The sequence below is a fragment of the Pleurodeles waltl genome, chromosome 12, assembly GCF_031143425.1.
Source record: "Pleurodeles waltl isolate 20211129_DDA chromosome 12, aPleWal1.hap1.20221129, whole genome shotgun sequence".
NCBI classification, from domain to species: Eukaryota; Metazoa; Chordata; class Amphibia; order Caudata; family Salamandridae; genus Pleurodeles; species Pleurodeles waltl.
This window is the reverse complement of record NC_090451.1, coordinates 86,057,084-86,201,262: the sequence shown is the minus strand read 5'-3', so window position 1 is coordinate 86,201,262 and position 144,179 is coordinate 86,057,084. Positions and strand designations below refer to the sequence as shown.

Sequence of the window (144,179 nt, the reverse complement as noted above, 5' to 3'; positions counted from 1 at the left end):
ACATGTAATGTGATGTGGATGAATTCAGTTATTCTGTGATTAAGAAGTTCTTTTAAGGCACTAGGCAGCATGGATTAGATGTGGAAAGCCATAGAAACATGTTTCGGAGAATGTTCTTTAAATTTGAAAGCCTTCATATCTTTGTTGGGATGGAAAGTGTCCTGCACCATGACAGAGATACACTCCTGCCCTCAGCTGCATAGATATCTGGATCTCTGATACTCATTTTTGATCATGGATGAACACAGATCATGCATGTGCACCGTGAACTATGCCAGTTTCACCGTATTGCAGTCTGCTTAGAACCGAAAGGTCGCACCAAGTCCTACCTTATCGAAGGTAAAGGGCTAACCACATCACCTGGAGTTAAGTGACATTGGCACAGTGGTGGCAGCATACCAGTTTCTGAATTCAGTAGAATCTGCAGTGTGAACAGACTTTTTTTTACATGGATCACTGGAGTGAGGCCTACAGGCCCATTTGTTTAAAGTTAAGGGGCTAAGCACAAAACTCACTCATGACCTGCATGGATTGTGTGTCGTGCCGGACAGCACGTGATATTGAGCTATGTTGCAAGTAACGTGATGGCAATGATTTTAGCTGTTAGTGGTTATTAGAACACCAGGCATCATGGGTCAGATGTGGAAAGCCTTCTGCTATTGCAGGTTTAAGAGCACAAAATGGCTTTTTGGTATGTAGTAAATCTATTTTGTTCTTCCGGACTTGCAAAATGTGTTTAGCCACCCATACCGAATTGCAATTAGGAAGGGGTGTAAAAGGGTCATCCTCTCCTAACTGTGATTAGGCATGGCATGTATGACTAGTTTACGAAAGCCATTGTGACTGCAAACTAGTGATCATTTACCAACACCTCAAAGGAGTTCATGACCCTTTTTTCAAAAGGGAGTATTTACGTTTGGACACCTTCCCCTTTGGAACAGTGTGAGCATCCTCGGGTGGAGCGGGCAGTCGCGTAGAGGACCACTGCATGCTGCCCCCGATGTTTTCATAAACCAGATTTTTTTATATGAATTAGCAGCAGCAGCTTCTTTAGGGAAAACAATGTGCCTTAATGAAACTAGTTTCTCTTTTGGGAATCCAACCACTAGATTGGTGGTTTGCTGTTCCCTGCAGCCCAACATCCCCATGTCTGCAGTCAGTCCCAAGTCATCAGAACTAATGACCTGCCTAGTTAATATTCATTAAACATTGGTGGGCAATTTACGACAACCATTTGTGACTTTAGTGCATATGGCTCCTTATTTCTTATTATGTTTGTTTCCCTTTGCGCAGATAAGAAATATTTCTGTTATTGTCAATGTCCGAGGGTAAACATTGTTGAATTCAATAGGGTGCACTATGGCCCTCATTCTGACCCTGGCGGTCTTTGACCGCCAGGGCGGAGGACCGCGGGAGCACCGCCGACAGGCCGGCGGTGCTCCAATGGGGATTCCGACCGCGGCGGTAAAGCCGCGGTCGGACCGGCACCACTGGCGGGCTCCCGCCAGTGTACCGCCGCCCCATTGAATCCTCCACGGCGGCGCAGCTTGCTGCACCGCCGCGGGGATTCCGACCCCCCCTACCGCCATCCAGATCCCGGCGGTCCGACCGCTGGGATCCGGATGGCGGTAGGGGAGGTCGCGGGGCCCCTGGGGGCCCCTGCAGTGCCCATGCCACTGGCATGGGCATTGCAGGGGCCCCCGTAAGAGGGCCCCTACATGTATTTCACTGTCTGCTGTGCAGACAGTGAAATACGCGACGGGTGCAACTGCACCCGTCGCACAGCTTCCACTCCGCCGGCTCGATTCCGAGCCGGCTTCATCGTGGAAGCCTCTTTCCCGCTGGGCTGGCGGGCGGTCTGAAGGCGACCGCCCGCCAGCCCAGCGGGAAAGTCAGAATTACCGCCGCGGTCTTTCGACCGCGGAACGGTAATCTGACGGCGGGACTTTGGCGGGCGGCCTCCGCCGCCCGCCAAGGTCAGAATGAGGGCCTATGTGTCTAATGGGATTATGCATAATCTTGAAGATCCAGAACATTTCTCACTTCAGCCAACTCAGATGTTGGTATATTGGGTGCACTAATAAGCTTCCCTCCGGGAACATCTTTAGAACCAATAAAGCTTTTCGGACAAAGCTTTATGATCTGGACACTTTGATCAATTTCAAAAATATTTTTGGTATCAAATTCGTCTATGTCCCCTAGGAATATATAGGCACCTTGTCTAATCTCACTAAGAGTCACGGGCATCGCTAACTTCAGCAGTATTGGGTTTTACCAAGGGCCAGCGCACAAATTTGTTTCTGGTCCCACAGATCAGCAGAAAGTTTATCTAAATTTGCATAACTAAGTCCACCTCTTTAACTGATTATTACTTCCCCCTTCTACCCAAAAAGGACACTTATGTCAGTAGATGTGAGTTAAGAATAATAAATCTATACTTAGCTATATATCCATTCTTTGACAATACAGTGGTAGTCAATATCATGGAGGTTACCTGTTTTCATGTGGATATTTCGACTGAGGTTTTACGCACACAACCCAGGAGGCGATATCAAAAGCCAATGTGCAATGGAACACCTGTCAAATGAAGATGATTAACAATTTAAATTTGCCTTTCATTTACATTATATCTTTGAGACACTTTATAAGCACACGAGGCTCTCGCTTTTGAAAGCTGATGTTTCCTAACACTGAAGGACAGTATCTATCTCACCTAGGGAATGAATTATGCCTCTGGTCTAACTAAAACTCAATCTGAGTATAATAGGGAATCTGCCAATACCTTTAGCAGTAGTTTTTCAATGTCTTGCGTAGGCTTGTGAAGGACATTAAGCAACCACATTACAGAGAGCTACGGGTCACCTGCATTTTATTTGACTAGACTAGCTTGCAATCTCCAGTGCTTGTTGGATTATAAACAAGTGGTTGTTATCATCTATTAACACCCCCTTCCCACTATTCGTTTTACATTAGACAACACTTTATTTCCTATAGATCTAAGGATTGAAAAAGTTACATACTTGTAACTATAGTTTCCTATAATAATAATAATAACAATAATAGCTATAGTAGAAATATTTATTTTATAAATAATAATTAGTAGCAGTAGGAGTATTATAAGAAGACTAATGGTGCTACTGCTGATAATGATATTAGTAATATTAATATTATTATTATTCATTTTATTATTGTCATCATCAATAATACTAATGATAAGAATAATTGTGCTATTACTGATAACAATATAATGATGATGATTATTATTATTATTACTGTTATTATTAATATTAATAATAATGTGTTTATTAATATTATTATTGTTGTTATTATTATCGTCAATATGAATAACAATAATAACACCACCAACAACAACAATAGGTAAATATGTTCTTGGTAAACTCACTTTCAGAGAAAATTACACATAAAATAAAGTCTGTATCATCCCACCCTTCACACTGGGCCTGTTAAAGCTTGGGGGTTGATTGCGCTAGCTTAGGTTCCCTCACTTGCCATTCATGAATGTTATGTATTGCAAAAGATGCTGATATTGTTGTACTGGAGTCACTATTCATCAGCTCTGAGTACCAGGCTCTCCCATGGAGATTTATGCCCTGTAGACCCGACTATCCCAACGGACCTGCAGTGGCGACCTGCACAGTGCTTAATTTGAGCTGGTGGTTTCCAGTGCATGGTACTGGCACTTATTTTTGAGGGCCGGCACTTATTTTTCTGCCTCAAGCATTTTCGGCCAGCAAAAGACACATATGGGAAAGACGGAGGAAGAGCAAAACGACAAAGCGTCACAAAGAGGAAAAGCAGAAAGCTGCAAGGGTGAGGTGAAGGAGTGAGGAGTGGCTGTAAATGGATTGAAAAGGCCTGAGATGGCTTCAGGATTACGCTGCATCGATATCGGGACAGAGTCATTGACACAGTGTTTTACGTAGTGTAAAAGGCCATTTATTTAGGACAGGATTGCATCTTATACATAAACATTGTATATACTCAACTTCAAACTCTAACTTTAAAACCCCACCCTTTGAAACTTCTCCCCAGTCCTCCTTTTCACTCATTCCCTCACTTTGCCTCCGTTCACCTACTTCCACTTTAGTTCACCCACACATCCCCCTTTTCCTTTCATCCCCTGCTTGCTTCGGGCATCCCCCACTCTATCATCCTTCATCTGCTTCTTTCTCTCCCCTGAAAGGGTGGCCAGGCCTACATCTGACTCTCCACCCTCCCCCACCTACAGCCACTCCGCACAAACCTGTTAGACTTTTTGCTGCCCCACCAGCGAGCCCACTGCAACATTGCAACCTTTCACCTTTTCCTTGAGCCACATCTTTTCCCCCCACAAATCACCAACAATTAATCGCAGCTCCGTAAGGTAATATGCAGTGCCCCGCTCTGATAGATGCACACCATCAGACCTAAACAGCCCTGCCTCCTCCGTAATGTCCTTGTGCTTCAACACTTTAATACCATGTGCCCAGCAAAAAAACCCTCATTGCCCTGTTGAGCTTCCTCTGAGCCCTCTCCAGAGCCCCATGCTTCATTGCCCCTCTCCACTTTCTTCTGGGTACAAACTCAGTCCAAACTAAGCGCTTACCGTGCATCTTCTGACAAAGCAACTCCAAATCCCGTTGCATATGTTGCAGTAGGGTGAGCCACAAAAGTTTCACCAGGTAATTTCTCCCCGGGTGCAATAGCAGAAGATCTGGGCAACCCCAATTTGGCATAATTGATGTTAGAAAAGGAAGCAGGTTACCCCACCTCATACCGCTCTTCCCCACCACAAAACTTCATGACGGCTACTAGGCAGTCCCAATGAGTGTCCATAGATCTGCGGCTCAGCGTATTTCACCACCCAATGTATGAACGAATGACCGACCATCCAAGTGACCATCTTCCCACTCCAAGGGGCCCGTTACACAACCTGCAAAAAGAACAGACTTTAATAAAACGCCTATAAGAACCCCCTGCCCACTTATATACCAGCCCTCGCCCCTTCCTATGCAGAACCTTCCCCCACCAGTCAAGGCCTCACATATCGCTCACAGCATCTAGACCTCCACCTACCAATCGATCTAATCTGGGCCCAGTCCAAACCGAGCTGCGCTGCTGCGGTAGCTGCCCCTATTCTGAATGAATGAGTCCCATAGCACTGGGCCCTTCTCCCGATTCGTCGCAGGGCCATCCGCAAAACGGCCCTCAACTGAAAGGCTGTGTCCTTCTTACCACTCGAATGGCTAAAAACACCAGCCCCACCTGCACCCCCGTGTGACTGAAAACTGATCCACCAGACCACCGGACAAGCAGCTGTATCTTCCCCTTTCTCCGAAAGACCCACTTCATCTGTCCCAACTGATCCGTCTTTGACTTTCTAAGCCATATGCCCAAGCCCCCCCCCCCTCTCAGGCATACATCACCGGATAATACACCTACAGACCTCCCCAAACCCAAAAGTTCAGACACCTGAAATGCCCTGAAAAACGTCCACACCATGCACAATCAAAACAACGCCAACTCACAAGCATCTGTACAACAAACCGGCAGCACATGCAACAATTCCAACAATAAGTCAAATGCAATGGGTTACCGCACCTCCTTGCCCAGCCCTACTCTAAGTCTACCCCAACCTTTCAACATTCTGCCCAGAATATCATCCCTAGCTGGGTCGCAACCAAAAAACTATTTACCATAAAAAGACACACCAGCCAACTTGCCCCCAATTGTAGCAGGCGATAAACCTTTTCTGATTAAAAACAACATGAAACGCAGAGTACGAGACTGTATCATGTCCTCACTCTGCACCCAAAAATCCCCTTCAAAACATTAAAAACTCTGAAATTCCAACCATCCCAGACGATAACTCCTCTGAGTGGATTCCTCTAGTGACATCTCCACCAGCCCAATGATCATCACACCCCCCACTCCCAAATGTTTGCCGGGACCGCTGTCTTGTGCCGCTCTGCTCCTGGAACCAAGCTGCAAAAACAGGGCCACTATGAATGAGACAGGGAATCTGCAATAGCATTCTTTACCCCCAGAATGTGTACTGCTTTAAATATGACATTCAACAATAAACATCAGAGCATGAAACACCTCAATAAACCCAAGATCTTCAGATCTTTACCCCTCTGTCTATTCACCAGTTCTACAAACGTCATGCTGTCCACGTGAAAAACTACTGTCTTGTTGGCAAGTTCGTTCCCCCTAAACAGTCAAGGCCACCAGCAAAGGAAAGAATTCCAAAAAAGCAATACTACTGCCCTGTGTCAACCAACGTGCTCGCCACTGTTCTGCACACCACCGCCCAGCCCAAAAGAGACCAAAACCAGGAGCCCCGGCTGCATCAGAAAAGATATGCACCTGCCAGATCGTGTCCTCCTCCCGAAAGATCATGGAAACCCCATTAAACTGAGTTAAGAAATTCTCCCACACTCAGACGGCTTCTCGCAGCCCCACCGACACTCGAATCCTATGATGCGGGAGGGAGACACCTGACATAGCCAGTACCAAGCGCCTGCAAATAGTTATGCCTTCTCTGACCACCCAGCATGCAAAGTTGAGGAAACCGAGAAGCTGTTGTGCCAGGTGCAAATCAATCCTATGCAAGGACGGACCTGCCTCAAAAACTCCACAATCTTGCTCACTTTCCCAATTGGCAGTCGAGCCACCAATTCTTCCATGTCCAGTTCAATCTCCAAAAAGGTCAGCACACAACTGGGGCCCTCAGTTTTCTCGGGAGCCAAAGGAACCCCATCTCCCGGGCCAGTCTCTCAAAACCTGCCAAGGCCTTCTTACAACAATCGGAGCCAACCTTTACCCACAAAATGGAAATCGTCCAAGTAATGTGTCACCTCACGATGTCCTCACAATTTCACAAAAACCCACTGGAGGAAGATACTAAAGGCCTCGAAAGGGTGCGCATGAAATGGCACAGCCCATCAGGAGTACTCTGTCCACATAAATCGCACCATCTAGCTGCATGCCCAATAATGCAAAGTCCACAGGATTGATAGGCAGGAGCTGGAAAGCCACCTTAATGTTGCATTTTGCTAGCTCGGACCCCCTGCCACACCCACGAACAAGCCGAATGGCGTCGTCCACTGAAGCATAAACCACCTTTGTGTCCTCAGGTGCGATGAAGTCGTTCACCGACGCACCTTCTGGCCATGACAAGTGATGGATGAGACAAAACTCTACCTTGGTCTTTTTGGGAACCACACCCAGAGCTGAAATCATCAGGTTTTCCATGGGCCAATCGAAAAATGGACCCACAATTCTACCCTCCACAACTTACTTTGCCTGTTTAACCACTACCACCTTAGGTATGTCTTTGTCAGACCGCAAATTGTCTGCCCATCTGTTCTGTTTCCGCCCTTGATGACCTATCTGAAATCCTTCCCAGAAACCCGACTCCAACTTGCTTGCTAAGTCAACATCTGGGTACATGTGCAACCAGGGCAGCAATACCTCCAGCTTAATTGGCGTAGACGCCCTTTGGAGCAGGAGCACCTTGCATCCCTCTACCTCTAGCTGCTCTCCACTGCTCTGCTGGACTATTGAACGAAAAGCACTGCATGACCGGGTGTCTTGGAGCACTCATGCTTGAACTTACAAGGATGTCTCAAGCAGAAACCCTTAGTGAAGTTCCAACATGCTCCTGATTTAGGTATCTGAGGTTGCTGTACAATACCCGCCCCTGCTTGGGCCGGACGGGACTGAAAAGGCTTGTACACCACTGGTAGGCCACTAGCAGTATGTGTCGATGCTGCGGAATGTGATGACGCCTTCCACTGCATCCATAGCTCTGAATCTACATCTCCCCAGGGCTTATCAGGATTCACACTTACACAAGCCCAAAACTCCTCATCATAACTGAGCCATGCGAAACCCCCAAAATGCATTTGGGCCTTCCGTATAATATCCATGTACTTGAAAAGTGCAATGGCTCCTGCAGGAAATTTCTTGCACTGGATACTGGCATATATCAAGAAAGGTGATGTCCAAATATCCATAGTGATCGGTACCCTGGGCCGCCTAGCTAACTCCCACTCCTCCTCTTTAGAGCCCTCCTTCGCCTGTATATCTCTATGGAGCAGTTTGAAAACATCTACATACTCATTTCACCAAATCCGCGCCTTTGTCTTGTCAGCCACATTCGAACCCAAAGGCATCGCAAGGCCCATATACAGAAGCCGCTTCCTGTGCCCTTCACTGACCTTGTCATCCCCCAACTTGCCGCCTACCATCACAGCTCCCCCAGCGTCACCAGCAACAGTCATATCCTGCACAGTCGTTGGCTTACCGTCCCCAACCTGTGCCACATTAGCACCAGGTGCGTCATGTATTGAGTGATCACCCACTCCTATAGAATTGTGCGTTTTTGTCACAGCCGCACCTTGACCCCCCTCCCCAAACAGACCACCATTCACCCTTACCTTGAACACGGGGCACCGCCCCCTTTGATGCCATCGTAACTTGGCGACCACACTCCTCCTTGTGTGCCGCTTCCTGAGACATCCCACAATTAGCCATCTCCTGCAAGACAGAAGGTGAAGAGGGGTTGTGCTGCTCTTGTGCCCTTTCCCCCTCCCTTTCTCCCCGCGCACCTCACATTCGCGAGTCTACCCCTCTTCCCATTCGTCCGACTCATCCTCATAATCAAGTTCCACCACTACCTCCTCGTCCAACTCACGCTCTTCGTCCTCACCGCTCGCATCCATCACATCAGTCCACTCGTCCTGTGCCCTTCCCCCATGGCGTCCGCCATAATTGCGACCAGCACATTCCTGTGCTGTAGAGACAGCCGCCAAAGACCCCTCTAGTGCGTCAGACCAACATCTCAGGGCTGTGTTGCGCCCCGTTGGTGTCACCTTCTTGCTGCCAGTCTCCTTTACTGGCTTGTACTCTCCGTGCCTCACATGGCCGTGTGCACCACTCGTGCCCGTCACGCGGCTGGACCCTGTGGCCGCACAAGTCTCCTGGCTACACTTCCGTTCGTTTCGAACCCATACCCAACTTCTCCAGGGATTGGAATGCCTCCGGGCCCCTGTGTGCCCACCATCCTCTTTGGCTGTCGCTCTCTCTTTAAGGCCTCCTCCCTGTCTCTGCATAGCTGTGCCCACCTCTCCTCTGTCTCCACCACTGCCCTCCTCTGTTCTTTAATCCTGGCCTCTATGTCCACGGAGGACCAGTCCTGTGCCTTGCCCTGCCCTGCCGTAACACCTGGAGGTGCTTCACTCGTGTGCCCGGAGGAGGCCCTCAAGGGGCCCGGACTGTCCTGTGCCGCCCACCCTGGCCTCCCCCTCCAATGCCTTGCCCTGGCCCACCCCCAAACCCTGGCTGCCCAGCCCTTTTGCTTTCTTTTTCCCAGGAGCCTCGCCTGCACCCCCAAGCATGGGGTCACCTGGTTGCAGTGTGGGGTCCAAAACGAGGCTGCCCAGATCAAAGGGCCCAGCTTCCCTGCCCTGGGCCCCCAGCGCGTACTCATCCTGCCCCAATACAATGGGCACCAACGGGGTCAAAACGATCTCTCGTTTTGAGTTGGGGACAGAGAACGGCCGGATTGTGGTGTGAACTTGGCCTGGAAGGTGCAGAAAGGCCTACGGAGACTGCCTGAGGCCCCTGCTGATCCCTGTCACGGAGAGGACTGCCTCGCAGCATGACAGACATCTCTCATTGCCATGTGGCTGGAGATTAGTGCGGCGTATGAGGAAAGGGAGCCGCACTCGGATACAGCTCAGCGCCATAGGTGCCTGTGCTTGGCGCACTGCTCCAGGCCCCATTGGAACTTAGTGTTAAACGTGGAGATTCATTGCAGACCCTGAAGAGCTGCTGAGTGAAATTAAAGATGACGCTGGCACTTGTGAGGATGGCTGGTGCCTTCATGCCTTATTGGTCTCACTTCAGCTGACACATGAGGCACTGGTAAGCGCTGCCAGGGGGACACACTTGCGCATCATCCTTGAGCCCTGGATATTAGGTGGGTAGTGTGCACACACTGCCTATGAGCAGGGGGTGCCTGTCTGGAAAACGCAGAGAGGACGACAGGACCCCGGAGTTGTTGTGATCACACCCAGGAGTTGATTATGACACATACTGGCAGAGTTTTGGAAGTGTAGTGTTGCTCCTGAAGCCTACGTCTTTGGGGACCGCTGTGCACTGACTCGCTGCTGTGTTTTGTGGAGAGCAGTGCAGACAAAGAAGCTGCTTGGTAATAAGTGCAACTATGCTAACTTAGTCTGACTGTTCTGGAGAAGGTAGGGCATTGCGAGGCTTAGACTTATGAGACCCTTTTCAGTGGTTACCCTGAAAACCTACCAGCTGTCTGCCATATGCACATGGGAGGTACCACAGGCTACACTAGCTGTCTGTGTCAACATGGGAAAAGCAGTAAAACTCAAACTAAACCGCAGTTTGACACTCGTAGGAGCGGCAGGTCGAGGATGAAGCGGTGTCTCTGAGACAGAAGCCGTCAGATATTGGGGCTAGCAGCGATTTGCACCAAATACTAACAGCAATGCAACATAGCAGCACAAAAATAGACAGTAATATAGATGCCCTCATCATCTTTATAGACCAAATGTCAGAATGCCTGGACAAACACATGGAGCGCCTTGGTATGTTAGGGCAGAGAGTGTCGGAGGCAGAGTATGAGCAAGTCACCTCGGCAACAGAGCAGAAGAGGCTGGACAAACTGATGCAAACCCCGCAATCTAAGGCTGAAGACTCAGAGGCCAGATCGCAGCGCAATAATCTTTGCACTGTGGGGCTGGCGGAGACCACAACATAGCCAATACGGAAAACTTTGTGGAGACACTGCTTGTCAGTCTGTTGGGGCATGACACGTTCCCTGATATGTTTGTGGTGGAACCTGCTCACCGCTCCCTGGGCCCAAGGCCAATGACATGCGCGAGACCACGCCCTATAATAGCGCACCTACTCAATTACAGGAAAAGAGAAGCAGCATTGTGCAGGGTGCATGAACTCAAAGACCTGTGATATGAGAGTGCAGTCCTGGCACTCTTTCCAGATCTCTCCACTGAGACTACTTCATGTTCATATACGAGGCCCGCTCAAAAGTACAATGTTATAGACACTCTGGTGGTCATTCCAAGTTTGGCAGTCACTGGACGGCGGCGAACCCAACGGTATACAGACAACTTACCGCCACCACCAACGAGCAGCATCCAGCGGTGGTAGCCAACTTCAGGCTGGAGGGAACCAATGTCCCACCCACTATATTACGAGTCACCACACCACCAGGATATCCGAGGCAGGCTGACTGCAATGAAACTAGTGGAAACAGAAAGTACAAAAGGAGACACTCACCTCCAGGTACACAGATGCATCCGCGGCAGCCATGGCAAACAAACTGCAAGTCCTCCAGCGTTTTATCTTGCTTCAGGGCCAGCAACAACGAAGACGACAACCGAAAGTACGCCTAGCACACAGTGGAGGAACTGGCAGTGATACACACCAACAAATAACGCACACTCCCGGCACGGACAGCGAAGGCCACACACACACGCATACAAATGTACCGTAACAGCACACACATAGACACACACACGCACACACAAAATACATAAAAGCCAAATACCCAATACACACACAAAGCCAAGCAGATACGTGCCAAACACACAGCACAATGCACACAAACACCAACACAGTCATACAGATCCATACACAACACCCCCTAATCACACAACGACAACTAGGCCACAAACACCTCAATGCAGCCATAGACAGCACGTTGTGAAACACCACACATCCACACACACCAAAAACTGTATGTAGCAGTGACACACAGTCAATAGCAGTGAACACACATCCAAACAATGACACAGGTGACACATCACGTACAACCAACATACAAGAAAATCTACAGATGCAGCATCATACACACGGACACACACAACACCTCATACAATCCCACAAGCAAGCAGTCAGACACATAACAACATGCACATGGCACAACCCATCTACCCAGCGCATGCAACAACACAGACACAACCCATACACAGACTTCACACACAGTTGCACACCGATGTCACACCACCATGTAGAAGGAAACCAGGACAAGCATCTCATCTTGCCAACCACAGCAATGTGGGCAGATGTTTTTGGAACCATGAAATAAATAATAAAACATATACAAGATATACCAAATGGCAAGTCCAATTTGCAGAACTGCAGGACACATTGTCCATATATCATTGCCCCAACTTGACTCCTGACAGCAAATAAGCCTCCACATTATAGGGGTATCAATTGAACATGCAGGCACCTCAGGGGTTTATGGGTGGTGGGGGTGGGGTGGCTTGGATTTGGAAGGGGGATGTCTGTGTTTGGGCTTGGGAGGGGGGACTTTGGCTCTGGGTAGTCGAGCAAGGGAAGCACCAGAGGGGGCACTAGAGGAATGGAAGGTGGAAGGGCTTGGGAGGAGCAGGGTGACATGACGTTTCGGGGCAACACGTGGTGGGAGAGGAGTAGGGAAGAGGTCAAAGGCGGCAAGGAAGACTTTTTTAGGTACACTGGGGCAGTCACAAGAATGAGGGATGGGAGTGGAGGTAGAGGGAGTGCTCGTGCGACGTGTTGGTGTGTTGTACATGGATGATATTGTGTGCAATGTGTGCAAGTCTGTGGTGGGTGTATGTTGGGTGGGTGAGTGGAGCGTGTGCATATCTTTGGAGGAGGGGGTAGAGATGCATGAAGAGAGAATGGAAGAGGTGTGAGTGAATGTTGGGGTGGTATGTGCAAGTGAGGTGGATGTGCTGCAGGTGGGAGAGAAGGTGGTCGTGGTGAGGGTGGATGTGGTGTGTGGGGTGGGGTGAGTGTCTGTGAGTCTGATGTTGTGGAGATTGAGGGTATGACGGGAATGCTAGCAGGACCAGTGTGTGATGATGCACTGCTGGCAGGTGTGAGTGGTGATGTGACTGTAAGGGAGGCAGTGTGGGAAGTGTCTGTTGTTGTGTATGCAGATGTGTGTTATGTGTGTGCATGCCTGTGGGTTTGTTTGTGGTGCTTATGTTTGTCTTTGCGCACCTTGTCTGTTTTAGTGGGTGTATGCTGGTCTTTAGGTGTGCCCTGGACGGGTGAAAGGAGAGGGGTTGTGGATTGGGAACAGGTAGCTGGAGGGGGGACGGAAGATGAAGGGACACTGGTTGCCGTTAACAAAGAGGCCAGAGCCTGAAACGATCTCTGTAGGCCAGACAAGGCACAGTGAAGGCCTTCCAGGTAGGCATTAGACTGCTGCATCTTAGATGCCAGTCCCTGGATGGCATTCACGATGGTTGTCTGCCCCACAGATATGGACCTTACGAGGTCAGTAGCCTCCTCAATGAGGGCAGCAGGGCTGACTGGGGCAGGGGCAGATGTGCCTGCGGCGAAGGAGACGCCCGCCCTCCTGGGTGAGGGGGCATGGGCAACTGGGTGGGGAGCTACCGTGAGGGCGGTGCTGGTAAGAGGGGTGGCAGACAAGGATGGTGCTGATGTGGTCCCATATGGGTCTGCCACCGCCTGGGAGCCGCCATTGGAGGAGGAATCTGAATCAGATGTGGTGGTAGCTCCAGTCTCCCCCTTGGTGTTCCCCTCACCCTCCGTCACCCTGGTCCCCTAGGCTTCACTGGCACCAGCCTCCTGTGTCCCGTGGGCTGCTGCATCTCCACTCGCCGGTGCCCTTCTTCCTTCACCTGATGATGATAATGCACACATAGACAGAGGTGGAGAGAGAAGGAGGGTGGGAGAAAAAGAAAGGGAGGAAATGATAATAACCCACACATCCACTTCACATACGAACAATACATACATTTGCCCCTGTCGGGAAAACAAGAGCCCATTTTGCAGTCATGAACAATAGAGTCCTTCTAGCCATATCCAAACTTATCACCGATTACCTCATTCCTGCAGCCTAGACACCTGATTGAAAAGTCCTACATGCCTGTCAACTGGCTAACTGACTAATCCAACAATTTAACCCATTAACATACCCACTCACATGTCAGTCATGACAGGATGAAACAAATCTGACTCAGAGGAACTGTGCACACAAACTAAATGACAGGTTTGTGTGGATTACATTTGGTACAGATGTCCATTGATATTGCAATTAAATCAATTGCAACGTTAACTAAACATACCTGTCAATTCCCAAATACAGTGCCAATAAGATCACTTTTGCCACTACAGTATACGCAGAGTATGAAGCCAGTAAAATGCCTGAACATTTGAGTAACCCATATGTACAGTAGCATGTGTGTTACAGTACCACCACTTCTGTTCCTGCATGGCTCTACACAACTAACGTGTCACACTATAACATGATTGGTGTGGCAACCAGGACTGTACACTCCCCAAATTTCAGCTGACCACGTAAATCCCAAGTCCAGTGAGAATCACAGTAGACAACCATGCAGAAGTCACCTAACAGTCTCCACTTACCCCCTTGTGGCTGCTGTGCTGCCCTCAAGCGCCCATCCAACTCTGGGTAGGCCACTGCCAATATGCGGGCCTTTAGGGGGATCAGGGTCCGACGGGCACCCCTTCCACATTAGGAGGCCGTCCCCAGCTGGGCCTCTGAGGTCCTCCCACCGCTTCCTGCAGTGAGTGCTCCGCAGGCTATGGACCCTCAGGGTCCGCAATTCCTTGGCGATGGATCTCCACAACCTTTTTTTCTGGTGGACCCTAACCTGCATGGGAAACATTCCAAAAATGGAGGACATGATGTAAATGATACCAATACAGCTGCAACCTTTGGCGACACACAACATACACGCCCCATGCACATTGCTAATATACCACTCACCACACACATAATGTGCATGCAAAACCCCAAATCAGTCATTACATGTTAATGTGCACACACATTCACCATCAAACACCACCCGAAATGTGGGACAAAGGATGTTTTACTGACCTGTTGCCCTGGAGCCCCATATAACAGTCCATACAGAGGTATGACCCCTTCCACCAGTTTATCCAGCTCCTCTGCTGTGAAGGCTGGGCCCCTATCCCCTACAAAGTGTGGCATCGTTGCTCCAAGATTCAGGACACAGCAGCACATGAAGTAGAGGTTTTCCTTGCCCGAATGCCAGGAGTCAAGTGAGCTTGCCTATACAAAATGGCAGTCACAACCACAACCGTCAGTGCCGGTGATGATCGTCATTGGTCCCAGTTTCCCATAGACATCAATGTTAACCAATGAGGAGTTCCACGGCGGTTCTGCCCGCCTTCCGCCATGACGATTGCTGCCGACGGAATGAGGTCACTTCCATCTGTCCAATGCATGTAGGACAGGCGGATGCCATTTTAGTATGTTACATGACTGTTCTGGGTTCACACTGCGTCATTACCTGCATATCATCACAAAATGATTCATGTAGGTTACATTTTGTAGGTAATCACATATGTAGTGGGTGTCAGGTGACATCACCACATTTGTCACTACATATGCCTGAATTGACAATCCGTATGGTGGAACACATGGAAAGTCTATGTTTACATGTCCTGTACACGTCCCTTGTCACAGGGATCATGTGACATTGTCTGGCTAGGAAAGGAGGGTGGAGTAATGTGTCTTTCCACAACATGACAGCCAACTTACATGACCAACACTTCATGATTGTTGTATGTCATACTTGGTGCACAACATTGTGAGAGGTGCCCAGATTGTTATTTGTATCCCTCCCTAGACACCGCCAAAGTGGAGTGATGAGGAATTGTAGGAAGCTGACCTGGTGTGTGGTGGGTACCTAAGGTACTTACACCTTATACCAGGTCCAGGTATCCCCTCTTAGTGAAGTGTGGGCAGTGTCTAGAAGCGAGGCTCTCTAGAGATAGCTGTGGATGAGCAGCCAAAGGCTCATCTAGGAGGCATGCAAGCTCATGCAATACAACTGAGTCACACCACACAGCACTTACACACATGAAAGAAAACACTCAGTTGTACAAAAATAAAGGTACTTTATTTTTGGCTCAAATTATCACAAATCACTAGACAGATGACCCACCGTTAGGAGGTTAGTAATACACTAAATACATACACTAGCAATCAGAAATAGGCATAGAAAAGGTTAGAAAACAGTGCAAACAGTAATAACCAATAGTGATCCTAGAGGGAGCACAAACCATATACTAAAAAAATGGAATGCGAACAAGGTACCCCCACCTAGGTAAGTAAATTCTGTAGAGGGGATCTCGGGTATTAGAAAACCACAAAAGTAAGTACCACAGTATCCCCCAGCGACCAGGAATGCAGGAGTAAATCACTGGATTTTCCCCAAACCACCCAAAAGGAAGAAAAGAAGAAAAAGAAGACACCCAGAGAAGACTGCAACAAAACCAGTGGTGGATTCCTGAAGAAAGAAGGCCTGAGGAGAAAGGGGACAAAGTCCTATAGTCACAGTGGAGTCCAGGAGGAGTAGGAGGACCCAGCTGTGGATGCAGGAGTTGGTCAATGTTTCTGAAGAACAGGTCAGCACTGCTGCTCAGGAGCCGGTGAAGAGTTCCAGATGGATGCAATGGATGTCCCACGTCGGAAGGAAGATTGCAGATGCGCGTCTGTGCAGGATTTTCATCAACAAGCCTTAGCAAAGGCAAACTCACGGTTAGTGGAATAGAAGTGCTGCTGGGGACCACCAAGGCCCAGGAGGACTCAACCCAGGAAGGGGAGTCACAGGGGACGCTCAGCGTCGCAGAGAGTCCACAGGAGCAGAGGCAGCACCCACAGGAGTCCCATAGTTCTGGGACACAGAAGCCACAGAAGAAGCCCATGCAGCACTACAAAAGTGTATCCCACGCCGTAGGAGAACCACGCAGGAGGCTGTGATTTGCAGGAAGGAGTGCTGGGGACTGGAGCTGCAGGTCACCTGAAGATCCAATGGAGGAGATGCAAACAAGCCTTGGCAGCTGCAAGAGACGCGGTGCACGGTGGTACTGTCCTGCGTGGGAAGGCTTACCTACACCAAAGTTGGACAGCTGGCAGAGAGAACTACTCTGGACCACACCTGTGATGCAGGATCCACACGGCTCAGCAGGAGAGGGGATCCACGCACGCAACCAGTCATCACTTGTTGTAGGTGCCTGCGGTTGCAGGGAAGTGACTCCTTCACTCCAAGAGAGATTCCTTCTTCTTCTTCTGCAGGAGGAAGAGTTGCAGTCTTCTGAGGATGCACAGTCAGGAAACTGTAGCAAAGCTGGCAGGAACTCTGGATACAATGTTGCAGAAGAGTCTTCCTCATGGATCTGCAGCTTGTAGGTTCCTAGAGGGTCCAGTCGTGGTTCCTGAGACCAGAAGTCGAAGTAAGGTTGCAGAGGAATTCTGCTGGAATCTTCCAAGCCGAATCTGAGGACCCACCCAAGAGAGAGACCCTAAATAGCCCTGAAAGGGGTATTGGTCACCTAACCAGGTTAGCACCTATCAGGAGGGGGCTCTGTGGTCACCTGCCTGGCCACTCAGATGCTCCCAGAGTTCCCTGCCAAGCTTAGAATCAAGATGGCAGAACCCAGGGACCCTCTGGAGGAGCTCAGGGCACAACCCCTGGGGTGGTGATGGACAGGGAAGTGGTCAATCCCCTTTCCATTATCCAGTTTCGTGCCACACCAGCGACTAGGGGTCCCTGAACCGGTGTGGACTGGTTTATACACCGACTGGTTTATACACAGAGGGTACCACATGTGCCCTTCAAAGCAAACCAGTGGCTTGGGGAGGCTACCCCTCCCAAGACAGTCACGCCTATTTCCAAAGGAAGAGGGTGTTATCTCCCTCTCCCAAAGGAAATCCTTTGTTCTGCTTTCCTGGGCTTGATCAGATGCAGCAGCAGGAGGACAGAAACCTGTCTGAGGGGTGGTAGCAGCTGGGCTGCCTGAGAAACTCTGTAAGACTGGTAGTAGCAATGTTGGGAGTCCTCTAAGGAGCCCCAGAGTGCATGGAATCATACTTCTAATACTTGCAATAGTATTGGGGTATGATTACGAAATGTTTGATTCAGAGTTACCATTATGTAGCTGGACATAGGTAGTGACCTATGTCCAGTACATATATAAAATGGTGTCCCCACACTCACAAAGTGCTGAAAAATGGTGCTGGAGTTCACGGGGCACCTCTGCTAGCGCAGGGGTGCCCTCACACACAGGTACCTGCACTCTGCCCTCTGGGCTGAGAGGGCGTACCATAGGGGTGACTTACAGTGACCTGGTGCAGTGACCTGTAGTGAAACCGGGTGCGTGCACCCGGTTCATGCAGACTGCATTGGCAGGCCTGCTGAACCCTTTTTTATGGGCTCCCTATGGGTGGCAGAACAACTGCTGCAGTTCATAGGGATCCCCTGGAGCCCCAATGCCCTGGGTACCTAGGTACCATATACTAGGGACTTACATGGGGGGACCAGTATGCCAGTTGTGGAAATAAAAAGGAACAATTTACAGGAGAGAGCAAAACTACGTGGTCCTGGTTAGCAGGCACCCAGTAGACACAGCCAAACATACTGACAACAGGCAGAAAATGGGGGTAACCATGCCAAGAAAGAGGGCACTTTCCTACAAGAATGCACCAGTTTACCAGCCCCTAGTAGATCTTGAAACCACATCATCCTGACCTATTGACTGAACCGTGAGTCCATCAGGGAACTGGTCGCCCAGTTGGAGCAAGACCTCCTGCCGGGTTTGAGAAATCCCCATGTCATCCCTCTAACAGTCCAGGTGTTGGCAGTCCTGTAATTTTCTGGCCAGGTGCTCATTTCAGGTGACTGTGGGACCGGCTGCAGGGTTATCACAGCCCAAGATCAGTATGGTGTTACAGGATGTGCTGGAGGCCCTACTCAAGCATGTGAACAGGTAGATATGGTTCCCACAGCGTGCTGAATTGCCCACTATTAAAGCAGCCTTCTACAATCTATCACATGTCCCACATATAATAGGGGCCATTGATGGGATTCACATTGCCTTGGTATCTCCGAGGGCCAATGAACAGGTCTACAAAAACCAGAAGAGTACATATTCGCTCAATGTACAAGTGGTGTGTCTTGCAGACGAGTACATAACACATGTAAACGTGAAATTCCCTGGATCGGTACATGATTCCTACTTCCTGAGGAACAGCAGTGACCCTGCATTGATGTTACAGCTACAGGGAAAAAGGGCCTGAATAATAGCTATGTGTACTGCTCTCTATATGTCAGATGTTTGATTCCCCTCCCTACACAGTCTGCACTCTGCCTACCATTGTTACCTATCATCATATCTCCTTTTCCACATAGGTGACTCTAGATACCCCAACCTGCCCTGGCTCCTGACACCTTTTAGACATCCAACTACAGGAGGAGAGAACAGGTACAATGAGGCACATGGCCGGGCGAGGCGGGTGATTGAGAGGACTTTCGGTCTCTTGAAAGCTTGATTTCGTTGCCTCCATGTGTCCGGTGGTGCCTTACAATACCAACCAGGGAAAGTCGGTGTTGCATGCTGCATGCTCCATAATATGGCCCTCAGAAGGCACATCCCACTGTTGGAGGAGGGGGACGTTGATGTTGGAGCAGTAGTTGGGACTGGTGACTGTGATACTGAGGAGGAGGCATATGAGGATGAGGCACATGACAACAGGACTGACCTGATTCGTCACTACTTTCAATGATAAACAGGTATATGTGATTTGTATGTCATGTGCACTTGGACTTTGTATGGGTAAAGCTAGTCTGTACTCAGATTTTGCATGCATCAAGGTGTGTGTGGGGACTACTGCCTTCCATCTTGGTTTCCAACCCTGAAAGGTAGCTGACTTACCTTGAGGGGTAGTGGAAATGCATTGCTGCCAATGAAGTGTGAAATGCTGGTACCATTACGGAACATCCTTATGGTTGTACCAAAGGTTATGGATCCTCAGTCTTACTGTTTGGGTAAATGTAAGGGGGACTTATCAGTCTTGCCCTGCTGTGCAGGCCTATCATGCTGCATTGTCAACTGCTGTGTGGCCACTACCTGTTCATGACTAGTCAGGGCGGTGATGGGTAGAGGATGTTACCTATGTGAAATCTTTACTTTCCTACACATGTGTGTGAGTGACAATGCACATCCTTACATATGTGGTATCATAGCTGCTGGTGTAGTCATCCTGTGTTTGTGTTCAACTGCTGTTGATGTATGAATATGGAGTACATGCCTTACAACATTGAGCCTAATTCCATATACGTTTTCCTCCTCAGGTCACATGTGTCTTTGCAAGCTGATTACTGATATGCCTGTTGGCATCGTTAACACTAGATGTTACTACAATATGGATGTAGTTACACACCTGCTGGACATTCCTACTACATCTCTCACTTTGACATGCTTGTAGTGCCGATATGTGTTTTTGATTGTTGCTGGTAAACAGAAATGCCACTTTAAACAATGAAGACATATGCACCATGACTTGTGCAAATTGGTGTTTATGGAGTGTATAACATCACAGTCCAGAGGAATGGGGACTTGGTTTATGTGAAGATCAGAGTGGGTGGTCCAGCTGTATGTTTCACAGGTCCATAAGACTTGGGATGATGGGAACTTGACATTGGACAGACAACAGGGTGTAACAGTGGCACACAAGGGTGATAGCTCAGGAGAGAGATCACTTCCTGGTGGGGCGATTGCTCTTTGCCTCAGGTCCTGCAGGATGTCTGGATGGCCGACCTAATTTACAGGGTGAGGGGGGGTCCCTCAGCTGCAGGGGCAGAGGTGCTGATGGCCTGTGGGTCCTCCTGTTTTGCCTCCATTCCAGTAGCAGGTGCTGATGTAGAGGGCAGTGGTGTTGTGTGACTACTGGGTGGAGCCTGCTGTTGGGTGGAGTTTGTACGCAGGATGTTGTTGAGTTCCTTGAACTCCCTTAACATGGAGACCATGTTGGCATTGAGTACCTGCCACTGCTGCATGGCCGCCTGGTGGTATTCCCCCTGCAGCCTTTGGGTCTCCCTCAAGGTGGTCAGAATCTGGCCCATCTTGTCCAGGGATTGCTGGTAGGCTCCCAGGACTCTGGAGACGGCCTCCTGGCCAGTCGTGTACTGTTGCTGCCTTGTCCTTTGGTCCACGATTGCCCTCCCATTGGCCCTTACCCCCTGTGCCCCTGGTACAGTGTGCCCCCTCCCACTGACACCAGGACTGTCATTGTCTTGGGATTGCAATGTTGACTCATGCCCCTGTCCTGTGGTGCACACTGATGTTTGCTGTGACCTTGGGACACAGGTTTGGGAAGGTGTGCTCTTGCCTCGCTCTGTCTAACTTTCTGGGTGCAAAGGGTTCTGGGTATGTGTGGGGGTGTGTTTTGTAGTGCTCTGGTCAGGTGTGTTTGTGGTGTGTGTATGTGTATCAGGTGTGGGGTATTGGTATTGTCCAATGTGGTGCAGTGTTCTGGTGAATGGTGTTTTTTTCCCACGGAAGTTCGGACTGCCAATAGATTGGCGCCATGCTAAGACCGCAGTGCTGATTTGTGACTTGGCTGGTGGGATGTTCTCAGTGTGGTGGTGCTGATGGTGCACACGCCTCTTTCACGCCATCGTTCAGGCCGACTGTGTCGTTTTTTTGGTATTTTTTTGGCGGTGTTGTGTGGTGACTCGTGATACAGCAGTCTTTAGACTGACATCATTGGCGGTCTTTCGGCACCCGCTTACACGGCGGTCTTCGGTAAAGACCGCCGAAGTCAGAATGACCACCTCTGTCTAAGACAGCATATGCATGGCACAGGGAATTGGAGGTGAAGGCTATTTTTTTGCTGTATTCATCCAATATAGCACTAGAACATTGCCAGTGGTTCCCTCTTGGACAGAAGAAGGGGGCGGTGTTGGCACTAGGGGACCTGGGACTTCATAGCATGGGAGACTTTTTCAGGAGGGACTGATGTTCATGTGGAGAGATTTAGACCAAGATAGAGCTGAACACTCTGTATTGGTGCACTTTCAGTACCACAGAACCCGACACATGATGCATGCCTTGCTGGGTACTGATTTGCAGGGACAACCTGCCTTACGGGCATTGATGTGCATACTAAGACAACGTCACAGCACCTTGTATCACCTTGTATCACAGTTGTTTGCTTTTTACTCAAGAAGCGCATAGACCTGCAGTCACCAAGGCTAGACAAGAGTGGCAGGGGGACCTTGCGATCACCATCAGTGATAAGATGTGGACCTACTCTTGTGCAGCAGTGCGATCTGTCTCACTGAACAGCAGACACAGGCTAATCCATTTTAAATACATAAACAGGGTATGCTATACATCTGCCCATCTGCATCACTATGGTTTGAGGAAAGATGCCAGATGCGATCACTGTTGGGAGTCTGATGCTGATTTTGCACATGTTTTTGGCAGTCGGTGAAAGTAGAACCTGAGGAAATCGTGAGTGACAGGTTGGAGTTTGGGCCTCAGCTTGCGCTGCATGGATATGTGAGAGAGGTGCCATCTGCTGTGAGGCGTTTAGTTTCTTTGGGGCTGCTGCAAGATTGGAAAGAGATGGACATGCAGCGCACTCTCTACATTTCAAGACTGGCTATCAGATATGGCTTACTTCAATACACAGTCTGATGTGTATCAGGAACTGATGCTGATGTGTAGTAGACCAAGGGACCCATGGGACCCCTATTGAGTGTATTTGGCATGCACTGGGTAAGACGTGAGATCAGAATAAGATGACTAAGAGCAGTGGTCCAACCCCTGGCAGGGCACATAAAGCTCAATAACTCGATGGTTGGCGCTGCGTAGCAACGTGTAATGACAGTGAACACAATTGGGAGGATAGTGGGGCGACTGAACTAGCTCCTTGAAAGAGATGTAGTGATGACCTCTGGGAGGCACTAGGAGGGGTAAAGGCTGAGGAGGTCATGGTGTTCCAAAATGCAAAGTACTCAGCATTGATGTTGGACCATATGTTTTTCTAGCCCTGTGTCTGAGCTCTCTAGGTACGGTGCACTTTTCAAGTGGGAACCATTGATTGCAACTGCTAAGCCTATTGGTAGCACCTACTCTATTTATGCCGCCACTGTATGTATGATTGTAAAATTCTAAAATAAGGTATAAAAACAAATCTCATCCTAACTTCTACACATACCCTAAATCTAACTATAAACATATTCTTAATGCCAGACCCAATGCATCCATTTGTTTACATCCTTTTTGTAGTTTAATTGTTTTAGCTCTTTTCTTAGTCTACCCTTTATTGCATTTGTTTTCATGTAAACCCTTTTTAGCAGCTCCACACACTTGCAGCAAGCACAGGCGTAAACAGATGTGGTTAAAACCTTGCTCAAGTAGCACTAGGTGGTACTCTCTCACAACCACAGCAAGCAGTGCACAAGTGAAAACACAACATACCCCTTTCCTCCTGAAGTAAAAAGAAGCTTGTTGGGTTAAAAAAAAAACTATGACAAATTAATACTAATCTCTCCAAACATGAAACACCTCTGTGTAAATCACCATCGAGTCACACTTGGTTAGTGGTTACACAACAGCCAAGTGTGTCAGACATCAGCTGGTGAAGGATAATAGGAAATAACATGAAACTTTTCTCTTTCACAACAGCTTGTAGCATTGGCTGCATGTTAAGTCCAAAAATGGGTTGGCCACATTTCTTCCTCGCTCTGAAATCACATTTCTCTGTGGGGAAGTGCCCCCACCTTTGCATAACTGAAATCCACCCCTGGAGTGATCAGGACTTTACTTCCCCTTTCTAAAGCTGTTGACCGAGGTTCCTGCTGCTAGTGTGCGGCCCCCGCAGTGATGGAGCCCGGGGTCACGTATGCAGAGCTGAGGTTCCCTCAGACACCAGCGCCCCCCGCAAGGAAGGGACAGGCGGCTGTGGTCAGGACAACAGGTAGAGGGCACCGGGGCTGGGGCACCGCGAACAAGCGTTCACAGGGTCTCTGCAGGAGGACTTCTGGAGAGGGCTTGCCATACAACAGCTGTCAGGTCGCAGCTTTAGGATTTCTAGAGGGTCACTGTAGCAGAGTCCGCGTGGTGTCACTTACGCATGAATTCTATAGGGTCACTGTGCCCTTGCTTATGTAGGATGACTATAACATGGCCGCTGTCTATGAGGTTACCATCAGTCAAATGCCTCGAGTTGCTTTTGCAGATGTTTGAATGATTAAAGCAAGAGGACATTAGTAAGGTCACTGCTGAAGCTCCTCGGAGGGATAATCCAGGTAGATCTTTCAAGGCGCTGCAACAGATCTTTTGTTTTGCCACTGCAACAGCCTCTTTCCTAGTTCTCATATTTGATGAAGGTTTGGAAGGGAAAGCCTTCTGGCCTCAATATTCTCCTGGGATATGGCTGAACATTTCAAGCTTAGCATTTTCATGTCACGGCACTGACAGTGAGGCGCAGATGTGGTTCGCAGTGACTACAGCGGTCAGAGTTGTGACATGGGGAACCGGGCTCGATTCCTGGCCTCGGTTCAACATTCAGTAATTTTGGCCAGATCACCTAATCTCCCTGTGCCTGGAATGAAAAAATGTGTAATGTCTTGTTATCTGCTAAACTTCTCTAATAACCTCGGAGTTAGGTTTGAGCTACAAAAAAGATATCAATCTCTTAAGATTTTTGTTCAATTATGTGTTTATTAAATCACACTGTAAAAAAGACAACCTTAGCAATATTGCTATATGTCAGAATCTATCTCCTCTGTACAGTGGCTCACCATGTAGGCTAAAACTATTAATGCATAGACATTAGTGTGCTGCTGCTCTATCAGATTGTGAGGATCTCACGCATATCCTTTAACCATCCTGTATCCAGGCACTAATTGTTTTAATAATAATGGAAACCCCAAATGTACATTTTCTTTGGAAGTAGTCACAACAACTGGCAATCCATTTCTCTTTATATTTTCTGCTGAGATTGGATTTAACGTTCAGGTCCTTGTCTGTTGGGTCATTGTGAGAGCAAAGTCTACATGTGTCATGTTTATGAAGGAGGAGGGACTGCTGACACATATTGTAGGATGCTGGCCCTTTATGGGGTTTGTAAATACAGTGTAAAGGGCTGAGGGGTTCCCCAGTGAGTGGACAGGGCTTGCTGTGCAAATCCAAAATGCTCTATTCAGGGGTAGTGTGGTCGTGCAGCCTTAAGCTTAACATAGAGGATTGCAAGACATCTAAAAACTACACACAATAGTCAATAAATGAGACACATGACTCAAGAAGGAGATCCACCCCAATTTATAAAAATAGCAAGTATTTTTATATATGTTTAGCCATCAGAGAAAAATCATTCAGGTAAGTACGTTTTTAAATAGGAATTCTTTTCACTTTAAAAAGTGGACACTGCATTTTCTGAGTTCTGCAATGCTATCCTATAGGAGGATACACAAGTTCTGAAAACAGGCAGAGTACAGTGATTCAAAAGATCAATCTCAAGGAGGTAAGGTGAGCAGTGGGCAAGGTCAAAGGCAGCACCAGCAGTCACCCTCATTGGCATGGGGCAGCCGGGCAGAGTGCCAATCAGAGTTGAGTGCCCAGTGAGTTCCAATAGAGATTCTCACTGCGAAAAGAGGCTGCAGTCTCTGGCCAGTAGACCAGTGGGGCTGAACGAACAGCAGGGCTCAGGCATCATGATGCTCGGGCACAGGTAGGCACCTTGGGACCTCATCTTCATGGCTCAGGGGTGACGGGTGCAGAGGTGTCTTCAGGTGCCGGTGTTTTCCTTAACAGAGGGGGCGGGGACAATGGACTTGGACTCTGGAGGCTGGGTAATCTTGTTGGCACCGGTGATCCACTTCAACTCTGGTCAGAGACAGCAGGTGCAGTGGTGACTTCAGGTGTCAAGTTTGGCGGTTCCAGAGGCTTTAGAGTTCCTTCTTTTGGAGGTTGCTGGAGAACAGGTCTGCGGTTCACCAGAGATCTTGAGTCTTTTTTGAAGGCAGGTAGTCCCCTGAGGTTTCTGGAGTCACAGCTGCAGGACGAGTCAACTTTGGTGCAGACTTTTGATGAAGGATGCAGACAGGCCAGCGGGACTGGAACAACATCAGCTGCTTCTTTTCTCCCCTTCTGCTTCCGATGCTCTTCAGTGTCTTTGCTCTTCTTAGGTCATCAGGATTTGCTTCTCTGGTGCCAGGGTCTCCCCTAAATACTGAATTTAGGGGTTTAGGGTTGTATAGGGTAGTAGCCAATAAACTACTGACCCTTGGGGTCACCATGATCCCTATATGACCACTTCCTGTGGGACGTGGGCATAACCCTGTTCCAGAATCCCTTAGTATGCCATCACAAAGATGGCAACCTCTGAAATTTTGTGTCCACCTCGCAGTAGCCCACCTTAGGGGTGGTACTAGCCTGGAGTGGCACGCCTACCTGACTAGCTATTTTTTCCCACCTGTCCTGGCACCAAGTGGACTCTGGACAGAGGGGGTGGCTTTCTCTCCTATGAGGGGAGCCAGATTTGCATTTCAAAGGCGGCAGCCCTTTGAGGCTTGCTGCCTTAGGAAGGCTAATCAGCAGGTCATCCTGTGAGAGGAGGTGTTACACCCTCTTCCTAGACAGGATTTTGTTCTGCGCTTCCCAAGAGCAGAAGGCTCTCACCCTAGTGGGCCAGAACCGTGTCTTGGATGGCAGGCTGGCAGAAACCAGTCAGCGAACACACCAGAGGCTGGAAGGGTTTCAGGGGACATCTCTAAGGTGCCCTCTGGGTGCATGCATTGGTAAATCCAACACTGGCATCATTATGGGTTTACTAATATGAGATGTTTGGCACCAAACATCCTTATTTTCACTGAAGCCATCATGTAGCTAGGGAACTCGTATTGACCAGTGTCCAGCACATACATTTAAAATGGTTTCCATGGTCACTTACTATGTCTGAGAATTGACAAAGACATAGCAGGAGCATATCTGCTAATGCAGATATGCCCTCACATGTAATATAATGCACCCTGCCTTAGGGCTGTAAGGCCTGCCTGAGGGGTGACTTACATATACTGCATGCAGTGTTAGGGGACATTGCACACAGGCTGTTCACCATGTTATGTTTTCACTTTTGTCTGCACCAAGACACGCAGCCTGTCATCTGCTTGGTTAGGGGTACCTTAGGGTGGCACAATTCATGCTGCAACCTTTAGGGACCCTCTTTAGCACCTCAGGTCCTAGGTACCAGGGGAACCATTTACTATGGACTTACAGAGGGTGCTAAAGGATTTACCAATTGGACAATTTTGGGGGGAAAGAACACTGGCACTGGGGACCTGGGTGGCAGGGACTGAGTGCGGTTAAGTCAAAGTTGCATCAAATACCAGGCAAAAAATGGTGTGTACTGCAACAAAACCCAGTTCCCTACACATATCACTTGCATGCCTACATGAGTACTTTTAGAGGTATTTTGTTCCTGAGCATGTTTCAAATGAGTAGTTGTCAGTGCTTGTTCTCATGTTCTTTTCTTTGAATAAATGTTTGTGTTATCACATCCCTGTGTCCTGTATGTGTTCCACTGGTTGTCAAAGGTATACAAGGGATGTCTGTAGGTGCACTGAACATGGTTTTCTCTTGATTTAAATTTTAAACTCTCTTTATTTGGAAAATCAGTCTATAGATTCTTCTACTGATCTACCTGGGGGGCCCAGATAGCCACTGATGTGCAGATGGACTATGATAAACTGGATCAAACCAAAACGGCGATTTAACTGAACAGAAATAATGTTTATTAGTTGGTTTAGGTCTATCTTCTTATCGATCTTCGAGCTATTACCAACCATCTTCTCTGTAATCATCAGCTGTAAACCCTAATCCTTCATCCTTCCTCAGTTGCATGGGCCCCTGGCTTTCCAGTTGACCTATGTTATCGCTCTGTTCTGCATCTTCCCTTGTGGTGGATGATGTTGAATCTGCACCTAACCCTTCCGAGTGGGTGCAGTCACCCATCTGCAGAGGGTACTAGCGGGTAAGAGGGACTATTTGGCCTTGTGAACGCAATCCAAACCTCTGCAGGTGTAATGTGAGTTTCCTGTGTGTAGTGTTTGTTCATTTCCGATTCGGTGCCTCCTGTTGTCCATATTTAATGGTGGATATGTCTGCCTGGTCACTGTTTTCCCAGTCCCCATAAGTCTCCCTATTCCTGTGTGTTCCTGCCTCTGTGGCTTGAATGCTGAAGGTTTTGCAGTCGCTCTGATTCCATGTCTACGTAGAATTTGCCCCTATCCATCTTTACAACTACTGCTGTCCATCTCCTATCACCCTGCTTCATCTGACCCAAGCCTCACCATCATTGAGTTTCCCAGTCTCTGTAGCCCTATCCTGATCTTTCTCTTGCCACATCACACGATTCCATCTCACCATTGGCTGTTGCCTCGACATGTACTCCGCAGTAGTCATCCCTGCATGGGACAGCACATGGGATGGAGGAAATCTGGGAAGGCAAAGAGGTATACGTGGGGGAAGGGTCCCTACCAATGAAAATGGTTCACATTTAGAAATATGAAATAAGACCAAAAAGATATCAAAATATTTAAATTTTAGGAGACCTTTCATAATATCAAATCAATAAGAGATTAAAAGACGGTAGAATAATATTTCCTGGGTGACTAATTTAGTTACTACACCCTAGAAGTCCTGTCAGGGTTCTAAATGGTAGTATCTCTATTTTAAGCCACGGTAGGACCAGCTCAGACCAAGCATTGGGGGCAAACGTAGGCTTTATAAAAACATAATTCAAATGAAATAGTTGTATTATTGTATGCTATTTTAAATAATATAAACTCAGCCCAAGAGCACTGGAGCACTTTACAAGATTGCATTATACAAGTTCAGATGTGTTTAATTTTTTATTATGCTTTTTTAAGGCACGGGGAGTTTAAGACATATGTCCCGAATTACAAGACCTGGACCCAAGCCGGGACTCGACCCTGGTTCCCCAGTTCCACTTTCGGTAGGTCAGGAGGCAGAGCAAGATGACACGCAGGCCCGTCATGACCCCTCGCGCTGCGCCCCAGTCCGCCCCGTGGGATAGCCCAGATGTTTTTATGTAGGTGCCTGGGCCAATCATGGCGCAGGAAGCGGACGTCAGACAAATGTTCTTTTTTCTCAGGAGCGGGTGAGGGTTGCAAGCATGGGTGTAGGAAGTGTGGGCGATGTGGGGAATGTACCCCCCTCCAACCCCCCCTCAGAATTTTGAGTGTCGGGACACGGGGGACGAGGGTGGGGGGACAAGAGGACAAAAGAATTTCCCCTCTCACTTAGCGCTACTTAAAATGGCCCTGTTTGTTGATGGCTGTCCTGCCATCCTCACCCCTTCCCCCACCTACCGCCTTGAAGACAATCACTGCAGGATAATGAGGAAAACTCCTCCAGGCTAGAAAGGAGTCTACCCTCCCAAGAAGTCGGGCCCCAGTAAAATATGGGGGATTCCACCCGATGTATTTTGACATTTTCAGAAGCGACTGCACACACTTTCAGAAGCGCTTTCATTCCTTCTGAGCAGAATGAAGGAGGGCTTTCTGATTTTAAATTTCTGCTGGCCCACGGCAAAGGTTGAAATTAAGGAGCTATCAGGTCTCCTTTTCTTTGATTATTCTAGCTGGAAGCTGCCGTGAGCCTCACACCTAACTGCTATTTAGGAAACAAAAGCACATAGCTTGCTATTACTTCACAAGTACCTAAGAGAGACACGGTTTTCACTTTGTTCAGTCTCTGCATATAAGAGATAGGTATGCACTGTAAGAATGTCAGATGTGTTGGTCTGACCCAGTATTTACACAAATAACAATTTAAATACCACTATTTTGTTTTATTTCTTTTATAGCGCTACTCAACCCAATGCAGGGTGTCCAAGCGCTTAACATCATACAAATTATTAATATTCCCTGAGATATACTGGGCACACAAAGATCTCCTCAGCAGATGCCTTAACCCCCACAGGATATCTTAAAATGCAGACTCTGCACCATTTAAGCAGAACTGATTTGTTGCCACATTTCTCCTTTATGGCAATTTCTTTGTGGCACAGCCTCTAAAGTTATAAATTGAGGCCCAGATTTTGTGTCAAGGTTGCCTCACTTTTTTGGCACAACCCTAAAGCAAAATCTAATTTGTTAAATATAGTAATGCGCTCAAATGTACTCATGATAGACCTGCTAAACACATGTTTTGAGGTGTTAAGATCTGATGCCACTTTCTGTGAGGTCCTGGGTTGTGATGCCAAGTGCAATGCCATGCGCCATGATGTCATGCGTTGTGATGTCAATTGCATACTTATTTTTAGTACTTGTGCCCTGAGTATTTGTAGTTGCCTAGGATCACACCATTTAGTGAAGCAGGGAAGGCAGGATTTTACCTTTTAACACTATACAATTTAGCTACCAAAAGGGTATGTCTTTCTAACATTTTCACTGAACGGAGATCCACCCCGAGTGCAGACGTAAAGATACTACTTGCAAATGCCCTTTGTGAATTCCCACAAATCGTAAACTTAGACATTTGGTCTAAACTTATACCAAATGTTTAAGTTGACTTTTGTGAATCGGGCCCAATGTTTTTTATCTAAGTAATGAAGGGTTGGATTACAGCGTGGCTAACAGGGAGAAGCCATGTTTCATTTTGGGTAGTTTGCCTAGCGTCATTAGTTATGTTGTTGTTATTGTTATATACTTAAGCATATTGAAGTATATTATCTTTTCTGTATTTAACATTCTCATTTGACCAGTATAATAATTTTTTTAATTTAATTTTCAATTTTTATGAGTAGAAACAGAAGAAAATGGGAAATAAAGAATAACAGTTACATGAGGACACATTGGTGATAGTGAGGGCCACTAGTATTATGCAGCATGGGAGGGCCAAATTATGTGGCAGGGTTGACTAAGTCTAAATCTGCAGATTATGCAGCAGATGAGGGATTTTGTGGCAAATGCAGCAAATCCATAATTATGTGAAAAACCCTGCAGCGCACAATCGCATAATTCCAGTGGCTCTGGTGATAACCAACCCAGGCATCAGCAATACAGTGTTCGTATCAATGCATTTGCATAAATCTGCACACCTTTCATAATGTTACAGGACACTACTGTGAGTACAGTCGTGGCCCATTAGAGCGTGTGAAAAAGGCCCTAAATAACAAGATACAGTTCGACTGTCGCAGTGGTTAGATGATATATTGTATTCTAGTCTGTCAGGTCTCCGAGTAGTGGTAGCATTTATTTCATGGGCATAGAATCCTGACTTTGCTGTGTGGGTTAGGCCAGAGGAGGTCGATGGTGCAACATCCTCATCTTCATCAATTTGGAATAAAAGGTAAATATCAGACCTCAGATGTCTCTTGGTTTCAATGATGGAAGTGGTAATTCCGCATATATTTTAATCTGTGTTACAGAGGGCAAGATCTCTTAGTCAATCTTCTGATGTCTGTCATGATTGGCTCATCATGAATGTTCCATTTCACACAGTGCCCCTCCAAGTGATATAGGGGGTGGCGGACGGTACGCAGGGCTGGGAGAAGGGGGTATGGAGGTTCAGTGTGCAGGTTCACCAAGCTTTGCATGAGGTTATAACTTTCAGTACACAGTTCTTAATATAAGGCATAAAGTACTCCCGCCATACTGTATAAGGATATTGAAAGTCACAGAGGAGTTCCATAAAAATATATAAGAACGAGGCTGAAGGCTGAGTTCATTCGGTTGAAGTTGTCTGCTTTGCTAAAGACATTTAGGGTACATTTAGAAAGCTTCCCTATGAATGTATTCCACCAACTGCTTACCTTTGGCTTTGTGCATTGTAACTCACATTTGCTCGGTTTCTATTTGCTAACTGTATTTGATTTAGGCAGTCCAGCTTGAGTTCGTCCCTTTTGTAGAGCATTTCTTGTTTACTGTATCCTTCCACCAGTGTTCGGTGTCTGTGAACAGGCCTTTAAAATGTGTTCTTATCTCGTCTCGCTTGCTGTGCATTCATAGACCAATGTCAAATGACAGGCTCTGTCTTCCCGTGGAGCTTGGTGTTTATCTTTCTTTCTCTGGCTTCAAAGGGAGAGGACTTATATGACAATCATGCTGGCTACTGGGGGTGTGGTGGAGGAAGGTTTAGGATGCTATTTTTTTCAACCACGCAACATACTTTAAATGTCTGTAAATGAAATGTGCAGGTACATAAGAATATAAGTGTGGGAAAAAAACACATATTTCAGGCCGATCGAAACAAATCAATACACTAGGTAATGACATTTTCACACATTAACATTTTTGTTCTGTATATTTTTATCAGTAAAACTGTATGTCTGTGCATATATAATGGTCATTTCAATTGAAGATTGTTGGCTGTAATGGCAGTGTCCTACCACACCATGCATACTCCACTTTATGTCACTCCACTCCATTCTACTCTGCACCACTCCATGCCATTGCAATCTACTCAGCACCACTGCATTCTGCACCTCTCTACTCTGTACCACTCTACTCTATGCCAATGCAGTCCCCCCACTCCACTCTACTCTGCACCACTGCAGTCTACGTCAATGCACTCTACACCACTCTACTATACACCACTGTACTTTATTGCAGCACTCGACCTTACACTACTGCACTGTATGCCACTGTATGCCACTCTATTCTATTCTGCGGTGCTGCACTATACACCACTGCTCTCTCCATCACTCTACACCACTGCACTCTATGATCTTCTACTCTGCAACACTTCACACTACGCCACTCTATTCTACTCTGCACCGCTGTACTCTATGCCACTCTATGTGACTGCACTCTACGCCACTGCCCTTTATGCCACTCTACTCTGCAACACTGCACACTTTACCACTGAACTCTGCACCACTGCACTCTACTCGCCATCGTGTAACTCTGTGCCAATCTACTGCACTCTGACCAATGCACTCTATGCCACTACATTCTACACCACTCTACACTGCATCACTACTCTCTACGCCACTCTACCATGCACATCACCCTATGACACAGCACTCTGCACCACTACAATCTGTGCCACTGCAATCTATGCTGGGCCACTCCACTCTGTGCCCGTTTACTCTTCACCACTAAAGTAGTGCACCCTACTCTAAAGCAGTGCACTCTACACCAATGCACTCTACACCACTTTATTAAAAACCAATGCACTCTATGCCAATCTACTCTGCACCACTGTACTCTGCACCACTTCACTTTAGACCACTCTACGATACTTCACTCTACCACATTACACTCCATAATACTCTGCTCCAACACTCTACTCCAGTAAGCTCTACTCCACTCTGTGCCACTATACAAACACTTTACTCCACTCTGTGACTTTCTACACAACTGCCTGTACACCACTCTGTGCCACTTTACTCCACTCTATTCTATGACACACTGCTCCACTCTATGCCACTCCATGACATTCTATTCCACTTCAATCTACGATACTCTACTCCACTCTACTCCACTCCATTCCACTGCACTATACGTCAGTGTATTATGCTCAATGACACCCTGTTCAACTCTCTCTAGGGCACTCCACATTACTTTATTCCACTCTATGCCACACCTCTCTTCTTTATGCCTCTCCACTCTACTCCACTCTGACACTACTCCACTCTACGACACTCTACTCACTCCTTGGCACTCTATGCCACACCAATCGACAACACTCTATGACATATCATTCTCCTTTATGCCATTAACTTATAGCCATGCTGAACAGCAGCCATGCTAGTTTACAACATGGTTAAAACACACTGGCAAAGCCAATAGCTCTGCATAGATGAGACCTATTGGCTTTGTCGATGCTCGTTTATAAAGTATGGAACTCCAAGACGACTTGCAGTATCCTTATCATCTACACCAAGGGGTACAATAGCCCATATAATACATGGCCACACCATCAACTTACCCACAAGTCAGTTAAAACCTTAGTGCAGCAGTTCCCAACCTGCGGTCTGAGGCCCACCAGGGGTCCGTGACACATTCCCAGGGAATCTGCAGGCCTGGGCCGGCAGAAAGGCACTTTTGCAGCTGGGGCCTCTAGAAACACGTGCGTTTTTATATTTATTACCTCCTTTGTGCAACAGTTTTAAAAGCACTGCAAAGTTCCTTGTGCATCCAGCGGCGGCTCCGCCGCTTAGGTGGAGGAGCATCACCCCACTGCTCTGAGCAGTGCATAAAAGGAAAAATAAAATGATAATAACACAATGTTATTATCATTTTATTTTTCAGTGCAGAGCCAGGTTAGGGCGGGTTGGACTGGGCTGTGTCACAGGGAGGTGGAGTGGTATGTGCACCATAAGTGCGTATGACGGTTTAGCATTTCCCCACGTGGCTGTATTGCACATCCGGGTGGAGAACATGGACAGGCTCCCACTCCCTGTCTGATTGCTGAACCAGGCTGCTCAGACCCATCACAACGCTGCTATCATGCTGGTGATAGCAGGATTGTGATTGGTTTAGGGAAGTCTGGGAGTCTGTGTTCTTCCATGCTGCCAGGAGTCAGTAAGAGAAGAGGATGGAGGAGAGATGTCTGCCATACACAGATGAAGTGTTTTCATCCCCCGCCACCCCTGTTCAGTAGCAACCACCATTGGCTTTCCGGCAAAAATAAAAGTATCAAAATAACTCTGGTGATTATTGTACCTGCTGGAGGGAGGTGTAGGTTTTTTTTTTAGTGGCAGTTTTGACTCATCTAAGGTAGCCCAGATGGTTAAAATGCCTGCTGGAAAGAATGTGTATGATGCAAAGAACAGTATTTTATGTGCCTGGCACAGTGGGTTAGAGATTCTTTTGTTACTGTGCAGGTCATAAGTTAGAACTGTAATCTAGTACAGTGAGCAATGAACTGCCATCGAAGAACTGCATGCAAGCTGCATGGCACAAATTAGAAAGTTCTGTTTTGTTTTGTTTTGCCAGCCTTTCATTTTCCTTATGCTGCTAAAATAGGGCTGCTTGTGTAAAATTATATTTTTATTATTAAAGGCAATGCTAAACACTGTGTTATGTTCTGAATCCCGAGTTTGTGCTTCTCCACACCAAGCACTCTCAGAAAATGCCTACCAGTATGGATGATCTGTTAATCCTACACCTTGTAGTCCCCTCTAAAGGGCCCATTACCCTACACAGGTATAAGAGGTGCTATTAAACAAATGAATTACACGTGACAAAGAGGCTATGGAGAGAAGGGAGGCCCTTATGGTTTACTTCCTTTCCCCGCCACATATTTATGTGAAAAAGCCTTCTCAGACCTTATGTACCTAGAAAATGAAAACTGAAATTGCTTGGGATTAGAATTTGACCTGAGGATTCAGCTTTCCTAAATAAGACCAAACATTGAAAAGTAAGTCACCTGAAATGTAGCACCAACCTTGCCATTACATTTTTCCATTCTTGGATATTTTTTCAATATAAAATAATTAGATCTTTAGTAATTCGAGTATTTGTTTGGTGTATACTTGCTTGTGTATTTTTTGCAAATTACTGTTTTCATGTTTGACATTTAAATCGTACAAATTGCTCGGGGGTCCCCAGCTTTCAGTAGTGATTCAGTGGAGGTCCTCAAGAGTCAAAAGGTTGGGAATCACTGCCTTAGTGCGATGCCATTGTGAGCTATTACAATAGAGCAGAAGAAAGAAAAGCAACTTTCCATTTGTTGCTTTAAACAGCTGCTTTAATTATGTTCCGTGTCCTGACCTGCCTTTCACCTTGGTTGCTGCCTCTGGCAGAAGGCACTGTGAGTCAGAACTGGATTGTAATAACCTTATAATAGTTGAGTTCTGATGTCTTTTCTTTAAAATCGGTGACTTGATGCATCAGAAGTAGTCGAATACATAGACATTAATGACTGCTGTTTATATAGGGAGCACAGAATCCCGTGTGTTAAATAGTCTGTAACACCAAAAGCTTCTTCAGTGCAAATGCTCCCAGTTTTCACTGATGTGGAGCTGACCTGCCCAAGATCGCACAGAGGAACAGAAGTATTATATATGAACTACGGTTTCAGAGCACAGTTTACAATTATTGTACCTGATCACTTTTGATATCTCTAGTGCAGTTTCAATTTGCATGAGGTGAGAGGCATGATCGGTGCGGACACAAAGGGTATGTTCTTCCTTTTTTCCCCTCTTACCTTTATTTGCTTGGTGCATGAAGATGCAAGGTTAATCAACATGTTTGTTTTCACATTTTTCACATTTGGTCTAAATACTTGTGAATGTAAATAACAATAAAACATACTTTCAACCTGTGACAATATGCCTTCCTTTCTCCCTATTTCACGTCCAAACTATATGATTGTGTGCATTTATCAGAGCCTACATTTTGCAAACAATGGCAATTTGTATATTTTCGATTGAAAAGTCCCCTAAGTCTGTTGCAGTCCCCCCTCACCAGAAATTTATTGTCTCCTATGCCCCTGGTTGCAAATGATTCACACCATCCTGTGTGTTCCGATTGTGTGATGAAAATGTTAATATACTCACAGGTGTCTTAAGGGTGTGACAACCTTTTCCCTTTAGCACTGGGATGGCAGCTCGTCTGCCCTTGAAAGTCAATCTCTGCCCTCCGTCCACACAGACGGATTCCTTTGGAATGTCTCCAAGCAAAGAAGAAAGAAAATCACAAATGAGAACATGGACAGGCTCCTGTTTTCCTGTTTTTTTGTTTTTTTTCGTTATTATACCACATATCAAAATAAAGCGGTACCGCACTATATTGTACAGCACAGTATAATATAATGGAACATAATATATTACAATAGTCTACTAAGATATCCAAACTATAAGTAGCACAATAAAATAATAATAATTCAAAGAAATAATTAATACGAGGCACCAACAGAGCCCTGTTTCGTTCAAACGTGGGTGGAATTCACACCCCTTCCCAACTACCCCCTACCCCTATGGCCCCCCCCAACACCAAAGGTAGTATATCGGCTAGTTGAACATGGGCCAAGTAGTGTGAGGATGTACCTGAAGGAAAAGGAGAGCGCGGGGAATCTAAAAAACTTAAGCTCTCATGGGTGCATCACTAGAAGATGCAATTAAAATTGGTGTGTGCAGGTGGAGGTGGGTTTCTGGGAGGTGTCAGGTAGAGAGAACCATCTTGGAGTATTGACCATCCGCTCAATCAATTCTCCAAAAAGATGTCTGGGTTCGCTAGTTACTGTTCAGCAAGCGCCAGGGAGCATCTGTGTGCAGTCAATGGAGGTGGAGAAATCTTACTAATGTATGCACCATAAAGGTACACAAACCCCACCAAAAGTGTGTTGGTACATTAAGTTGGTAGAGGTTGATGAGACACTCAAATTGGTAAAGGGAACAGACATAACAGGTCAGATGCTGGTTGGTCTATCGAATGGCAGGTGAGATTGGAGACAGGCAGGGTACAAGTCCTAAAACAAAAAAAAAGAAGTTGGGGGGTTTACCAAGTTAGGCGGCATGCTAGTGACATCACAGCACATGACATCATACAGGGAATCTCAGACAGTGGCATGACAACCCATGATCTCTCAGAAACTAACATCGCAAGAAGTGACATATATTTAGGATGTCCTTTTATGAGTACATATGAGTGTATTACAATATTTAACAAATGAGATTTTGAGTCAGGGTTGTGCCAAAAAAAGTGACGCAACCCAATGCAAAATCTGGGTCTCAACTTTTACATTTATATTTTAAAACTCTGCTTAAAAGAAATTGGCAACAATAAGAAACGTGGCAGTTAATCTGTTCTGCTTAATTGGTTGCAAAAATTGCATTTTAAAATATTTTGTGGGGTTAAGGTACCTGCTGCAGAGATCTTTGTGTGCCATCTAAACCTCAGGGAATAATAGTGTTGGTAAATTTACTCTGGAGGTTAACATATTTGCTGGAGAGATCTGTGTTTAGTCTAGTTCCAGTTTTGAATCAAAGTAGGATAGAGGATAAACTTGTATCCTGCAAAGGACATTATGTATCATGCAGATAACAGATTTTTATTTTATGTAAATTGTAAGCCGGTTACTGCTTTTAACACAAAGATACTTTTGTTACTTGTAGTTCATAAATTGTGTGTCACAGTGAGCTATGAAGGACATGTGACTCCTAAACCATGCAACCTTCATTGTCTTATGTAACACATGCTGTACATTGAATGACACACATATGATTTAAGGTCAATGTATAATGTGTATGTGTGATATAAAGTGCTCTAACACCCTACAATGGGATGAGAAGCACTATAGCGCTATAAAAGAAATAAACAAAATAATGATATTTAAATTGTTGTTTATGTAAATACTGGTACAGACCAACAGATCTGCCATTTTTACAGTGCATGCATATCTCTCATATACTGGAATTAACAAAGTCAAAAGCATGGTTTTCGTATGTACCAGTGAAGAGATAAGCTGTGTGCTTTTGTTTCCCCTCTATCGCATTTAGGTATTGAGGTTCCTGATAGCTCCAAGCCCGGATATTCCAACAAAAGGAGTCCTGATGGCCCCTTAACTTCAGTCTCTGTTATAGACCCAGCTGAAATCTGATAAGACCCCTGGCTGCCTGTATGTTGCTAGTCCGAACAAAAGCAGACAATGTTCAAGTGCTGCTGAATGTGTCCCAGTGTCTTAAAATGACACCAGCACAGGTTTAGCAAATTTCTGTGGGGCCCAAACTGTTGGTTTCCACTCTGTGAAAAAAGTGGATAGATGCCGTCTGCCCACATGTACCCTAGACTCATGCCCTTTATATAGCACTAACCTGGCCCAAGTGCATTAGAGCTCTTTATTTGAGAGAACCGATTTTACAAGACAGACAGATTTTATACCTTTTTTAGACATGGGGAAGGTAAGTGATTTGATGGGAATCGTAAGTTGTGAAGTTGAGGTTGAATTCAAACCTGGTCCCCTATCTCCTACCCTATAGCTGCACCCTTGCATGTAGCCAGCTTGTGAGGAGATGTACATTCAAACATTTTGGAAGATGCTTGATTTCCACACATTCACTTCATACTGCAGGTCACAGATCTGAGGCTAATCCATTGCAGGTCAATGCCAGAATCCAGGCATGCCGCCCGAGGGAGTGGATGGTACAAAAATAGGGATGCCAGGCTACTCCATTGAAAGGGAATTTACCATTTCCTCCATATATCAGATGTCCACTGCAACCAGCTCTAAATCAAGTCCATAAAGTTGGACAGTCTTTCCAAATCCTCCAATGTATGCTTACCCTACAACCCTAAATCAGGTCCATGGTGTCCAATCCGTGGCCAATCAGCGTCCGATCATGGTAGACAGGTATGATAAGCATACGTACCGGATGACCTTCTACTAGTAGCTGTAAGTGGCATGCTTTCATATGTCACCACAGGCGTCAAAAGTCATGTCAAAAGCAGCTGCCCATCTGTGAATGACCAGGAGAGGGAAAACAGGATGTTCCCACCTGCAAAGCATCTTCCAGTGCCAACAGCAGAACACCAAATGGTGGGGTGCTCCTGTTCCCTTATGTCTAAGCATTAATATTATTAATATTATTAGTATTGCTACTGACTTTATATTTATTAAGTGCATACCTAAATACTTTCGCGCTAGGAACAAACAAAAGGAAAAAAAAAAACACGTAAAGAAGAGACAAAAACATGCATGGAGTGTCTGAACGTCTAGGGCAGGCCCTATAAACAGGATCTGGTTATAGGGCCAGGGCTGAAAGGGGAGCTCCCTGAAGGGTGTGGGATCCCTGCGGTGTGGGGGCTACTGATGCCTGTTACAGCCCTGCTGTGTGCTCTGGGGCTTGCAAGCACAGGCAGAGATGCATGACTGATGAGAAGAGGTGCACCTGCTCATGAAACCACAAGCGAGCCCACATTGATCACTGATGACTCCTGATGTAGACACGCCGATTACTGACATGTTCCTTCTTTCAGTGACCACGAGTGGAAAGGCAGCTGTTTCTTCGCCAGTGTCTACAAAGTTGGTGCGGACTCTTGCCATTTTATCTTTTATCCTGCTGGTGCTTGTGGTCACTCTTTTAATTCTAGGTAAGTATATTCCGGAATATTATTTTGGTATTTCGATAGGCATTGTTTCCAAAGCAGACTTCAAAAACATGGGTCTTCAGCTCTTCTTTGGGATGGGCGTCTCATGGCAACCAGGTGCTGTAATATTGAAAGTGCCCCGGGGGGCATCACTGGTGTGAGCAATAGTGTTTTGTGCTCCTGGGGTATTTGATATTTCAGAAGGATCCATACTGATTTGTGCTGCTCCTTCTGTAATACAGATCGCGTTGGCGCTACATGTGTGCAAGTGCAATCTCAAAGCGGCGATCCCTCACTTGTTTGGTATTTTGGGTCCAGGGAAATGAGGGAACCAATTGCCTTTGCATCAGCGCAGTATTGCAGACATTTGGGCAGAGGCAAAGAGTTTGTCAAGAGTGACAACTACTATGCGCCAGATAAAGGAGGTGCACAGTTAGCACAACCCTCTTCGGTCACCCTTCGCAAGAGGGTGACACAGATTACCTAGAATCCCAATGTAGACATCAGGAGGCATACTGACTACAAGCCACAAAGAGGTGGTACAATGCAGTGCTCAAGGTGACCCATGGGAAAGAAGAGACATGGATTACCCAAGGATCCCCATGTATGTGGTGCACTCACTCGCTACACCTGCCTGCAGGAGGATTTCTGCCTCCTTCGAAAAACATGCTGGTTGTTGCCAGTGTAGTTAAAAGCAGACAGAAGGCTTCAAACAGCTGGTCTGTCCTTCACTGATGAACTGTTCACAGTGAAGTCACAGTGGGACACCATGCCACATCTGTAATGCAACCCCTAGTGCTATATATGTGTAAAGTGGGTTTCCCAATGGCTGCTGATTTGTCCCCCCCCCCCTATTTTGTGTGATACCTACTTCTGTTCGTGCCTTTTTAGCCCACAGCTCTTTGCATTCTATAATTTCTTGAATTATTTGATGGTGTTTTCATAAGTGGCCCTAAAAATCTCAGCATGCGAAGTAATACTGTCTCATAAAACCAAGGTAGAAGCTGTAGTGTTAAACAACATACAGCCATCAGTCAGGTCTTTTTCCTGTGTGATATTTCATTGTCAATGTTGAGTTTCAACCTCTCACACCGTTCTTCATGGGAAGAGTGTACTCATGGCTAGGGTGACCAAACCAATCCATGGCAACACTGACCACTGTTTCCTGTCCTCGACATTTCACCTACAAATCAATGTTATCAAGAATGTTAGTCTAATAGGTTCTTTTCAAAGCACACCAAGACTACAATACCCAGAATGCCTTAGGCTATTACACACAGGGCCAGACCTGGAAACACGCCAGTGAGGAGATAGTACAGAGTTGGCCACCCTACTGATGACCCCAGTCATAACCTTAGATATCATAAGAATGTCATACCTAATGTGCCTTGAAGCACTAAAGGAGTTAGCCAAATACCTTCAGGGGTATAGTTTAAGGGTAGGTAGGGGTAACAAATCCTGACTCTATGCTGTAGTTTCCCTCCCATGTCCTTTTAATGATAAGACTATTTTTACCATCAATAGGGCTTTAAATGAAAGCACTCTTTGGAAAGTTGTAGCAGCATTTGGAATAGTTGGACGAGGACTGCTTTGGTTCAGAACAGAAGACATTTCAATTAGCAGAAGCATTAATAGAGTGCCAGAATGTTTCTGAAAGATAACTGAAGGCTCAAACTCCCTTTGTCATCTTAGAAAAAGTTGAGAGCCATTTTTTAGGCATCAGCTGTTCTAGATTTGAATTCATGATAATTAAATGTGCAAAAAAAATTTAAAATGCTTCTTGCCCGATTGAATTTTGTGACTTTGTTGAAGTAATCCTTGATGTGTTCCAGCCGTGAGGTGGTCAAGTCAGCTGCAGAGGAGGACAGCGGAAGTGATGCAATGTTCTGCCAATGCCACCCTTTTATCAGAAGAAGTCATGTATTTCTCCAAGCAGTGGGACACCTCCCAACAAAATCTTACCCAGTTGCTATCGGAGTATGCCGCGATGACCTCGCTGTACCAAAATATGTCTGTATCCTTCCAAAACACCAACAATACTCTACGAGACCTGCTGGAGCAGCAGAGGCAAGCAGCTGAGCACCGGACACAGATGTGGTCATGGCTGCAAGGGAGAAATGATTTCCAGTGTTATAGAAAGGATATGAGTGGCCATGCAGGTGAGCTGGTTTGTGTGAGTCTGATACAGTGTTTGATCCTTGTAATAAAAATAAATATAAATAAATAAATTAAATGTTTTTTTTAAATAATAAATAAATTAGCTTTATGTAAAGCACCACTTGAAAGTTGGAATGTCTAACTATTTATCCCAACATGTTCATATGATACTTTAAATAATACAAATGTATATCTCTATTTTTTCCACATACATGTATATCTTCCTATGTAGTTATGTAAATATTTAGATTTATTACTTTACTCCTACTGTAGAAAACAAAAACTCTTTCAACTCTCTCCAATTCTCTTTCAACTCTCTCCAGTTCACTATTCTGTCTCATCCTATACCTCTTACAATATATCCTCTACCTCCAATCTCGGACTTATCCCAAACCTCATTGAAGTACCATGATCTCCCTAACAACGGTTTCTATACTTGTCCCTCCTCTATCTACCTTTGATCGCAAACCTCATTTTACTACTGTGATCTCCCGAATAATGCTTTAGAGACTCTTCCCTCTTTACCCTGCCCTTGACTCATCCTAAACCTCATTTTACTACTATAATCTCCCGAATAGCACTTTCTAGACCCCTCCTTCCTCTATCACTCCTTTGTCCTAGTCAATCAAAGTAATAGACTCACATATCCACTGCTCAAATTAACAACTTAGTTAAATTTAACAAGTTAGATTTCCATATACTAATCCACTACTAATCCACTTTTGATTCTGGAGTAGCATGCTACTCAGGGAAAAGTGCTTCAGCACCTTGTCAGGATTAGTAAGCGCTTTAAAAATATATCTACAACTACTGTTACAATCATCTCAAATGAAATTCAGGATTTATGGCTGATTACCACCATGTTATGAGGTTAAGTCATCTGTCAAAAATAATTCCTAAGAATTAGGTATATTCAGATGTAGACGTCTGGTGCTCAAACCCTACTGGCAAAAATTAAAAGGCATCTTGCTATGCATGGAGGAGATCATCTGAAGTTCAGTTTTTGCAGACTTAGTTCCTCCACACAACCCTGGCGGTCTTTGATCGCCGGGGCAAAAGTGGCGGTAGTACCGCCAACAGGCTGGCGGTACTACAGCCTGCATTATGACCGTGGCTGTCTCGACGATTGTAATCTGCAAGGGCAGCTCTGCCCTGGGGATTACGAGTCCCCATCCTCCAGCCAGTCCATGGTGGTAAATCTTGCCATGGAAAAGCTGGCGGAATGGGTGAATTGAGGGACCCCTGCACTGCCCATGAACTTGGCATGGGCAGTGCAGGAGCGCCCATGCACAGCCCCATCGCACAATCCACTGCCCGAATTACGGACACTGGATTGCGCTACGGGTGCTGCTGTACCCGCCGCACCATCACATTGCCGCAGGCCCCGTTAGAAGCCAGCTGCAATGTTATAGCTGTACTCCCCGCTGGGCCAGTGGGCGGAAACTCTGTTTCCGCCTGCCGGCCCAGCGGGGATGTCAAATTACGGGCAGTGGATTTCAGGCCACATTGGCGGCCTACTGGTGGTACAATATTGGCTGGCGGCCTCCGCCGCCCGCCAATGTTGTAATGAGGGCCTTAGTTTCAGTTCATATTAGATCTTCTAAGATTGTATGTTCTTGATTGTCTGTGTAAAAATGTATTCAATAGTTGAAAATGTTAAGTAATGGTGAGATCCGTGGCAAAGATCTCCCCCATGGAAAAGTGCAGGGGAAAAGTAAAAAAAGTTATAAAAAAGTTTATTAAAATTTAAAAAGTGAGTAGAAATATTTTTATGCTGAATAATATTGTAAATTAACTTTATATATTTAAAATGCAGAACAAAAAAAAACAGCACACTTAACTTAATTCTAGTGTAAATGTTAATTATTTTTACTATAATAAATTACATTAATATTTTCCTGAAGTTCGAATTAAAAAACTAAGTAAAAAATAGTTTTGATTTTGCAGTAACAATTATTAAAATATATCAGTAGAGTTCATTAAAATTAATCTAATCATGTATTAATAAAAAAAATAAAGAACGTATTAAAATAGTTTAAAATAAAATATTAAGTATTTTCTTTTTTAGATTTTTTAAAGTTACAGAGAATGTGATTTTTGTCTAGTTTATATAATTTAATTTAATTTAACATTTCCTATGGGGTTTCGTCTTAATTCTCCACCTCCATTATATTCTGTGCACGTGTTCTTGCAGTGCCATTGGTTGGACATGTGTGGTGCTGGACTTATACCAGCTCTGAGCTGTAGTACATTTGCTACTGTTTTGGGTCCTTTTTGCCTGCAGTACCCATAGAAATGAAGGGCCAGATGTAGGAAGCCAAAAAATTGCGAGTCGGAAATTGCGAGTCGTTGCGAGTCGCAATTTCCGACTCGCAAAATGGTATCCAACAAGAAAAAGCAACTTCATTTTGCGACTCGCAAATGAAGTCGCACCGCAGATTGCGAGTCTGCTGTTAGCGAGGTCGCTTTTTGCGACCTCGCTAAAGACGGACTCGCAAATTGCGAGTGGGTGTCGCAAATTGCGACTGTGATGCAAATTGCATGCAGGTGCAGCAAAACAGTTGGAAAAACACTTCCTGGCTCTTGCTGATGACATCACAGCCAGGAAGATATCAAATACACCTGGGAGGAGGGAGGACCACACCCTTTTCTAACTGCTGAGCAACCACCTGGAGGAACAATGGAAGACTCAGGCAGTGCAGGCAGGAAGAGAAAATTGAAGTTCTCTGAAAAGGAACTTGAGGTGCTGACAGAGGAATGCTGCCAGCACCATGACCAGCTGTTTGGAAGGGCTGCCCTGAGTGTTCCAGACATGGAAAAGAGGAGAATCTGGCAAGACATCCAGGAGAGGGTCAACGCCATAGGGGTGAGCCACAGAAGTATAGATGAAATCAAAAAACGGTGGTATGACCTGCACTCCAGGACAAAGGAGAGGGTGGCAGAGCGCCTCAGGGAGATGAGGGGCACAGGAGGAGGCCCATCCACCATCCCACCACCCACACCCATGGAGGAATTGGTAGAACAGACCCTTGAGCCTGAGGCTGTGTCAGGAATGGGAGTACTGGACACGTCAGCGCCAGGGACATCAAAAAGTGAGTACCATGAAACATGCATATACACCCATACATGCTATACCCCCACCAACCCAGTATACAGCAGCATGCACAACCAAACTAGCTCCATTCCAGACTTGCAACCACCAGAATGGTGCATTATGGGCAATGTAGTACAGTAGTCAGCTTATAGACAACTGTTTATTAGGAGGCATACAACAGATGCTAGATACTGACAGTGTGTTCCCTATATCCCACAGGTCTCCCACAAGACAACCACACCAGCCACACCGTCCTAATAGATATCCGTCTCCAAACTCCCCACGTTCTAGGCGTTGGTGTATCCCACTGTGCCTGAAAATGTAGGAGTCATGTGTACTCCCTGGAAATTTGGCTACCATGTCAGTGATGACATAATGGGCGTCACATACCACCTGGATGTTCAGTGAGTGGGTACACTTCCAGTTGCGGAACAGATATTCCAGATATGCAGGAGGGCATATTTGTATATGTGTCCCGTCTACACACCCTATTACATGAGGAAAGTTGGCAATTCTGTAGAATTCTAACTTGGTGCTGTTGATTTCTGCCTCATTCCTGGGTAGGTATATGTATCTGGACATGTGTGTGAGTATGGCATCTAAGAAACATCTGAAGAACCGTGAGAGTGCACTTTGAGATACCCCACCTGCCACTGCAATCACCCGCTGATAGCTACCCGAGGCCAAGAGGTGCAGTGAGCATAGCACTTGCACATGTGTGGGGAGGGCGCTACTGCGCACAGTCTGTCGTTGAAGCTGCAGATTGAGTAGATCTATTAATTCTAATATTGCTGCACTGCTGAGTCTGTATTTATCATAAATCTCCTCCTCAGTTTGTTGGAAAAGTGTCTGCCTGGTTCTGTATATCCTCTCCTGTCTCTGGCTCCTCCTCCTCCACTGCTGGGCGGCGTGGACTCTCCTCCTCCTTGCTATTACATATATTTCAGCCATCTTGAGTAACCCAGATGCCTTCTGGGTCTCCTTTTATACTTTGGTTATGGTTACCACCTGCTCTGAGTTAGTGGTAATTTGGGTGTGCAAAATGGGCTTTTTGCGACTAGTCGCAATTTGCGAGTGGCTTTTTCATATGGTTTGCGACTCGCAAATTGCGTCTCCCTATTTGCGAGTCGCACAATGGGGTCACAGAATTTGCGAGTCGGTAATGGCTCACGTCGCAATTTGCGATTCAGAAATGGGGTTTTTGCATCCCATTTCCGATTTTGCGGGGTCGCACATTGCGATTCGGGCCATTTGCGACTCGCAAATTTTTGCTACATCTGGCCCGAAATTCGTGAATTGCAATGGGCACTCTCTTGTGGGAGAGGGCATGCCACTCCCTAAGCTCCTCTCTAACCCTTTCCAAACCCCTTCTTATGCCTTCCTAAACCTCTCTCATTTTGTAGCAAGTATGCCCCTTTTTCCAGCCACTCCCCCAATACCTCCCACATTTACTACAAAGTGATAAACTTACATGTGTGAGGATCTTACAATAAAAAGATAGGTTGAGGTGAGAATTCACATTCATAGGTTTGTCAATTCCATTTTATAGTATTTAAGTAGTACTACTGTTGAAATACTTTACATACTACAAAATGCAGTTTGTGAATCAGGCCAATAGATTCCATAGCACACAAGGCTGTCCAATGTGACCCTGAAGGGCTTGGCCTACCAGATGTACTAGTTAATGAGGTTTCCCATGTCAGTGTCAGAACACAGAGACAGCCAACAGATAAGGAGTCATTTGGTGGAGTAAGGACGGACAATGTTTGAGATCGGTCTGGCCGTGTTGAGCAGTAGTTTAAAAATCGCTGGTAGCAGAGATCTGCTAACAAGTTCCAAGATGCACTGTGGTGAAGATACCCGGAGGCTAAAGACGTGTAAACAAAATTAAACTAGCGTTCATCCAATATAAGAAAATCAAATCTTTAATGCTTAATCAGCAAACATTTATTATATTTCATAATCTCTTTATATGTTGAGGTTCATCATTTTTGCACTTCGTCTGATGGTCAGAAAATAAATGTCTTAAAGACATTCAGATATTCAAAAATGTCCAATCACTAATGCATTTCCAGTAATAATGATCCTTCGTCATAGAAAACTTTCACCGGAGTTCGTGCTCATTCAGAATCTCCTGCCAATAGTAAAACTATTTTACCATTTGTGATTTGGTTTTCGAATTCTGGGTGACCTTCAGTTTAATTTCGTTTAAATATCTCTAGCCTTTGTACATCTTCAGAACAGTGCGTCTTGGGACTGGTTGGCATGATCTCAGCTGTCAGCCATTTTTAAATTCTAGTTTGAGTTCATTGGACAAAGAACACACCAGACCGCACATCTTATACTGATGAAGTCTTAGTCATACAAATTTATATAATTGAGTGCACTTTACAGACTCAGTATTGATTTGTGTTGAGCAGGAGGACATTGTGTGAAGGTCAGAGCATCTTGAGAGTAATTTTGGTGGTGACTGGCAGAACCATGCCCCTCTTATGTTAGCTGTAACAGGAGGCTCACAGCTTTCAGGGCATAATGTGTCTAGCCTGAATGAAATGAGTTGTCCTGGTTTTGACACGGTTACCAAATACCATTGACTGAATGTTCTGGGGGGTGAAAGTGAGGATTTGATGTAACTGTGTTTTTCAGGAACTCAAGGCACAGTGAAGGAAGAGAGCATTAAAATTGCAGGACAGATACTCTGGGTTCTGGAAGGTTAGTTGGTCAAAGTACCTCCTTCAATGACCCAGGTTTCAGGGCTCCTCCAGTCTGATCCATGAGTGGGTATCAGAAAGCAAAACCCAAGGGAAATGGCTTGAGAAGGTAATTGATGAGATCGATGTAAGCGGAAGAGAAAACATTTTCTTCCAAAAATAAACAGGAGCAGATAACATGTGTGCACCCTGCAGGACAGCTGCCCAACCGCCACATCTTCATCATAGTCTTTCACGTCTTTGTGGTCGCTCTTTGCTAATGTTCCACAGACTCTGATCCAGAATCCTGGGGATGGACTGGTCCGGGGAGGTTGAAGATGGACTGCTTCTGAATGATTAGAGGTCCTGCCTGGTTCCAACAGATGGTTTCCATTAGCCACCAGTGCAGCTGTTGACATCCCGATCATATTTGAGCACTTTATTTCCAAAGGAATCTGAAAATCTACCATGCTTACAACGTCCACTTTGAGTTACTAAGGACCGCACAAATGAACCAGCAATCATGCTGTCAATATACTATATCAAACGTGTTCTCTCCTTCCCGCCCTCTCTTTTTAGGCATCGGTTGTAAGTCGTGCCAAGAAGAATGGACATTCCAAAATCTGCACTGCTACTATTTCTCCAAAGAAGTCCTGAGCTGGTGGAACAGCCGAGGAAGGTGTGCGTCTCATAAGTCCAAGCTAGTGTCGGTGAACAGCTGGGAAGAACAGGTGTGTTACCTTCTCTTTCTAGTTGGATCACAGCCCTGTAAGCAGTGGATGTACATCATTATCATCTTGCAAAGTCTGGATCTAGCCTTTGAAATATACGAGAGCAAAGGAAAGTCTGTTCTCCTCGAAGTCTTGCCTTCCGTTATCCAATGTGTTCTTCCTTCACCATGGGTTTCTCACTCTACCTAACTATGCAAACACTTAATTATGAACCTAACTCTGTGTTACATCAGGATCTTTGTTGTATGTATAAGGAACAGGGATGTGTTACATCAGTGTCCTATGTTTTAGTTAACTGATCAGTCTGTATGAGTGATAAATTGTGAATGAAATAGTAAGTGGAATGTTGGCTGTGTGAGTCATTTGGGGTCTGGAGGCTAAACAAAGTTGTCCTTGCTCCTGTTGGGATGTCCTGTTTCCCTCATATCATATATACTTTCCCACTTGAAGCGTACATGGAAATAACACAATGAAGAAGTACCTCACATGAACTGGTGTGTCTTGCCTCATGACTATTATCACGTTGCAACACTCTTTCAAGTGAGGAAAGAGTGATAAGTCTGTGAGAGGCAGTGAACTTACCAAGCCAAACCAACTGCGGGAAACCACTTACAGATCTATCACCCACTTACAGATCTATCACCCACTTACAGATCTATCAGCCACTTACAGGTCTATCAGCCACTTACAGATCTATTACCCACTTACAGGTCTATCAGCCACTTACAGATCTATCAGCCACTTACAGATTCAGCCACTTACAGGTATATCAGCCACTTATACATCTATCAGCCGGTTGCCCCCAAAAACAGAAAGGCTGTTGCGGTGACTAGCGTTAGGTGGAGACCAAAGTGACACCAAGTAGACTTTCACTACCCGTTGTGCGCAGTAGTATTTCAGCACTTTTTTCTGTGGAATTATGATGCCACATTACAACAAGTTATAGGGGTGCAGAATCTCGCTTGGTATATGCAGGTGAAGGTATGCAACTGGTAATAACACACTTGACAATGCAATCTGCTTTCCGGTTACACTTTCCACAGGCTAACAATCTGTGAAATAGGTGAACAAAAAAGCTCCAGAAATTAGGATAAATATGTAATATTAGATCTGGTATTCCCGGTGCATATATATTACCCATTCTCTAGAACAGTAGTTATCCACTATTGGTGTGGTAAAATCACCTGGTGTCAATAATACCCATTTTAAGTGGGTAATAAGTAATAAAGTCCCTAGAGGGTACCAGTCCTGGTCTGAGACAGTAGTGGCAGCACTAATGAAAGAGTTAAAAGTTACAAGGGGGAGGTGCAATCTTCCTGGAATAATATGAAAGTACAGTTTGGGCAGTAAATGTGTTCTCCTCGCCGAAATCTGTAAATGTTTGCTAATGTGCAAAGTTGTTTTCTACGGTTTTTAACAAACACGCCTTTAAAACCTGTAAACAATGTTTGAATGTTGAAATCAAAAAGCTCAACTTATTTAAAAGTTATTGAGTAAAAACGTGTCCACTTTCTATTGAAATCTACCTGGAGTGAAAACTTTAAATAGGTAGGGTAATCTCTTCACGTGGGAATGAAAGCAAGATCACGTTTCATTACAACCATTAAATAGAACACATAGGGCCCGATTATGAGTCTGGTGGACGGGAACACCTGTCTGCCAAACTCCCGACGGGGTGATCGCCGCTGTTCTGGCGACCTCCCCGATGGCCCCATTAGGACTTTCCCACCGGGCTGACCATCGGAAACCAAGGCTTCTGCTGGTCAGCCCAGTGGGAAAATGGTGGCTGCATTGTCGCTGGCTAATAATAGAGCCAACGACATTGCTGCAGGGGACACAAGCACCCTCCAAATGCGCACTGTCTGCACAGTGTGCATTTTGAGGGTGCTGGGCAAGGGGACACCTGCACTGTCCATGCCAGACTTGGCGGTAAAACTGCTATGAAAAGGATGACGGAAAGCAAGGTTGTGATCAGCAGGGAGGCGCTAAGTTCATCGCCCTCCTGCTTGATTGCAACCAGCACCACCATCAGACCGTCGGGATCTAGGAACCTATCCGGGACGGTGGTAGGTTGGCAGGTCTGCCTGTCAACCTCATAATGTGGCAGTCGGACCACCACAACTGCAGCGGTCCGACACCCACCACGGCATTGGCAGTACTCAGAGCGCAAATATGTCATAATCTGGCCCATAGTCACCAATTATGAGGTAACTGAATTTAGGTGCTCATACAGTGTGACCTGCAGTTATGTTTCCGGACACTAATCCCGCACTTAAATACAGCTATAATGAGTCAATTCCAATAGAGTGGGGAATAACTGCATTGATCGGATTTTTTAAGGTGAAATTCTATACAGAATTCATAATTCCATCAGGATTAATGCAACGGTGTCTACGAGGTGCAGGGCAAGAAATGAACTGGAGAAGTATTCAAGGAGGAAAAGAGTCTCAAGGCTGACCCCGGGAAGCATTCCATGTTTCCCATGCCATAGAAGTGGGTACTTCAGAAGCTAGGGTCCAGGCTGTGCTGGTCTATCAGCCCAAGGCTTTGGGAATTTTTTACCTAGCTTTTCCCGCTGGGAAAATGAATCCCAGCTGTTCCTGCACCCAGAAAACCCAAGGGAAGGAACTTGGTGACAGGTATAAATGGCCATGGCAGTTTTCTCCTGGGATACAGCACTTTGTCCAACTTGTAATGAGCACCATAGAACAGTAGAACATATTTATTAATTACAATACTGAGTCAATTTTTAGCTGTATAAAGGTGCTCTTCCTTCATGTTTTGATAATGTGTCCATAAAAGGACGAATAATTCCAATTGATTGTAACACTTCAGTTCATTACACAAGGCACCAGTCTCAATCTGTTAAATTCTGCTCCCAAACTTCCTATTTTAATGGTTACAGTGATTCCAGCTGACTCAATAGAATTCGTAGGAATATAAATGAAGTACAGTAAAAATGTTTAGATGGTGTTTAATGTTCATGGGATTAGTTCAACTACATTAATGATTTATAGTTGCTAAGAAAATTTATAGTAACAGTCAGGTGCCACAAAGGAATTTTGGCAGAATATGTTTGCTAGCTTGTTATAATTTCGTGCCACCCTGCTGCTAGCTTTCTTATTGTATGGTATTGTTGTTGCATTTAAACACACTGGCTGTCAGTCATACACACTATTGCAAAGATATAGAAGAGGCTGCGTGCCTCAAGCACCTCTAAAATTTCTGTCTCGCTGACAGTACATGGGAAATAATATCTGGCAATGGTCCATCCTCTAGACTCTTCCAGAAAGGGTTATAAAACGGTGTCTTAGTTTAAGTGGACTAACTTCGAAATTACCAAAGTGACATACCTGTGTCAATTATGATCGCCATGATAAAAAATGTGCATCTAGCCATCTTCATCTAACCTGGTTTCCAAAAGAGATCTTGAATGATCAAGCTAAGACCTTCATCTCAAAGATTGTTGGCCTTGGTTTTGGATCTGAATACCCATCCCAGTAGTTATCATATAGGTACATGCAACATTTGTAAATGATAAAAAAAAAAACATCCAGACAACAGTTTATCATCTCCAATTGGGTGGTCTGGAGAAAGCTCTTAATCACATCCTGAAAGGCTTCTTAAAGGCCTTGGTAGCAAAGGGGATAAAGCATTGAAGCAGCTCCTTCTTTGGTTCCCCAAATCACCTGCTTATTTTAATTGTCATGAGCTGGTATAAGGACAACAACCCCAGGATGCACTGATCTCCCAAAACATACTGCATGACACAAACAACATGGGGTACAAGCCATCAGCTCACAAGATCTGGCTCAACGTCATGAAGAGGTCAAAGATAAAAATCATTGAACTCTACTCTAAGGACCTGATTTAGAGTTTGGTGGATAGGTTACTCTGTCACAAACGTGACGGATATCCTGTCCGCCGTATTACAATGTCCATAGAATAAAATGGACTTGTAATATTTGAGACGGAGTAACCTTATCTGTCAAACTCTAAACCAGGCCCTAAGTCTTACAAATACTTCCTAATCAGCATTAAACCTTTGGACCATGTGCTCCATGTACATATTTCAGACCTGAAAAAACCTAATGAACTGTTAATTTGGTGACACCGACCATCCTTCTTTACTCCTCCACTGCGTCTTTCACCATCCAAACATGCTTGGTAGTGGTCTTAGCTGGCAATAAATCAGATACAAAAAATATATATACAAATTTAGATGAAGGAAAGCCAATTCTGGAAAAAAGTATAAATTATTGTTCCTTCTTTCTGAGACATGGAAATGAGACATTCGTATAGGCGTCTTCCAGGCCATGACCAGTGTAATTAATTAAGAATGGTGGCCCTAGGGTTGGACTACCAGAATCAGAAAAAAATAGCCCTCAATTAACATGTCACATACATATTTGATCATTGGATGAAGAGGCTACGCACATACGCAGTTGCTTGGCCAACTTCGGAGAAAGCTGTGCCTAGTGAACTGTATTCTTATCAAGGGTACCAATGTGGCTCTGAGATTATGGAAATGTAAAGTATCATATGTGATGAGGTAGCTCATCGAGGAATCTGTACTAAAGTGGTTGCAAGTCTCTACTCACTAACATAGGTGGCATGTTTCATCTTCAGGCTGCTTCTTCTTCAGCTCTCATCATGCTGAAGGGTAAATGGGCTCTAACGTAAGAGCTCTTAGGGGAGACCATTTTAAGAAGTAGATCAATGGGACTATTGTCTGAATAAATGTGCTTTCAGGTCAACTGAAAACCTCCTTTATGTTGTCTGATGCAACATTAAAAGCAAAAGGGAGGGACAATAATACATAGAGAATATTGGTCACTTAGTCCCTTCAGCCATTACGGTGATAGCTGTGTAGGATATACTGTGTTTTTTACTCTCTCCCTCTTGTTGTATTTAGGTGCCTAGTAAACTCTCAAGAAGATGTCTTTGCTAGCACCTTTTGGTACTGCAGGGAACATGGGAAACTATAGAGTATGTCAAAATGATCTGATTTCTCCTGTCACTCTAGAGGCCCAGTTCTATATTGGGCAGAGTGGAATCTACTGTATGTTGATAGCGAACTGAGATCTGAAGACCTTGCTTCTGGGTAACACAAGATAAGGGTAAAGTTCCTCTAGGTTGGGGAGGCTCCAGTGCCTGCAACCAAGAGTTTATGGTCGTCATCCTAATCAAAAATTTGCCAGATTTGCTACAAACAAGTCCCTGAATTCACTCATCACCATTATCTCCCTCACCAGCTTCACACACTGGATGTAGCACCTTAATCATACTTATCTTTAGAGGCTACTGTATACTAACAGTGGCCACTAACACAAGGGCCATATTATTGGATAAGACACAATCCAAAGTGATCAAAAAATGACACCCCCAGGTCATCTTTGGTCACTTTATGGCTAGGCACAGTATAAAGTATCCAGACAGCTAATGCAACTTAATAGTTAATTACTAGAAAGACTTGGGCCTCATTATGGTGACGGTGGCACCGCAGCATGCCAGGCGGTCCCGACTGCCACCTTACGACCCTGCAGTCCGAACGCCAGGGAACCTGTCGCCACCGCCAGGATCAAGGATCCCAGTGGCGTGGTGACAGTCGGAGACCTGCTCTGCCATGGGGGCACTGAGTTCAGCGCCACCGTGCTGATCACGAGTCCTTCTATCCCCAGCCTTTCCATGGCCGGAGCCCGCCATTGAAAGACTGGTGAAAAGCCAGTGCTGGGGGCCACATGGGGGCCCACGCAATGCCCATAACCATGTTGTGGGCAGTGCAGGGGCCCCCCTGCCCACCATCCTCGGAATGCACACTGTCTGCTATGGCGGACTGTGTGTTTTCCAGGGGTGCTGGGAGCACCCTCTGTGCAATGGCATTGGCCACTGCTCCATGAGGAGCCGAGGCCAGTACCGACACACGATTTCGGAGGTTTCCACCGGTCAACCCAGTGGAAACATTGTAATGAGGCCGGAGAGGAGCCCGCCAGCCTTGCAGCTGTCTTTATGAGTGATGGTGATCCACATGCGTCATTGATTCCCCTACTTCTTTGAGTGTTATATTTACATTAAGGTAGATGGTGCGTGCGTGTTGGGTGCATTGGTGTTGTTGTGCTCATTGATTCTTTTCCTATTTCTGGTATTTTATTGTTAGTAGAATAAAAGTTCTTGGATTCAGTTTTGTCTTATTAATTGGACGTAAGGCGGCGAGTTCACACTAACAAATTAATTTTATATTCAGGTGTTTATTAACAGCAAATCACAAAGTATAGAGGATAAACTTTGGATTGGATATTCAGACTCTCAAAAGGAAGGCCAGTGGCTCTGGGAGGATGGCTCTTCTAACTCCCCAGGGTGAGTTCTTCCTTGCAAATTTAATGGCACTTTAGTAATAGCTAATATAATGGTGTTGCGAAGGAAACCGGTTTGATGATAATTTACCTCCTTTTCAGGTTTATTTAAGAAGGTAAGTTTGTCATACCATCTCTGTTTGCAGAAAGCATAACACAATGAGTCTAGTTAGGAGTTCTGGCTATTTTTAACTTTATTTTGATTTTTAAGCAACTACACACACAATATTGGGACGTGTAGTTGGGGTTACACAGACTGAGCATAGTCATGGAATAAAAATAAATGAGTTGCTATAAACAAATAGCCATGGCTACAAGCAATCTGTTAGGGTGCAGACCATTGCCAGTGGTTCATACAGTTCTGGATATGGCTGTTACATGGTGTACACTCCTCCACAGGGGAGGAAGCACTCTGACACTCCCTGCGGCCAAGTCGATCTGCAGACTCACGTACACAGAACCTTTACCTCTCTATTCTGCTCAGTTTCGTGTGCCAGGCATGATTTCAGCAGTCTTAAAGGTCTACCCCACCCACTGAGCTCTCTTAGAGCTGCCGGCTCACGGTTCCCCCATCAGTCACCACTTCCTCTATAGTCCAACCCAAGAAAGCCTGATAGGTCCCCCAGATATCTTTCAGTTGGCTGTAAAACGGTAGCAATTTGCAGTAGGTATCTGACTGTACATTGCAATATGCCATATCCATGTGCCAATCCTTCAGAGTCTGGAGTGGCCACCGAGCCCAGCGCAGTGCTATTCTATGCCTCGCAAGTAGCAAGCCGATGGCCACCATTCGCCAGAAAGCGATTGGGACATTTCTGTCGTAACTCAACAGTGTGAGCAAAGGGGTCGATTCGATGTGTTCACCAGTAATCTCTTCAAGTTCTGCCAGAACCTTCTGCCAAAAGAGCTGCACACCAAGACAAAACCATGCCACCTGGGCAAACTTGGCATTCTCTACACCACATCAGGCACAACAAGCGTAGTAGGGCAAACCATATCGAAACAGATTAGGCGGTGCAAAATACACTCTGTTAAGATATTTAAAATGTAGTAACCAGTGCTCGCTATTCAGAGGAACTGACTTTACTATGGAGCAACAATAGGTCCACTGCTTGTCACTGATAGTGATACCCAGCTCCCTCTGCCAGTCTAGTCAAACCTTTATGATTCCTGGCCAGTGTGCCTCTTGTGCGAAAGCATAACGTTTTGCTACAGTGCGTTGCAGGATAGACATGTGCAGCAAATGTGCTAAAGCCTGTAGCTCTGGGAGCTCAAGCAAATCCTCCCTAGCGGGGCTCACATCATGTGGCGAGCTCTGAAATATTGAAATTGAGGCGGACAGAAGGCTCATCGCACAGACCTGCTCCCAACTGCACATCATTCTATCCTGGGAAAGAATCTCACATAGTATTCAGACCTACCCCTTGCAGCGCACTCGCCACCCCGCTTCTGTCACAGGGGTAGCCACGTACACCGCTCTAGCAGGCCACATGGGGAGTAATGTAGGGATCCGGCCTGTTATTCCAACAACCGATGCCAAGAGTAGACCGTCATGTTCAATGGATCAAGCACATTCTAGTGCAGTACAGGCTTCGCAAACAGGGTTTGGGGTGGTGATAGCGAGGTGGCAGCATTTTGCTTCAACCACAGGTGTGGTAGGCTCTCCGGGCCATGCAGCCAGAAGTGAGCAAACATGTACTGCGCAGCCCTGTAGTGGGCTTCTAAATCTGGGTCGTTCAGGCCTCCCTTGTCATACGGCAAAGTCAGCGTGTCCCAGCTAACTCGAGGCTGCTTTCTGGCGCAGGCCAGCCGGACCAAGAGAGTTTGTCATTTGCTAAACACCCCTTGCGGTAACAAGATAGGAATATTAGCAAATAAAAATTAGAAACCAGGGCAACACTACCATCTTCATTAGGGCTGTATGCCCACTGAGTGATAGAGGGAGTTTTATCCATTGTTCTACCATCTCTGAGAGATTTTGCACCACCCTGCCATAGTTATCCATTCTAACCGCGACAGATCAGTATGGACCTGTATACCCAAATAACGCCATAGTCCACTGTAATGGATACTGTAGTTGCATCGGTGTTCTGGCTGCGGTAAGTGGGAATATCAGGGATGTATCCAGGTAAATGCGCAGGCCAGAGGGTCTGCCAAACAGTACAACCTCTTGAAGGATCGGAGATTAATTATGCTTGGGATTGTGAACATATAGAAGAGGGTCATCTGCATATGCAGAGATGATCAAATTGTAGGGTGGAAAGGAGTCCTGAGCGCCCTGGGCTGCTCCACTCATCCTCCATCACCTTGAGAATCAGCCTACTCAGACCAGCAAATGGGGGAAGTGAAGGGTGCTTGTGAGCTCCCAGCAAGATGGCTGCACTCTAGTGCAGCTCTGCTGGCTGGGATCCCAAATCCGCTTATTATCCTGCATACCGGCAACCATCTGCTCTGCAAACAGTTGGCCTGTTGTGCGGAGGGCACCTGTGGCCTCGCTGGCCCCACAGAAACAATGACCGGAGGAGCAGAAAGCCAGAGATGCTCCTGAGCAACTGCCCGTGGTGCTGTCGGGCCGGGCGTAAAATGGCGGCCACGTGAGCTGATGGGATTGCGGCCGAGAACCTGGCAGTGGTCGCTATAAGACTTTCACAGGGGGCCCTGTGCCAAGCGACATCTACAAACCAGAGCGGAGGAGGCAAGTGCGTGCCCTGAGGATCCAGGAACGGAGGGCCTCCGCAAGGTGACCCGGGAGGACCGTGCACTGAGTGGCATCGATCTGTGGGGGTTGGCAGAGTCTGCAGCCTACGGTGCGCTGGCCTGGCAAACGGACGCGGCCTCTGGCCCCTGTCAGCTACCTAACTTCTGCATGTTGCCGGGCCTGCCCTGATTCTAAGCTGGAGCCCACCACACCACCTGCTCTTGTGACAGAAGCTACCAGCTGCCCCTCCCCCAAAAAACTTATCCTGATTTACTGGACGGCAGATTGAGGCACTGCAAGGGGCCTGAGGCATGGCTACCTGTGGGACTGCTACGCAAGTGGAGGTGCTGAGGTCTCCATAACTGGACAGACTCGCTACCAGAAGGGCGACCGCTCTGCGAAGAAATTGAGACACTGCCACTCTTTGGACTTTGTAGCACATAGGATATAAGGCTTGGTGGAGATGGGGGCACCCCTTGGGGGCATACCTGAGAAAGGATTCCACAAGCATATGTGCATTTCACCTCCTGACACCCCCTCTGCTGCAGAACCTGGCGGGCAGGTGCAGATGGTGGTCCTTTGGGGTGGATCAGGTGGTGTGTTCGGGCTCACCCATTTCTGCCACTGGGCCTTTTTTATATGCTGTGACATCTGCGGGCTGGAGCTGAGGCACTGCACCCCACTGAGTACAACCTGTGACCTCTCACCACGATGGGAAAGACAGACAAACACCAATCACGCCTTACTTTTGAGCCCCAGTGACTTCGCAGTTCTCAACCAGGCCCCACATCTGATCCTGAGCATGAGCCGATGCCCCAGGGAACTATCGTACTTGAGAATACGCTGTTGGCCATGCAGCAAAGTCTGCAATTCATAGATGGGAAAATAGACACTCAACACTTGCATGGGCCACATAGCAGCTAGGCTGGATAAGCAGAGCACACGTATAACGGAGGGGAAACAACGTATTTCCACTGCTGAAGATTGACTACGAGCGGCTGCCTCGCAATGCCTTAACATGGAAAAAGTCCTGACAGTGATCCAAGCCAAGAATTCAGACTTGGAAGCACGGTCCTACCAGAACAACCTGAGGATTACAGGGGTGCCCGAGTCCACCAACACTGGTAAAATGAAACACTTGGTGGCGACCATGTTTGGTGATGTCTTTTGAGTGGAAAATTTGTCAGCCATTCTGGTAGTGGAAAGGGCGCACACGTACTTGATGGCTCAGCCCCCCCAGGGGCGCAGCCACATTCCATTATAGCGAGACTCCTCAATTACCAAGAAAAAGACCATCCACTACCAGGGAAATGACATTGCCCTTTTTTCCAGACTTTAGGGCAGCGGTGCAGGTGGCCGTAAGGAATACCTCCCAGTAAAAAAGAAGTCACAGCAGCTGGAGATCCCAAATGCCATGCTGTACCTGACACTACTGGTCACACAAAATAATGGCAACACTTTGTGAAAACGCTCACCTAAAAACAGCAGAAACAACCTGAATCAGAGCTTGATGAACCCGATGAACCATTGCATGTAACCTGCTGGAGGACAATGCTCTGTCCCTATACTTGATGACTGCCCCATCACCCCTTATGAGCATGGGGGCTGAAGCTAATAGAGGCCTTGCTGAGAAATTGCTTTGACAGTCAATGCCATACATTGTCAACAACTTGGGTGGCCCATGCCGTGGCCACAGCCCTGAGGTGGCGAGGGCCCTCTTGCAGAGAGGTGATGATGAAGGTCATTTTACACAGCCGTCAAAATATTATCTCTCAGCTACCTCCGTTTACCGGAAGGGTGTTGGCACCTCTAGCAGTCCCCCACATGGGAGCACCATAATTCTTATTTCTCTGTTGTGTGATGCTGTTTGTTATGCTCTGCACTGCTGGTTCTATTGACACATGTCAACTGCTGATGTTTGGATATTCAGATGTCTTTGGCCTGTTTGGTATGCTGAAGTGGGTGGAGTTTTTTGTTTGTTGTTATATCACCACTGCACTGCCGCTTTCAGTTCATATGCAGCTTGTCGTGGGGGACCTGGGAATAGTAGATTGTTGGACATGAGCTGTCTCATCTACCAGGGCTTCTTGTGAAGGGCACATATTAAAGTGTAATGTACGATGACTAAATAATCCTCAGGAAACGAGGCAGGCACTGACATACTTAGACAGGCATCACGTTTGAATTGCCCTACTGCAGGAGACACCTCACCAGGCACACAGAGGGGGCCATTGGAGCACGCTGGGCAAGCACCCAGATGGCCACTTCTTATTCCTCATACTCTAGAGGGGTGTTATTATTGGTTTGACACGGACAACCAGAGGCTTTGGGTGGTGGTGCAGGGCAACCTCTGTGGTACATCGGTTGTTCTGCTGAATACGGATGGACCAAATGTAGATGATCCTGATTTATACACATGTTTATGGTATCACACACACACATGACACAATCAGCAGTTCTTCTCTGGGGTATCTCAACCTGACACTTGATCGATCTGCCTCCAAAGACTGGCAGGGGAAACACTGCACGGGTGTTGTGAGCAGAGAAGGAGTACAATGGGATAGTGAACTTGTGGCGACTGAGACACCCAAATGGCAAAGAGGACACGTTTGCCTCCTCGGACCATCGCATATCGTCTAGACTGGACTGTTGGCTAGGAGGTTAGCAATTGGTTGGCTGGGATATGTCTTATGCCTTGTGCACTGTCAGACCATTTTCTGGAAAAACTGGTGGTAGAAATACCAGCTCATGTCTCAGTCCTGTTCACCTGGAGGTTCCGACCCAAGTCCATGCATGACCCCTATTTAGGGATGACCTGCGTGCAACAATAGTAGAGTACTTCAAGCACAATAAGGGCTTGGTGGAGGGGGGCTGACACTCTGGGAAGCCTTTAAGGTTACTATCCGGGGGTTCTGTATTGGCATGCAGGTAGGTGTTTTAAAAGCCAGACGCACAGTGGCAGGTCATAGAGCAACACATTCGAACCCTGATAGTCGAATACGACACCACACTTGACCCACATATTCTAGCTACTGTTACCAATCAGGTGACGGAATACAAGGAGGAGGCAGCACCTGAGGTTTTTTTCTCTCTAAATGTCATGTGGCATGCCCCTATAGAGAGGGAGGACAAAAGGCTGCAATCTGGCGGCCAAGCTGATTGGCCCTAGGGCTCGCACACACACTGCAGCAATCGCAATCCCTGATGGTACGCAGTGTCATGATACCCCACATATTCTTACCGCCTTTACAGACTAGTGCTCTCGGTTATGAGACACACGCACCTCGGTCTCTGAAGTACAAATAGCAGATTACTTAAAAGATATTGCTCTAGCTTGGCTCTCTTTGGGGCAAGGGGAGTATCTAGTGCGCCCTATCACTGTAGATGAGGTTAAGGTGGCTATATCTCCCCTACCTAATTCATAAGACCTCTGGGGTGGATGGTTTTGCGGGTGAATTCTATAAAGATTTTGCCAAGCTCCTAGCACCACACCTGCATGCTATCTATGAGGAAGCAGAAACAAAGCAGACGTTACCCCTGTCTCTCATGGAGGCTCTCATCATTAGCCTGCTCAAGCTTGACAAACTGCCTGACAAATTAGAGTCCTATAGACCGCTATCTTTAATAAATACAGATGCTAAAATATTGGCCTAAATTTTGGCCATCAGACTACAGCCCTTATTAACTAACATGGCATTGCCAGATGAATCTGGAATCATACCCACTTGGTCAATGACACACAATTTGGGCGCCCTGTTTGCAACTCTGCACTACTTCGGCCCCTCCTTGGAGGATGCGTCAGTCCTCTTGGATCCCTCTAAAGCGTTCGTCTCTATAGAATGGATACACATGTTCACTGTGCTACACTGCATGGGGATTCCCCAGCACTTTTTTCAGTGGGTGTGCCTACTTTGTTCGAGCCCAGTGGCAAAAGTGTGCATTAATGACCACACATCTGGATCGGTGTATGTCTAGGGTTGTGTGGCAGGGTTGGCTGCTTTCCCCCATGTTATTTGCATTAGCACTGGAACTTCTGGCGTGCATCATCTGGCAGAGACATGTCACGGATGAATTGCGCATTCAACAGGGCCCCCATGCCATATCGTTGAACGCCAATGAAATGGTGCTTTTTGTCCATTACCCGTCCATTCATCTGGCACCAGCCATTAGGGAGTATATCCGCTATGAACGCTATTCTGACTTAATTATTAATTGGTTGAAATCCATAGTTCTCCCTTTGACTCCGACCACCCTGCCATACAGGTTGGAATTCCCACTGTAGTAGAGCACCGACCCGTTAAATATCTTGGGATGTGGGTACATAGAAACCCTGACTTAGTGATCCATCACAATTATGGGGTAGCGATCTTGGAGCTCAAGGAACAAGTCAGAAGGTGGGCGTGCCTGCCACCTTCGCTGGCAGAGAGAAAATTGTGATATTCCCCAAGTTTCCTTATCTCTTCACCAATATTCCTATTCCACTGATGCATCAATTTGTTAAAACCCTTAAATCACATTTAATAACTTTAGTATGGGTAGGCAAGCAACCACAAATTAGCTGAGACATACTCACATTGCCCTATGGCCTGGGTGGTTTTGAAGCCCTGGATCTGCACCTTTGTTATATATGTGCACAGGCCCACTTTGTTCACTATTGGTTCCACCCACCCAAATACATGCCACATTTAACGATAGAGAGTGATGACGCACATCCCAGCACGCTTGCTGCAATTCTACCCCACAAAAGGCCGGACTGCCCGCGTGTGCGGATTAATACCATCAATTGCACCGATGGAGCATGGAGGGCACTAGGCACTCAGGCTAATAAGCTGAGACACGGACTCCCCTCCTGCCTGTTACTTACCATAGGGTGAGGGTGCTATGACGGGCCTGTAACCCCAATTTCCTGCTGAACCTCTGACTCTCAATGCACTCTTAGCACTGATTACTAGCTCCAGGATCTGCCATAATTCAGTGCAGCACCTCCAAATTGGCATCGTCCCGTCCGGTCTATGCTGTAGCGCCATCCTTATGAGTTCTGGGTGTTTTTTGCAGGTCAAGGCGCAGTTTTGGCTGTGTTTTATCAGTTTTACCCATAATGGACAATCGTCCCATGTCAGGCCACCTGGATCCACAAGTGCTGCAGGTGACAGTCTGAGTGGTGGGCCCAGCTCCGGCACTGCAGCAGCCACAGTTAAGGCCAATAGCTCACTGTTATCTTAGTCTGGCAGTATTGAGGACCTAAAGGGGAGGGGAGGTCAGAGGTCAGCGGGGCACCCCCAAGGGGGTGCGGTGTCACAGAATGTTCCTCGGGCCTTTCCACATCTCCAGGTGTCCCATGTGCAGTTCCAGGCAGCACTTGTGCTGGTCTCCAGAGTCAGTTCATGAGCACTCCCCCATATGGTCTATTTCTCGTCATGTTGCCCCCTGTATGGCTCGGCCTAAGGTGAACGAAAAATGGGCACCGCACCTCACCTCACCTCACCTCAGAAAGACATTACTCAATTCACTCCCAGTTCACAGCAGGGTGCAGCCCTGCAACAGTCCACAGGCCGGTACTCCTTGTGGGACAGTAGGCAAGTTCATGAACAGGCCACTGGTGTGCCTCCTGGTCCCACTGTCTTCCTCCCATCAGCATTAACCCTCCCCCGGGACTCTTGCACCTCACACGGGGCCTTCTGCTGGCATCGCCGTTTTCTAATAGGTGCCAGGCCAATCAAGTCCAGACTTCGAGGTTCCGAGTGCAGTTTCAGGGCCGGCCTCTGTGTGCAGTCCACTTCAGCAGGCACCCACACTTGGGACCGTTCTTCTTGTGGGTCCCCCGCCACACCGCAGGCACCACTTTCAGGCCTCCACACTAGGTCACTATGCAGAGACCGCAAGCAGGCCGCACTGTTCGCCCCAGGGGTGAACGCCCTCTGCTAGCCGCTACTCAATCCTGGTCGCAAGGCCTCATATCACACAGCAGCTCACGTCCTCCTCGTGCTCACTGGATCCAACACCACTTGGGGCACTAGTTGTGGTGCGGACTTTCCCGGGCAGCCGTGTCCTCCCGCTGTCCATAGGCTGCACCATATGTCTGCTGGCTCACCCCCCCTGAACGGCGTGTTCGAGCGAGCAGCAGCTTCCAGTGGATATTCTTCTAGTTCTCAATTGTTCTACGGCTGTTGCAAACTGCATACAGGTGACTTCGGCAGACAACCAGAAGTATTTAGCACCAGGATGATGAAGGATGTATGCACAGCCGAAGGAGGTCAGCTAAATGGCAGCCATCTTCAGGCCCAGCAAGCGGTTGTATAAAATATTTTGTTGGGTGGTCAATGTATTAAAATTCAAAAATATTGCATCCACTTAATCGACTGCCATGACATTGTGAAGGTAAGTAGACGTGGAGTTAAGAATGGTAAATACATATTTTGTCATGGTAAGTAATCGTGGAGTTAAAAATGGTAAATATTTATTGTCAATATAGTAAGAATATATTGTCAAGGAAAGTAGAGTGGATATATGAATAGTAAATATTTATTGTCAAGGTAAGTAGACATGGACTTAAGAGTAGTAAATATATATTGTCTTGGGAAATGGACGTGGAGTTAAAAATTGTGAATATGTACTTACCATGATGATGCAGTGGTAGACAATATAGTGCATGCAATATATGTAGTGTATTAGACCCTACTGTTGCTCCATCTATAACAAAAAATAAAGAGTTGCAGAAGAAGCACAAAATACTGAATTGTCCTTCAGTCATTAATAAAATCATCAGTGCAGCAGGGGTGTGGTTCATTATTTCTGACGAAGGCAACTCAGTGCTGCAAAATAACCTGATGTGCTAAAGTGAAACAATTCAAACACACTTTGGCGGTCATTCTGACCCTGGCGGTCAAAGACCGCCAGGGCGGAGGACCGCGGGAGCACCGCCGACAGGCCGGCGGTGCTCCAATGGGGATTCCGACCGCGGCGGTAAAGCCGCGGTCGGACCGGCACCACTGGCGGGCTCCCGCCAGTGTACCGCCGCCCCATTGAATCCTCCACGGCGGCGCAGCTTGCTGCACCGCCGCGGGGATTCCGACCCCCCCTACCGCCATCCAGATCCCGGCGGTCCGACCGCCGGGATCCGGATGGCGGTAGGGGGGGTCGCGGGGCCCCTGGGGGCCCCTGCAGTGCCCATGCCACTGGCATGGGCATTGCAGGGGCCCCCGTAAGAGGGCCCCTACATGTATTTCACTGTCTGCTGCGCAGACAGTGAAATACGCGACGGGTGCAACTGCACCCGTCGCACAGCTTCCACTCCGCCGGCTCGATTCCGAGCCGGCTTCATCGTGGAAGCCTCTTTCCCGCGGGGCTGGCGGGCGGTCTGAAGGCGACCGCCCGCCAGCCCAGCGGGAAAGTCAGAATTACCGCCGCGGTCTTTCGACCGCGGAACGGTAACCTGACGGCGGGACTTTGGCGGGCGGCCTCCGCCGCCCGCCAAGGTCAGAATGACCGCCTTTATGTTTAATTTGAGGGTTTGTACCTCAGCTACAGAGTGTCTCTTAGTGACACTTGCAGCTGGGGTGGAGGCCTAGGCTGAGCTAAGAGCTGCTCCCCTCAGTCGCCGTGGTGCCACTCTTCCACACAGGAGCAGAGCCAAGAAAATTATGGGACCCACCTATCGCTGCCTCACTACCACTGTTGGCACTGGTAGTCAGGTGGGAAATCTTTACGTGTTGGGCACAGGTGTGGGCGCAGTCTCAAGGCTGATACCCACACCCCACCCACATCCAGTCAGCTGCCAGCCATGCTTGCTGGCATGGGAATGGCCCGTTTCATAGCTTTGGCTATGATTACAGTGAACTGCGCTGTAAAACCTCAGCAGTGTTGACAGCCTTGCCTATAACATGCTGCAGGAACTCCTTAATCTTTGGGGCCTAGGACATTGCCTTGCCTGTCCCCATCCTGTTTGATGGTGCTACTGGACTGATGTCTCATATCAGCAGTATAAATGAGCCCTCTCTGTCAGGAATGCCCCTTGGTGTGTAGGGCATGTGGCTGTATTAAGCCTAGGTAATTACATTTCATTCATTACTGAGGCTTTTATTGTAGGTTTGAGGGTGGGAAATAGTGGCAACACTGAGTTTCAATGGTGAGTATTGCCATAAATCCTAGTATTTTATATTTCAATGTGGAAGTTTGCTTTCCAGAGGCAAACTGTGTTCATCATACCTTATGGTGGAGAAAGTGACAACTCTCTCACTTTACAAATCCTATCTACTATGGATGCTCCAGCCCTGGCAACTGGGGTCAGACGACACCATTGACAGCCAGTCACCATGAACCAGTGCCCAAAGGCCCTTATCCTTAACTTGAAAGATGCCAATGTTTAACGCCTACGTGATGATCTTTTTTGGAGGGACTACAGACAGACCTGGAACAGTCTTGTTATCAGAGCTGACCTACAGAATTATGGGATGAGTTGAAGGCAAGATTGCACCTTCTCCAGATCTGAACATTCAGATATATTTGATTAGCCCTTACACGGAGCTCAGGGAAGGGAGCTGGCTGCTGCGGTTACCACTGCAGGAGAGTGTGCATCATCCATTCAGGGCATCCTCATTCCTCACTCCTCACCCCCCATTCCTCAGTTCTTAACTACAATACCTATCCGTTATCCATCATGCATCACTCTTCATATCTCACCCATCATCATTCCTCACTTCTCGTTCCTACTTCTCATCCATTATTCCTCACTTCTGAATTCTCATTCGTCACGTCTCTTCCACCATCCCTAATTATTTCTCATTCATCATACATCACCCATCTTTTTTCATGCTTATCATCCCTCATGTACTCATTCTTATTCTCGCCCGCAACCCTCATCCTTGTTTCTTTTCCCTCATTCTTATTACCCTTCCATCATTCATCATCTATTGTCCATCATACTTATTCCTGTTCTAACTTTATGCCTTGTCTAATGGCAGTGTCAGAATGAAAACCTTTGCTCTGTTACTTATACAGCTGAAAAGAGATAAGGTTTAGGATGAACTCATAAAGCTGTCTCTCCAGGTGTAGATTTATATCCCATGGCATGTAGAGTTAGCTCCATCCCAAAACCCATTAGAGCTTTGACTACAGGAAGGTGGGAAGAGAAGAGTATTTACCTAAATAAAATCAAATGCTGTACAGCACTGTATTCCCTAGACACAAACACAGCAGCATTTCCTCTCCTCTGTCCTCCTCCAGCACGTGCAGATGAACAGACGGTCTTTCAGTGGCTGGATTAATAGGATGCAGCCCCCTCTCTTAACTCTGAATGGCTGTTGTCAACCAATCACTCTGAAGGTGTGTTTTAGAACATTGAGAGTGTGTTGTGATGACTTAGGGATGAGGATTAGGAATGTTGGCTGATGACTAAGGTATGAGGAGTAAGACGAAAGATTAACAATGTGTGAAGAGGGATGATAAACAATAAATGAAAATGAGAATGATGGATAAGCAAAAAGAATGAAGGATAATGAAGAATAAGAATGAAGGGCAGTGAATGAGAACTAGAAATGATACATTGAAAGTGGTGGATGAGAGGTAATGGATAAGAAGTAGAAGTAATAAGTGAGGAATGATAAAGAAATAGGGATGCATGGGTGAGAAGTGAGGGATGAGGGGTGCAGGAAGACTGATGATGATGAGGAGCGTAATGATTAAGGAACAAATGGGGGGTGAGGAGTAATGGCGGAGGGATGAGATTTAGTGATCGGATCAGAGGAATGAGGGATGAGGAGTCATAGATGAGGAATGATGCTTGATAGGTAAGGACTTTGAGTGGAGGAATGAGTACTGAAGGATGAGTAATGAGAAGTAAGGATGTGAAGTTAGGAATGAGAGACAAGTAGTTATGGACGATCAATGAGGATTGAAATGTAGGAATCAGAAGTGAGCAGTGAGTGATGAGGAGGGACAGATGAGGAGTGAGGACTGAGGACATCCAACAATAGATGGCATAGAGTAGATTGTTACTAGTACTTGTGCCATATCCAATGATATACTAGCTGCATGCTGAGATCCATGGCTGAAGGATGGCTAAGTTGCCTCCTTAGGGATAGACAGATTCCAGAGCAGGTCTCGGAAAGAAAAAAATCAGCTGCTTGGTTTCTGGGATCAGATATGCTACGGAGGCGGGATTTTACCTGCTGGAACCCTCGCACGGAAGTCGAGAGTGCTGAGAGGAGAACAAGATGGTGAGCGTGTTGATCACTTGAGTGCAGCTAGAAGAACTATTGAGAACCTTTGACCAACTTTAAGTCACAAATTAAAGGCTTTTTAAAGAGGATTTGACCCATTGGCACTACTAATCTGAAAGTAAGCATCCAAAATAATGTATGTTACACTGCACTCACAGACTTTCTATCAATCTACACATAAGCATTTGTGCTTACGTCTTCTAGCTCTCAAACCTTTTCAACTGAAATTCATGCTGAGGAGCAGCTAAAAACTGGATAGGAGTACAACACTGGTCATCAGATATCGTGGCCTCAAAACTCTGCCCAAATAGGATGTCTAACAGCTAATCTCCTCCGTCAGCAGCACCTCCACAAAACAGCATGCAGCCTGTCTGCAAATGTACTTGACCGCTTTGTCAGGAGTAGGGGCATTTAAATACAATGACAATAAAATAAAAAAGCCCTTAACAGTAAGGTGGCACAGTGTTATTCAGCCTAACAAAATTATTTTTCCAAAATATTCTCTGGGGCGCCCGGCTATCACTGTTTATTTGTTGAACATATATTATACCTAGTAAGACTAGGTATCTGAAAACAGCCAAAATACCCAGAGCCTGGAATGGTGGGGGACCAAATCTTGATATACCTACTACAAAATCTCCGCCTGCTCCCAGGCACCTAACATGTGCTCCACCAAGATCAAAAGTTTTAGACTTGATGAGAAATTAGGGAGTGAAGCAATAATCTAAGTTGCCGAGTGGTGTAGATAAATGATTATAATACAGACACCAAAATAACATCAAGTGTTATGTACCCAACCTTGTGATTATACTTGGGTGTAAAGGGAAGCTACACTGCAAATCCAGTATCTGGCTAAGTGTTGGAGATGTCCCAAGAAAGTTCTCATGTTCTCAGGAGAGGTAGTCCTAAAAATGCAATCTAAACATTTCCAATGGGGCGTAGGAAACCACAAAAGTGAGAAGTCCTTCCACAGGTGATGTAATTTGAGAAGGGCAGTGGGTAAGAACAAAGTAAAAGAAGGAACACTGGCAAGTGTTACATCCTTAATGTTCATTTACACTAGTAATGATAAACAGCCGGGATATCTAACTGCTAAGAGGATTAACAGATAATTAGGTAATGTAGTACACCATCTTCTACTGGGACAGGCCAGCTTTTGGAGGCTTAAGTTCCATACTTTGAAAGAGTTATGTCTGTTGCATCATTTTAAATGTTTTTTTTGTATTAGGTGTGAGAACTTTAGTAGCAACACAAGAGAAGAAAGTAAATCCACAGAGAAAATGTGGAGGTGGCATGCTTGAGCACAACCCAAACAAAACAGTTAAGACATAAATGACTCACTGGCCATATCAAATCTTTTTAAAGAATAAACTAGTATTCAATAAACGAAATTATTAAAAAAATTAGAAGGATGGTGCCACAGGATTAACCATAGTAACAAAACTAATTGAAAAAAGCCTAGGTGAAATCGATAAAAACAATAAGTTAAGTAAGTAAACTTTCTTGTTAGGTTAATTAAAATCATTACAATTTAAAATGCAGTGATAGATAAAAATCATTAAACAATAAAACTACTTGGCATATAGAGATGGAAAGATCTCTGAATGCATAGTATGGTATCCCAGCTACAAAATCGAGTTCTATTCTGTGCCAATGAGCAGAAGGTGGCTTAGAATGTCTGAGGGGTTTAACAATTTGCTCCGCCTCAGACTCCATCAGTTCATGTTGCCCACTAGAGAAATTGCTTTGTGCATGAAAAAGAGAAGTGTGCAAGTGATGATTGAGATACAGGTCTAATGCAATGATTAATAAGGGGGGATGTTTTGTCCTATCCCTGGTAGGGTGCTTTCTTTAAGGCCTGGTCAACTCCTTGTAGATATGTTACTGTTTGAGAGATTGCTCGAGGATCCTCAGAGTTTAAGCATGCTATTATTGCTTGTCTGCAGGAGGGATCACCGACCTGGTTCCAGAAGCCTTGAGCCAGTGGAGGCGCAGATTTGGAGTGGACCTGCAAAGGCAGAAAGTGTGAATCACGTCTTCTTTTGGTTTGACCACATAGCCTACATGGAGCTTCTCTTCCTGCCCTTAGCCAGGGTACTGCATGCGCGTTGGTAGGGAGGACTCCAAGGCGATGTTTTAGGAAGGTTCCCCATATCCTGCTTCATCCAAGTATGGTTGTGGATTTAGCAATGTGTAGCTATTTAGCCCTGTCCATGTGTGGGTGTGCTTCTTAAGAGAGGCCTTATCCTCTAGGGATGAGATTAATCTCAACATTTTACTGGTTGACCTCTGAAAAGACTCAAGAATGGGCGCTGCGGACCATAGTTGAGCTAGTCCAATCAGGTTGATGGAATCTTTGAGATATTTCCCTGATGCTGAGTGGGGCTTATTGATCTCCAGCCAGACATTTTGATTTATTGAGTTCCTCTCGACAGACTGGAACCTATAGCACATAATGGTGAATGCTGCTCTTCTAGCTAGTGATAATTTGGCTAAACCAAATTCTAGCCTGATCTGGGTGGCCGAAGTATATCTGAGTAGATATAAGGTTTCCCGGTAGATTCTGGTAACAGTGTTGTCCAGCGTGGTTGAGGTATTCCCTAGAAGAGCTTAACCTACGTATGCCAGAGTTGGAACTATCTTCGCCCTAGCAATTTCTAAAATGGGGGTGTATGATGGCCCATTCATATTCCTAAATAGTGCCCTGAGACCTGCTGCCAGGGCGAGTCCTTTTGTATTTCATCCCTGTGCAGCTTGAGGGTTCCTTTGTTGTTGTAAGACTGAGATATTTATAGTCAATGACTTCTTCAACCATCGCTGAGTCAAGGAACCAACCGATTTTCCTGCGTGTTCTTCTAGAACAGTTAATAATTTGGGTTTTCTTGATGTTGATTGTCAAACCGTTTCGTAGTGAGTAATTGTGGGTGGCGTTCAGGAGTCATTGCTTACCGACCTTGGTCCAGCTGATCAGCACCAACTCATCAGCATACAGCAGGTTTGATAAGAGAATAGTGCCAAGCTTCGCGAAGTGAGGGTTGACCATGGCCAGAGTTGAAGAGAGGTCTGCCAGAAATAGATTAAAAAGCATTGGAGCCCAGACACACCCTTGCTTGAGCCTCAGGGATATTGAAAAAAATGTCCCTGGAAAGGTTAGTCCCGTTTCCCAGCTTTATTCTGACACAAGTGTCCGTGTACAGATTTTCGATCGCTTTTTGAAGCACTGGCGGTACATCCCAGTTCTTTAACTTGCTCTAGAGCAAATTTCGTGAAACACACAGTCAAAGGTTGCTTGGTAACCTATGAAGCATAGATAGATTGATTGTTTGGTTGTTCTTGAAGTTTTTAGCAACAGGGTCAGTGCGATGATTTTTGTCAGAGTCCCGTTTCTTTTGTGGGTGAGTCCCGTCTTATTGGTTGGGATGATAGAGGTGGCATGTGCCCAATCAATGAGCAGTTCCGAAAGAACACCCCCATAGTACTTTGCCTCATTTTCGATAAGGGCTATCAATCTGTAGTTTTCAGGATTTAACCTATTGTCACCCTTAAAGATTGGAGAGATGAAAGACCCTTTGCAGGAGGCTGGGATTGTTGCACCTGACAGAGCACGGGAGAACAACGGGCCATGTGCCCAGCCCATTTAGCTGGGTTGGTCTTATAAATAGCCTGAGGGATTCCGTTCAGGACAGGAGCGCCTCTGAGTCTACCTTTTATTATCTGCCACTTCACTGTGACCTCGTCCATAGTTCGCTCCTCCTCTGAAACGATGGGCGGTGAATCGAGGGGGCAGTACACATCTGCCGCAATCGCCCCTGGGCAACCCGATGTGCCTGCTGCATTTGTAGGGTTGTTGAAGTGAGTGAAAAGTAAGGCGGCCCTGGCTTCTTCAGACAGATTTGATCTTGGGGGTGGTGGTGCTGTCTGCAATTTTCCTCTTTTTGGTCCAGGTGGCCCTTTTTAGCTCCTTTTTCTTGCGCCTAAGGTCGGACATAAGACTTTAATTTTGAGAAAGCTGTCACACTGCTCTCAAGGCTCTGTTAATCTCCCTCTTCAGAGTTTTGATTTCCCTACCCACACACTTGTTACAACTTTGTGGTGGGTGGCCTATTGATATTTGTGTGGTGTGGGGGTTTACTTTTGGAGCGAGTTGTTGAGAGAAGGATTTTGTGAATGGTTCACAGGTACTTTTTGGAGAGTTCCTATTGCAGTAAGCCAGTTTGAAATGAATGGTTTTCAGCTTCCTGTTCCGAAGAGTCTTTGTTGGTTGCTGACCATTTTACCCTCCTTAGGGCGCATTGGTAAGTTGATCCTGAGAGATCTGTGGTGGGTGTGTTCTCGGTCACCGCAAGGGCAAGTTCCAGCTCCTGAGGCGGATGGTCGCTCTCCATTCTCTCCCCCATTTTAAAAGAGCGTACTTGTTGCAGCAAGGGCAAGGAGAAGAAGGTGTAGTCAATCAGAGAATTACTGGTAGTGGAACGAAAAGACATAGCGGGTGGAGAGTCACCTTGGAAGTGGCCATTCAGAGTCTATAGGCTCAGATGCTCTAGTTTGCCAAGCAGGATGAGGCCCCTTTGATCCCTCCTCCTAGTTCTGCGTCTGCTTGTACTGAATTAATCTATTGACATTCTTGCACCTCGATGATCTCACTGGTTGGTGAGGAGCCTAGTAGATAGGTGTTAAATTCACCTGTGACTATGATCAGGGAGTGCGGATGCGATGCCCCTAGTCTGAGGAGACTTTCACACAGTTTCTTTAGCGTGTCTGTGTGGGCTTTGTGGTTTGGATGTGCATAGAGATTTACTAATGTCACTGTGAGACCTGTCCCGGCTGCTCGCCCTTTCTGCATTACTAAGTGCAGTATTTGGATGTTGGCCGAGTCTGTTGTTTGTTCCTTTATACTGACCTTGATTGATATAGACAGGTAAATTGCAGGTAAATTGCAAGGCCCCCCCTTTACTGCATCCAAATTGTGATTTTTTTTGGTCATTATTACGTGATGTGAGAAGCCTGGGATTGCGATTGATTCTTAGGCCCAGGTCTCCTGTAAGGCAACCACCGAGAAGGTTTGAAAGTAGGAGACAGTTTGCTGGCTAACCCGTGGATGTTCCAAGAGCAGAGTCAGAGAACTGATCTTACTAATTCTGGGGCGTCGCCTTGGGCTACCCCTGGTCACCTTGCTGGTTGTGGGTTGTTTAGTGATCTTGCAATCCACTCCCACTCATTGGTCATTGACCCTTTCCGGTGCTGGCTCGTGAAGTGGTTTAAAGGATGTGATCCATTTGCTTTTTCCTTTCTCTATGGGCTTGCCCCTCAGGCGTTTTTCAACACTGAAAATGGTTTTCGTAGGATACTTGCTTTTCCTGGCACACTACCCTTTTTCCTCCTAAGTGGGTATGGGTAGCCTGGTTCATGGTATTCTAGGTATTTTTCCACAATTAGAAGTAGTTCCTTACACGTTGTACCTTATCCGGTATATCTGGAGAATTCCAGGTGACCTTTGTGGAGTCTCTGTGTTGCCCGTGGTTTATGTTTACAAATTTAACATATTTGATGTCGGCAGAGGTTGTCCCGGCTAGGGCTGGAATCTGTTTCTAAAGCATTATGATGTTACCTCGATTGAGGCTGTCATTGTTTCCAATTGAGCTGTAAAGTGGGCGAATCTGGGCTCTTGCTTCAGATATCCCAGGAGGTGTACTCTTAGGCACCAGCTGGGGATTAGTTGAGGCTGTGAGTCCTATGCTCTTTTGTGCCACCAAGAAAACCCTCCGAATTGACTTGAATGATTCTCTTCAGTACTAAGCTGTCATTAATGAGGCTTCCAGGGTGGATTTCAAGTTTCGTTGTTTCAAAGGGGGGGGTGACTCACCGGCCGTGTCACCCTGAATTTCTTTAACTAGGTTTGCTGACAACAGTTCAGAGTGAAGAATGACCTTTTTCTTGGGTTGTGAGCCCCACTAAAGTGCCACTATGGATTATGACTGGAGTTATCAGCCCACTAGTTGTCTCGTTTGCATTTCTTTTCTTCTTCGTCTGGGTAGGCTAGCAGAGGTTGAGGAGTGGAGGGTGGCCCTTTGCTTATGCCTTGATCCCCTGGCGAATCCCTGCCTTTGGCTGTTGTTGCTGCTTGCACGGAAATGGGAAGTATGTTCTTGGTTGTATGAGCCGCTCTCCCCCTTTCCTCGTCGGGGGGATTAGCCACATTCCCTTCTACTGCTGGAGTAGCTTTCCCAAAATTGACATAGTTCCTCAGCCATTTGGTTTTGGGGCAGTTATTATTCCTTGACTTCCTTTTTTGACATTTCTTTTGAGTCTTGCGCCTGCGAATGCTTTGCTTGAACTCACCAGTGATATGTTTTGAGGTGATCTATTGAGGCTGGGCTGTCTTAGATCTATCCTGCTACTAGAGTCAGTGATGAGGATATCTTTTTTCGTTTTCTGAGTTACGGCTGCCCCTGGTTCTATCAGTGTGGGCTCTTGGGTGGAGTTTAGAAGCGGTAGGGATCCAAGGAATGGTTTGGTAACTGGAAAAGGGCTGAGTATGTTTAGGCTAGTTGTTGTTTCTGGTTTTGTCGACACTGGGCTGCCCCCTTTGCCCGCTGGCTTATCTGATTGTAGGCTAATCCCATTGTCTGGTTGGGGCCTAAGAAAGGCCTTTAGTTTGTCGAACGACTTTTGCAAGAGTGGCTGGTAGCTTGCTCAGTTTTTCCAGTATTAGAGAGCATGTGGACCTTGGAGTTTGGTCTCTAAAATCATTTTGGGCCCTTCTGATGAGATTATTTAGATAAAAAATCTTGCTGTCAATCCCGGCCACATGGGTGGCTACGGTATTCTAAATCTCTATTTGGATATCTATTTTTGCTGGATGCTGATAATCCATGGCATTGGAAGGCCAGACTCCTTCTTCTGGGGGAGAGTTGTTACCTTCTGGGGCAGACTCTAATTTGAGGGTTCCTACTGTTGGATTCACCTTATCTAAATTGGCTTCATGTTCAAGGTCAGTGGCGTATAAGGCTAGCATCTTGTCCCTGTCAACACCAGAGCAGTATGCGCTCTATTGGCGACAAAAATGCAAAAACCCAGCACTCTCAAAACAAATTAATTTATGCATTGTGCTGATATGTTGTGGTTTAACCTTTTGCATTGCAGAGTTCAATCCTGAAAACTTATTTTTAATATGCTTACAAATACTGTTCCTTTGCAATGTGTTGCTGCAGGTTTTCAGAGTGTTAGGGTGTGGCCCCTTTCCAGGGCATCCAGAGACTTTCCCTGCAACATGCCTTGGCGTGGTTCTGTGCTGGGCCAAGACTCTATAAAAGAGAGCCAGCCCAGCTCCCAGTGCTCACTATTCAGAGGTCCCGGTGCAGAGCAGCAGCTTCTTCCTGAGCTCCTGTCTCGGCGGCCTATTTGGATCTTCCAGTCTTCTGCCCTAATCCTTCATTGGTGATCATTGTTCCAGGCGGTAAGACGGTGGTTGGACTGTCCCGACACAGTTTTTGAGAATTTTCATATTCTTGGTTTAAATTCTTAAATGAGTAACAGATTACTTGCGCGCTACCATTTCTTGATATTTATATGGTACTTTACAAATAGGCAAGACGTGCGATTTATTTCATAAAGGTTTGACTTTGTTATTCATTGCGCGCTACGATTTCTTGACATTTACATGGTGGCTTAAGAATCGGCAAGACGCGCGATTCGTTTTATAGTGTTTAAACATTGTTGTCCATTGCACGCTACTATTTCTTGACATTTACACGATGTTTTACGAATTGGCAAGACGCACAACTCGTTTCATGAGCATTTAACTTTGTTGTTCATTGCGCGCTACCATTTCTTGACATTTACATGGTGGCTTAAGAATCGGCAAAAGAAGCGCGATTCGTTTCATTGTACTTTGATCTTGTTATTTATTGTGAGCTGTTATTCCTTGACATTTACATCGTGTTTTACGAATCGGCAAGACGCGCAATTCGATTAATGATGATTATATTTTGATATTCATTGCGTGCTACCATTTCTTGGTATTTTACATGGTAACACTCGAATTGGCAAGACGCACGATTCTCTCCTCGAGTTTAATTCATGTTGTTTATCGTATGCCACTATTCTAAGATATTTATTATGTAATATTCGAGTTGACAAGTTATGTGATTTGTGTCCTGAATCCATATTGTGTTATTCATGGTGCACAATCCTTTTATGGTGTTTACTATATATATATATATATATCTGCAATATGCGCAATTTGTGTTGAAACATTCTAAGAGTACACAGAAGGCCAGAGTTTCTAGATGCAATATTGTATGGTCCTAGTATACATTCTCAAAACAGGATTTATATGACTGGTTTAAAATTTAGTCAGAATGTTTTTTCTGATTCTCATGTAAAGGAAAGTACTTAAATAAGAAAGTTTTCATTTAATTCATCTTGATTCACCTACAGGTATCCGGCCATCTTGAAACTTAGTCATTTTAAACTTAACTCTTAGATTGTTCATGTTTTCAGAGTGATTAGGCTTAGAATCATAGTCTAGTATTGATTTCAGGAGATATAATTTTCATAATGTGTGTTCTAACCTTTTTCTTACTGCAGGTCTCCTTCCCAGCTGTTCCCTTCCTAATCCCCTCTTCCCCTCTTGAACTCTCTCAGTCTTTGTGATTTATCTATCAGAGTCTTGGAGCTGTTCAGTGGTGGACGTGTTGGGAACGTGCACAGACCCCGAGGATCTGGTGACTCTGACAGTCCCACTCTTCCTGTGTCAGATAGGAGGTCCCCATGCTCTCTGTGTGCACCTGTGCTACCACATGTTGTATTCCTTCTTGACCTGCATCCATTCTGCATGTTTCTATAGGTGCTTCATTGCTTGCTCTGTCTGGCAGAAGGGGAGCTAAGGTCTGAGTTGTGGCTTTGGGTTCCTTTGGAGCAGCTGGGGCCACTGGAGCCGGAAAAGAGATTGCTTGATGAGGGGTTGGTGAAGATGAGAGTACATTGTCATTCTCCTCTACTGATGTTCTTGCGGCCTTAGGGACAGACCTTGAAATTTTTATTTGACCAAAGTAGTCCGCACCCTGGTGAAGTTGCCAGATGCATCCAGGTTGGCTACCCTACTTGCCACGCTTGCTGAACTTGCTGTGCTTACAGGGCACCCTTCTTTTTCATTTTCTATTTTACATTGCCGGTGTCCTGAGAGCAGCGGGTGGAGGTGGAGGGTAGGTGATCCTGCTGTTATCAGAGCAGAGACATTCAGAACTTGGCCAGTTAGGCTGATGCTCAGACTGATGGTTAGATCGATAATGTCTTCCAGATCTAAAGGCCTACTTACTGGACTTGTTGGACTTGCTGGGTGTCCTTCTTTGAATTTTTCAGGAGGCCCTTGATGTGCCAAGATGGTAAGTTTGGAATTAGGAGCATCAGTTGAAGTCAGTAAAGGCAGCGGAACTGTGGGAGGGCGCTGCAGTGTAACCCTCGTTTGTACCATTGTTGGAATTAGAGGAGCTGGCAGACCCTTGCTATCAGATGTGTCTGAGAGAATAGCCAGGTTTGTGTCCCTCAGAAATTGAAGTTTAGTGGTCATTTTTGGTTGGTTTGAAGAACAGGCTACCTGGTCTTGAGTGTTGGAGGATCATTGGGTAAGTTTCCTCCGCTTATTTCCTTGCGCAGTGAGCTTCTGACCTTCCTGACCTCATCCTGTTGAGGCCGTGTGGTGATAAGGCTGGCTTTCTGTTGCTGCCAATCACTGCCAATTGTTGAGCTGGGCCTGGATCGCAGGGAGGTAGTCTGGGCATGTTGGCTGTGCTGTGATGTGGCTTGAGGCAGCCGTGGTCAGAGTCTGAAGCCTTCTTCTTAGCGCAGCCACACCTCTCTCCAAAACATTGTTGCCTGCTTGAGTGCCTGTCTGGTGGAGAGGGGGGCACATGCAAGCTATAGAGACAAGAGCTCAGAAGAGCCAAGGAAAGAATACTCCAGGGCCCCTCAGGCCTGGCAGGGTGCAGGAGTACTGATCACCAAGACAGCGGGCTTGCCCATAGGTTTCCCAATGATCCACTTGGTCTTCCTGTGTCCCCCCAAGGTAACAACCTTCTTGAACCCTTGGTCGATCAAAGCCAAGTGTTTTCTGGGCAGGGGACAAGCACACATCGCCCTGCTGGTGGAGGTGGAGATGGTGGCTGTAGGAAAGTCCTACTTTTTATCCTGGTCACCCCCAGACTTTTTGGACAGATACTGGTGGTTACTGATTCTTGGCTGTGCCCTGGGTACTGCTTACCAGTCCCAGGACCACTGCTCTGTGTAAAGTGGATATGCAAATTAGGCTAATTTTAATTGACAGTATAAACCTACAAATAAGTCCCTAGTATATGGTAGGGAATGTAGGTTTAGGGACCTCAGCATAGGTAGCGCACCCATAGGTGCACTGGTGAGGTGCCCAGTGCCATTTTAAAGGCAGGCCTGCCTTGCTGGCTGCTTTTAAACTAATGTTATATGCAAATTTGACTTTGGAATTCCAAAGTCTTAAACTACCTTATTTTTACATATATGTCACCCATAAGGTCTGCCCTCTGTGCCCTAGGGTTGGGTGCCATGTAACTATAAGCAGGGACCTTATAAAATTGTTTTATAAGCCCTGGACCCCTGACTTGCACCTGGACACTGCAATCTGAAGGACTGCACCAACTGCACACTTAGGCTTCACCACAAGAAGGACTTTGCCTGGCTTCAACTGGTTCCAGAAGGGACTCCCTACTTGCCACAGGTGAAAAATAGCTAACCACAGTCCCCTGCATCAAATCCTGAAGAAACTGACCAGCTGACCACTGACCAGTGGTCATTTTGGAGTTTGAGCCAGGTGCATTCTGTGAGTTGGAGTCCTAACCCTCAAGGAGCAACTCAGAGTATCTGGAACCTTGGGGTGAGCTGTGGACTCCTAAAGGACCTTCAAAGACCTTCTGGAAGAAAAATCCAGAATTTTGGAGAAGATTGGAGAACTTTTGGTAAAAACCTCCATAAAGGGACCGACCTGCCATCGAGAGTCGAGCCGGCTTACATTGACCGTGACCCCGCCTGACTTGCTGGTTTGTCCCGCTGAAAAGCTCCGTACTTCCTGGATTTCACCGGGGGATCCTGGAAAGGCAATCCGACAACGTTGATTCGAAATCGGCTTGCTATGGATGGTCTTCTGACGTCAGAGAGAAAAAGATCCAAAAAAGTGACTAAGTCTGAAGGTAAAAAGTTGACCGTGACTTCCCACACAGCGTATCCGAGGAGGGATCCAGGGATGTCGGATCAGGATTCAGCTTTGGCCCCGACGAAGATTTTGGTCCCGAAAAATAATTTAAGTCCGAATTTAGAAATCTTCACCAAGGTCTCCTGCAATGCGTATCTGAAAACAACTAATTCCGAAGGTAAACTTATGGCCAAGGCCTCCCGCTTGCTGTAGCCGAGCAGGGCTCCATCACAGTCAGCCTGAAACTTTGACTTTGCCCCGGTCGAGGTGCAACCAGATTGGTGCTTTTTGTTTCCATGCACTAGAAAATATTAATTCTTCAAAAATTCCTTATCCAATTTTATTCATTTTGGTGTCAAATTAAAGATAAAAATATTTCCTATTTGTAAAAATTGGTTTTGGATTTTTAAACTGTTTCCTGTGTTTTATTTAATTACTGTTTTGTGATACTTGAATGCTTTACACACTTTGGCCCTCATTACAACCTTGGCGGGCGGCGGAGGCCGCCGGCCAAGTTTTAACTGCAGAGCGGCCGCCAATGCGGCCGCAACCCCGCCAGCCCAGCGGGGATGTCGGCCGTAACATGAAAGCCAGCTCCTAATGGAGCCGACGGTGTTGCGGCCGTGCAACGGGTGCAGCTGCACCCGTCGCGCTTTTCACTGTCTGCTGTGCAGACAATCAAAGGCAGGGTGGGGCTGTGCCTGGGGCCCCCTGCACTGCCCGTGCCAAGTGCATGGGCAGTGCAGGGGCTCCCAGGGGCCCCGCGACTCCCCTTCCCGGCAGCCTTTCCATGGCGGTCTCTATCACCATGGCCATGCTGGCCGGAAGGGGACTCGTAATCCCCTGGGCAGCGCTGCAAGCAGTGCTGCCCTGGCGGATTAAAACCGCCGGGACAACCATGGTGGGAAACCGCTGGTGCGATCGCAGTGCTACCGCCGCGGTCGTAATTCACCAGATTGTACCGCCAGCCTTTTGGCGGCACAATCGCCGAAACAGCCCTGGCAGTCTTTGACCGCCAGGGTTGTAATGAGGCCCTTTGTCTGCTAATTTAAGCCTTGTTGCTCATTGCCAAGCTACCAAGGGTTGAGCTGGGGTTAATGTATTGAGACCTAACTGAACCTAGTGCGGGTTCGTGGCCTATTGCTAAGTGTAGGTACTTACCTGCCCTTACCAATAATCCATTTTCCAACAGTGGCAATGGCTCAGAAGCACACCCAACCCACAAACGGCGCCCAAACCTACCCGGGCCTCTATCGTGGGCCAGGGCTTGACCTGAGTACGGCAGGAAACTACCCTGCTGCAGCCTCACAAGGACAGCCACTCTGCCCCTCTCTTGCTGGACTCCTGTGTCAGCTTGCTCCTTACCCATGCTCCTGTGGCAGTCACTTTGCTTTGGCTATTGAGTGAAGGTAAAATTGTGGCAGCTTCTAGCCTTCTTTCCGGGTAGGATAATGGAACCAGTGCGGTCGGCAGCAGTAGACAGCATGAAGAGGAAGGCGGCAGCAGCAGGAGGAGCCACTCCTACCGCACTGGGTACACGCTGAGTGCCCTGAGATGCAGCAGCAGTATGGTGCCACAGTATAGTTGTGGTGGCCTGCAGCGGCGGCCCGTGGCGGGCTCAACGGCTTAGGGGCTCGAGGCACTCAAGTGCGCTAGTTCTCAGACTTTTAATGCCCCCCACCACCGGCCAGAACTATCGTCAAAAGTGGCTGCAAACGCAGTGGTCTCTGCGGCTCCGGCCTCTCCTCTCCTCGTTGGCTGCTCGACCGCTCAGCTGATTGACTCATTCAGTCTTTCCTGACTCCACTGGAGTCGGGAATAAACAACAAGTTAATAAGTTATTCTTAGTTTAACATTCACTAGGGAGCAGCTGTGCGTTGAAATGCTTATTGAATTACAACCAACTTTCCAAAAATATGATTCAAAAAGCCTGATGGGCTGGGCCACTGCTACTTTCCTTCATGTGATTCCCCATGCTGCTTTGATTGTAAAAATGTTGTAGAACAGATTCCAACTGGTAGCATGCTTCAGAACGAGCTTCATTATTTTCTGTCTTCTTTGACAAAATATCTGTAGAGCATCTCTATCCGCACAAGTCTGTGAAGACCTTCTGAGACCAAGGATCAGCAGCGAAGTCTTCCAGGACAGTAGGTCTTCCTGAGCTTCAGATAATTCCGTACACCCAAACTCAGAGGACGTCAGGAATAGATTATAGCAGACCGTCTACTTGATGCTGTAATACCTGTTGTGCATTCATCCACTGGGTACAGGAATGTTGCAGCATTGTTCTTAGATGGAGCTAGTTTGGATTCAGCCTTGGTGGTTCTACCAGCCTTCTCCATATTTGAGGACTATCATAATTAGGTCTAGTAGCTGCTACTTGGTCCATTGTAGGTGCCCTTTCAGTACCCTCTGCGCATAATAGGCCTAGGTCCCTGCTTGCCCTAACTCCAATTCCAATTTTTACAGAGAAGACAAATCATAATGGTTTATCAGAGTATGTTTACTAGCATTTACCAACTGCATAGGAGGGTATCCAATTTTCACTTAAATACATTCATTATAAATAGTAGGACGACACATATTAAGGGTATATGAGGAGTATGTATTGTTTTGTATCATTTGATATTATTTCTCCAACAATACAATTCAAGCAAATAGCTCTGTGCACTGTGAGAAAAAGTGTTCATGTTAAAGTGTGCATGTCTGAGTTATGAAAGTAACAATAATTCTTTATAATTGATTCTTGGGCCTGGCTGCAAAGGCTCTAAACAAACTTCTGAAATTGATCAGGTGAGTAAATCTTACCTCATACTTATAAAAATAGTCTTGCAGTACAGGCCATGTCAATGATTTGTCCCGGTGCCTAATCATCCATTTAGGTCTTCCTCAGGACAAACCGAGGAAAACAAGTTAGTCTTCATGCTGTTCATTTCAACATGATTCCATCTCATGCTCCCCATGGTCGCCTCTCAATCCTCTCGAATGGCTTCAAATGGTAACCTATTCCTTTAGCTAATCCAGGGACAAATAATCCCTTTTTTAAAAAGATGGCACCCTACTTAGTATTTCCCATTTCAGCCAAACAACACTTGTAAGCTGACTTTGTGGTAAAGGAGATGTGGTTTGGATATATTTGGCAACAGTGACTCGGCTGTGAAAAAAATATCCTTAAAGGGTCTATAGCTTACTGGCTTGCTGTGAGCTGCCATCCAATGCATGGTCTTGAGCCCGCAGACTGGAGTCCACCTGCTTCCATACTCATGCCGCACAGCCAGTGCACGCAACCCTGTACCTCATGCGTCTCAATGCTACTAACATCAGACAATGTTTAGGAAATGTCCTCTATTTCCATCTTTTCAAAGAAGAAGAAAAAAAACTTCATTTCTCTTTCCAATGAGGGGGGGGGGGGTAGGTTAGTCCACCTTGTAGGGTCTAGGCCATACTTAAGGATGGAGGACAAGCAAATATTAGGGACACATAATACTAGAAGGCTTTCCAGAGGTAACACCTATAAAGAGTAATTTGCAGAGAGATTACTGCAACTTTGTTTGCCATTCCTGTTTTCCTGTCTCGCTGCAACTAAGCACAAGTGATTCTTTGCAGAGACAGTATATTGTCTTTGCCCTTCTGTCTCATTGCCACTTACTGATGTTGGGCGTTGGCTGCCTTGCCAGCCATTTTCCATCAACTACAGTTTGGCCACCCGAGCCCCCCTTCTCTCATAGTGTGATCATCAGCTACTTAGCACCTCAAGCCACCTCTGTTGTCTGCTGTTGCGTACCAGCAGTTCTACCATTGGCCTACTGGGATGGAAGATACCGAGTGTTTATATTTATGTTTGGGGTGTTTGGTGATACCATACATTATTAAATAATTTGTTTCTTTCTCATACAGGGAATAGATTGGGCCACTTTATAATAGTCCTTTGCTGGATAGTTTATGTTGCTCATCACTGATATTGCCAATGGAACTGTACACAATCCAGGCTGTTTTTATCACTATATGGAGGTGCTGTGTTTATTCTAAGGTGCATGTATTGGCCTACTCACCCCAGTGTTTGTGGGAGTAGCACGTTCGCCAACAATCACCTCATGTAAGAGTGTGCTGGGGAAAGTAAGCCTCATGAGGCCCTAAGACATGGAGTTTCTACTTAACCCAGTCTGCAGTCCCCTATGCAGGAAAGTGTGCTTACTTCTCAGCTAATCTAACTTCTCACAAAACTATAGAGTTTCAGTCAAGGGATAATACAGATATTAGATGTCTAATATCTAATCTTCCTTCACAATCAGAAAGTAAGAAAATTCAAAAGGGACAAAGGAGGCGAAACCTAAACAAGTTATCTATTATTACATATACTATTTACCTTTCTCTATACTCCAGATCCATAATGGACACTTTTATACACAATATTGTTCAATTGTTCACCATTACTTCTACATTGGTCTCTACAAGATGTATCAGAGAGCTCAGTACTCGACAGCATGTGTGTGAGTCAAAGATCACGATGCAAATTCTGGCAAGTTCAACTCTATCTTTAATCTTTTCGAAGTGACTACAATTTAATTGAGCAACAACAATATCTGTCCATTTCATCTCTTAGAAACATCAATGATGTGATACAAAGCGATTTAAAAAAAAAAAAACAGGTGATTATTATTTTGTGAAAAAATCAGGGTTTTAAACTAAAGTACTAACCATATTGTATTTGCCCTGAAAGCTGCTAATTATTGTTACCATAAGGCCTGTTTTATTGTTAATCTGATGCTTTCCGAAATAGTTACACGTGCAAGACAATCTGATTCATGAATAATGATATTAAATGTACTTTTATTGGCTCATTTTGTTTTTAAACAGGTTTTGGAAAACGGGACAGCCAGATAACTATAAAAACTTAGAACACTGTGCAACAACAGAGCAGATGGGAAGTCCTTATTCATGGAATGATGATACATGTACGAAACAATTTAGATACATATGTGAAAGGGATGCAGACCAGGTGTTCTTCAGTAGCACTGGTGTGTTCTACTAAACATCTGCGACTAGTAACCGGCTCGTTCTATCATCGGCTTGACCAAGCCTTCTTTTTGGTGTCTGTGCTCTGCCTTTTCCATTGTTCTTAATGCCACACCTACACGCAGGTCATATGTTTCTATAAGACATCATCGGTGTAGCTGCCAATCAGTATTACGATCCCTGGCAAAGAGTATGGAGAAACCTAAAAAAAGTCAACTGTAATAGAAATGCAATATGGATGGAATTAGAAGTAAGACGATGCATTGGATGACCTTTTTGGACCCTAATGACAATTGTAATTTAGGGTAATTACTTCTAACTGAATATATAAAGGATGTAATGTGTGCAGAGTGGTGGAACAGCATCTCAGTACTCAGTCTGGAGCTTGCTTGTGTGAAGATTAATTTATATGCTTTGCTAGAGTGATCCATGGCCCCCCCCTCTAAAATCCTTCCTGTATATTGATTCATGGCATACTTCTGGGTGACCACCTGTTGATTTAGAAAAGATACATTTATCGATCCATTTTGTTTCAGGCATCACACAACCCTCTCAGATATGACAAGATCCTCCATTTATGCACTTCGGAAAGAATGAAAGCCCCCCTCTTTCTGTTGTGCCATATCCAGTGTAACTCTCAGGACACTGTTTGAAAACTTAAAGCTGACTCCTTTGTAAACAATGGGCACGGGGCCTACTCTTTCTGTAGTTGGTCTAAGGCATTGCATAATAGATTTGTGGGCTGGTGGCCTGACAAGTAGAGACACGCGTGCATATAGAATACTGATTTAATTCGGAAATGAATGAAGCAACCAAGAAAAGTTACACTTAAAAAAAAGAATCGGAGTTGGGCTTGGCATCTAGATTTCTTGTAGTGGTAGTGTGTTAGATTAGATATCTTCAAAAGTCCCAGGGTTAGATGTGGTGCTTGCAACAGATACCCTTTTAGATTGCATTAGCAACAGACACACTTTTAGATTGCCACTTTAGTGTGGAGAAGTAAGTACATACCTTCATTGATCGTGTTGGTAATTGGGAAATGTTTCAAGGCTTCGGCACTCTTAGTCAAACCTCATGTAGTTTCCAAAAAACTGCGAAAGACTGCTATGTTGAGCACCGGTTCAGAAAGGTGTAAATACGCAAGCACATCTAAAAATGAAAATCACAGTTTTCCTCAGGTAATTTAAAAAAAAGTCAACCAATTAAAAGCATGATGTGCTGCTTAATTTCAACTATAGTGAATTGAGTTTTAAAAATATATGTATAATTTAGGTTAATAGTAAGAGAATTGGTTAAGCAATTTCTTAGTGCAAACAGCCTTGGGGTAAACAATATTACTCTTCAGGAAAAAGATTGAATAGATATTAAGTTTGCAGTATTGTACTACTGAATCCTGAAATTGGTGTAGCAAGAAGGATTAAAAAAACTATTTGAAGAACTATAGAGAGATATACCTCAACGTTAATGCTGCTCCAAATCAAAAAGAAGAATCTTTCTCAAAGGGTAAAAATAAACAAGAATAGTTCAAAACCATGAAATTAACACCATAAGTTACCTATATTGAAATCTTGATAGTTACTAGTGCTTGTTATTATTCTTGAAGGAAGGAAGGAAGGTTCAGACAACCAATGAACTACAAGAACACAGGAAGAAATCTCATGGAGAAATTCAGAGAAAGCTTGAGAGGGATTCCTTCAGTATTACTTCTCCCCATTCCCCGTTCCCATGTTTCTCTCTGCCACTTAATGTGATCCTGGGTGTTAAAGGAAGGCCTGGGTATTTGTAGCAATCACAAATAGTCACCAGCTATCATCAGCTTCTGCAGATAAGTCCTCACCACCCAATTGTCCCTTATCTGGACTCCTTTGCTACTCCTCTTTGTACGGTGCTTCTTTGATTTGCTTCTATATTTGCACCTCATTAAACCCATTTATATAAATGAATCCGGTATATTGAATGTATAAAAATATGTTGCACTCTACAAACCAATTTCCAGTAGATTTCTTTACTTTATTTTAGCAAAAATGAGTGCCCCCCCCCACTGACACATTTTTACCACCACGGTCTTGATCATGGATAGGTCAGTCCCTTTTCTCTTTCACGTTATATAGTCCATTAGTTACTAGTTATTACTGAGGCATGCTGGATGGCGTTGTCCATACATATCACTATGTTTTAGGGAGTTCCTCTCCATATTATCATTATTCCAAATACCTATATTGAATGGAAAGGAACAGATATTGAATTACAACACTTCTTCACAATTCTTAATAGCAACGAGTTTGGTCTGCAGTTCACAATTAGAACAAGCAAAACTGAAATAGAGATTCAGGATATTAAGGTTTATGGGCATGATCAAACTCTGGAACAACAATGTACCGCAAACCCCGCATCAAATAGTATTCTACATGGCAGTAGCTTTCATCCACAAAGTCTATTTAAAAGCAAATCATATGGGGAATTTTTAAGAGTAACATGAAGCAGCTCAAATGATTTGGCTATGATGAAACATTTGAGGATGTTAAACACAGATTTGAAATGAGGGGATATCCGAAACAGTATATCAATTAAGTGGCAGCCAAGGCATGAAAAACACCCAGGAACCAAACATTGATACAAAAAAGGAAAAGTGATAACATTAATATAACATATGAACGAATAATATGAATGATAATGACATACAACAAGGAACATAAGGAAGTTTTAATATGCTTAATGAACATTGGAGTCTTCTAAAAAATTATCCAGATATAGGTCCTATGGTAGGGGCAAGACTATAACCTATAGAAAGGCTCCTTCTATTAAGTATAAACTTGTGAACAGCCATTTTACCGGGAAGACACAACGAACTTGGCTAGTTGAAAAGAGCATCAGCTTTGTGAAATGTCTGAAATGCAAAGCTTGCTGCATTGGAGAAAATAGAAAAGAAGTGAAAGACACTTTAGGTTGAACTTTTTAAGATCAATCAGAAAATAACATGTGAACGTATGTAGTATATGTGTTGAAATGTGAATGTGGCATGAAATATGTAGGCAGCACAACGTGCAAGTTGAAAAAACAAATATTGGAACATATAAGCACTATACACAGCATCATGAAAGCAATGCAGCATTTTGGCATATCCCATTATCTAAAAAGTGAGAGAGGAGGAAACAGAACTTTAAAACTTCACTGCCTGGAATCCAGTTATATAATAAAACTCAGGACAAAGATCCCTTTTGGCCTGAATACTGATGACAAACTGCACATGCATTTGTGAGAACTTACAACAGGAACAATTTAAAACTTGGGAGCTTGAAGTTGAGATGGAAAGGAGTGATTAGTCTTCTTCCACCCTATTTTTATGAATAGTTCATAGATTTTATTGCACATAAGGTGTTTTGAGTTAGTTTTGATCCATTTTTTCTCTTGATTGTTTTGAGAATGAGAGGTTTTGGCATAATAAAAGTCGATCAATAGGAATGACTATCATGAACACAGTTTAGATATGAGAAGATATTGTGACACATGAAAAAGAGGTTGTTAGAAATGGGGTCTTTGGTTGGCGGTCAGGTTACCCCCTGTCCAAGCAAGGACCCTCACTGTAGTCAGGATAAAAGAGAATCACCCTCAGCTAACCCCTGCTTACCTCCTTGGTAGCTTGGCACGAGCAGTAGGCTTAACTTCCGAGTGCTAGGTGTAAAGTATTTGTACCAACACACACAGTAACTTAATGAAAACACTACAAAATGACACAACACAGGTTTAGAAAAATAGAGAATATTTATCTAAACAAAACAAGACCAAAACGACAAAAATCCACAATACATAGGTCGAGTTATCAATAAAAAAAGCAAAAAGAGTCTTCATGTAGTTTTAAACACACATTAACATTGTTAGCGTGCAAATGTACCTTGGGTGCGTCAAAAATAACCCTGCATGGGTGAGTGTGCGTCAAAAAGGGCTTGCAATGCGTTGATTTCACTCATGAACAAGAACTCGCAATGTTTCTCCTTTCGTCAGGTCGGGGTACGTCGTTTATTCTCTCCGCAGGAGAGCGATGCATCGATCCGGTCTGCACTCTCGGGTCCGGGCAGGCCTTACGTTGTTTTTACACGCCCAGCGGTACTTGCGTCGGAAATCCAGCCGCACGATGATCCAAAAACCACGCAGCGTGGGTTGCGATCTCCCAGCCTCCGACAGCGATACTGTGCATCGTTTCTCCAGCTCCGTCCGTCGATTCTTTGGTCGCGTTGCAGGCGAGTGTCGATTTTCAGCCGTGAAGCCGGCGGCACGTCGATTTCTTCCTCTTAGGCTGCCAGCTTCTCCTTTCAGGGTCCCAGGAACTGGATGGGCACCACAAGGAAGAGTAGGAGTCTCTCCAGAGACTCCAGGTGCTGGCAGAGAGAAGTCTTTGCTGTCCCTGAGACTTCAAACAACAGGAGGCAAGCTCTAAATCAAGCCCTTGGAGATCTTCACAAGATGGAAGGCACACAAAGTCCAGTCTTTGCCCTCTTACTGTGGCAGAAGCAGCAACTGCAGGATAGCTCCACAAAGCACAGTCACAGGCAGGGCAGCTCTTCTTCCTCAGCTCTTCTCCAGGCAAAGGTTCCTCTTGGTTTCCAGAAGTGTTCTAAAGTCTGTGGTTCTGGGTGCCCTTCTTATACCCAATTTCTCCTTTGAAGTAGGCCTACTTCAAAGCAAAGTCTCTCTTGAATGTGAAATCCTGCCTTGCACAGGCCAGGCCCAGACACTCACCACACTGTATTGTGTGAGGGCAGGCACAGCCCTTTCAGGTGTGAGTGACCACTCCTCCCCTCCCTCCTAGCACAGATGGCTCATCAGGAAATGCAGACTACACCCCAGCTCTCTTTGTGTCACTGTCTAGTGTGAGGTGCAACTAGCCCAACTGTCAAACTGACCCAGACAGGGAATCCACAAACAGGCAGAGTCACAGAAATGGTATAAGCAAGAAAATGCTCACTTTCTAAAAGTGGCATTTTCAAACACACAAACTTAAAATCAACTTTACTAAAATATGTATTTTTAAATTGTGAGCTCAGAGACCCCAAACTCCACATGTCCATCTGCTCCCAAAGGGAATCTACATTTTAATCAGATGTAAAGGTAGCCCTCATGTTAACCTAAGAGAGGGACATGCCTTGAAACAGTGAAAAACAAATTTAGCAATATTTCACTGTCAGGACATATAAAACACATTACTATATGTCCTACCTTAACCATACACTGCACCCTGTCCTTGGGGTTACCTAGGGCCTACCTTAGGGGTACCTTACATGTAAGAAAAGGGAAGGTTTAGGCCTGGCAAGTGGGTACACTTGCCAAGTCGAATTTACAGTTAAAACTGCACACACAGACACTGCAGTGGCAGGTCTGAGACATTATTACAGAGCTACTTATGTGGGTGGCACAACCAGTGCCGCAGGCCCACTAATAGCATTTGATTTAAAGGCCCTGGGCGTACCTCTAGTGCACAGTACTAGGGACTTACTAATAAATCAAATATGCCAATCATGGATAAGCCAATTACATACACATTTTGTAAAAGGAGCACTTGCACTTTAGCACTGGTTAGCAGTGGTAAAGTGCCCAGAGTAACAAAAACAGCAAAATCAGAGTCCAGCACACATCAACAACCTGGGAAACAGAGGCAAAAACGTTATGGGAGACCACGCCAAGGATGAAAAGTCTAACACGTGTCCCCCCCAGCTGAAAGTGGGGAGCAACTACCCAAACTCATGGGAGTTCTCCTCACTAACGGGGTAGAACCTGGACAAACCAACAGCAGTGGCGTGCTCTGTACCAGGACAGTGTTCCAATGTAAAGTCCAAATGCACCACCTCAATAGTTTTGGATTCTTACCCCTCATCTGCATTAACCATCTGAGGGGCCTGTGGTCGGTCTGAACTCAGAAATGAGTCCCAAACAAGTAGGGTCTTAGCTTCTTCAGCACCCAGACCACAACAAATGCTTCACGTTCTATGGCACTCCCCATACGTTTCCTGGGAAGTAACCTCCTGCTAATGAAGGCTACGGGTTGATCTAGGCCCTCTTCATTAAGCTGTGAGAGTACTGCTCCAATACCATGCTCTGAGGCGTCTGTTAGCACAACAAACTCCTTGAAGAAGTCAGGTGCCTTCAGCACAGGTGCTGTGCACATGGCAGCCTTCAGGGCATCAAAAGCGGTCTGGCAAGCCTCAGTCCAGATCACATTCCTGGGTTGCTTCTTCGAAGTCAACTCAGTCAAGGGGGTAACAATGGTACCATACCCCTTGACAAACATCCTGTTCCTGTGAGACCTAAGAAGACCCTAACTTCAGTCTGGGTCTTGGGAGGCACCTAAGCCAAAATTGTATAAATTTTTGGCTGTAGGGGTGTCACCTGACCACTCCCCACCTGGTGTCCCAAGTACACCACAGAACCCTGCCCTATTTGGCACTTGCTCACCTTAATAGTGATGCCTGCCTTCTGCAGGGCCTCTAACACTCTCCAGAGGTGTTGCAGGTGTTCCTTGCATGTGGAACTAAACACAGCAATGTCATCCAGGTAGGCGGCACTGAACTCACCCAGCCCAGCCAACACCTGGTTGACCAACCTCTGAAATGCGGCAGGGGCATTCTTCATCCCAAATGGCATGGCTTTAAATTGAAAGTGCCCATCTGGGGTAGAGAATGCTAACCTCTCCTTGGCCCCCTCAGTTAAGGCAATCTGCCAGTACCCAGATGTTCAATCAAACGTACTGAGGTATTGGCAGCTCCTAACCGGTCAATGAGCTCATCAGCTCGGGGGATGGGGTGTGCGTCAGTCTTACTGACTGTATTGAGTCCCCAGAAGTCCACATAGAACCTGAGTTCTGGAGTGGCACCAGGTGCAGCAGCCTTTGGGACCAATACCACTGGGCTGGCCCAAGGACTGCTGGAGTGCTCAATAACCCCTAGGCATTTTGGATACTTCATCCTTAATGCGTGCCCTCACCCTGTCAATTACCCTGTAAACTTTTTGTATAATAGGTGTACTGTCCCCAGTGTCCACATCATGTGTGCACACGTGTGTGACCCCTGGGATCAGGGAAAACAGTGAGGCAAACTGTCCCAACACGTGGCAACAGTCACCCTGCTGCTCCTCAATCAGGGAGGGGGAGAGGATTACTCCCTCCACTGACCCATCTTTTTCTCCTGAAGACAGGTGGTCAGGAAGAGGCTCACTCTCCTCCTCTACCCCATCATCTGTCGCAAGGAGCATGGACAGTTCAGTCCGCTCAAAGTGAGGTTTGAGGCGGTTGACATGCAGGACCCTTAAAGGGTTCCTTGGAGACTGCAAGTCCACCAGGTAGGTGACTTCACTTTTGCACTCCACCACCTCAAATGGGCCAGTCCACTTATCCTGGAACGCCATAGGCTCCACTGGCGCCATCACCCACACTTTCTGACCAGGTTGAAACTCGACCAGAGTGGCATTCTGGTCATACCACAGTTTCATATCCTCCTGGCTTGCTTTTAGGTTCTCCTGAGCGAGACTCCTGAAGCAGGCAGTCTGGTTTCTCAAAGCCACCAGGTAGCTAAATATATCCTGGGGGGTTTACCAGGAGCTTTCTCCACAGCTTCCTTCACCAGAATCAAAGGTCCCCTCACAGGGTGGCCATAAATCAGCTCAAAGGGACTAAACCCAAGTCCCTTTTGAGGCACCTCCCTGTAGGCGAACCGAAGGCATGGCAAGAGGACGTCCCACTTCCGCCTCAAGGGCTCTGACAGGCCCATGATCATGCCTTTCATGGTGCGGTTGAATCTCTTAACCAGACCATTACTTTGGAGGTGGTAAGGGGTGGTGAACTTGTAGGTTACCCCACACTCCTTCCACAGAGACTTCATATATGTGGATATGAAGTTGGTACCTCTATCAGATACCACTTCCTTGGGGAACCCCATGCGGGTAAAAACCCCCATCAAAGCATGACCCACCGGGGGCGTGGTCTGGCCACGAACAGAGATAGCCGCCTAGGAGCAGAGCTCTGCTAGGTGGTGGGCCGTGGAACGGGGGCGGCGGTGCGCTGAGGGCCCCCGACCAGCAGCAGACCAGCGGCAAACGGGGCACCGAAGATCGCGGCGTTGGGGCGGCGCACCGCCCGTGGGGAGAGCGCGTTCCCCCCCTTTAAATAAATCGGGAACGCAGAAGATGGTGCTGAGGCCCGCGGCAGGAGGCTGAGCCGTGGCCTCAAGTTACAATTGGACCCGGGCCGGGGGCCGCGCCTCCCTCCTCTGGCTTCCGAGGGAGGCAGGAGCTTGGAGGCTTCCTCTGCTGGCCTCGCTCCTTACCTCCCTCTTCTCTCTTCCCTCCTGGACCTCGAGAACCTCCCGCGGGCACGCTGGAGACCTGGGCGGCCCGTGGAGAACGGAGACAACGCCCCATCTATAACCACAGGCACCGGGACCCGTGGAATCCCCTCTTCCCGGTAACTCCGGGGCTGCTGCTGCCTCTGGGGGAACGAGGGCATCGCTGGTGGCTCCCTGCTCGTTCCCCCCCTCACCCCCCATCCCAACTGCACAGAACTGGGGACCTCTCTGGACGCAGGGCGGAGAGAGGTGGAGGAAGACAAGGAGAGGGGGAGGGAGAGAGGAGGAGGAAGAGAAGAGAAAGAGGAAAAAGAAATAAAAGGCAGTTGGCCCCAAAATTCAATAAATTAAAATAAATAAAACATTTTTTAAAAAACTAAGAAAAAAGGACAAGAAGAAAGTAGGAGAAAAGAACTGACCCCTGCCCACGTCTAACACTCGTGGGACCCCTAAACGGACAGGGGGCAGGTGGCACACACCCTCCCGGATGGATGAGCAGAGAGGGGAAGGATACACTGCATGGGCCGTACAACAGCGGCGCAACGCACTACGGTTGCCCTCCTACGGCGTCATTTGATCTCCCGCCTATACCCCCACTATGGTTGAGGCCGACGACGAGAGGGTCAGCCACGGCCCCAAGCAGCCAGGAGCACGGACATTGGAGGTGAGCCCCATTTCTCTTTACGTGGTCAGCGGGGGCGGTGAGGTCTCCCTCTCTCGGCGGTCATGGTGCTGGTACCTGGATCGCGCAGAGGGAACGGGGATGACCCCATACACCCACCTGGCCTTCCCACCGTACTGATATCCCACCTCCTCTGGACAGGTGGGGGAGTGCCTGGGTCCGTACCTACGCCTGGACGCCCAGAATCCTGATCCTTGATATATTGCTGCAAATGTCAGTTGCATTACAGCCAGACACTTTTTGGATCCCAGCTTGAACGGGGGAGCCCGCAATGCCCAGGGGAAAGGCGACGGGCAAAGCAATGGGTAAATCAGCCCAACAACTACTATTCTCTGAAGCCCTCCGCCGGCAGAAACATCCCTCAGCAGAGGACTCTCCGCCCCTCCCTTGCGCCAACAGGGCAGAGGACACGCAAGGTGTTGCAATGGACCGCATACTGCAGGAGATATCGGCGGTGAGCCATAAACTGGAAGGTATGGACAACACCATGGTGGCGCTGACGGCGGAGAAGAGATCCATGCGCCTGGATATAGCCGGCTTCCAATCGCAGATATCTGGGCTCAATCAACGCGGGGCAACGGTGGAAACTCAAGTAGCCTCCTGGACCGATAGAGACCTCGAACTCTCGCATCTTCGCAGTAAGCTGACGGACTTGGAGGACAGGAGCCGCAGGAACAATGTTCGCCTCCTTGGGTTTCCGGAGGGTGTTGAAGGCGCAGACATATTCTCCTACGTGCGGGACATACTACCCAAGCTAACAGACATAACATTTGACCCCCAGCCTGGAGTTCCAAAGGGCGCACAGGCTGAGACCTAAGAGACAAGATGGAAATGACCGCCCCGCCCAATTATAGTCTGCATGTTACGACATCTGCAGGCCCGCCAACTATTACAGATGGCTCGAACGCAAGGGCCTCTCTGATCGGGCAACCTGGTGATCCGAATATCAGCAGACTTTTCCAAGGAGACTGCAGATCGGAAGAGAGCCTTCCTGTCTTTCCGCACCCAGCTCCGTCGCTAAAATGTGAAGTTTGGTCTATTCGAGCCGGCCAGGGTGTGGATCACCAAAAAGGGGAATCACGGAACTTCTACAATCCGGAGGACCTGAGAGCATTTTTAGAAAGACTGCAAGACCAAACCCAATCCATGGAAACGACTGCCCAGACCCCCCAGTCCACACGGGGACCACCCCCGGGAACCGGCCACCCGGCACCCGCATCTGAACCTGAAGTGCGTTCTACCATAGATCCCCAAACCAGGGGAAGAGATCTCGAGAGGCTCGCAAAAAGCTACGACTACAGGGGTCAAGTACTTCAAGCGGTGGTGATGCACACACAGCTATCGGACAGAGACAAATCCCGCTCCCCTTTGAAACCCACAATGGTCCCCACTTGAGGACACGACAACATTACGCCCCCCCAGAACTCTCCCTACTACCGACCACGGGCAGACGAGACCGCACCAAAGGGACCTTGCTGCGAAGAAGATAAAAGGGAGAGATGAGTACCGGTTTTTGTGAACTCATAGAAATATTATTACTGGGGGCCTTTTTGTCTGTTTTTCTCTGTTTGTTCTTGATAGAGTTTGAATATTCTTGTTTATTATCACGCGTGTTAGTATATCCTCCTTTGCTCTTCCTTTTCTTAGAAATCTAGTAACGCGTTCTCTCTCAGTAACATCACACCCGTTTGTCTGCTAAAACAGATATCGAGCATCTCTTTAGAACTGTTATACTGTTCTCATTCATTAATAATTTGTTTTAATTTTGACCGCCCTCAATGATGATGGTTGATAAATGTCTACTGCGATTGACAACGTATTATTGCATCGAAATAATTTACAATGGCAGGGAAATGCTTCCTTCCTCTTAACAGCAACCCATTCGCACCCCCACGCCTCCCTACCCCCCTTCTCGCTCCCCCCCCCGGCTTCGATAAAATTGATAAAACTGACACACGCCACCTTTCTTGAGAAGCAGCCACACACAACCTATACACAGCCCTCCCCCCTTGTGTCCCCCACCTCCCCCTCCTCCCCCTTCATGTTACAAGGATTCGCGCGGGGATGGGAGAATTAGGTTGGGGGGGGCTGATGCGCTGCGCGTGCGTCGCCTCCCTCGGTCTGGGGCCCGCTGGTCGTGCAATGGAGCTCGATAGGCCTGGGTTCTAGACCCGCAGGTTACAGTCCTAGAACGTCTGGACTTTTGTCCCGTTTTTCCCTTTCTTTCTTTAACTTTCTTTAATCCTCCTTTCCTTCTTCAGTTTCGTTCACCTGTTCTATCCCTTAGCAGCCGCCCTCCCTCCTTTTCTCCTCTTTCCTTTTCCCTCCCCCTATCTGCCCTTCGCCCCATCCCCCCTTTTTATTATTCAATCTCCTCATCTCCAAAGTTCATGTCAAGCCCCCACCCCTCTTCCCCCCTGACCCCCCAGTATCTCCTCTCTGTCCTGCTCTAAGTGCACCCATACTCGGATAGGTCTCAATAAGGGGCAGGGATGTCCGATCCGAACAGAGTACCAACAGCACCTCTGCGGATTATATCCTGGAACGTAAATGGCCTCACCCACTTCATAAAGCGGAAAAAAGTCCTATCCTATCTTAATTCCAAACAGGCGGACATTGCCCTTTTACAAGAGACACATCTAGATGGTCTGGAATCTGATAAACTGCGACTCGACTTGGTGGGCACCGTCCTATTTAGCTGTAATCCCCCCTCTCCCAGCACAGAGACTACCCCAAGAAAATGCGGTGTGGCGCTATTGCTGCGTAAAACCCTCCCCATACGTTCTTAAATCATGGACAGACCCCGAGGGCCGTTACGTATTCGCTAAATTAAAGATGGGCGACTCCTCACTGTGTGTGGGCTCGGTCTATGCGCCAGTGGGCCCAAAACGCCTCTTTTTCTTACAAATCAACCGACTCTTGACCGAGATAGGGGCATCTCGCTATGTAATAGGAGGGGACTGGAACATAGTCAGAGATGCAGTACTTGACAGAACGGGCCCCTTGGACATCAGTAACAATGCAGACAGAGCCCTACAGACCAACATATTATCGGATAATGGCCTAGTTGACCACGGAGACTGACCCATCCTATAGAACGAGAATTCACCTTTCTCTCGCCGGTGCACGGCACCCAATCCTGACTTGACTACTTCCTCCTGTCACACAACCTCGTGGCCCGTACCCATGATGATCGCATACTAGAGGGCGGCCTCTCGGACCACTCTCCGATTAGCATAGCTATCCACTTGAACCTTGTATCCCCGGCCGTAAGCCTTGGAGATTTGCGGCCCACCGTTACCGCTCTCCCCAGGGTAAGTCACAGCTACAGGACCATGCAGCCACCTTTGCTCAAAACAACCTGGGTTCTGTGAACTCTAGCCGAATTCTGTGGCCCGTGGCCAAGGCCTCGGTGCGGGGACAACTTATGTGGGACGCGGCACTGGTGAACAGAGACAGAAAAGAGAAACAGGCGCCATTGGAACTTGATATTCGCCGGTTCACTAGACAATACACTGCACACCCCTTACTCCCAGGGCGTCGAAACTTAGAGCGTGCCCAAATGGCCCTCAACGAGTTATATAATTCCCAGGCAGAGTATGCTCTACAGAGACTACAAGGAAGACATTACGAACAAAGAGAGAAGGCAGGGCGCTTGCTGGCAGCCCAACTCCGACAGAGGACAGCTGCCCTTGCCATCCCAGCTATCCGCGCCTCTTCCGGATCAATATTAACACACCCGCAAGCTATCGCTAACAAATTTGCATCCTTCTACAGACACCTTTACACAGCAGAGACTATATCCAGCCCAGCACAGTGTACAAATTTCCTGGCGGGCCTTGACCTACCCTCCCTGTCAGAGGAGGGACGTAACCTCCTAGAAGGGGAAATAAGCAGGCAGGAAATAGAAAGAGTTATCTCCGACCTCCCCTATCACAAATCGCCATGGGAGGATGGATTCCCGGCGGAATTCTATAAATGGACAGTGAGGGAGGCAATTGACATATTACATGCAGCTTTGAATGAAGCCCGCTCAACACAATCCCTGGGGGCTATATCCAATAATGCCATGATAGCCATCATACCAAAACCCGGGAGAGACCCCTTCTGTGTGGCAGCTATCGACCTATCTCTCTCTTAAACAGTGACATCAAAATCCTAGCAAGTATCCTGGCCAACATACTGCGCAAAGTCATACCGTCTCTGATACACCACACGCAAGTGGGGTTTGTACCAGGTCGCACCTCAAGGAATCACTTGTGCACCTTATGCCATACCCTATGGGCCGCCAGGGACTTGCAGGAGGAGGCGCTGGCCCTGGCCTTGGATGCGGAAAAGGCATTCGACCGCATAGAGTGGTCATACCTGTTCGCAACGTTAGAGAGGTTCGGCCTGGGAGACAGCTTTATTTCAATGGTGCGGCTACTTTATGACCAGCCCGCGGCAAGAGTCAACTGTGGAGGCTTCCTCTCAGACCCCTTCCCTATCCGTAGAGGTACACGGCAGGGCTGCCCCCTCTCACCACTTCTGTTTCTGCTAGCAATGGAGCCCCTTGCTGCAGCTATCCACTCCTCCCCTTCCATCACGGGTCTCACATTGCCGGTAGGTATTTCTAAAATTTATCTATATGCCGACGTTGTCTTACTAACTCTCACGGATCTGGAAAGTACCATACCAGCCCTGCTGGAGATCGTCAATGGATTTGCAATCCTTTCTGGCTACAGTATCAATTGGGATAAGAGTGAGGCGCTTCCCCTCTCGCGGATGACTACAATAGCAGCACTCCTAGGCTTCCCATTTCGTTGGACACCGAAATGCCTTAAATACCTGGGGATGCTAGTCAATCCGGGCCTAGTGCATATGGTGGAGGATAACATCGACCCCCTCATTGCACAGGCGAAGCTTGATTTTGCAAAATGGAGTCAATTGGGCCTATCTATGTGTGGCCGAGTACAAGCAGTAAGGATGGTCACGGTGCCCTGTTTCACTTATGTGCTAGGACTCCTCCCCCTACAGGTGCCTCTCCATACGCTACAAAACATAGATGCACTCATCAGATCATTTGTATGGGGCTCAATGTGACCACGCTTATCGTCCGTCAAACTCCTAGCCCGCCGCTCCCACGGGGGCATGGGGCTTCCGTAGGTAACGCATTACTCAATTGCACTACATTTATCCCAGCTGTCTCACACCTTGTCCACAGTGCCGGACCCGCCCCAGTGGATTGCTGTGAAGAAACTATTGCTATCCGCGAAGGAGGGACTCGGAGGGACTTATTGCGACGATCTCCCATCCGTCAGTTCGGTGAATCCCATCTTGAAGGCGACGCGAGCGGCCTGGCGAAGGGCCCACCGCCTACTTGGTATCCACCCTCTTCTCCACGCCCAAGCACCCCTGTGGCGTAACAGCGGACTCCGGATAGGCGTTGAAGTGCTTGACTGGCCGCAGTGGAGGAGAGCTGGCATCCATACGGTTTCCCAGATTCTGGAAAACGACACGCTCAAAACCTTCCTCAGGCTGCGGGAAGAATTCAATCTCCAACCGAGCCAAGAGTGGAGATATCTGCAACTTAAACACAGCATCTGCCAGGGGACCAAGACCATTCGATGGGGATCCCGGTCTTCACCCGTAGTGGCCTACTTACAACAGTGGGGGCAACATAGGGGAGTCATGGCGGGTCTCTATGACCTAATCATCCGACAGCTCTACTCCCAGCCCCTCTCGGATAAGCTGCGTTTAAAATGGCAAACCCGACTACAACAGGCACTAGACCCGGAGGACTGGGAAGACACCCTAGAGGCGTTGGACAGAGGAACCTGAGAGGCACGTTTAAAGTTTTGCCTCTTTAAGGTCCTACACGATTGGCACTGGTCCCCAGCAAAACTACACAGGACAGGACTTCTTCCGCACGCGAAATGCTGGTGATGTCCAGAGACATACTGCGACCTAAAACACATCCTAGCCGACTGCCCAATGGTTCGACCACTATGGGACACGGTGGGTTCCACCCTGGCTGAATCCATGATACTCCCGGCACCACTCCCCCTCTCTCTCATACTCCTACACGACATGACCTCTCTCCCAGATTTAACCAGACCACATAAGAGGTTACTACACACAGCGCTAGCCACTGCAAAAATTTGGATTCTACGCCACTGGAGATTGGCTATTTCACCAACCCCGGAGGAGTGGATCATAGCTATGACCCGTATCGCCATGCATGAAAGAATCATCGATAATCTACAAGATAAAGCACAATTGTTCAACAAAGTATGGGCCCCCTTCCTTACTGGGGGATGTTAGTAGACCGCCTGAAACCATCTACCCTCCCCCACCCCTTTTTGTTTTTTCTCCCCCCCCCTTTTTTTTTTTTCCCTTGATGGATCACCCTCCCTCCCCTCCCCTTATTAGTTCTCCTTTTCCCTTTCTCTCTTTTCCTCTCTCCCTCTTTTTTCTCTTTATTCTCTCTTCTCTCTCTTTCCCTCTCTTCTCTCCCTTTCCGCCAGTTCCGTCACAGGCATGACCTAGATCTCTTCTACTCTCACTAGCAAGTTTTGGTCGTAGACCCATGCATCCGAGACAGCATAAGAACACTAAGTAACAAGCATGTACTGGGCCGAGTGAAGCTAAAGAACTCAGGCTCCGATATCCAGACTGATCCACTATCTGGACAACCCACGGCCTAGGCATACACTACCACACTGATATCCTGCCCTCCAACACAAAGATACCCGACCTCAACTCGATATCACACTATCTACAAGTATTGCGACTTGCTCACAATCCAGACACCGACACAGAGAGGAGTGAATTCTCCACTCCCAGGGGGCCGGACGACGAAACACTATCCTTGCCCCATCCCCTGCTACACCAAATTAAATTATCTACCCCTCCTGTTCTCTCCTGCTCTCCTGTACAAAGATGTCCCATAGCACGATGCTCTACTTAATCCCCATCCCTGACCTCTATCCCCCCCTTTTTTCCTCCTAGCCTTCGTTCCCCTTCTTGTTCTTTCTGATCTTTATTTTTATTATTGTTATTATCACGATTATTGGGATACTTTTTCGAAGAACAATTGACAATGTTCCAACGTTTCACCCGTTGCTCATATTTCTTGATTTATTCTGTACCATTGTTTGTAAATGTTGGGACCTCGATCCCGTTTGGATTTTGTATCACTTTTGCAGTACCTATAATAAAATAATATATAAAAAAAAAAAAAAAATGCATGACTCACCACCGGGGAAGTGATTGATCTCAAAGGAATGGCTTCTGCGTACCGGGTGGCATGGTCCACTAAGACCAGGATGAACATGTTGCCAATGGCTACCTTGGGATCCAGAGGCCCCACAGTGTCAAAGCCTACCCTCTCAAAGGGAGTACTGACAACAGGTAAAGGTTGGAGGGGAGCCTTACATTTCCCCCCACTCTTGCCACTTGCCTGGCAAGTCTGACAAGACCTGCAATGTGCATCTGAGTGCCTGCACATTAGGGGCCAGTGAAAGTGGGTAACAAGCCTGTCAAAGGTCTTGTCCCGCCCCAAATGTCCGGCTAAAGGCACATCATGAGCCAACCCCAGTAGGAAGGCCCTGAAGCACTGGGGTACCACCAGCACACGGGCTGACCCAGGCTCAGGAACCTTAGGCTCACTATACAGGAGGTCATCCTCCAATTAAATCAGGTATGATCCTGGCTCCTTGCCAGCTGCCTGGTCTGCAGCCTGCTGCCGCAAACCCTCCAGAGTAAGGCATGTCTTCTGTGCTGCTCAGAATGCTTCCCTGGTGGCCCCCCCCTTCCTGCTGCCACTGCAACAGCTCAGGGACCTCACCCAGTTCAGCCACCTGTTCCCCTGTAGGCTCTGGGGCGTCACCCCCAGGCTCCACTTCCTCCCCGACCGTGGGGACTTCTGGGGCTGGTTTCCTATGCCCCCTGCCCTTCCTCTTCTTGGCGGTCCCCTGGGCCACCGTTTCAGGCTCCAGGGGCTCTTGATTACCCTGATGGGCTGCCATTGACAGGGTGGATACGCATACCTACCCAGGCAGACCCAACATCTCCAAGTGAGACCTGTGTTCCACCTCCTTCCAAGGGGAATCCTCCAGGTCATTGCCTAGCAAACAATTAACAGGCATGGTTGGACTCAAAGCTACCTTCAAGGAACCTAGCCCCCCCCACCCATTCAAAGGGAACCTGTGCCACTCTGCACAGGCACTCTGAGTTGTCCACTGTAACTACTTGGTGAAGTACCCGGGGATCAATCTGCTCTTCCGACACCAGCTGACTCCTCACTGTAGTCACACTGGCTCCTGTGTCTCTCAGAGCCTCCACCCTCTGTCCATTGATGGTCACCCACTGCCTGTACTTCTTAGTGTTTTCAGGCACAAGGTTCTCTGGACCATCTCACTGTCCCCTAGTGAGACAAGGGTCATCTCAGCTGGCTCCCACCCACCTAGAACCAACTCCTCCCCAAGCGCTACACTGGCCAAACCCTGGGACGGTGCACCAGTGGGTGCCGGTGTACTTTTGGGGCATTTGGGGTCCCCCCTCACATGACCAACTTGGTCACATGACTAGCACTTATGTCGGGGACCACCTGCCACTGGCTTCCCTTTGGAGAACCATGGCTTCTTCTCACTAGGAAGTTGGGAATCCTTGCCCTGGGAATCAGTTTGGGACCCTTTAGTGAACTCCCCCTGTTTACCCTTACCCCCCCCTTTCTTCTGAGAGGGACCCTGCCCATCCTTGGCGTGGTCTCCCCCATACCTCTTCTGGACCCTGGTGCTCTCCCAGCGGTCCCCTTTCTGTGCAAGCTTCCTGGAATCAGCCAGCTTGCTGTCAATCAGGTGCTGGCACAGCTCTGGAAAACATAAACTGTACAAGTGCTCCCAAGCAATCAGATTGTAAAGCCCCTCATACATAGTTACCTTACTACCCTTCACCCAACCATCCAGTGACCTGCAATAAGAATCAACACATTCCAACCATTTTTGGGATTCGTTTTTCTTAGAGGACCTAAACTTGTCCTTATACTGCTCAGGGGTGAGACCATATATTGTGAGTAGGGCATCCTTCATGATAGTGTAGGTGAGACTCTGAGCCTCCCCAAAGGCTGTCAGTGTATCCCTCCCCTCTACCTCAAAGTGCTTCCACAGAGCTGCCGCCCAATGAGCTTCAGGGACCAGATTCATGTGGAGAGCAGACTCATACCCCTTAAACCACAAGTATATGTCATCCTCCCTCTTGTAAGTCTTTTGGGATATGTACCCTTCTTTCAGGCTGCACTGTGCTGTTGCTGCCACCATCTCTACTAGACTGGCACCTCTGATCCAACTCCTTTAAGCTAAGTTCATGAGCCAGTAGTATCTTCCTTTATTCAATGGCCATCCTCCTGTTCTCCTGTTCCTTCTCCATCTTGAGCTTGAGCTTTTCCAGCTCCAATTGGTACACTCTCTCTGCCTGTCTTTCTGTCCTGTAACTCTTCGGGTGTCAGACCATTAGATGAGACACTGCTACCTGCCCTGGAGACCATCTCCATGGACATAAAATGCCCTCCCACAATACCATTGTGTATGGAACACTCTTCCTCCTCCTCCTCATCTCCCTCATCCTCTGTGTGCCCTTCAGTGCTCTTGGCTGTCACCCAGGCCCTCAGCGCCTTTTTCAGCTCCTCCTTCTTGGATGAGCTCTTAATGGGACAGTCAAAACTTTCACAGAACTGCTTCAACTGAGCCTTGGTATAACTCTCCAATTTCTCTGGGTCAAAATCAGCTCTAACTGATGCATCTCCAGCTTGGGACATGATGAAGATTCAAAAACAAGTGCAACGTTCCAAAGGCAGAAAAACAAGTTCCCAAATGAATTTTCAAAAAAGTCAGTCAAGGGATCAGCGAGAAATAGAACAAAAAGAAGTTCCAAAGAGAAAAGCAAAAAATCACAAGACAAGTAGTATGTGGTCACGTAGTGGTCTGAACTCAAAACAGTAGTGTACACTTAATTACTGTATGTCAAGTACAAATACAAGTCCAAATTCCAACCGCTGATCATCAATGTTAGAAATGGGGCCTTTGGTTGGCAGTCAGGTTACCCCCTGTCCAAGCAAGGACCCTCACTCTAGTCAGGGTAAAAGAGAATCACCCTCAGCTAACCCCTACTTACCCTCTTGGTAGCTTGGCACGAGCAGTAGGCTTAACGTCCGAGTGCTAGGTGTAAAGTATTTGTACCAACACACACAGTAACGTAATGAAAACACTACAAAATGACACAACACAAGTTTAGAAAAATAGAGAATATTTATCTAAACAAAACAAGACCAAAACGTCAAAAATCCACAATACACAAGTCAAGTTATCATTTAAAAAATGCAAAAAGAGTCTTCGTGTAGTTTTAAACACACACTGTTAGCGTGAAAATGTACCTTGGGTGCGTAAAAAAAAACAACACACGGGCAAGTGTGTGTCAAAAAGGGCTTGCGATGCGTCAATTTCACTCACAAGCGAGACCTTGCGTCGTTTCTGCTTTCGCCGGGTCGGGCGCATCCTTTCTTCTCTCCACAGGAAAGCGATGTGTTGATCCGGTCAGCACTCTAGGGTCCGGGCAGGCCTTGCATTGTTTCTACACGCTCAGTGGTACTTGCGTTGGAAATCCAGCCGCACGATGATCCAAAAACCACGCAGCGCGGGTTGCGATCTCCCATCCTCTGTCAGCGATGCTGCGTGTCTTTTCTCCAGCTCCATGCGTCAATTCTTTGGTCGCATTAGAGGCGAGCATCGATTTTCAGCCGCAGATCAGAGTTGCGTCAATCTTTTCCCTGCACGGCGTTCTGTGCGTGGATTTCTTCCTCTTAGGCTGCCAGCTTCTCCTTTCAGGATCCCAGGAACTGGATGGGCACCACAGGGAAGAGTAGGAGTCTCCCCAGAGACTCCAGGTGCTGGCAGAGAGAAGTATTTGCTGTACCTGAGATTTCAAACAACAGGAGGCAAGCTCTAAATCAAGCCCTTGGAGATCTTCACAAGATGGAAGGCACACAAAGTCCAGACTTTGCCCTCTTACTCTGGCAGAAGCAGCAACTGCAGGATAGCTCCACAAAGCACAGTCACAGGCAGGGCAGCTCTTCTTCCTCAGCTCTTCAGCTCTTCTCCAGGCAAAGGTTCCTCTTGGTTTCCAGAAGTGTTCTAAAGTCTGTGGTTTTGGGTGCCCTTCTTATACCCAATTTCTCCTTTGAAGTAGGCCTACTTCAAAGCAAAGTCTCTCTTGAATGTGAAATCCTGCCTTGCCCAGGCCAGGCCTCAGACACTCACCTGGGGGTTGGAGACTGCATTGTGTGGGGGCCGGCACAGCCCTTTCAGGTGTGAGTGACCACTCCTCCCCTCTCTCCTAGCACAGATGGCTCGTCAGGAAATGCAGACTACATCCCAGCTCCCTTTGTGTCACTGTCTAGTGTGAGGTGCAACCAGCCCAACTGTAAAACTGACCCAGACAGGGAATCCAAAAACAGGCAGAGTCACAGAAATGGTATAAGCAAGAAAATGCTCATTTTTTAAAAGTGGCATTTTCAAACACACAATCTTAAAATCAACTTTACTAAAAGATGTATTTTTAAATTGTGAGCTCAGAGACCACAAACTCCACATGTACATCCGCTCCCAAAGGGAATCTACATTTTAATCAGATTTAAAGGTAGCCCCCATGTTAACCTATGACCTTGCAACAGTGAAAAACGAATTTAGCAATATTTCACTGTCAGGACATATAAAACACATTACTATATGTCCTACCTTAACCATACACTGCACCCTAGGGCCTACCTTAGGGGTGCCTTACATGTAGGAAAAGGGAAGGTTTAGGTCTGGCAAGTGGGTACACTTGCCAAGTCGAATTTACAGTTAAAACTGCACACACAGACACTGCAGTGGCAGGTCTGAGACATGATTACAGAGTACCCACTTATGTGGGTGGCACAACCAGTGCTGCAGGCCCACTAGTAGCATTTGATTTACAGGCCCTGGGCACCTCTAGTGCACTGTACTAGGGATTTACTAATTAATTAAATATGCCAATCACGGATAAGACAATTACATAGACATTTTGTAAAAGGAGCACTTGCACTTTAGCACTGGTTGGCAATGGTAAAGTGTCCAGAGTAACAAAAACAGCAAAATCAGAGTCCAGCACACATCAACAACCTGGGGAACAGAGGCAAAAAGTTATGGGAGACCACGCCAAGGATAAAAAGTCTAACACAGGTAATGGATATAATATAAGTACTTATCTAAGAGTTATGTACAGGATATAGGTAACAAAGAAAATAATGAGATATGACCTGTGATACATGTCAATGATTAACCATTTCATTTCTTTCTCCTCATTAATAAGAAAAAGGAAGGTAGATAGTGAAGGCTATGAGATGAACAATGAAGACTTGGATGTGAATGTATATGGGAATATATATTATCATGAGCACTGTGCTAGTGGTAGAAACCGAGTAGTTTATCATTCAATTATCAATAACATAATACAGAGAATAGAAACATGAGAACATACTAATTATACATATAGGTATTTGGAATAATGATAATATGGAGAGGAACTCCCTAAAACATAGTGATATGTATGGACTATGACATCGAGCATGCCTCAGTACTAACTAATAGGTAACGGACTATATATTGTGAAAGAGAAAGGGATTGAATTATCCGTGATCAAGATCTTGGTGGTGGGGGCACTCATTTTTGCTAAAATATAATAGAGAAACCTGCTGGAAATTGCTTCATGGAGTGCAACGTCTTTTTACTCTTTTGCTTGGACATATAGCAGGGGTTTGGCTACAATCCCTACATTGGCACCAGCAGCAAGAGCATGCGGGCTGGCATGTGGCAGTTTGCTGATGAATGAATATATATATATATATATATATATATATATATATATATATATATATATATGTGTGTGTGTTCCAGGTGTGGCGGCCCGGTCAGGAAGAATAAATCAGGATACTCAAACACGAGTCATGCGCACTCGGGAGGAATATGTAAAGGGTTTTATTACGGTCCTTCTAGCCCCTGCAATGCATTTCTGCCAACGCCCTTGATCATGCATGGGGTGGTTGTGATACAAACATTTAAATACCAGTAACCAAGCTGCATGTGACAACCTCGTGAAAAAGTAATAATAGACAGAGGACTGGATTTGAGCGTGGTTGCAGGATAACAGAGACAGGTCTGCCATTTTATCATGCACAAACTACTAGGGAGACTTGTTCAAACATAACCAGACTGCCCACACAGAGGATTCAAGCGTACACATCACAAGGAGTGCGCCTGCAGGTGTAGGATCAAACACATTGCACGTATCAAACTACATATATATGAAATCATACCGTACATTGAGTAAGAACTGAAGAGTAAAATATGACATTGTATAACTCAGGGATCGGCTCCTATCGGTTTCTAGCAGCTGCAATCTAGAGTGCAGAGAGGGAACCCAGAGGTTAACATAAGAATGAATAACAGTGGATCTCGCGCAGCTGCCTTCGTAATACCAATCATGGAACCTACATTGCAGGCAATCATCAGACAGAGAATTCAAGGCTGAGTGAACCCCCTCCCTGGCAGGTTGTGGGAATGAGGCCCAAGTGGGCATGACACAGTGGAACAACGATGCATCAACTCCTGTTGATTTCATGGGGCAAGAGGTATCAAGTCTACCTGAAAACCCTCGATGGCCCAGTGAAGAGAAAAAACAATGCCCACGTGGACCCCTGGGGATCAGAAACGTACTGGATCACACTGCGAGAGGCAGCGAGAAGGGAGTGCAGTTCTAGCCAGTTATGCCACCCGAGTTGGCAAAGGCAGCGCTGGTGAGTGACAATGCCGGAGATTTAAACACAGCCCCAGTGAGCAATGGTGGAAGGATATATCCAAAATACAGAGCATGTCAGTGTGTGTCACCTGGAGGTGGACCCGGGTCTCCCGGGGGAGGGGGAGCATGGAGTAGGAGATACCAGAGTGGGAAGGTAGATTAAAGGCTGCCCATTGAGGAAAAATAGATTAAAGGCTGCCAATAAGGTGACCCGGGTATCATTCTCACTAATAAAACAGACCATAATGCCACATGCATGCCAGTGTCCTGGAAGGGCAGGGGTGGTTGCCCTGGCTGGCGTCTCCTCAGCAAACCTAGCATGCCACGCGTGAGTACCTCTCCTTCCTGTACATGCAGCAAAACAAGTATCACATAAATTAAAACATGGAGAACATCAAAAGCCACATGTTAGCACAAAGCAAACAGCATACCAAAAAAACAGTATAATATATACAGTGAAATTTATGGATTCCCTTCTTCTAAGGGCAGTAACCCTGTCATCTCCCTTTGAGTAAAGACGGACATGTTCTACTTCAAAGAATCTTAGTTGCTTGCGGTCAATGAAATGGTGTCTCAAAGTGACATGCCATAGGGTAGTGTAGGTCAAGATTTGTGATAGCCCTTGTGTGTTCCAGAATTCGCTTGCATCCCAGGTGTATGGTACTTCCTACGTACCTTAGGTTGCAGGGACATTGCAAGATGTAGACCACAAACGTAGTGCTGCAAGTGATGAATTGACTAATGCACTTCTCTTTCTATCAGGAATGGAGAATGCTCTAATGTTGGTAGAGTGTTCACAGGCTTTACACCTGCCACATGTGAAGAATCTCTTGAGTTGTTGCCCCGTCAAATTGAGTGACCCTGTGTGTGTACCTACTCCTGTCTCAAATAGCATGTCCCTCAGGGATCTATTCCTTCGGTAGGTGATACTAGGAGCGTTATGCAGGGACAAACCGATGACTGGGTCACATTTGAGTAAGTCCCAGTTTTTTTCTAGGAGCCCTCACACGGCTCCTGACTCACTGTTGAATGTAATGATACGTCTCTAAAGGTTGTCCTCAATGTTTTTGTTTTTGTTATGTCTGCTAGGTCCAAACAAGATCTCATTCCTAGATCTTGTGGCCATCCACTGAATGGTCAAGGACCCATTTTTGGGAGCCTCTCTGAGCAAAGTGAAGTAGCATAGTGCTCTGTTCTTTAAGAAAAGAGGCTTCATCACTGCAGTTATGTTTGGCATGCACTAGCTTTACATATGGAAGGCCCCACTTGAATTTGCTGGGGTTACTGCTGTGTGCAAGGAGGAGGCTGTTCCCTGCTGTGGGCTTATGGTGTAGGGTGGTTGAGATCTTGTTGTTTGTGAAGTGTACGTCTACATCTAAAAAGACAATGTGGTTCCTGCTCATGTTGCATGAGAGTTCCATGTTCAGGTGTTATTGATAAGACGTTCTACAAAACCCTTTGACTCGTTTTTGCTACCCTGCCAGACGAGAAACAGATCGTCAATGAACCCGACTCAAAGTACGATCTTCTCCATATCAGTTTGAAAGTTAGATGTAGTGGAGACCTGCTCCTCCTACTGGCCCATCAGAAGATTTGTGTAGCTGGGGGCAAACCAAGTGCATATCACTGTCCCTTGTGTGTGCGTATAGCTATAGGATGTGTTATTAAAGGTAAAGATGTTTTTGATGAGACAGAACGCCATCATCTGGAAGAATGCAAGTGTGTGACTAATGGCAAGGAGGCTGTGCTCTCAGAAAATTCTTGCATGCCTTGATTCCATCCCTGTGTCCATTACTCATATAGAATGAATTTACATCTAGAGTGAGAAGCAAAAAGTCCTGTTCCCAAGTGATGTCCTCAATTCTCTTGAGGAAAACTTTTGTGTCTTCTTTGTGAGATGGGAGTGAACCCACTAGTGGTAGTAAGAAATTGTCAATGTATCTAGAGGTATTCGCCAGTAGACTGTCAATAGAAGAGACACTTGGTCTACCTGGAGGATTTCTGGGACATTTATGTACCTTAGGGAGGAGCTACAGGGTAGGTAGTCTAGGGTGTAGATTTTTTAGGAACTGGTATTGTTTCCAGTTGAATGAGGCCCTTACTCTTCCAGGTATTGAGTTTGTCCCTGAAAAGAGTGATAGTGTCTTTGTACTCAGACTGGCTTGCGTGAGTATAGCAGCTATTGTCACAGAGTTGCCTATTCGCTTCAGCCAGGTACATGCCTGTAGGCATGACCACAACAGTCCTACCCTTATCTGCAGGCCAGATAGTGATGTCCCCCTCACTCGCTAATATTTCAGGGGCTTTTGTTTCAAACCATGTGATGTTTTTCTTGCTTCTATTGCTCTTATGTTTTATTTTCCTGAGGTTTTTGGCCACCTTCTCATGGAAGGCATCAATCATATCGGAGCCCATTGTCGGTGTGAATTTAGATTTGGGTTTAAAATTGGTTTGAACACTTTGGTCAAATACAATGCCCTGATCCTGCACCAGATGTTCACAATTATTGGTGGCCACCCTGCATCTTGCATTTCGACAAATGTAGTTAAAAAATCAATATCCCTTTTGGTGAGGTCATCAAGGCCACTGTAGTTCATACTGGGTGCCGCTTTCATTGTAGGCGCTTCACTGGTCTTAAAAGATTTCAAGTGATTCAAATAGCTAATTAATTAAAAAAGGTAAATCATCATATTGACAAAGTCAAAGTCCCCTGTGGGGCAAAAAAAGAGTCCAAAGCCCAAGTCATTCGGGGGCAAATTTAAGAAAAGTGGTGCTGCACCTAGTGCAGCACCACTTTCCTTGCGCCCCTTAGCGCTCCCCTTCCGCCACCATGTGTGCGCCTTATTTAAAATATGGCGCACCATGGAGCAGGGTAGTGGGCAATAGCGTCATTTTTTTACACTATTGATGTACTCTGCAGGAGTGCAGAGTACATAGGGGCCCTCTATAAATAATGAAAGCCCCCTTTTAATGCCAGCTCTCAGCAGGCGTAAAAAGTGCCCAAACAAATGGCGCAAGGAAATCTCATAGATTTCCTTGCGTCATTTTTTGCCCCCCCCACCACCTTATGGGGGAACGCCCCCTTTGCATAGATTATGCCTGGCGCAGATATAACATGGTGCAAGGGATAACAAAGTGACGCAATGCAAGCATTGCGCCACTTTGTAAATTTGGCGCAGGGAATTGCCACTTTAGCGCCACCTTAGCATAAAAAAAAATGATGCTGTGGCATCCTTAAGGTGGCGCGGGGGGCTCACAAGTCTGCCCCTCAGTTCGATAGGGCGATGTTCCTACTGGATAAATTGATAACATTACTGTTACCTTCCATTATTATCCCTGTTTTTGATCCCCCTCCTGGTGTTCCTGTGAGGGTGGTTTCTGATGCCCCTTTGTCTTTGTTTCCTCTTTTTCTGCCCCTCGTACCACCGCCTCATCCTCTTGAGCCTCTTCCTGTCGCTGGTTTTAAGTTCCTCATGCGCCTCCTTTTTAGGAGGTGGAATTGTTCCAAAAAGTTATGTTTCTGCCTTCTCCATCCGAGGTGCTCCCTTCACCGGTGCCTGACATATCCGTGTCGTTGTTGGTGTCTCTCTTGGTACTTGTCAAAGCTTAAATAATGCTGCCATATCCTCTAGATTGCCTTGCGAGGTGCTGTAGATGTGGTCAATCTTCCTGTTGAAGGGGCTAGAAGCACAGTAACCCTCTACATATTCCTCCTGAGTGTGCGTGACTCATGTTCTAGTATCCTGCTTTATATACATATATGGACTCGATTATGACTCCGGATGGGGTGGTCGCCGCCATTCTGGCGACCTCTCCGCTGGTCCTATTAGGACTTTCCCACTGGACTGAAGGGCGGAAACCAAGGTTTCCACCAGTCAGCCCAGTGAGACAGTGGAGGCAGCATTGAAGCCAGCTTGTAATAGAGCTGGCGGCAATGCTGCCGCATACAGAAGGCACCAGCAGCCTCGAAAAGCGCACTGTCTGAACAGCAGACAGTGTTCATTTCGAGGGTGCTGGGCATGGGGGCCCCTGCACTTGTTCTCTGCCAGGGTTTTTATGGCAGTGAAACCACCATAAAAAGGCTGGCGGAGATCAAAATTGTAATCAAAAGGGTGGAGCTGAATTCGGCGCCACCTGGCTGATTGCGACATGCATCGTCGTCAGCCCATCGGGACCTGGAATCCTGGCGGGGACAGAGGTAGGTTGGCAGGTTTGCCCACCATCCTTGTAATGTGGCGGTCGGGCCGCCACAACCATGGTGCTCCGACAGCCACCACGGCATTGGCAGTCCTTGGACCACCAATATGGTAATCTAGCCCTATATATGTATTACTTTTTTAATATGTCTTTTTTATCAGGTTGCACATGCATGATGCAATATAGATCAGTGGTTCCCAACCTGTGGTCATGGGGCCCCTGGGGGTCCGCGAAGCCTTCTCAGGGGGTCCGCGACTGCTTAAAAAATTAAAAAATATTAACAAATATTGACAAATTAGGTCCCGATCATCCAGTAATGACTCAGTGGGGGTCCCCGGATTCCAATGATGATTCAGTGGGGGTCCCTGGGTTCCACTAATGATAAAGTGGGGGTCCACAGAAGTCAAAAGGTTGGGAACCACTGATATAGATCATCAAAAGACACTTTGATGTTCATGTGATCTGTGATTCATCTTGTGAGACTCGGCCCCTTTCTCCACCCAACTAACTCCACCTTTGTCATTTACCTATGTTTGATATAAATATCAGTAAATACAAATAGGATTCAGCAGAAGATTCATTTGAATTTGTTATGTCTAAATACAAGACAGGAATAGTATTATTAGAGTGTGGTTATGCCAGCTTACTTTTCATTGTTTTTAACCATCCTTAATTATATCTGCATTAATAGATTTAAATAAAACCTACTAACAAAAATCTCATATATGCTGTTTAGTTGTACATAAAGTCATGTCCCTTCGCGAACAACAAAGGATAAGGCATAACACATAACGTTAAAAAAAAAAAAGACACAATTTCTGATACGCAGTAAGGTCTATTTAGATTCACCAGCGGACAGACGTGGTGGAGTTTGGTGTTATCTTATTAGCATATCTATACCCAAGTTCCACCATTTATTGGTACTAGAGTGCTATCAGAGGCTACACACAATTTCCATTTAGTTCAGGGATTTTCACCCACCAGCTGTTTGAATGTGATTGGTTGTTTGTATATATGTTTGTGCTATTTGTATACCACATACCTAGCTAAAGGCCTCAGGGTCCTGTGCAGGTTCAAGTGTAAGGATGGAGTCAATGAGTGGAAGAGAAACTGAGTTCTGAGAGCAAAGGTGGATTGCTACTTTGTTGTCATGAAGCGCTCTTTTTAGAGAAGTGTCTTCAAGCTCTTTAATAATCTGGACTGAGCAGTCCTGATGGGTACTTGGATATAGTTCCAAACTCTGGGATCATCCACAAAAATCCGCTGCCTTGCATTTTTAAAATTATTTTTCACACTTCTTCTTGTCCATGATGATGGCATTCTGGTTGTGTTTCAAGACCCCACAGAAGCGTGAGCTTGTTAGCCAGATAAGCAGGGGTACCGGTTATGATGGTTTAGCAGGACAAGCAGTGGCTTTGAAGATAGTGGAGTTCCACCAAGGTGGGAGTGATCTGGTCATATTTTTGATGCCCTCGAAGTGGGATTCTGTGGCGTGTGAAGTCTGAGAGGCCGTGGAGCACAGTGTTGTCACCAACTAGATGCAAATGTATGAGACCTGAAGGGCGGTTCAGAAGACGCATTCTATGAGGAATGGTTTCTATTTCTTCAGGAGAGAGCCGATAGTAGGCTTTTTTGGTTTTCTGAGCAATGTGTTCTTCGAAGGTGAAGTCAGTGTTCAGGGTAAATCAGAAAGACACACATTCTTAGACAAAGTTTGGGTTCAACTCCATCTAGGATCATATCGCTGATCGAGGTGTGGACTCTTTGATACTATTTGATACTCGCTTTTCATTGCAAGGTAGTAGGAATCCGAGTAGTGTAGCAGATTGACCTTATGAAAGATGATGGACATCCAGGACTGGATAAGTTGCAGACAGTGTTTGAGGCGTTGGATGATTGAAGCACAGAAGAGCTGTGTTGTTGGAGTACTGCTGAATTTGTATGCTTTTATAGGTGAGTGGAGTCACAGGGGACTCCATTTAGAGCATATAAATGTGTTTAATTACAAATTGCGAAAGGAAACCATTTAGCCAACAACCAGACAATAAAATGAATGGCATTCAGACAGCACCCACAAACCATCAGTTTGAAAGTGCAACATGATACCCACTTTGAAAGTCGGCTAAACCTAACAATATTAAGATTAGCTCTTGAAAACACACTCTACATTCAGGGCCTTATAACGAGTAGCTTGGAGTAAAATTAGAGTTTCCATTATCATTGCCATCATTAGGTCTGGAAACTCTCGACCTGATACTCCTATGCTCACAATCTCTGGACCTTGTAATCCTACACCCACAAACTCTGGACCTGTTAATCATATGCACATAAACTCTGGACCTGATAATCCTTCACCCACAAACTCTATACCTGATAATCCTACACCCACAAACTCTACACCTGATAATCCAACACCCACAAACTCTATACCTGATAATCCAACACCCACAAACTCTATACCTGATAATTATATGCTCACAAACTCTGGACTTCATAATCCTATGCCCACAAACTCTGGATCTGATAATCCGACACCCATAAACACTGAACCTGATAATCCTACACCGACAAACTATGGACCTGATAATCCTATGCCCACAATCTCCATACATGATAATCCTATGGCCACAAACTCTGGACCTGATAATCCTACACCCATAAACACTGAACCTGATAATCCTATGACAAACTCTGGACCTGATAATCCTATACCCACAATCTCCATACTTGATAATCCTACAGCCACAAACTCTGGACCTGATAATCCTACACCCATAAACACTGAACCCGATAATCCTGCGCCAACAAACTCTGGACTTGATGCTTCTATGCCAACAAACACTGAACCTGATAATCCTACACCCACAAACTCTGGGCCTGATATTCCTATGCCCTCAAACCCCGGACCTGATAATCCTATGCCCTCAAACTCTGGGCCTGATAATCCTATGATCTCAAACTCCAGATGTGAGACGCCAGTACTCATCAGTGGAGCTGTGGGGGCTGTGGACAGCTGCAGTACCATACACATACTGTAGCCTGGGGAGTACAGAAAAAGCTCCACACCACTACAACTAAACCTGCTGTTCCCTGACCAATGCCCCCACACCACAGCCGAATTCCCACCATTCTATGTGGAAATAACTTTGAATGCCCAGAGATAACAGTGGGGCTATTAATCAAAGGTTCAGGCCCTCCAGCATCCATGCACCAATTTCCTGGGAACTCTTACTGAGAACCTAAGACTTTACAAGGTATCCTTATCAAATCTGCTCTTAAACTGTAAATGTATCCCTACTACAATTATCACCAAGCGCACTGTGACAACTGAAAATCATGGATTCAAATAACACCAGAAAATAAACTGGGATGAGAGTGTTCTAGCAACCAAGTGGCTGTTTTTATAGTGGAGACCTTACAAACTCCTTGCAGACTTTTGGTGTGATCTTGGGCAACTCACTTGATTGATCTAGGTTATGTTTATTCTGTTTAGGAGCAATGTAACCGGATCTAAGGCTTTAGATTTTATAATTTTACAAAACTAAGAGACGCCCCTGCTGCTGGAGACCGACAGATTTATTGGATTTAAAAAATAAAATATTGAAAGAGCTGTCATTGAAAAGTATTGCTGTGTATAGAAAGTACTTGCAAGAGATAGGTACGGTAGTCAGTTACACATTTTATGCAATTCTGCATTTTCTGTAGTTGGAACGTTTCAGATGAATGCAGCAGTACAAAAAGGCTGGTCTGAAAACCATTGAATTTTACAGCAAGTTGCACGAGTCTTTAAGGGTTCAGGTCACCCTCAATGTACACTTCTTGCCCCACAAGCCAAAACCAGAATGACAAAATACGTATCAGGAATTGCATGCAAGGTATTTTCCATTATGACCAAGAAGGGTCGAAACACAAGGTCCCTGCTGCCAGGCATGAAATAAAACATGAATTGGTTTGTTGGGGTTTCGCCCTACTCTAGCGTTTGGATATTTCGTACATTTTGACCCTGGCATCAACCCAAATGTTTTTGGAGGAGGCTTGGTCTACAATCAAGGATCTAATTCTTATGATGAGAAAAAATAAGAGAAGAATCTGGTGAAAAATGCTTATTTACTGGTTGACGCTTCAGATTGCGTACATCCTGCGGCATGCAGCAAAGTGGAATCAATTTCAAGGGATGTCTTTATGGACCCCCACTCTAATCTGCGCTGAAGGAATTAATCTACGGCTAGAGGCTGCACTGTGGCACTGTCTAGCCCACCAGGAGATTTACTCCTTTAAAAAAAAATCCAAAATCCATATCCAATACAGTGTCTGAGGAAGATACAAAGGTGTTGAATCTGCAGGAGGAAGTAAGTCCCCATTTGAAGTTTCACTCTGCACTATCACTGATCTGTTTATTGTTCAGTACTCGAAGAACATTCTACATCCATTTTCGAATGTATTTGAAATTGTGTAAACCTACCAAGGAACAAGAGAAACTGAACCAGTTGTGAAGACGAGATAAAGTTTCACTTCTTCAGCCACCACAGGAAGCACCTTGCGAGATGGGGCTTCCGGGCAGGCTGGAGAAGCTCTCAGCAGCTTTACTATACCACATCCAGAGTGACGGACAGGGCGCACCTTTGGACCCCAGTGGAAGGCTCTGGTGCCTGTAATACTGTGATTACCTGCAGTGTTCGAGGAGAACTTTGGAGCATTCTTAGAAATGTCATCTGTAGATTCTTAAGAGGGTTTAATAGGACTAGTTCCAATTTTCAGCTTGCTTGAAAAAAAAATACTAAAGTGTAGAATGCCCGAATATCGCCATTATTATTATTCGAAAAATTGTATCTACATATCCTTAATTAATACATTTGAATATCACACTTAGTATTTTATTACTAAACAGTCCACACGTCAAGTGATGGTAAAACTACAAAAGGCACTGAGGCATGTAACAATTCAGAGAACTGAAACTTTCCATCCTCTCAAAGCCAGGACCAAATGCAATGTTTTCAGCCTCAAGCCCATCTGGCCTCACAGAACTGAGGCTTCGACGGAAACACAAATGGCACAATTTGCCTGGCTTGCCCCGGCTTGAGAAACGGAGGCGCTGCTATTGTTCCAGAGCTTTGGTACAAGAGTCTGTTCAGGAGTGACCCCCTTCCTCTCTGTAGAGCATCATTTGAGAAGGTATCAGGAGTGCATAGTACTTCAGTGGGGCAGACACGAGGACCGTTTGCCAAGGGGACAGTTCTAACGCGCTATCTGATTGCACACTCAATGGGACACTTACGTTGCCTGGCATATAAATAGTTTTGACATTTTGATAACCACCAGCCAATACAATAATTAAAAAACTGATAACATGCATCTAGATATTAGGTAGGGACGTGACAAATCTGATGTACAGAGTAGGGATGTGTGATGTGAAATGTTCAATGTATTTCTAAAGTTCATTTATTTATATTATCACTGCAGAGATTACCCTAAAAATTAACATAATTCTGATACAAGATCTATATACGAATAGTGCATAATGTATGCCCTTTATTTAAATAAAAGACCAACTGTGTGTGCTCACAGTTTCTAGGTATGTGTGGTTGAGTGGGTAGGTAGGGGTGTGTACGTGTATTATATATATATATATACACACACACACACATATAAATATATATATATATCTCCAAAACTCCAGCTGCAGATGAGGTACTCTGACTCCTAACACTCCTTATCTGATTCAGCGCACCTAGTAGTGTAGAGCGAGGAACATCCTCCAGGAGCTTAGGAGTTCTTCCCAGGTGTGCCTACCCACAATGTTGGCACACACAATGCAGGGCCCAACCCTTCAATGCAACTGTGGGGCTAGGATAAGTCCTTGCCCCTATCCCTCGGGCAACAACAAACTCAGAACTTCCTTTTCGGAAACTCCTGAAAACATGGTTGTTTGACTGCTTCCATCACTAGTGCCTTGGACATCTAGCAACGTTCTTAGCGCTGGGACGCCTACAGGTAGCCATGCCCTCCATAAGTGCTATAGGATGATGATAAGTCTTAACTGGAGCAACTCTGACATATTTGCTATCCTTCCCAGAAGATAGGGGAGGTGGTAGTAGAAGTGAAGTGAAGAAAGTTGGAATACCTGAAAACTCCCAGAGTGCCCTTACTGGCCATCTGACAGCAAGGAACTTCACACTAGCTGGTGGTAAGGTAGTACCGGTGGTCAGAGCAGTCCCAGTACATAACACGGAGATGTTTTACTCCAGGCTTGAACTAGAGGCTGCTGATGCAGCATGGCCATTCACAAAGTATGCAAACATAGACCATCAACCTCAATATTAGCTTTTTGTACATATACACCGGTGTGCCTTTCACTTACATTGAAACCTTAACATTTCAGGGGAAAAGTCCACATGTAGTACGGAAAGTACACTTAGGTTTGCCCACTTTGCCGCAACACAGGTATACCACTAGCAGAAACAAGGGACATGCTTGAGTGAGATATAGATGTTACAATAATTGAGGTACTGAAGCAATATAGACTTTGCAAGCACCTACACAGAAAAAGGAAACAGCCATTCATAAACAGACAATACTGCTATAATGAGGCCATGCCGGGCTACATGAAGTTGAATACCATTTTGATTGGCTAGGAAAACCTATTAAGAAGCATTTTCTAACTTTAACCCATAGGGTAAACACATGATTTTGAATATGTGCCTGCCAATGTGCATGGTACCAAATGATCAGTGTTAGTTATGGAAAGTTTGCTCACCTATGTCTTTAGCACAGTTTGACAAAACTTCATGAAATTTTCCCAAAAAAGTGCCTCCTATATAATCATGTGCATGGGAAGTTTTGGGGTGATCCATCAAGCGGGGGCTGAGAAAAAGGAGGCAAGTCAGAGAAAAGTGCATTTCCTATTTTAATTATCATAGAGATTTTAGACACTACAACCTATACACCTGGTCAGAATTACAACACATTTGACAGGAAGGTAGCTCTTTGTCCAGAAAGAGTGCTTTTTCTTATTTGGTGTATATACTTCAGTAGTTTTGTAGATATTAAATTAAATCCGAATTTGTATATCTAGGGTCACAACGAATTTGCCACGAACTTGTGACAAGTTACAAATGCACACATTTGTAGAAGTGCAGTGATTGGCTGGCCACAACCTGAGCAGAAAGTTGCGGCTGCCATTTTAAGTTACGGGAATGGTCCCAGCCTTCAAAAAATATCTGGAAAGCTGGTATATAGTGTCAGGTTGGATGTAACCTGAGCCCTTGGTTGGGAGATAGGGTTGTTTCTTGAACACGGCTATGGGCATAAAAAGTGGAAGAAAAGGTTTTTTCACCCCACATGCAATATTCGCAAATTTGGTGCAACACTCAGCACAGCCTCCTGTGTAACATTGCGATAAATTTGCGAATATTGCAAAAAAAATAATAATACATTTACACACTCACACTCATGCACCAACTCATAAACCCACAGAGGTAGTCATGCAGACACTCACAGACCCACTCAGAGACTCATGCATGGACTCATAGAATCAGAGACTCATGTACCCACTCACACACCTGCTCAGAGACTCATGTACCCACTCACACACCCATTAAGGTACTTATGCAGACACTCACAGACCCAGTGAGACTAATGCACACACTCACAGGCCCACTGAGAGACTCATGCACTCACTCACAGACCCACTGAGAGACTCATGCACCCACTCACACACACAATCAGGCAGTCATGCAGACACTCATGCACCCACTCAGAGACTTATGCACCCACTCACACACCGACTGAGTTACTAATGCAGACACTCACAGACCGGCTCAGAGAGCCCTGCACAGAGTCATAGTTTCCAAGACTCATGCACACACTCACAGACCCACTCAGATTCATCCAACCACTCACACACCCACTGAGGTAGTCATGCAGACCTTAACGTATAGTAATTACATTTACATAAATAATTTTTTTTAAAAATCACTGGGAAAAAAAAAGGACACACTGACGTTCTAGTTAGGAAAAAGAATAAAAAAAGAAACTTAGAAATTCCCTTAAAAAAAAAAGTTCCTGGAACGTTTAGTTAGGCTCACATTTTAAACATACAAAACCATAGAAATTCACATGTAATAGTTAAGAGTTATTTCAACTAACTAAAACTCGTGCCCTAATGTAACAATAACATGCACCTTCGCCACGCACTGCTAATTACCTCATATCTCAGCACTCATAACATCTTAGATAACATCATTGACAATATCAATGCAATATTTGCAGTAAAATGTTTGAGCAAAGAAACTGTGCATGGTGGGGGCACGGAGTTATAGTACGGTTTTGTAAGTTTAAAATGTGAGCCTAACTAGGAAATTTGTGTAACCTTTGTTTTTTTTAAGTGAATATATCTCTAATTACACATGGCATGCATTCAACTGGGTTATTGCCTGAAGTATTGAACGAATTTGGAGCTTCACCTCCAGTAGATGTAGGGATGAAGGTACTAACTATAGATGGATGCATTAACCTAGTTAGCTTTCAGTAATATTAAAAGGGATGCAACATGGTTTCCCATTCACCAGAAATATATTGCAGCTCCACAAGATCAGAAAGAAGTGGAGCTACCAAAAATAATTAATTTAAGTTATCTCTCCCCATGGAGACAAAAACGTAAGGGTGAATCCGCAAAGATGCCAGTTAAAAACTGAGACAGAGAATTAAAGTCTATTGAACGGGAGGAAGCCAGAAGGGCAACAATCTTGAGTAAGGATAAAAGTTCTGGAGCATATTCTGTACATGTATTAAGTACCTATAGAGTGCACAACTCATTTCCAAAGGCATACCCTGATGTTAGACCTTATCATTACCAGTTCTGATCATGAACCTAAAGCGAGTATAACCAGGTCTTCAAATTCTTTCTTAAATGTTACCAGCTCTTTCACAGCACATTGATTATGGGGGAGCTAGTTCAAGTGATTGGAAGCCAAAAAGTTAAAAGAACAACCACCCATCTGAGATTTTTTGTTTCTTCGGCAAGATATTAGAGCTTTATTTCATACCGAAAGTCCAGTAGGGGTTTGTGAAAGATTACTTTTTTCTGAAATAATGTTGGGCTATTTCCGTAAAGTTCTGTGCATATGCCACAGTAACTTCAAAATAGCTCGTTTACGGATAGGAAGCCAATAGAGCTGGTCAAGGCAGGCCGATGCTGAGCTCCTATTGCTTTTATTGCAAATACATTTTGCAACTGTGTTCTGAATAGTCTATAGCCACGTGAACGGGTACTCAGCCATCCCCGGATATAGTGCACTTTCATAACCCAGCCTGCTTACAATGAAGTCCTGGACTAGGCTACTCCATACTACTGGAATCCATCGGACTAAGTTCCAAAGGATACAGAAGGGCCCAAAACAACTCCCTCGAACCCTAGTTACTTGTTCTTGCAGGGACAGGGCATTGTCAATAAGAACGTATTTAACTACTTTGTTAGGTTTGGTGCGGGCCTAACATTGTTGGCCACCACAAATCACTCAAACATTTTTCAGCACCTCCAAACAGCAGAATCTCTGTTTTGTCAGCATTTAATTTTAGGCAATGAATATGTAGCCGTTCTGCAACCTAAGAAAGACACTCAACCAGAGTATCCTTTGTCTATTCATACTTGCCATCAGTAGAGATCAGTTTAGTGCATTCAGCATCCATAACAACCTCAAATCCTGTTTTTCACAATACTTCCAGTGGTGCTGTTTAAACAATAAACAATGTGGGGGCTCAGGGAAGAACCCTGAGGGACTCCACAGTGCAGGTCTTTGAGGCTGGATCTAAAAAGGCAGTAACTTCACAGATTGAGACCTACTACTTAAGAAATAATAGAACCAATGCAATGTGGCTGAGCGTAGACCAGTTTCATGAAGCCTTTGAAGTAAATGCTGGTGGGCTAAAAGGATTAATACCGTCGACTTCCCTCGATCTACTAATGACCTAATACTCTCAGTTACAGCAACTGACGTGATTTCAGTAATATGTTTTGTCCTGGATCCTGTTTGAGAAGGATCCAGAAGGTTACTGATCGCTAAGTGTTCGATTAATTGAATATTAACCACTTGCTCAAATACTTTGGTCAAATAGGGTGTCAATCAAATAGGACAGTGGTTAGAGATTATGGAAGCATCCGCCCCTTCTTTCCTTGCCAGTGGCTAGATTAGCTGCAAACAGTGAAGAACCCCTCCAAGTACTATCCTTTTGTACACTGAAAAATGTACATTTCACAGTCATAAACGCCCTTCAAATCCTCATTCATTAGTGCTCAATCGAATATTTCTTTATATACAATTGCAACCCCTCCCCACTGTCACATTTCAGTATTGTGTACAGTGCAGTAATGGCCACTGATAAATCCAACATAGTGTGGTCACTGAGCCATGTTTCGGCAATAAATACCGAGTCAGGCTTTAAACTGTTAATCATATCCATACCTCTTTGCAGTGTTTTGGTACTGACCTGGAATTAAAATATAAGCATTTACCATGGCTCCATTTTTCTCACTCTGACCCTATGAGGTTTATCTGGGAGTTTCCATTAATCAGTGGCTGCATAGGAAATTATCTTTCCCCACTTACTTCCTCCAGTTTTGTTTTGGGGCATACTAGACCATCTACAGTGTTTGCAGGAAAAAGGTCCATAAACAGTGCCCGGCATACCTTTACAACAGCCAGCCACACCACTGTTGTTGGACTTCATCACAAACAAACTCTCATGAGCTTAAGTAAGCTGACCCATCATACTGCTAATGAAGTGGGCAGGGATCCTGGTGACTGGCAACAGTCGGGCACGGACATTCGCAGACAGGCTTGCCTTTGGTGTGCACCCACATTTAAATAGCTCATTCATACAAAGTCTAAAGCGTAACCGTCTCCTACCTCTAAGATGGTGTCTCCAAACAATATGAGCTCAGAGTATTGTGGTATAAAACACCACCAGTCCTTACAAAAGTGCAAAAAAGTGTCCCCAGAATATCATCCTGAATAAAATAGTACAAGTCAAGTAAGAATATGGCCAAAAATCTTAAAAACAAGAATCATGAACCGGTACTCAGAAGGTCTTTCAGTCACACTGCCATAACCGCCTTTCAATAGCTCATTCCTACAAAGGACAAGAGCGTATGATCTCTTATAACCCTATGATGGCAGCTCCGAACAATGCGAGCCAGGAGCACCATGGTATAACACACCACTGGTCTTCACAAAAGTGCAAAAAGAGTCCCCACAATATCACGATGCACAGGATGGACAGTGTTGAGGCTCTATCTTAAGGGAAAGGAGGGGAATAAGAGCTCCAGAGAGAGCCCTAGGATGAGTGGTAATCTTATTCTTTACAGGATTGTGGCAATGAGAAATAGGAGTCAAGCAAAGGAGCTTATTCTTCCCAGGACCTGATAAAAAACAAACCTATCAGCTAGGAAGAGGTGTTATTGAGCAATCAGGCCTACAAAAGCAACCTTTTCAGAAGAAATGAGCAGCTGAGGCAAGAAAGCAGGAAGCCTCACAGAGAGTTCTACCGAAGAACAGGTCATGGCAGTGGTCGTATTAGACAGTGCAGCAGAAATAAGTACAGCCCGTCAGAAACACAAATTCTTCCTGATCATGGAGGAGACTAAGGACTATGTACCAATAGAAACACCTGATGGGCATCTAAATTAACAGGATTTAGTTTCACATCCAGATTGATTGAACAAACAATGTCAATGGTGTTCTGGCTGAAATTGAAGTATAGAACAAACTGCTTATCAGAGGAAGATTGGTCCCCCAAATTCTAATTTAGGCACCATAAAATGAGGAGGTTATAATAGGAGAAGTCTGCCTCCAAACAGGCATTACAACTGTCTCTAGCCACCAGTATTAGACCACTCCAACATTTATAATAGAGGATTGGAAAGATAACCATACACAAACCCTCAGAGTTAGAATGAGACATGTTTACAACGAAAACATTTGCAAACACAAGATAATACACTTGATTTAATGCCAGGTCAGCCTAGAAACACTTATCTTATTCCAAAAATGGCAGATTATACCCACTGAATACAAATCATATTTTTATGAAGAAATGGAAGAGCAGTTTGCTCTGAAAGAGAAAATGACTCACAGCACAATGAAAGATATTAACTGTGCTGCCATCCATAGTGCCCTTGGGAGCAGGAGCTAAAGCAAGCATATAAAATTCACATGCAATGGGCCACTAGTCATGCCAGTACAGAAGTACAATTTGAATGTGACCATACATTAAGAACATAGGAGTTTTTGTAGGTATTTACAGGTAATACCTGAAACCCCATTAACTAATCAATTGCATAAATAGCATGTTGCTTTTCATACTGCCACATCAGCACAGCCAGGCAACTACATGTTTAAGGGTGTTCATGACAAAACTATGCTGCATTCCTCATGATAATATGGGACTAGCAGAAGCAATTACTTTGAAATGTAGCACAACTAAACGAAATACACAGCAAAGAAATTACAAATACATTAATTTGAAAGTTCAAAAGTATAATTGTTCAAAACAGGTATTCAGGAGAAGAGGTCCCTTAAAGCAGAGTGTAGAAGAAGTACTGCATATTTTTTAGATCTCAGCTCTAGACAGGGCGCATGTGCTGTCTCGAACCAAGACATGCTGTATCTATATTGTGGGCTTCTGCCCGCCCATAGGCTTGCCATTTGCTTGCACCATCGTCACTCTTCAATCCTTCATCTCTCTCAGAGCACTGGCCAGTTGCACATCTCCACACAGAGCAGCCATTTTAGTTAATGATTTCAGGACTACTTTTTTTTGTTGGGTAACAGTGCTTTTCACAAGCACTCTTGTTTATGTTACTCCATTATGCCTCTGTTTCCTTCTCCCCTGTTGCCAGCTCTCTTCAAACCCTGCCATCCACAGCGAACACCTGCAACGGCTTTGCTGCGAGCAGGTGAGGTCTGGAACAGACACTCCCACCCCCCCCCAAAAAAAAAACAGACACAGTCCAGTTGTGCCTTGTTCACAGTGCTTAGAAATGCCTTGCAAAGGACTATATGAAAAACCTTTTAGCGAATGTCGGTTCGAACGTGTCTGCTAGTTCCACACCCAACAACTGTACCAGTATGCTAGATCTCTTCTCGTTCTGCTCGGCACTGGACCATTATAACTTGTTGTGAGTGGTTCTGCTGGTGATTGAGGGGTGGTAGAAGTTGATATTGTCCTTTGTTTCATAGTGACCAGGGGCAAACATATTGTTTTGAGACTTATTTTGTTATTACTTTAAGAACACTTTTCACAAGCGCTACTGTTTCTACTCATTTATTACTTTAAAAGCATTTTTGCACAAGCGACACTACTGTATCTACTCAGGTGAACAAAAGACTCTGCTTCTCCAATATTGTTGCACACGATCCAGCAGTCCGCTTCTTCTATCTCACCAGAAACATTCTTTATCTTGCTTTTCTTCCAGCATCTCATTATAAAAGAAAGCAGACAAGCAATTCTTTAATTAAAAGGAACAAAAGAACGAGTTACTTACCTTCGGTAACGACTTTTCTGGTGGATACATTAGCTACCTGTGGATTCCTCACCTGATGAATACTCCCATGGCGCCAGCATTTGACGGAAATCTTCTTACTAGTCTCTGCACGTCGACGAGGACGTCACTCTAGCCCACGCGACGCCGTCTGACGTCATACAGGCAATAAGAAGTCCTCGCCGACGTGCCGATGACAGTACCAACATTTTTTACGTGCATGAGAATAATAATAATAACCCAATGCAATGAAAGAGCAAAGCAACATCTCTTAATATTGTAAATCACACAACATTGCAATAAAATAGCTGTAGATTTAATATAACCTTTTTTTTTTTTTTTTTTTTAAACAAATAAATATATTTATACATACGAATCATGTATATACCCAATATATATATAGATTTATATATAAATATACACATATATACAAATATCATACATGCAAAATGTATTGCAACTTTGAAGACCAAAAGGAGCACACTCAAGGATTGCTTGGAGAGACCAAAAAGGCAACGGGGAGGCGGGTGGGACCGTGAGGAATCCACAGGTAGCTAATGTATCCACCAGAAAAGTCGTTACCGAAGGTAAGTAACTCGTTCTTCTGATGGATACAACTACCTGTGGATTCCTCACCTGATGAATAGAGTCCCAAAGCAGTACCACGCCCGGCGGTGGGTGCCTAAATGGTCAAACCAAGAAATCCTGCAGCACTGACCGTGCAAAATGACCGTCCCTTCTGACCTCAGAGTCCAAACAGTAATGTTTCACAAAAGTGTGAAGGGACGACCAAGTTGCGGCCTTGCAGATGTCAACCACAGGAACACCCCTGGCCAAGGCCGAAGAGGCCGACTTAGCTCTGGTGGAGTGAGCTCTAATGCCCTCAGGCGGATCCTTCTTTGCCAAAGAGTAACAGATTTTAATGCAAAGAACAACCCACCTGGAGAGTGTTCTCTTGTGGACTGCCTTTCCTCTCCTCTTGCCCACGTATCCGACAAACAGCTGATCCTCCAGCCTGATATCCTTCATTCTGTCGATATAGAAGCTCAACGCCCTTTTTGGGTCCAGGCGATGTAGTCTTTCTTCCTCCTTTGAAGGATGAGGCGGAGGATAAAACGTGGACAAAGTGATTGTCTGAGCCAAATGGAAGGGTGAAACAACCTTCGGAAGGAAAGCAGCCTTGGTCCTCAACACCACCTTATCCCCATAAAACGTTATATAAGGGGGTTTAACCGATAAGGCCTGCAACTCACTCACTCTCCTTGCAGATGTTATAGCTACCAGGAATACTGTTTTAATAACCAAATACCTTAAGGGGCAAGAATGCATAGGCTCAAAAGGGGACCCCATAAGGAAAGTCAGGACCAAGGACAAATCCCATTGAGGCATAACGAATGGTTTTGGAGGATATTGATTCAGAAGACCTTTCAAGAATCTGAGAACAATAGGGGATTTAAATAACGATGGTTGGTCTGGAAGACAAATGAAGGCTGACAAGGCCGACAAATAACCCTTAATGGTAGCTACTGCACAACCTTTCTGCGCTAGAGACAGTGCAAAAGACAAAACATGTGACAGATGAGCATGTAAGGGATCAATCTGTCTCTCTCCACACCACATAACAAATTTAGACCACCTATTAGCATAGATAGATTTAGTGGAGTGTCGCCTGGCCGCTAAGATAACATCCACTACATCAGGCGGGAGAGAGAAGGAACTCAGGTTGCCCCGTTCAATCTCCAAGCATGTAGGTGCAGACTCTGGAGGTTGGGGTGTAAAACCTGCCCCTGCGACTGCGAGAGGAGGTCTGCCCTGAGAGGGAGACGGAGCGGAGGGCACAGTGAGAGTTGGAGAAGGTCGGAGTACCATACCCTCCTTGGCCAATCCGGAGCTATTAAGATGACTTGGGCCCGGTCTTGGCGAATTTTCCTCAACACTCGAGGAATCAAGGGTATGGGGGGAAACGCGTAAAGCAACTGGTCGCACCAGGTTATCTGAAACGCGCCCCCCAACGCTCCCTGCATCGGATACTGGAGGCTGCAGAATAACGGGCAATGCGCGTTCTCCCGAGTGGCAAACAGATCTATCCGAGGAAACCCCCACATCTGGAAGATTAAACAGACTTGATCTGGATGGAGACGCCACTCGTGGTCTGCCGAGAATTGGCGACTGAGACTGTCCGCACGTACATTCAAGACCCCGGCCAGATGATTTGCCACCAAGCAAATCTGATGGTCCTTTGCCCAGGACCATAGCCGAAGAGCTTCTCTGCAGAGAAGGTACAACCCTACTCCTCCCTGTTTGTTTATGTACCACATCGTGGTAGTATTGTCCGTCAGGACCTGTACCGACTGACCACGAAGGGATGGGAGGAAGGCCTTGAGAGCCAAACGTACAGCCCGTAACTCCAACAGATTGATATGAAACACCTGTTCCTCTGGAGACCAAAGCCCTTTGATCTCCAGATCCCCCAGATGAGCTCCCCATCCTAGGGTGGAGGCATCCGTTATTACCGTGGCCACTGGTGGCGACTGCGCGAACGGCTTCCCCTGTGAAAGATTGTTGCCCGCAATCCACCACTTCAATTCCACAGCAGCATCTCTGGAGATCTTGACAGTACCTTCTAAATCTCCCTTGTGTTGAGACCACTGCCTTCGGAGGCACCACTGAAGAGCCCTCATGTGCCAGCGAGCATGCGTGACCAACAGAATGCAGGAGGCGAACAGACCGAGCAGACGAAGGACCTTGAGGACTGGAACTACCGCTCCATTTCGAAACATTGGAACCAATTCCTGAATATCTTGAATCCGCTGAGGCGGAGGAAAGGCTCGACTCAATGTTGTATCCAGTACTGCCCCTATGAACAGGAGGCGCTGAGAGGGCTCCAGGTGAGATTTGGGCACGTTCACCGAAAAGCCCAGGTCGAACAACAACTGGGTTGTTGACTGCAGATGATGCGACACAAGATCCGGGGACTTGGCTTTGATCAACCAGTCGTCCAAGTAAGGGAATACTGCTATCCCCTTCCTTCTGAGCTCCGCCGCAACCACTGACATCACCTTTGTGAAGTCTCGAGGTGCTGAAGTAAGACCAAACGGGAGGACCGCAAACTGATAGTGCTGCGACCCTACCACAAACCGGAGATACTTCCTGTGCGACTTGAGTATCGGGATATGAAAGTAAGCATCCTGCAAGTCGACAGACACCATCCAATCTTCCTTGTTCAACGCCAAAAGCACCTGTGCTAGGGTCAGCATCTTGAACTTTTCCTGTTTGAGGAACCAATTCAAGATCCTCAGATCCAGGATTGGTCTCAACTGACCATCCTTTTTGGGAATCAGGAAGTATCTTGAGTAACAACCTCGACCCTTTTCCTGCTCTGGGACCAACTCTACCGCGCCCTTTGAAAGGAGGACTTGAACCTCCTGTTCTAGCAACAGGAGGTGTTCTTCTGAACAATAAGATGGGCGGGGCGGGATGAGGGGCGGGAACTCCCGAAAGGGAAGGGCGTAGCCTTTTCCCACAATGCCGAGAACCCAAGTGTCCGTTGTGATAGACTTCCACTTGTGGAGAAAACGCTGTAATCTTCCCCCTACAGGAGAGGAGTGAGTGGGAAACGGTGGAAGCCTAAGGCTGCTTCCCCTGCTGCACCCCTCCAGAGGACGAGGAAGAGGCAGAGTGCTGTTGAGAGGCTCCTCTGGTACGGACCCCACCCCTCCCCCTCCCTCTAAATGACCTATAGGGGAGGGAAGAGGCGGGTTGCTGGAACCTCCCCCGAAAGGAAGAGGAATAAGAGCCACGCCCAAATCCCCGAAACCTCCTGAAAATTCTAGAAGAGGCAGAGGAAGAAGGAGCTTGCAGTCCTAACGATTTGGCTGTGGCTCTGCTCTCCTTAAATCGTTCCAAGGCTGAATCTGCCTTGGCTCCAAACAGTCTGTCCCCATCAAACGGGAGGTCCAGCAGGGTCGACTGCACATCCGCAGAGAACCCTGAGTTTCGGAGCCAGGCCTGTCTTCTTGCCACCACAGCCGTGCCCATCGCCCTGGCCACCGAGTCGGTCGTGTCCAGCCCAGACTGGATAATCTGGGTCGCGGCAGCCTGGGCGTCCGAGACCACATCCAAAAGACCCTGGGGAAGCTCCGTGAATGAAGACGAAATATCATCCATCAGCGCATGGATGTACCTCCCCAGAATGCACGTGGCGTTGGTGGCCTTCAACGCCAAACTGCATGACGAAAATATTTTCTTGGACTGCGCATCCAGTTTCTTGGAGTCTCTGTCTCCAGGCACCGTCGGGAAGGAACCAGGCGCTGACTTTGAGGAACAGGAGGCTTGCACCACCAAGCTCTCCGGCGTAGGGTGTCTAGAGAGAAAGCCAGGGTCAGATGGTGCAGCTCGATACCTCCTGGCCACAGCCCTATGAACGGCCGAGGAAGACACCGGCTTCTTCCACACCCCCAACACCGGATCCAGCAAAGCCTCATTAAATGGCAAGAGAGGCTCAGCTGCAGCAGAGGCCGGATGCAATACCTCTGTCAGCAAATTCTGCTTTGCCTCTGCCACCGGCAAAGGCAGGTCCAAAAAGCTCGCTGCCTTCCTCACCACAGCATGAAAGGAAGCAGCCTCCTCCGTATATTCCCCTGGAGATGAAAGGTCCCACTCAGGGGAAGTGTCCAGCCCACTGGCTGTATCCAGACCATGCAGTCCGTCTCCAGAGTCCTCAATCTCTCCCTCCTCTAGGACTCGCTGGTACTCTTGTTCTTCTAAAAGACGGAGAGCACGCCTCCTCGAATGAAGTCTCTCCTCGATACGCGGAGTCGACATGGCCTCCGCCGACGTCGAAGAACGGCGCCGATCTCCAGAAGCATCTGACGCCGCGTCCGGCGCCACAGGCAGCTTCGGCGCCGAGGCAGGAGCCGGAGGACGAGGTCTTGGAGCCGATGGACCAACCGGAGTCACAGGGCAAAATCCTGACTTCGACGGAGGGGCAACCTCCGGGGCCGAAACATCCGAAGCCACCGGAGCGGCCACCGACGCCGGCACCGGCGCCGAGCCCACATTCCCAAAAGGGAGAAAGGGCATAAAGGGTGCCGGCCGAAGAGGCGCAGGATCACCCAACGAAAAGGCCAAGGGCCCCGAAGGACCAGCCGGAGCAGCTCCTGGAGCCATCTGCTGAAAGATGGTATACATCGCATTAAGAAACGCGGTACTATCGGCTCCAGGAGTGGGAAAAGCCGGATACTGGGGTGCCTGGATCGAGGGCGACCCCGACGCCGGCCTCGACGTCTGCGACGCCGGAGAAAACACAAGAGGCTGCACCACCTCAATCACTGACGCCTGACCAGGTGAAGTCGGTGACGCCGGAGAGGGCAACGGCGTCGATGGATGCGGCGTGACCGTGGGGCTGACCTCCCAAGTCCTCCGACGCCGAGCCGAAGGTGACCTCGAATGAGACTCCTTGCTGGAGTGACGTCGTGAGTCTCTACGGCGCCGGGAGTCTCGATGACGCCGGTGAGACCTTGGCGAAGAAGACTTCTTATGATGTTTCTCCTTCTTCTTTGACTTTGCCATGAATAACTTGGCCTCGCGCTCTTTGAGGGCCTTCGGATTCATGTGTTGACATGAATCGCAAGTCGAGACGTCGTGGTCGGAGCTCAAACACCATAGACAGTCGGAGTGAGGATCTGTAACTGACATCTTGCCCCCACACTCTCGACAGGGCTTGAAACCCGACTTCCTCTGAGACATTGTTACCGCAGAGAAGACTACGCAGCAGACAATACACTGTAACCACGAAGGTAACAGTAACTCCCTCGAAGATAACCGTTTCGAATGCACGGAAAAAAGGGAACTGTCATCGGCACGTCGGCGAGGACTTCTTATTGCCTGTATGACGTCAGACGGCGTCGCGTGGGCTAGAGTGACGTCCTCGTCGACGTGCAGAGACTAGTAAGAAGATTTCCGTCAAATGCTGGCGCCATGGGAGTATTCATCAGGTGAGGAATCCACAGGTAGTTGTATCCATCAGAACATTACCTTTTCAGGTCCTGTTTCATGTTGTGCAGCTAACACCAAAACAAATTGCTCCGTAATTACTGGTCAAAGCTTGCCCAGTGGCTCATGTATTGATGTTTGGTCTTTGAACAAATGCCATTGCTCTAGCAAACAAACTATTGTGTTTCTTTTACTTTAATTGCTTGTTTTCTTACTCCCTCTTTTCATTTTATCCTTTCAGTTTTTTTCTCTCATAGTTGTATCCCGGTCTGTGCCTCTGTCCTCCCATTTCGGATTCTTTGTTCCCGCACTCTTCCATGGATTCCGGTGTGCTTCTGGTTGCTGTCTCATTTGAATCTTTCCATCTTCTCATCTGGAGTGTGCTTAAGGAATCCTAGGTTCCAGGTCTGACACTGAATGTCTGACGAATAAAATGTTTGCTATACTCATATGAACATATTTTGCCACCATCCACCACATAAAGTCATGTGCACAGCATAAACCTCCTGCAAGAGTGCTGCAGGATATGGGCCTGGTAAGTAAATCAAAACCCTGTTTTCAGAAACAAAACAAAAAACATAAGGATAGCAAAACATTCTTCTCTGCACTTGTGAGGACAGATTATTTTAGGGCTCAAGGGTAGTCATGGGTTACTGGCTTCAAAAGTTATGTACTTAATGTGTGCTTATGGTGTTTGGGTGGGAAAGCGGTTGTAATTCTGTGACACTGATTCCACACCAAAAATCATTTTAACTGGGGTGAGAGCACAGTTGTGCGCTATTCAAAATCTCCACATGGTGTTTGGTTTCAGATATTAACAAATATTTCAGCGCATAAACATTTCTTTGTTTAGTGGCTTCCCAATCTTTGCTACATTTAATTATAAAATAGTTACATTTGCATGTTCCTCAGGCGCGGGGTCGAGGGCACTTGATGGACTAGTCACAGGTAATTTACACAGGGCATACAAGCACTCCATGCCTGTCAAGCATCATGGTTCAGTTCTAAGCTACAACATGCCAACAAATGCATTCTGGGAGTCATAGTCTTGGTGTGCTTCTGTCCAACATCGAAAAATTATGCCCTGCCCGTTTGCAGTGATTCAGCAATTGTTTAAAAAAAAAAAAAAAAAAAAAGGTGCTGTTGCTGCCCACCTCAGTGGTACTCACACCAAAGTTTTCAACAGAATAAAAGGTTACGTTCCAATAAATTGTGGGGGATCACGGATCTCCGCAGCAGTTACACAACACACTGAGCTACTGTGTGAGAAATGCTCTTCCTATTGCTAAACACAATTTGAATACATCTGAAGTTTGCATTCACGAGTCTCTCCAACAGAACTCCTGTTTCCCGGTCCAAAGTATGGAAGGCTGAGCTTACAGTTAGTAAATGCCACTGCTAAACAAGACTAAATGACAATAACATTGACAACTCTAGGAGCTCTCAGATTGCTGAGACCGATTGACCTTGCCAATTCTTGTTTTTACTAAGCAAATGTAATCGTAAAATGTATGTATACACTCCTTCGACAAAGTCGTCATATTAACACCTAGTATTCATAATTCATTCTTCAGTGCCCGCATACATAAATCAATCTGGTTATTTATTTTATAGATGGGCATTCCTGTGTCAATGAAATAACAAGTATCACCTTGACCCACAGATAAGTATTCTGTGAGGAGGCATGACTACTATATTCTTTTCCCTATACAATTTGGAAAACTTATCGCAACCCAATATAAGACAGCCATTCATAATTAGATTTGAAATTACCATTAGACCTAGTCACCATCTCTAACCTGTACAGCTTAGTTTAAACCAAACGCTTAAACAAATTTCCAACACAAACTGTAAACATAAAAAATAACTAATATTAATCCGAATGCTAATCCTAAATTTAATCTTTAACTTTATTGTACAAATATTATGCAATATAAATTTAAAGTAAAATCCAATGCTAACCCACAATCTAATCTATACTTCAAAAATCAATTAAAGTAAATTTTAGGCTAACTCTAAAACCAATCTTTAGATAATTTTATCAAAGTTAATCAATGTCAATTTAATAGTAACACTCATTTAACCTATTTGTACTGAAATGCGTTAACGTAAATTTAATTTCTAGAACTTCCAACTTAATTAAGAAGGATCAACAACATAATCCATAACTCCACATGTAAACATTTCTGAAATTAAAATGACTGAAAGACGGTGAGGATTGTATACAACAGTTTGTCAGTGTCATAACTGCAAACTCTTCCTGGTTCATGGACAACAAGGCTTTGAGATTGATCATCTACCACTATGCGAGACCCAGCCAACATTTCATTATGCAGCAGTATGCAGATTGTACAAAAGCCCCCAACCACCCACCCCACCAAAAAATTATACATTACAGTAAAATGTTATTTTTAGAACAAGCAGCTTATCCAAACCTCCAGAAACTGTTTTTCGGAATTCTATCTAGGCCTTATCCTAAACCTAACCCAATCTCAACCCGAGACCCAAATGCATAATATTTTCATAAAAGGAAGCCAAACTCCAAACATAAAGGATCAAAATGTTTTTATAAGCTAACACTAATCCTATACAAAATGTAACACTAACCCTAAGAATAAATAAAATATATACTCAAAATGACTTGTGAAATATATATGAAATAGCGCTCCATGACCAATATTGAGATATTTGGAACTCTCCTACCATGTTCAATTGCCCCATTAAACAATTAAAGTTTTGTTGTATTTTTGACATTTCCATATACTTGTTTTCCTTTGTGGCTATCCTATTTATATATTTAAATCTGCCAAACACCCTCATCACAAGCAAGCTGGACTTCAGAAACATCCTTTATGTCGGAATCAGCAAGCAACTCATCAGAATCCTACAAACCATTCAGAACTCGGCAACCAGAATCAACTGCCTACGAAGTACATACATCATACCACATCTCAAGGAACTCCACTGGCTCTCGATACACAAGCGTGCACAGTTCCAACTCCTTACCCCCCCCCCACCTACAAAGCACTACACAACATTGGCCCTTTCTACCTTAATGGTGGCATCTACTTTTACAAATCTTCCAGACATCTCAGTTCAGCCTGACTCCAACTTGTACACACCCCATGCAGAATCAGATCCAGAAGTCAGGAGTACACCCACTACATAGCATATATAACAAAATATATAGCAATAAGTGTCCACTAATAATAATAGCAGTAACCAAAACATGTTTATCCTGTAGACTGAGCCATGCTCTCTCAAAATAAAAACACATTGGTCACTCTATTAATATAAAGAGTTACATGTTAACATTACAGAGACTCCAACATACAGTCAAACAGAAATGCATTACAATACTAAATAAAGTGACAGATTAACGAAAAACTAGCCACAAAACACAATCAGTATTTTTGCGGAGTATGGAAATTTTGCAACATGAACCATGTACTAAAAGTATGGTTCACAAAATTCTGAATTGTAGCACATAAGCACATTGTAAGCAACTGATTTGTGACCATTGAGGGTTGATGACCTGTTGGAGTCAGCAGACCACTACTTCTGATCACTTTTTAAATGTATTTATTTTTTGTTTATAAAACGCAGCCAATTTTCCTTAGAGGTAAAGGGGCTACGTTTAAAATACAAAGTTTTAAACTCTGAGCTCAGGCAATGGATCCCTGGACCACTCCCTGTTCCATAATGAAGGTTTTATTTTTGTACATTCGCAGAATGAAAGTGATTTCAATGAGATGCCTTCCTTTTGGGAAAGACTTGCCATCACATGTTGGTAGTTGGTAAAAGTTAAATTTTTGCAAATTTATTTTGGTCACTAAATATTGATGCATGCTATAACAGATCACCGTTTTTTAAAGGATTCCCTAGATATGCCCTCTCCAAATAGGGAGTAATTATGCCCTTTGCCCATTTTGCAATTTGGTAAACTGTTCCTGAATGGAAAATTGGATTTTACATATTATAGTGGTCACAATTTGCTTCTTGTGCTCTTAGGCACGCCACCTAACTGTGGGACTTTCCAGGGTTCTAATAAGCTTCCGAACCTTCCCCTGTATGTATATACTGACTTCCAGCATTTTGGATTTTATTCTGGATTCCCAATCCATCCTAGATCCATTCAGGGTTTTGTGGAAGCCAGTCTGTTCTTGCAAAAACAAAACTCTCCAGTACCTAGATTTCCCTGCTCTGTGCTTTATCTGCAACCCTGCAGGCCTAGGTTGGGAGAAGGAATTCAGTACAACTGTGTCAGGCAGCTGCTAGCCTGCTTACATCTGATGCATATGATCACAGTGAGCTCTTTAAGACCCAGTTTCCTTCAGTCCAGTGTTGGTCATTGTAACAGTGTTCCTGTTTCGCTGGACCCTTGTTTACGGAGTACCTGAGCTTTTGCTATTCTTGTTACCTTGCTTCCTGAGACAGCATTATCCCAAATGCTTCCTTGAACATTCTTTTTTCAGTAGTTACCTTTTATCAAGTCTCTGCCTTTCTTTCCATCTGCCTTATTTCCAGCTTATAATGTGCAATCTCCCTGTTTCTGCTGCTTTAATGTCTAGTTTCCTTGTGTGGTTTGTTACTTGCTTTCTGCCAAGTGGCCCTTTGGTTCCCCTTCCTGTTAAGCACTCCTCCTTGCTAGCTCCTTGTCTATTGTGGCTGTGTAGTTCTACACCCTTGCTTTCACCGCCTTGCATGTTCCTGTTTGATTGCCAGGATCTGTGTGCACAGCTGACAACCTAGGTGATGTTTTTAGTTCACTGTGATTTTTGTGTCCGAGTTACTTTTAAACATCTTTCTAGGTATTAGCTCCACAGATCCTGCGTTTGCACATATATCCTATATGTAGGTGATTACAGTGAGTATATGTAACAGCAGTTGGGGTTAGGAGCTTGCTGAACTTCAGTATTACCGTGTGGAACTCCCGAGTATTTTACCCGATGTTCCCTTTATTGTCAATGTAATTATATTTAGGATTTGCACGCCTCCTGAGTGCCTGTCCTTTCTGAACGTTGACCTGTTCCTGTATGCAGAGCTTCCCCCTTGGGTTTCCTCTTTGCCTGTGAATTCCTGTGTGATCTCGGGCAGCTCTGTACCCAATGTTCTATTACTTTGTCTACTCTGCCTCTCTCCTTGCCATATCAAGTGGTCTCAAACATGTAAATTAGGAAATTTCAGAGTTTGTGACTGCTAAATGGTTTTGTACATCTGGCCATAAGTGTATTATGCTGAGGCTGCAGTTTGTGTAACAGTAAGCATGATTACACTTCAAACAACAATATATATATAATAAAGTACAGCTGTTCAGTTTCATTATAAATCAATTGTTTTGGGAGTCAAAGGGATAGTAAAAGGACGAGAGTTCTATCATTTAGCATCCACTCCTCTATTTGATGGATCTCTAAAAAATGCGGTACACTCCTTCACTAGAGTGAATCTGGCGTCCTGATATGAATAAACTGCTCTTTAAATATTGATCAAAATGAATTTGATTGTAAATATGCATGAGCTGGACTCAGCGCCTTGCATGGAAGTTGATTTGAGGGCTTAACCATGCCTACTCCTTGCCTCTGGTGAACCTTTGTTGGTCCTCATCCCAGCAGCGACCTACATAAACAAATTCAAATTAGTGGTGGGTGTAAACACTCCTCCCACAGTTTTATAAAACACACAAGTGGGTAAGGCACAGATTTGATGGTGATAAAAAGGACAGCCACAACATGCTGTAGTGACTCTGAAGCCTACTGTGGCTCGGTTTCTAGGTTTAGGTCCATCCTCTACCAAAAGAAATAGCCTGCTACCATATACCCTTTCAGTGATACTGTTCTTCACAGAATAAAGTTGGTTCATGGACAATTGTCATGCAAACAATTGCACATACAAGAAAGAAACTAAAAAGACAAAACACATTGAAGTGCCCTTTTGTGGGTGTGAGAGGGAAGAGCAGAGACATGAATTTTACCTTAGTGAGGTCACAAACAGACTGTGAGATTCTTGCAGCTAGAACTTCTGCACCCACAGAGAACACTCATTTGTGTCTGTCAGCCTAATTTTGTGTGCGGATCTGAGATATGACCATATTTTTTCAAAACACAAGAACCCCAAATGGCTCCGTAATAAACAGATGGTAGTTTCAAAACTGACTTATGAGGAAGTTTCATATCTACCCAAAAGCAGTAGTATAGCAGTCAACATGCAGCTTGACCTAACAGTTTGGCTAGAGCAGCAAGTTCAATGAGTTGCTTCCCTTTGGTAACACTAATTCTAGTAGACGCTCTGCAGATTCCTCACCTTTTAAATATTCCCAACGTGTCAGTCCGGATCCAGGAACTTTTTTTAAAGGAAGGTTAAGCTGACCTTCTTCCATGGAAGAAACGTACAGAACCACATATAGGTGCTACTTGAGCATGCAGTCATCAGTTGCTTTCTAGGCTGTCCGCACCCTCACGTTTTGATTTGCATTATCAGTGCCACTCTGAGAAGGTGTCATTATCAGAATCATGATCAGTGATGTACGTAGGTGTTATGATGTCCCTTTCTCACTTACGTGTGATAGGAACATAATGTACACTTGGAGTTTGTTTATATAATTGCTGCCGCAATTCTGCCTCCTTATCAGTTGTTGGAACATACCTGCATCGGGGATCCTACATGATCTGTATAAAATACATCTCACACAGACAAGGTCATTAGAGGGATTCCTTCCAGATGCCATCTATGCTGCACATCACCGTGATGCAGAACTCAGCCTTAGTGTCACCACAGAGTCTGACCTAGAGACCTCAATCCAAGATAACAAGGTTTGGGTGGGGGTGGGGGTGCTTCTCATGAACATGATACTGGCAGATTAGGTGTATCATACCTAGCTCTCATTCGGTTCAAGATTAGGTTCTCTTTGTTGGGGATTTTATATCTCATGTTTATTTTAAGGTAGTGGGGTTTTATATTCACAACTTCTATCTTCACAATTATGCTTCTTTTACTATTTATTATCCTAATCATTGCAGCTCACGCATTTTATCGTAGATTGCAGTCTTTTCATTAAATATATTGAAAACTTTCCTGCATCTCCTTCTTTGCCTGTGTGTGACTGAGACTTGTGGCCAACATGAGAAAAGCATTTCCATTCAACCACGACTTTCCTGAGAGGTCTTACCTAGAGTCCATGCATAAGACTGCCAGAAATCACCTTCACTTTCTGAGTTTTGGTGAGGCACTGCTTGTGAGCCAGGAGGGTTGGGCTGACAGTTGCAAGTTGTTGCAGGAGTGGCTCAGTCACCTACAAAACAAAAGCGCTGTCATCTCTAAACCAGCAGTCTCGCCTAGGACAGAGGGGTCTGCCACTGACCCAAACACGATCTGGCAATAACCCCTGCAGGTCTTTTGCAGTGTCCTCCAAAATCAAATCCTCGAGGTCCCACAGACCCCACTGCAGACCCTGCATATATCCACTGACATGCTTGACCAATAGGATGCAGAAAGCCATGAAACCCTGCAGCCTCAGAGTTATCCTTACTGACATCCAGGTCAAAGGCAGAAACAAATGTTTTATCCCAAATGTCCTTGACTGACAGTTTGTGGGGAAAAGGCACGGAACTGTTGAGTGTCCAGAATGGCTCAGATGAAGCAGAGCATCCGTGTAGGAGTCAAGTGTGTCTTCACATATTTATAGTGAACCTCTATGAAGTGAGGATGTTTGCCTTAGTCTGGAGTTCAGTGAATTGCCAGGGTGAGCCCACCTTCAGAAGCCAGTCATCGAGGTATGGGGAAGACTGGAACACAGACGACTTAACGTGCTCCAATGACCGCCATCGATTTCATGAATACCCAAGTGGCACTGGTGAGGCCAAAGGGGGGCACTGCAAACCGAAAATGTCCTGGCCCACCATGAATGACAGTTAGTGTCTGTCGGCTTTCACAATGAGAATCTTGAATTTGTCCTGTCTGTAAAAATAAAAAAAATATAAAAAAAAAAAAAAAGATGGAGGCCTTTATCTTTCATTGTAATCAAAGTACTAGGAATAAAAAAAAATGACCAACTTCAACACTGGGTTGCACACACGTTCCGCTGGTACCATGGCCATGAAAGGGCTGGGGGATTGCTGAACTGTCTTGATTGCTAGGGATACGGAAAGCACCTAACAGAGCCTCAAAATAGCTGATGCAGCATTCGTGGAGTTGCAAAAAAAGGCCCAAGTAGGGCACCGTAGCCCTGCTGTCTTTAAAACGTTACAGGACAGAGTCTGCTTTGTCCCCAAAAAGACAGAAACCTTCAAATGACAGGTCCATAAGAATGACCAGGATGTCACCCAAAAATCAAATTGGCTCCATCCTAACTTGTCAACAAAAGCAAATAGTTAACTTAGCCAGATCGTGGTTATCCTGCGTGGCCAGAGAAAGGATGGCACAAACTTATTCCAGAACCCTGGATAAGACCTGGGCTACTGAGTCCCACAACGTGTTAGAATAGCAGCCTACAAAGTAGCCGGCATTCACCAAGTGTGGATGAAAAGACCCATTTTCCAAAGGTGACTATCCTCTTCAATTCACGTGCTGACCGGAGTCTGCACCACAAGGTTGCTGAGCATGTGATGTGTAAGAAAGCCTTGGTCAAAGGGTGATGGCATCTGACAATCTGCCCCTAAACAGAGGGAATCTGAACAGAGATTAGCCAGGTCCCCAAAAAGATATCCATAAGCACCTCATCAAAAGAAGCAGTGACTTAGAACTTGCTAGACTACACTAAAGCACCTCTGTTAAAACACTGGTCTTTACTGATTGAGTAGGGAAGTGAAGGTCAAGAACCACTATCACCCTCAGCACAAACATTTCAAAGGATTTTTTTTCTTCTGTGTCAGGGCCTGGAGGCAAAATCAGTCTATTGTCTGAGGGTGTATCTAGACCACTGGCATCCTGGAGATTTTAAACCAATTGTCCTTGTGATTAAGCTGAGCAAACTCATCTCCTGCATCAACTCCACTATTGCCAGAATCTGTGACAAACAATTCATGTAGGACATGAGCTCTCCCAGAAACCATGGGAACCATATGGGAATCAGAAGGATGGCTAAATGGTTGTGGCTCAAAGTAGCTTGTGATCAAGAGCACTATAGGTTAGCCGTTGTTGTCCAGAGTCGATTGCCCTGCATTAGTGGATCTTGTTCCTGCATGGTTTGTGATGCTGGCAAGGGAAGTGGTACAATGGTTGGTCCATAATCTAGAACGAAACCAGAAGGCCCCACTGGTGCAGAGGGTGTAACTGATGGTAGAAGCCAATCTAGTAGGTTCCTCAGCCTGGAGGGGAGGGGGCAGGGTGGATTGCGGTGGGGTGGGAGGCAGGCTAAAAGGGGGGGGAGGGGGGGGGGGGGAGTTGTCCGCAGGCCCATCAGAGGAGGTGGTAAGATGAAATGGCTCCAAAGGGGAATGGATTCAAGAGTGATATGGAGGCATGGTGATACCCTCATGCCTTCTCTGGAGATCGAGTGGTGTGGCAGGGTAAATTCCTGCTTAGAGTTCTAGTTTTTTTCACCAAGGGATTTGGATCACAAAAACAATCTATTGTGAGAACAACCTCAAAACTTGTACCGGGACATCCCTTAGGATCACGATAAGTCACGAAATGGAGACTTGAGGTGCTTTGTTATGGACAGTTTTGCTTCCTGATCCCGGATGACCATGGGGTTGCATCTAGGCCCAGTTACTGCAGGCCTAGGAGTTGTGGTCTGGCCACAGGCAAACCATGTGGTGGTCTGTCACAGACATCTCTGTGCAACACTCCTCACACAGTTTAAACCCTGTAGATTTGGGAGATGACATTTTTCCCTTGCACATTGTAGGAACTTTCAGAAAAATAAAAAAAATAGTGTTGAAAAATAGGTGGTAGCTCCAGATCCACATCTGTTGGTGCAGAAAGGAACTGATGTCACTGTGTATGAGTGGCACCTATATACGGTTTTGCATGTCACTTGTGAAGTGGAGAAAAGTCTGTGCAGAGGGATATGATGCCACTGGTTGGCCCACAGAAAGATTTTCCAGCTCCAGTTTGACACCTGGGGGAATAAAGGTAAGGAATCTGCCGTTAGAAGACTGTCAGAAATATTCCAGTTAGACTGGAGATCCTTTATAATTTTACACGTAGATGTTCAATGCCAGAACATGCCAAGCCTGCAGGGAATTTTAGTGTCAAGTTGCTCCCGCGAACACCTTGTGCTCGTTCCACACCCGTTACAACCAAAATGATCACTCAAACATTGCATTTAATTGGAAGGATAAGCAGTACTTGTTTCTAAGATTGGACTACCACTCAATTTCAAACCTTTTTCCATGTAAATCAAGTCTTGCTCTTCTATGAAGCCAACTTGAAATATTTTCTGCTGACAGATAGCTGCAGATAAAAGGTCTAACATGTGCCCTTCCATTTGTGTGAAAGCTGCTGTAGTTAAGCGCTGACTTTAGTTTGCTAACCTCTGTTTCTTGCCAGGCTGCTTTTTTTGTGGGCGTGACTGCTGAACATATTTATGATAGCAAGCAAAACGTCACTGAAAAACAGGCTGTGTCACTCTGTATGCTGATTAGTGTATCTCCACATACGGCAAAACCAGCATGTGCTGAATAGACTTGAAGGTGCTTATGTTGTCACAAAATAAGAAATGGCTTGAGCAGTAGGTGTGCTGCAGACTGACTGTGGCAGAAAGGTAATGACAATACCATTTTCTTACTTCTCATTAGTAGCCAAATGATATATAGATAGGAAAGTAGGGTTTAATGCTGAAAAAACAAAGACTGTTCTAGCTCACTATTGACATTACACAACTATCCAAAATGGCAACAAAGATGGAATGCGTTTTAAAGATACAATTTAAAAACACAAAACATTGGTCTTTTGACATTTTAATTGTCAACATAAATTTCTGTACATAAAGACTTGAAAATAATTTGTAAAGATACAGCCACAAAGACCATTTTCTAAAGAAACTACTGCAATTGATTAAGTCATTAGAAAGTCCAACAGCATTAGACAGTATAAAAAAGATCAAATAAAAAGAAATATTCATATACTCTATTTAATATTCTGTTTCTACAAAAACATACAGTATGTACAACAGTTACATGACTTGACATACAATCATTAGAAATTTTACATATTGGGCTGGTAGCCCACAGTGGAACAGAGACCTGCAACTCTCACAAACAAGTGGCTACAAGTATGAATATTACTCTATGACACCGCCACCTCCCCCATCCCCTCCACCCCCCCCCCCCCATCAATTCATTTAATCCAGCGATTGGGACTGACCATGCCTTACCACTATTTTGGTGGATCAACAAGTTTATGACTGCAGTGTGGGGTTTTTGTCACTGGACATCGACTGTCAGGCTTCTAAGGCATTGAAAATTCTTGTATTTATTTTGTGAAAAGAGTTTATACTAAAAGATTTATATTTGGTATGTGAAAAGCACATTTACTAACAAATTCAGAATATAGAAGATCAAAAGACTCCTTTATGGTTTTTAAAAAGCTTTCCATTTTGCAAATTATGCCACACCATCCAAAAATGGAAACTCAATGAAAAGTCTGTTTTGCCCATATTAACACAGCAGATTAAATATGCAAGATTATATTAAATTATTAGTAAGAAAAGGGTAAAGTTGTTCAGTGTTTGTAGAAATCAAGGTCCAATGGCAAAGCAACAGTAGTTAAGATATTCGGATTAAAACTTGACACAAAAATCAGGATTTCCCGTTTTGGCAACCATTCGAATGTCCATTACCACAGGGTCTGGTGACAGAGCATAAGCCAACATTCCAAGATGCAGTACTTGCTGCTAAGGTAAGCGGAGAGTATAACCCTTAGGCATTCTCAGAAAAACCCCAAACCAATGATTCTTCTAACTGTTCATTACATCTGTAACTACAGCAAATCTGTGTTTAAGGCACTTTATGATCAACAATTGACAGCTGAGGAAAAAGTTAAGACAACCTGTACTCATTAACCAGATACCGATAAATGTTACTTATTGACAGAGTAGTTCATACTAGGATACATGGATGCTGAAAACAGCCATGTAGGACTTCTGGGCCACAACAGACAATTATAGGCTTAATCTAAAAAACAAACTATGGGATACGTAAGTGAGATACCTCTGAAAAGAAGAATAGACCCAACAAGTCCACTAGAGATTCCACAGAGAAAAAGCTGCAAGCTCAACAAGTTGCATGTAATGGCAGTAAGAAACACTTTTGAAAGTGGATCTGTAAAACAGTCCTTGAGTCCAACTTCAAGCAGCATCCAATTCAAACACATCTAAAGCAATAGACACCAGAGAAGGCAAACCCATAAAACGAACAGGGCTTTTATATGTATAATTATTATAGATACGGATAAGCCTGCCCAACCAAATCCTCAAGTAGAAAAAAATACACTTGCATGTCTATGAGACAGTCTGCAGAGGAGACCCAGCAAAACCACAAGTTTGGTTTAATAAATTATGACACTTCTGAAAAGTAAAATTGAGGGGAGGTGCTGGATGATAGTATTAATAACCTGGTGAACAATCTCAGAATAGTTTTTGCAATGAAATTAGATGTCACAAAAGGACGTTCCAGAACTGCTACTATTGGTGCTTGCCAATGACATAAGGCTGGGTAATAGGACAATCCATTACTTTCACAGGATTGTCCCATTAAAGATGCTTAGCAAGAAAATAACTCTTCCGAAGTGTAAAGTATTTATTGCAAACAGCTTTGTATAGAGAAACATGTAAACTATTAAGTGTGCTGAAAGCAAAAAAATAAAGGCCTCCAAAAGATATACTCTAAATATCCTGCCTAATGCTCTGGATGTTATTTTTTCAGATTAAGCTGGAATCACTAATTGTTTGATACAAGTTTCAAGTTTCACATAGGCAGGAGAGCTGGAAGGCTAGGGTAACCAAGCTTTACGGGGCAGTATTGCTCAGTGCATAAAATCATTTACAGAAAAATGGAACACAGATGCACACCAAGAATCAAAAATCTTTTTGGTCTCTAGGTGCAGGGCAGCTAAGTTGAGTTAAACCTAACTGATATTGTTATCCACCGATATTGCAGAACTTCTACTTCCCAAGCACAGTACATTTGGCTTATAAAGTAAGGAGTGATGATAGATAGCTGTATGAACAAATGTATGTTAGAGGAGCTTATCATTACACAAATCTGACAGGTTCTTGCACCCAGAGGATACACAATATTAATAATACGGACCAAGTATCCCTTCCACTAATAATGTTTGGAAAGGTTTAGCTCCAGTACTCATAGGCAATTCTGGTGTGTCAGATTCCAAAACGACATTACAGCTTCCCCGACCAGTTCAATTAACTCACAAATGTGATTGAGGATTGCAGAAGCAACCCTTATCAACCTATATTCAATTAAATTTCTTTTCTCTTAGGGAGTATTTTTTTGTTGCATCCTCCAACAGCAATCTTTAAAAATAAGC

General features: G+C 45.7%; 1 protein-coding gene across 1 annotated transcript; it reads left to right on the top strand.

The window, feature by feature from the left end:
* Nucleotides 1–23,705: 23,705 nt before the first annotated feature.
* LOC138268172 (CD209 antigen-like protein B) lies at nt 23,706–86,080 on the top strand. Its single transcript, XM_069217591.1, has 6 exons — nt 23,706–23,839; nt 39,816–39,929; nt 41,759–42,085; nt 48,447–48,598; nt 54,843–54,955; nt 83,942–86,080. Exons 1-6 carry the CDS (start codon nt 23,746–23,748, stop codon nt 84,114–84,116), a joined length of 975 nt encoding a protein of 324 aa, XP_069073692.1. The 5' UTR covers nt 23,706–23,745; the 3' UTR covers nt 84,117–86,080.
* Nucleotides 86,081–144,179: the final 58,099 nt, after the last annotated feature.

Excerpts from the sequence above, each read along its gene's own strand:
- LOC138268172 (XM_069217591.1), top strand. The coding sequence starts at position 23,746 with ATGGAGCCCGGGGTCACGTATGCAGAGCTGAGGTTCCCTCAGACACCA. Across the intron at positions 39,930-41,758 it reads GGTCACTCTTTTAATTCTAG|CCGTGAGGTGGTCAAGTCAG; the intron begins GTAAGTATATTC and ends GATGTGTTCCAG. Across the intron at positions 54,956-83,941 it reads GGCTCTTCTAACTCCCCAGG|GTTTTGGAAAACGGGACAGC; the intron begins GTGAGTTCTTCC and ends GTTTTTAAACAG.